The sequence below is a fragment of the Numenius arquata genome, chromosome 6, assembly GCF_964106895.1.
Source record: "Numenius arquata chromosome 6, bNumArq3.hap1.1, whole genome shotgun sequence".
Lineage (NCBI taxonomy): Eukaryota > Metazoa > Chordata > Aves > Charadriiformes > Scolopacidae > Numenius > Numenius arquata.
This window is the reverse complement of record NC_133581.1, coordinates 45,258,687-45,385,095: the sequence shown is the minus strand read 5'-3', so window position 1 is coordinate 45,385,095 and position 126,409 is coordinate 45,258,687. Positions and strand designations below refer to the sequence as shown.

At 40.3% G+C, this 126,409-nt stretch overlaps 1 protein-coding gene across 2 annotated transcripts; it reads left to right on the top strand.

Moving 5' to 3' along the window:
- Window positions 1–14,474: 14,474 nt before the first annotated feature.
- Window positions 14,475–97,092, top strand: PCNX1 (pecanex 1). 2 transcript variants are annotated; one of them, XM_074148431.1, is made up of 36 exons: window positions 14,475–14,627; window positions 22,682–22,890; window positions 28,767–28,872; window positions 31,882–31,927; window positions 32,822–32,911; window positions 34,552–36,252; window positions 47,788–47,920; window positions 52,582–52,766; window positions 60,212–60,302; window positions 62,024–62,081; window positions 64,283–64,500; window positions 65,533–65,686; window positions 66,447–66,479; window positions 67,551–67,722; window positions 71,256–71,366; window positions 71,837–71,928; window positions 73,195–73,304; window positions 75,013–75,118; window positions 76,867–76,959; window positions 78,543–78,693; window positions 79,134–79,275; window positions 80,730–80,907; window positions 81,308–81,416; window positions 82,027–82,156; window positions 83,260–83,318; window positions 84,089–84,304; window positions 84,733–84,986; window positions 85,991–86,221; window positions 87,609–87,709; window positions 88,475–88,625; window positions 88,826–89,056; window positions 89,452–89,726; window positions 91,087–91,328; window positions 92,413–92,849; window positions 94,255–94,395; window positions 96,952–97,092. In XM_074148431.1, exons 1-36 carry the CDS (start codon window positions 14,475–14,477, stop codon window positions 97,090–97,092), a joined length of 7,050 nt encoding a protein of 2,349 aa, XP_074004532.1. The 2 variants fall into 2 exon arrangements, with proteins under 2 accessions (XP_074004532.1, XP_074004533.1); XM_074148432.1 differs by lacking the exons at window positions 47,788–47,920; window positions 52,582–52,766 and having other exon boundaries at window positions 64,298–64,500.
- The last annotated feature ends 29,317 nt before the right edge of the window (window positions 97,093–126,409 follow it).

Sequence of the window (126,409 nt, the reverse complement as noted above, 5' to 3'; positions counted from 1 at the left end):
AATAATAAACCTCAATCTAAAATAAGTCCAACTAGGTCAGTGCAGTAGTAATTGTTTTTTTCCATGTTGTCTTCAGGGAATAGGCAACATTTGCCTGCTGTCTCCTTTTATTTGCAATCACAGTTTAAATCCTTAGCAGAATTAGTTAGAGGAGCCTCTTTCAAAAAATGCATGACTCACTACTGGAAAATTTTCTGTCTTGATTTTCCCATATAGCATCTACTCTATGCCTGGTGACTGGGCTCAAATATGATACTGTATTCATTCGATATTTCATAAGGCAATGGGAAGGGGATTTCCTTGTACTTCTGTGGAAATGGATCTAACTCTGTTTTGATCTTTTAGTTAAGCGTGGGCAGAGAGACACACCATGTTGTTACTGTTATGCCGTCTCTCAGTACTGGCAGCACCGGATCCACAGACAGCCAGAGACACCGACCCATTGAGGAGGTATTTCATATTATGGTCTTGCAACCATCTCAAGGAGCCTGCCTTTACACTCCAGAATTAATTTGTGTTATCTATTTACTTTTTTTTTCCCTTTCCCTAATTGGCAGACTTAATTGGTGAGCTCTGGTCCTGCACACCATCAAGGCACTGAACAGTTCACCGTGCAGCTGAAGCTTTTGTAGAATGAGAGAAGCGTGATTCATGGAGTGAGCCTACACAGATCAACCCCAGGCTGCAGACTGTTGAGTGTCTTTGACTCTAATTGGTACCTGAGTAGTTTTCAAAAGATAACATTAAATGTAATTAACTTCTGAAGGTTACATGCCTCCTTCTTTCTCATGGTATGGTATTTTCCCTCCAAATTACGCTGCTGAAAGGGCCTGTAAGAGCAAGATTTGTTAGTGTGTGAATAACAGGCTTTCTGCACATATATATTTCTTAAGCGTAAGTCTTCCTGCTCCACTGCTGGTAGAATCTGAAATTTTGTATCACTGGGAAGTGGAGAGTCTCAGCTTTGATCCCAAAAGGTCTCAGGCAAGAGTTTACCTACAATGTATATGGCCAGACAATTAATAATCAGAGCTTTCTTGAAGAAGTCAGCTTTGACCCTTGTATTCAAAACAAGTAAGACATTTGGCTTTACAGGAAGAGGGGATTTGAAAAAAAAAAGTCACAATAAAATCTTTTGCAATTCTCAGGTGTTTTTTACATCTGTTCTTCTGTATCTTGCATGAAGTTAATGGGGAACAGGGTAATGATGAACCAGCACTCAATAGAATGAGCCACATAATTCACTCGCAGCTTTAATGCTCATTAAGCGTTCACCTCAAATTCACGCCAGCAGAGCCATTCCATTACTCCACAACAGCATCTACTCTCCTTAGACTCCATGGTGCTCCTACGGGAGCCTAAAAGGACCAAAGCCTGTAACACAAGCAAGTGCCTCCCTAAGACTGCAGACGGGTGGGACCTTGTGGGACTGAACAGAACCTACCATTTGCTAACAAGCTTCAGGATAAGCCAGCACGCTATTTGCCTATATTATTCTGAATGCATATGTAAAACATGTCACAGTGAGACTATTTCAGTGGCTACAAAAAGTTCATTTCCCCATTTTCACACAGTTATCTAGTATAGCACAGCTGCTTCACTACCAGCAAAGAAATATGCTTCCTTCTATCCAATTTTAGTGTACAAATTGTTTTACTTACTTAACCTTAGTAGAAGGTATCCATCCTTAAATTGTCAATACAGTGCCAGAATTCCTTTACGTGGATATCAGGAAGAAATTCTTTACTGTGAGGGTGGTGAGGCACTGGAAGTTTGCCCAGAGAAGCTGTGGCTGCCCCATCCCTGGAGGTGTTTAAGGCCAGGCTGGATGGGGCTTTGAGCAACCTGCTCTAGTGGGAGGTGTCCCTGCCCAGGGCAGGGGGTTGGAACTAGATGATTTTCAAGGGCCTTTCCAACCCAACCCGTTCTATGATTCTATAATACAAAGTAAAGGTTAACAAACTCCAGAGCTGTCTGGGGAGGCCGATCTCTAACGAGGCAGGTCTCATTATGGCCATGCCAGGGGAATGTCACCCATGCTGAGGAGCTGGGGTGTCAGCCCTGGGCGGTCTCTTCTTCTCCTCAGACCCGCTCCGGAGACACAGGCCACAAGGTGACATTTACAGTAACCTTCCAGCACTTACTCTTGCTCATTCTTACCGGGGAAGGAGAATCGAGATGACCTCACACCAGCAGGAGCCGGAACTAATTGGCACTGATACTCTCATCGCTCTCAATTAACACAGCAGAAGGACGAACCCTTTGACTCAAGGAGGGTACGAATCCCGCCTCCCTGGGGCGGGCGGCGCCGAAGACCCCCGGGTGGGCGCGGGTGGGGGGAGAAGGCAGCCGCGGGGCGGCGGGGGGAGAGCCCGCCGCGCCGCCAGGGGGCGCCGCGGTGCCGGCGGGGGAGCGGGGGGGGGGGGGGAACACACAGCGCGCGGCCCCTGCCCGCCCCGCGCGCTGCAGCTCCGCCCCCCCCGCGCCTGCCCCGCCGCGGAAAAGCGGCTTTATTTTTCCATTCTGCGGCTGACAATGAAGAAATTCTCGCCCGGGCTATTTTTGGCTCTGCCTGGAGCCGCGGGACGTTTCCTCCGGGCTCGCAAAGCTCATTGTTTTCATTCACCGAGATGAAACAATTGCCGCCCGCGCAGGGCATATTTGTGTGTGTGTGTGTGTGTGTGTGTGTGTGTGTGTGTCCGTTTCCTCAAACCATTATTACTTTTTTCCTGTTCCCCTTGAGAAAACGGGCCTTTGATACCCTGCCAGGACGCATGATTGAATCCCCTGCCCGTTTCGGGGTGAAATCATGACAAAGGCAGGCGCTTTTACTGAAGGGGGAAAAAAATAAAAAACACGACAGCAAGAATGTGGAAGAAAACCTTACTCTGGAAAAAAAGCAAGTTGCGTAATAGTGAAGGAATGAGGTAGTGTGAGTCATCTCGCCCATGAGCACTTCATCTGGTTCTCACCCATCCAGGAGGGAGTTTGCCAGGCCCCGTCTACATCCCACAGCCTCTGAGCCCAGCCAGGGGTATAGCACCGAAAATAGAAATGTATGTAGTCATAGAATCATAGAATAGTTCATCTCCTAGCATATACGAGAAAGGATCTCATGGCTGCCCTCAGTAGAAGCATAAACTGTCTTTACCTGCGTTTTATTAAGACCGACGCCACTCAATTCGGCCTCATCTACATCCTCAAGGAGGTCTGGAAGACTTAGGTCCACAGTCTCCCCTAAACACCCAGTTCCTCCTTAGAAGATCCCTTCTCTTGGTCCATGCTTCATACTACTCTTAGCATACTTCTCTTTCAGCTTCTCCCTCAGAACAGCTCCTTTTACCCTCTGAAACTGGGGTTGATTTCAGTTCTTTCCTGTTTGCCCTCCAGTTCACTCTTTTTAATCCTCTATGGGACTTAACGTGTGCCATTACAAATCCTGAGGGTGCCGAAAGAGTGAGAAAAAAGAAACACATGCTTTTCGGATGTAATCTTGTTCCTTTTTCTTAAAAACTGTGCAGTAGGCTGAGACAGGTTAACTAAGTTTGAATTAGTCTTAATTCAAATGTAACTGTACATGTACATCTAGGACTCTGGGCTTTTTCCTCAGCTCTGCTACTCACCGATTCAGAGAACGTGACAGTTTCCAGGCTTGTACCCGCAGAGATTGACTAACTCTTAGCATACTTCCACCCTTATTTTGGATAGAGAGTGTTAGAAAGACAGACAGATCACAAAGGCAATGGCTGTAGCTATCTTATCGGTGAGAAGATGACGAGTTGTTATTATAAAGGATAAGCTTTCAGTAATGAAATCTCTCTTTTTCCTGTAGACTACACAAGGCCACACATGTTGCTTGTGCAGCCACCTCCTACTGAATTTGCTTGAAGGTCACTCCAGCTAACTGAATTTGATGGATTTTCTGGAGACGTCAGTCGCACTCCTACTAAACGCTTTCAGCCTGGAGCTGATGTTCTTCCATCACTCCATTAAACTCCATCCCTCATAATTTCTCTGTTGTATTTATGAGCAAATCTGACAATTTAAGCACTTTCCTTAAAGTTTACGAGATGATGAGGTTCATAGAACCAGGAGATGCAATTAGCTAGTGAGAACAGCATCCGACAGAAGCTCTACCAGGCCTGCCAATCACATAGAAGCCTTTTTGAGAAAGTATGTGTTGTTTAGATCTGTTGTAAGGAGTAAGGCAGAAGGGAGGCTAGCGAAAAGTTGGATTATTATGAGCTCTGAACCATTTAAGACCCAGATCCTGCCGACTTTCTGCCTTAAAAAAGAACTAAGTTGTGTGCAGTTTTCCTGACATCAGTGGAACTAATAGTTGTGAATAAAGATGCTTTTCAAGATATAGCTTGCAAAATTATGGCTAAAGCTTATATATCTTTTATTTTAATATATATCTTTTTTTTTAATTTAAAATGTTTTGCTTGTTTTCCATCATATGTCATTTAAAGATTTACAAGAAATCAGTTAGTTGCATTGCTACCAACATAACTGCCAAGCAGTAGTGTATACCAGAAATTCAAAATCCAGTCCAAGAGTCAAAATACTTTGGCCACCTGTGCTTAATTCTGCTGTTACCACAGCGAGACTGTTTTTCATATGATTTGTGTAATACTCCTCAGTATTGAATTAAATCTTGGAAGTACATTTTCTACTGCAAAATAGCTTTTTGTGGTTAAAATACTGTTTGTAACAAAACCGCCTCTTTTCATGTCATGTCACATGCTGAAACAATGGCAAAAAGATAAATCACTCTAAATCTAATTTTAACTGCTGCAAATTTTGTAATAGGTTGACTAATTTCTATAGTGTTTTGAACACTATATAAAAGCTATAGGCATATAGCTTACAGATTTCTGATGCAATCTTCACTGGCATTTCTGGGTTCTATAAGCAGCGTGAGGCAGAGTATAAATCTCTCCAAAAGGCTTGCTTACTCCACCCTTCCTTTGTTTCAAAGTCATTTCTGATTTTTTGCCTTTAGGGTTATTTTTAATTTTAGATCATTTCCATTGTTTATGTCCAGAAAAGTGTTTCCAGGCCATTTTGCTGTCATCACTGTTCTGGGAAGGCCAATGAAAAGGTGAAGGTTATATGTTTCTCTGGTAGATGGGGTCAGAAATACAAGACTGTCATCAGCATCATACACCTATATCTAATTCCTTTGCTCTCTAACAGTTCTCTCCCTGTTCATTTTCATTGCTTAATCTACCAAAGATTTCCCAAGGGGCTGAATATATTTTTCCATGCTGCGGACTGATAAAGAATGCACCAATGAAATAAATAGACTAATGCTGTTAATATGGACAGTGATCTGGAGCCAAGAACCCAGCAGCTGCACAAGGCATCCATGCAAGTGGCCTTGGGAAACACAGATGCCTCTGGATGCCTCAAGATCCCTAAGAATCTGCCATGAGGGATTTACAGGCTGCTCCATGATGGGCAAAATCCCTCATTCCTGAACGAAAGATCAGGAAGAAAGTCTGCAAAGGGTTGCTCACGGATCCACCCTCTCAAAGCGTCTCCTGTGGGTTTTCCCACAGATGGGATGGATCAACACGCAGTGCTTATAGAAAAATCTTTAGGCTGGCTGAGAGTTGGAAAGAACCTGCCTGCGGTTCTCTGATCTGTGAACTCCACTGCTACTGTGCTGTTCGTTATCTGCTCTTGATATGAAGTGGGGAACAATCTCATGTGATAAATAAATACAGAGGAATGAATAGCCTCATTTTCATCCCACTGCCTTGTCTCTGAACCAAGAAAAAGCTCACTTGTTGAGTACTGTCTCTGCAGAAGCTGTGGCAGTTTGTACAGATGCTTCTCATGTTAAACATCACTCCGTTTAATGGATCAGGACCTGGGAGATTTGGGTGCTGGCTTTATCAATGGTTTACGTTGTGAACCAGAGTAAATCACTCAATTTGCAACACTTTTAACACCTGTATAAAGGAATTAAGGATACCTCCTTTGCAAGTTGCTTTCATCCACAGATAAAAAAACTATATCCAACACATGCATTGGTATCAGTGCCACTTAACGGATAACATGGAGTTGCAAAAAGTGAATTGAATCTATTTTTAAGTCCACTTCTCTTGGCTGCACATAGTTCCCTACTCAGTATGGTGCCACCATGTCCCTGCTGGTGATGAGGATCATCAGGCCTTACCCTTACAGACGAGGGCAAAAAATTCTGACAACACACCTCATGGACACAAGGATAAATGTAAAAAGTGAAACACGGTCTGATGTAAAAACAGGCCGAAGACTATCAGCTAATGCAGCTGATAGAATATTTGCATGAAAAATTACATGCTTTCAGAATCTGTGGTATATCTATATATGTGCATGAACACATGGGTCTATATACATCCATATGTCTGCCGTGTGTTCGCAGGAACTGTCTCACTGGGTTATAGCAAAGAGCTAGCTGAAAGTAGGGGCTGCAAGGAGAGGCGGAGTTGAATGTGCCTACGTGTTTCTGTATAGCTATGGGTTTCTTTTACAGTAAGAGCTTCCTCCTAAATCAGCTTAACATGAAATGCTGTTTATGGAGGGTAGGTTAAAACCAGTTGCCCATTGAATGGCTGCAACAAATCTATTCAGCCAGCAGGGGAGGAAGAAGGTCTTTGTATCTGGTGTTGTTTTCCTGAGGAATAATTATGCCACCTCCAGCTGGCTGCCAAAGACCCTTTCTTTAAAAGCCATATGTCCTCTCTAATAAAACTCTCATCACACCTCCTTCAGGCTTCCCTCATTCTGCTGTACTTATGCCTGATTTCGTTTGGTTCATGCAGTGGTACGGCTGTAGGATGATGGCTTCCTTAAGCCAGTGCTTAGAGAAAAAGGAAAGATTGTCTGGGACAGTCTGGGTCTGCACCTCTCTGATTCCTGGAATGTTACTCACTGGGTAGCTCATATGGGATTTCTTTTTAAATACCTCTTTAAAGGGTTGCACGAATCCAAGTTACTTTAGATCTGCCATAAAGTGGCAGTGTTTCAGGGCACTCCCCCCAGATTAATCACTTTCACATTCTGAAATCTGTCAACTGTACCTTCAGGCACTGCCAATTCAAGCAAATACAAAAATAGTAGTCACAACACCTCAGGGCATGATTTCATCAGATCTTCTACACTAAGCAGGTCTGACCTGCTCAATATTTATCCAGAAGACCTCCAGAGAACAGAGAGAAGAATACAGGAAGGGGCAGATCTTGTGAGGCAGCTGAGATTTCTTGCGAGTATAAATCATACAACATCTCTGGGAATTTAAACCTTGGTTGTTTAAAAAATAGCACTGCTTCTGCTGTGACCGACCTATATTGGTGCTGAAGCAGTGTGTGACTAGAGATGCTGCCTTCCAACAGGGATTTAAAACAGATTCTGCAGTTCTTTTCTCAAATTCAGGTTGTTAACTATGGCCACTTTCCATCTCAAGGCAATGAATTACATACTGTTTCCAATAGGCTTGAATGTCAAAATTATTCTTCACACCTCCTACTAAAGCACACCGTCACTGCCATATTCCACTTCAGACAAGGCTGTATTCAGAGAGGAGTCTTACATACACAGCAAAGGAGTTGAAATCAGACAGAAATATAAAGTTAGTCCTCTGTTTATTCAGAATGAAGCTGAAATCCAAGAAAGAAATATGTAGGGAAACTGCCAAGGCAGCAGGGCCTCTGAACTAATCTGCCCAAGCAGACTCTCGTATGAACTCTAACTGCATGAAATTGGGACTTATATCACCTACAACATTGTTGCTTTGCAACGCCACTAGTTATTCCACAGATTTCTGCACTCCCTGCATATGTACATTACTCTCAGCTTCTTCCCAGGCCCTCACCACAATGTCATAGCTTCCTCCAGAGTTCCCCACGGTAATCTCCCCAACCCATGTTCCCTGTCTGCACATTTTTGGCCTGCTAACTGTGCAAGACACGGTACATGCTGTGGATAATATTAATTTACATGCCTGTTGATAAGTCAGCCAGTTTAAGACTATTCTCCAGATTCTGCCCACATTTCCCCTTTGGGGGTCCTAATGTTGGCCTTTTTTCATTACTGGGAAATTGGTAGGCATTGAATATTTGTTAAAATTCTGCCTCTGACAGTGTATGTGAAACTGCAACTCTCTCCTAGACAGGGACTGACCAATTCAAAAGGCTTAACTTTCTTAGAAAAATGGCTAAAAAGAGAGGAAATCCTTCAAAATGAAGAAGAGGGTCTTGGGGACTCATTCGTAAGCTACGGGAGCTCAGTACTTCAGACAGAGAGTTTTAACTGTGAACAAAGATCTTCAATAGGAATTTATCCCATTGGCATCATGAATCATTGTCTGGCAGAAATTTCTTACAGTGAGGCACCACTGTGCTGTACTTTAAAGAATGTGGTATAAATGCTGCTAAAATACTGTCAGCTCGGTGTTTGGATATTCTAATTTTAGCCTTGTTTATTATGTGTCATCTCCATGGTGTTTTTAGGCAATTCTACCAGCAATGCTAGCAAATTCCTCCTTTTCACAGAGACCTTGTGGTCACTGGGAAACCAATGACGCTTCTCTGGGTGATTTCTGTATGGACACGTTCACACAATTAGGTCCTGTAATGTGAAAGTGGATGATGCCGTCGCAATTTTCTTGCAAGAAACACTAACAGAACCACCTTTAGGAGGAAAGTTCATCTTAAAACTGCACTCCGTCTCTAGCAATGGGACCATTAAGCCAGTCCAACTGATTTTTCAGCCATGCTGAAGCAGCTGCAAGAGGTTGGGATAGCGAGACCAGGGCCCACGTAGCTGCTGAAAATGTAGCACAGAAAGCTGTATAGAGACAACTTCTAGACAACAAAGAAAATGAGGGGATTTGAAGATGCTGTTGCTCTAGTGGCAAGTTACAGAAGGTTGCTATCAACAAGTTGGTAAGAATTCTTTTTTCTTAGCTGTCATGGGACTTCTTTGTCTGCACGGATCTATTTTAAACGGTTTTCCCCTTTCAGCACTCCCTGATAATAAGAAACTTATGTAAGTGCTCTTTTTCAGTGAGAATCTTGCTTTGGTCTGCTTATTTTGTCTTGAGAAAACCACAGGGCTCTGAGAGCGTAAGAAAAGAGCTTACATACTCAAAAGGTGCAGCAGGCAGCTGAGGCAAACTGCAAGGGCAGGATTAATGGGAGCTTCATGGTTCAGCTGTTTGCAGATCAGTAATTAGCAACCTCCACCCAGTGAACTGATCTCTCCCTAAGCAGCACTGTAAAGTAATATGGAGAGCTTTATTAGTCATAGGGATAGTTGAAATAAAGAAACAACAACAGAAAAAAACCCAACCCAAACCTTTCCCCTTTCTTGGAATGTGAGAGCAAGAACTATGTTCTCCCATGATGAGAGAGAGGGAATGGTCCGGCCTGCCCCACAAGCAGGGTGTATCCCAAAAAGGCAGGTGGATCTGAGAGTGCATTTGGTGCCGTGGCAGTGATAAAGGCAGTGATAAAGGCAGTGATAAAGGTGGGTGTGGGCTGTCTCCTGGCACACAGCTGGAGATACATCATGTGCTGTGAGTAGTGAACCTGCCAGCACAGCAGGGAGAGGAGGTCTCCTGCCATGTAACCTTCTTGCTGGTAAACCCCTGCCTGGTCTGGACTGAAGCACTAGAAAAATTGGCTTGTTTTTCTCGTTGTCTGTAAAGGCTGTATTCCAGTTGGGAGTAGGGGTAATAGGCAGGACTGAACTTTACAGAGTTATTTCATAGCAATCTTGTAGTGTGCAGGGCGGAATCTGGTGTGACTTCTCTGCTAGAAAAGGGAGTGTGGTCTGTGAAAGGATCTGTTTTTTGTTTAGAAGTTTATTTAAAAACTGCGAATAGCAGATAAGCTGCTGTCAGATGTTAACATGATGGCAACATGTTCAACAGAGTCCTGCAGTCGTCAAAAACCACTCTACTGTAATTAAAAGCAAATCCAGAACAACCATCTGACAGGTTTTATAAGAAAACTAGCTATCTTCCAGTGAAACCAGGCTAACAAATATTACTGTAGAATGATTTTCTGCTTTCTACCACCCTGGTAAATAAGCCCGCTTCTTAATTCTCATATGAGAGAATAAACCATATTTATCACCATTTATGACAATGTTCTGAATTCAGTTAAACCCTTTTTTAACCATGTTGCAATTACAGGGGAATGGCAGGGAAAAAAGTCAAGACGTAAAATTACGCAAAGGGTCTTAATGCCCAAGTAGCAAGGATATATTTTAACTATTGCTTCTTCAGGAAGTCAGTACGCAGGCACGCTTCTTTCCTAGGCTGATCAATTATATAGAAAACTGCCTTTTGTCTTTTTCTTTCTTGTTGGAGCCAAAGCTGCTGCTTAGGATACTGTATCCAACCTACAGTAAGTAGTATGTGTCAGCAGGATCCAAAAATCAGGGCTGAAATGCTGCTGTCTAACTATAGATGCTGAGACAAGGAATCAATAGGAAGAAGTAAATAAAAGCTGGTTGTGAGCCACCAAGGCCTAGTTTGTCAATCTTCATCTGAAAACAAATGCTGTATCCAGTGTGGAAAGAGAAGTGCTAACCCTCAGAATTGTAAAGTGAGTAAATCCGTGTTTTTCTTATTTTCTGCTGATTGTTTTATTAGCTACTTACAGCTTGGTATCATACTGTGATAATTACTGTAACGAAGAAACACAAGGAAGTGCCATTCATAAGCTTCTTTCTGGACATAATATTTTGCCTTTGCCTAAATTTGGTGAAATTTATTCTTTTTAACTTTGTTTCATGTCTTGTCCTAATTATTGAAGTTATGTTCTCATGAAACTTAGGAATTCTCTTGATAACTAATTTAAAAATGGTAATTTTGGGTATCCCACAAAAGATGTCTGGAGGGAAAGCGTAGAACTTCATTCCCCTGAATGAGAAGATAAGAGAGACTGAAGTACTGCTAATGGTGCAAAGCATGCTGCAATGTTATTCTTAGAAGTGGCAACACGTTGAAGCATTTTTGTGGCAGGTTTCAGTGTTTTCTTACTCTTTTGATTAACTTCCTGTTCTTATAACATCACACATCAGAAAAAGCGTGCTCATAAAGGCTGGTCAAGAAATTGTGATTAGTTTATCCATCTGAGTATTTGGCATAACCTACATGCTACCACACATAGCGTTGCTCTGATTTTGCAAATGCCCTTTCAACCCACTGGAGTATGGCATGAAGTAAAGAAAAATGTTGTTGTATATGATTATCAGATCATTCTTCCTTGGCCAAGTCCAAGACAAGACTGCCATATCTTTAATATGATGGTATACCTAAGAGAGGCCATAATATTAACTTCCTGCAGAAGTTTCCCTAATAGCCTGCAGTTGTAAGGAGGGCACTTGACTGTGGACATATATAAAGAACATGAGGAAAAACGGAAATAAAGTATTGTCTGGCCAAAATAACAGTTACAGTTTCGAGTTGGTTTCCTCCTATGTAATGCTGGTTTATGTGGCAATGACTTCTTTGCCTTAGTCTTGGCATACTAAATGACAAGAGAAAGGCTGGAGAAAAATAAGTTGATCTCCAACCATTTGATTTAGTGCCTCCTCTCTTAAATATCTTATCTAATCAATTGTTCACTCTTCACTTATGTCATGCTCTATTTTCCCTAGAGCATATTCTTTTCCTGTACAGACAGTAATACCCATCCTAAAGAAGTACTGTAAGGCTAAAGTAGAGTGCAGAAGATAAGCTAGTTAATTTGTTAGATTGCAGGCGTTCAATGCATAGATTGAGTCTACTGCTGTTATTTTCTATCCAGATGTGGATTGTTTGTTTGTTTCCCGTAAAAGCTAATGATTTTTTTTTTTTCTTACTTTGTTAATGATGCCTGTGACTGGACTTGTTATCAATTTACCTTCAGGCATGGATGGATTCCAATAATATTATTTCCCTATCTTGTGTCCTAGTGTTTTCAGCCTGTCTGCATTTAAATAGCTAGACAATGAAATGTAATTGTCCTCTCAAGCATGTGATATTCTCTCATGTATTTTACTGGACGCAGTCTAGATCATCCCATGATGAAGTGCTCTTGAACAGGGCTATCTGTGCTATACTAGGTTATGCTGTTTTGGATCAGGGTTGAGCCTGTGATATTCACGCTTTGTTTCCTCTGGTTTTTTTTTTGCTTTAAACACCCACCTCCCTGCCCCCCCCCCCCCCAAGCCTCTATCTCTCCACAGCTGCTCCAATGACTCCTAGGAGCAGGGCTGGGGAAGCAGCCACGAGCTTCCACAGCATCCAGCCTCTCACACAGGGGCACTGTTTAATATTAATCATTACTGTGAAGCTGAGGCTAATCGGTCCGGATTTAATCAATGGCTTCTAAACAGAAGGATGAAGGTTTTTAAAGCATTTACTGCAGCCTTCAGACACATTATTAATGAATGTTATCCCTCTTGCCTCCTTTCTGTGGAGAAAGTGAACAGCTTTTATGTAACATTCATAAAACAGCTGCTGGTAGAACTAACGCTTCATAATCCTGATCGTTACAGTATCATAGTATATTTATGGATAATACACCCTATAAACTTCATCTTTTAACAGCTGTATTTGTAATTTTAGTTTTTAATGGTATTTTGGCAAATGATGTAGTTGAAACAGGCTTCATAGTTCTGTTTTTTTCTGAGCCTACCATAACTGTTGAGGCTTGTCATACTTTGCTTTATCCCAGAAGGATAAAGGGAATTCCCCCTCCCTATCCATGATAATCCTCGGTAGGTTTTCTCTGTTGGTGGTTTATTTTTTTTTCTCTTCTCCCTCCCCTCCCCAATCCTCTTTTCCTTTCATATCTCAATGCTGTTTGACAGAGTGAAAAAATACTCCTTTGCAAAATACAGCTAGCAGTCTTATATTAAAAACTGTGCTATTTGAAACAATAAAGTTAAAAATAGTTTATTTGTTTATACTGGGAAGAGACAGCCATCATGGTTGGGGTTTTTTGTCCATCCCTTCTCCCTACTTTGCCACTGGGGAAACAAAAAATAGCTCATCTACATCTGCTTTGAGTCAGTCACTTCTGTCTCCTGGTTTTCCAAGAATAGCCAAATGCTGCCATTGGTTTGCTAACTGTCAGGGAGAAAAACACTGTGGAGACTGTGGCATTAACGCAGCCTCTTGAAAACCCCATCCCAAATGTGTGCTCACCGTGAGTCATGACTGAGTGCTGGGGTTATTTCATTCCTGCAGTTCCTCCGCAGCAGAGATCCAGAAGGTGCTGCTCCCCCATCTCGTATCTGCTGGAATGGGACAGTAGCTTGGTTTTAGGACATAACTTGTGGGGGATCCTTCTGCCACCGCAGTGAGAGTATCATAGCGTGCCCTCAAGGCTAATTTTCCCCAGATATGACTGGAGAGCCAGGTAATTTTAATGAGCGATCCTCAGCATCACTTCTTCATAAAGGTTGAAGGAAGAGACCTCCCCCTTCCCCTGCTTGACAGCACTCGTAACTCCTTCCCTGACCTGTCCCTTTTCATCTGATACGTGACTTTAGGGACGTACTTGTTGAAGTTGGGAAAGCTGGGACTCGCTGAGAATTAGTGACCTGTGAAAACAGCTGAATGTGGAAGCCCACACCGACATCTGTGAGAGACTCATGGTGTGCCCGTGGCCTGCTGTGCTGCGTTCTGCCCCGCATTAAGTCCCAGCAGTTCTGGCTCTCCATGTGTTGAACGCAACAAAGCAAGCCCCGTGGTGGGGCAGGGGCTTTGATAAAACCATAGATTGGTAAGTAAACGTGAGGACGTCAAAAAAAGGCAAGGTTGTTACCTTGCTTTAATTTTAAAGCATTAAAGTGTGCGATAACGTCCCCCTTGCCCTGCGACGAGATAACCGTGCCTCGCCAGGAGCCAGGCCCTGACTGAGGGGAAGGAAACCCCCTTGTACCTCCCTCCATTTTGTAGGAGCATCCTCACACGGGGCGAGCCCCAAGAGCCACCCGGGCCAGGCCGCAGGCGTGAACCCGCCCCGGTGACGGGGTCACACGTTCATCCCCCCCGCCCCGCGGTGCTCCGGGCGGACCCCCCGGCCTGCCGCCGCCCCACCGCTGGGGTCTGGGCCCCGGGCGGCGGTTAGGGGCAACGGCGGCCACTCGCCCGCCCCGCCCTCCTCCGCGCCGCCAGGGGGCGCTAGCGGCGAGGCGGGAGGCCGCGCGCAGGCGCAGTGGCGGGCGCCTCCGCCGCCTTGTCCCTCCCCGGCGACAGAGCGCGGGGCGGGCGTCCCCCTGCCGCAAGGGCTGCCGGTCTATCGGCGCGCGGGGGCGGGCGGCCGGCCCGGGGCCCGGACATAAGATGGCGGCGGCGTTGCTGGGGAGGCGGCGGCGGCGGTTGCGGCCGTGCGGGCTGTCGCGGAGGGCGTGCGGTGCTCGGCTCTGCCCGGGCTCGCAGGGCGGATAGAGCGGGGCCGGCTCGGCGGAGCGGGGCCGCCATGGGCTCCCAGGTGCTGCAGATCCTGCGTCAGGGCGTGTGGGCGGCGCTGAGCGGCGGCTGGTATCAGGACCCGCACCAGGGCGCTGGGGTCAACGCGCTGCACCTCTACCTGTGGCTCTTCTTGCTCGGCTTCCCCTTCACCCTGTACATGGTGAGCGCTGGCCGCCGCCGCCGCGACCAGGGGAGGTGTGGGGGAACGGTGCTGGCCTGGGCCTCCTGGGCCTTGGGGCGGGCGGGCCTTAGCCGGGGGCCGCCCGCCTCAGCGGCGGCGGGGAGGCCCGGCGGCGGAGGCTGGGGGGGGGGGGGGCGGGCGGGAAGGGCCCCGGGGCCGTCGCACGCGCGCCCCCTGTCGCTGCTGGGCCGCCCCGGGAAGGGCCGCCCTGGGGCCCGCCGCCCGCCGGTTTCCCCTATCGGCCCCCGGCGCTGCCAGCGGCGGACCCGGCAGCCGCGGTGGAGGCGGGCCGGGGTACGCCTGAGGCTGCGGCGTTTGGGGAGTACAGACCTGTTACCGGGAGGATGCGGGTGGGCGCTAGCGGGGCGCGGCAGGGCTTCAATCGCTGGCACTCTGCCGTCGTTTATTCTGTTTACTTGCCTTCAAAATTGGGCATAACGCGACTGGCTTCCACTGCAGGACTACCGGTAGTCCAGGAAAAAAGCACAGTTTCTGTAGAAGCTGTCAGATCTAGTCAGTATTTCTGGCTGGCGGCTCTGTCGCTTTCTCTTCTGACTTTTCAGATAGGGTTACAGACATCCCTCCCGCAATGGGCATATGGACATAGGCTCCATAACCTAGAAGTTTATTTGGCCATAGTGTAGTGTGCTGGCTGGTGGTGTATCTGGACTGTGCGTTATTGACAAGAAGCTACTTTGGCTTTTTTGCTTGTGGCCAGACTTTAACGTACTTGGTTTGGGAGAATTGCTGTTTAATATATCTTTGTATCTGGCAAACAGTCAAAACTTAAAATACTAACCTTTAAACCAAGAAACTTTATTGACACTTGGACTTGGAAACAAATACAGGAGAGGTACTGTCAATTGTGAGAGAGGGGGCAATTTCCTGTTGCCAATGCTTTTCTTCCTGTGTAACTTGTGTGTAACTGCTGAAACACTAATATTCCACTTCAGTTTTTCAGTAGAAAAGTGTGAGCATGCTAGGTGTGTTGTGACCGGTTTTGAGCATATGAGGTAGAATGTAATTTACAAGTCTGCCAGGTCCAGATGCTGTGACAACTTAAAGTAGAAACTGCCTTGTGAAAAAATGTGAGTTATCAAATGAAATCTTGGAGGAAAAAAACTCTACGTGAGTGCAGTTGCAGAGATTGAGAGCTCTGGGGTCAGGCATTTGCTTTGTTAAAAAGCAATTGTAAGACCGCAGTCCGAGACACTTCATACTAAGAAATAGCTAATGTGGAATAGGAGGCTACAGCCCTGTATGGTTAGTTTTTAATTCACACTACCGTGTCTTGGAAAAAGTAGCTTCAAGGCTTTTTGTGTGAAAACTTTATACTGCTGGTGAGGAAACCGCAGGCTGAGACAAACTGCTTTTAAAACCAGAATTGATGTGACAACAGCTAGATAAAACTTTCAACGGAGCAGATCCTCTCTATAAAACCTGAGTCTGTATCCATTCAGAGTTGCACTGAATATGGGAAGAGGAGAGTCCTTTTGTCTCAAATGCAGTGGGTTTGTTTGTTTGTTTGTTCTCGGAAGTACTGTCCTGCTACTTTGACAGAATAGTCTATTTATTGGTACTGCCTTGCTGAGAAAGCTGTTTGTAAAGGTGTGGTGAGCTATGTCTTGCCTGTCCAGGGGGCTGATCTGTATTGTACACAGGTTCTTTTGACAACTGATAAATCTGTACCAGAATTTGAGTCTTGTGCTGCTCTTGAAGCAGCAGTTAAGCTTCAGTTGTGTGGTGGCTGGTGGGTAAACTTCAGTGTTGCTTAAACTTTTTTCTTTTCCTGTGCAAAGGGAAAAGACGGGCAGAAGCAAGCTGCTTCAGGTTTTGTTGAGGTCAGAGAAAATCTCTTGCTTCATAGCTCTGGACAAGTTAAAGATGCAACAACAAGTGCCAACTTCCCTGAGAATAAGTAGGGAGATTAGTCACAAGTTAAAGCAGATTGAATCATATTTGGCTGTTTTCCCTCTTTCCACCCTCCGCAGTTTAAGTGTTGTCTAGACACAAACTAAACAGGCAGAACTGTGATGGTCATCTTAGCTCTTTAGCATCTCTTAAGCTCTTTTTCAGAATAAAAAGCAGTAAATGTTGCATTGCTGTAGGATGTACATAAAGAAGCAGAACTTGCTTAAAAAGTCTTAGGTAATCGTAATCTGAATTCTGAGCATGGCTCACTGGTGTGTAGGAGGGAGTTTCTAAGCTAGCTTCAAATGACTTGTTGCTGGCAGACAACCCTGTGTGTTTAAAAAACAAGGTATATAGAAAGACTTAGAATGCTGGCATATTACTTGTGAAACTTCTTCACTTAAAGTCCAAGATCATAGTGTTGCTTTGATGCATTGGGGCAGCAATAACTGTAGTTATTCCTAAATTGTCTTGTAGCAACAAAGGCAAAAGGATCCCCTAAGAACTTCTCAAGGCTGAATGCATTTTACAGTATGCCCGATCACTTTTTTCAAATGTTATTTAACTCCCAACAGGAATGGAATGCTTAATCTCTCTTGGATATGATAATTTAGATGCCTTTATTGTTTAAAGACTTGGTTTATTGCACCCGAGGTTCTAAGTCTTTCGTCTGTGCGTTCCTTCTATTGATCTTGTGTTTTCAGAATGGAATCTAGTAATGGTTGTGGTCAACAAACAATACCATGAATCTGTGTGGTTTTTTGCACGTGTATACCAGCGCTGTTAGGGTTGATGGGTTTAACACGTGGTGCAAACCAACTGAAGAAATTAGCAGTAGAATTCAGCGAATCTTTCTTTCTTGGTCCCTCATCTGCCTTCTGAGCTTAAGTACATGAAAGTGAGGTCTGTACCTTGTGTGAAGAAGAGACAGTTGTATAGATAAATGTATCTGTATTACAGATCCAGATACTTTTTTGTTTTCCTCATGTATTTAATTTAAGGACTTAACCTGTCCTCATTGGAAATGTGACAAAAAGTAGAGTGCAGCTAATGAAGGAATTGGGGGAAGAGAAATGTCTGCTTGAGTGAAGCTGCTTGAGTCTGTACTCTTGGATCTGTGGCTTGGCAGCACGCATACAAAAATACTGCTTTCTAGACAAGTTAAATCTATCCTGTTTGGATATTTGTATTCAGTAACAGACTCAACTGTGCTTGTTGATCTGCATATCTGTCGTAAGAGCTGATCACTGTTTTTACTCTAATCCAAAACTCAAGTTGGGAGAAGAAAATAGGCTATAGTATGGGGAGACTGTACAACTAGGTTGTAAAACATAGTGGTGGAGTTGGAAAAAATACTGTAAATGCCAATGTTATGCATCGGTGTTGCAAGGGGGATGGGAAGAGAGGAGGCTGCCAAAGCACTTCCCCAAGTCGGAATGCTGTTTCAGCCCCACCACGTGCGCAGGAGGGGCTGAAGCCTTGGCTCCGGCACTCTGGGAACTTTGCCAGTGACTGAAGAGGAGCCAGGACTGTACCTTGCTTGGGGTGATGGGCTTGTATGTACCTACAGAACTTGTCTGTCAAAGTCAAGCTCGTTTAGACAACAGTTCACTTAATAGGCACTTGATTTCCTGACTTGTGTACATTGTCATAGAAGTAGGTCACATAAATGTATCTTCACGTGAAAGTCTTTTTCTAGTGAAGTTTCTGAAATAAATGCTGTTTCTTAAACCAAGAGTTTAAGTACTTGAAGTTGGATGTATGATGAGAATCCCTGGTATCCCACAGTGCTCTAAGACACATCTAGTTTCTTGGCTACTCAAGTTTAATTTGTATACCTTGAGGTTTTAGTCAAAAACTAGATAACTTGCAGCTGAACGTGCTTCCTGATAACAGCAGTTATCAGGCTGCTCATGAACAAAAAATGGTGACAAAACTACATCTGCTGTTTCTTTCCTCTTCTCGTATATGATGGTTTCTATAAAACACTGGACTCAAAATGCTTTAACTTGAGAGCATTTTACAAGGCAACTGTTAGCACTTAATAAATGTTTGATTGATATCACTTTTACGTAAGGACTTGTAATCTGATTTGGATTGGGAGACTCTCCTATGGATGTTCTCAACAGGTAACACCTACACGTGTCTTTTTGAAAATAATCTGGAAACTGCATTGCATCTGCGGTATCTAGCTAAAGCTAGATGTGGCTAGGTAAGATCCATATAGTCTTTGTTTCTTCATAAGTGTGCAGCACAGCCTGTGATCAATGAAATTCCCTCTTGATTCCTGGCACTTATGTATTTGAAATGTTGAATCAAGATACAGTGACTTTTGTAATTCAAATTGGAATATTTCAGTCCTGTAATTAGTGGTTTGAGGTTTCTTTTCTGTTCTAGGTTGACCACTGGAATTGAGGAGTGCTTAAGGTGTGCTGTGATACAGCTGAGCTGACCTAACAGCCAGCAGCTTCCAGAAGGGACAGACCCACTCCTCAGCTGCGCATTCCTGCATCTTACCTTTGTCCACATGTATAGTATGGTTTTCATAAGTTGTCCTGAAAGGTTTGAAATTGGAAAGTAACTGCTGAGGGAAAGGTGGTCGAAAATCGGCATCCTTCCCCTTGCCCTCCATCTTTGAGAGTACTACTTAACTTCCCTTTAAGATTTAGGGAAATACTTTCAGCTACGCGTTTATCTAACGATTTGGTTTGTTCAGCCATTAGATGACTGAAGTTTTCAACAGAATGTAATTATAGCAGGCAGGTTTTGTATGGTCACGTCTGGCTCTTTCTTCTCTCCTACAGGAGCTTCTTCAGTTGTGACTACTGCTGTTTAGTGTATGTTTTCTTTTGGTGCTAATGGAAGTGACTAGAGATGTGCAGTTAAATGGGATGTTCTCTGAAATGTTGCAACTACAGGCTTGCAGACAGCCGGTGTCTGCCAACAAGCTCTAACCTGAGGTTTCTAGTCTGTTGAGCCCAATAAAAAATGCTTTAGTACTTGTGAAAAGAACCAAAATGAGATCTAGCTGCAAATTTGTAGGAGTTAGGTTTGTATTCCAATCTTGAGGATGGTATTATATAGGATGCTCAGTTATGGTGGTGAGAGACTTGTCTTTCCTCTAATGTTATAAAACATCAAGCACAGTTTAAAATACTAATCTCACTTTAACTTGCCCTGGCTTCTGGACAGAAGACCCCAAATGGAAGTTGAACGCTTCTAAGTTTGGCAAAGAAAAATAGAGAAGGCGCCAGTGGTTTAGGTTGTAGTAACTCTTCCTCTTCAGGCTGGAATGCAGGTGAGTTGCTGGTATCGTGGGTAGCACTGCTGTACCACAGCATGAGACTTAATGTAAAGTATAATCGGACAGCAGAATATACCAGACGTGCTAAAATTTCTCCTATTCCCAGAGTATATTCCCTATCCAGAGAGAGGTAACTACTAGTAATACAAAGAGTGAAAAGTAGTGACTTTATTTTATTTGTAGCTTTCCATAATCCAGTGGAAATGGGATGTGAGGAAGAAGTACCCTTTAATTCTTTATTGGGTTTGCTGCAAGTTACATGAGGTGTTTTGCTTTTTCCCCACTTGTTCTGACAGCTTTCCTTTGTAGAACAGGACATGTAGAATTTGCATTCCACAAGATAAACTGGATACACTGAGTGACCTCACTGCTGATGGAGTGGAGGGGAGAAATTGAAGAGCTCTGCAGATAGAAAACTATAGGCATGTCATTTATAGACCAACTCTGGCTTTTGTCATCTAGTATTAAACTGACTGTACTGGTAATGGCTTCTGAACATTAGCTACTTGTGAAGGAGAAGCTAGTTGAAGTTGTGTTTGTGAGTGAGTAGCAGACTGCTTAGCAGGTACAGGAAGCTCATGTGTTTTGCCAAAGTTAGCAGGCTTGCCCTTGCCTGCAGTGAGCTAGCTGCCTCTGAAGTTCTCAGAAATGGAAGCGCTGCATTTCTTGAGGAGACCCTTGTAGCATTGCTTCAGGGATTATGTGGATACCGCTAGCATCATTGTGCCTCCTGGTTGCTTACTGATGCTGTTTTTAAATAGCTTTGTTTCCTCTTTCTCCTCCTGAGGTGGTGCTTGGTACATGAATCTCCCTGTCCATTAGGGTCTTGTCCAGCTCAGCATGCAAAATGTAAGTTAGTATACCTCAGCTTAGTTTGCCTTTTCTACCTCAAATGTTTTATGAGGTGTTGACTTAACCTACCTTTTCCTCCAAAACAAGTTATCTTGATCTCTTTAAGAAAAGAATCCTAATAAGTAACTTGCCTCCTGATTGATTCCAGGCTCCATTATTTATACTTGTTTGGCTTTAGAAATGTTATATTGATTATTTGGTTTTGCTTACTGCCAGAAGGTAAGCAGCCAGATTAAGGATTGGTTTTGTTCTGAAGTGAACAGTCGGTACAATATTTAGAGATGTTTCATTTTTTTAAATCTCCTTTATTAGTATAATATTTTGTATTTGGAGATCTCTTCAAACTGTTCTTGCTAAAGTCATGGCTTAAACTCTGTGAGGAGCACTGTCAGTTCTTCTAGGACTAATAAGCTCTCTTGATTATGTAGAAATATTAATGTTGTAATTGGATCTCTTTTAAATGACTAAAACTAGCTGTATGTGCAGAATAGAGGGGGCTCTCCACTCGTGTTCACTTTCTGATTCTGCAAGATGTGCGTAGGGCTTTGATCACCATAAAGACTTTTGTCTTGGAATGATCTGTACTGGGGGGAGACTAGGTGTATGAGACAAGCTGGAGTTCTCCTTAGACTAGGAGGTCTAAAAAAGTTCACTTGTTCTTCTTGTCTACTAAATTAATGTTCGTGCACAGTAATAAATGCTTTTTAATTCTGATTGTCCTGTGTCTGTGTACATATATATTTATGGCTGTTAGAAATTTATATCCAATTACACCATGAATGGGGTAGAGGGTTGTGATGCAGTAAAATATTTGAGAACGCAGACGCTTGTTGCTTTTGTGAAGAAAGTGGTCTATTGGTTGATATCTCATTTTGTTTAGTGACTGCCTTGGGAAATGGCAAAATTTATAAATATGAATAAAAGGTGAAATAGAAGGGTGAAAGCCTTAAAGTGAAATCTGAAATTCAACTAGTGCTCTAAACACTTCTTCTAAATAGCTCTTAGGCCACACTTACCTGTTGCTGAAGTGATTGATCTGTAAAAATCTTACGGGCCTCAGCAAAAGTTGCGTGAGAAGTCTTAACTCTGAGTGGAAATTCAGAAGCTCAATTCAGGACTGAGGTTTTTTTTGAGTGGCTTCTGGCCACCTTTGAGGCATTCTGAAAAACTCTTCAGAACATCTGTGTTGGCTGCCTGTCCATGGGCATGTAAAGGTCTAGCACAAATAATCTTTGCAGCGTGTGGTCATGCAGGTTCTTGTGCACTGCTGTGCAAATCTGTGAGCCATGAATGTAAACAGCCTTTTTTTGTACACCGGCAGGGAAAAGTTTGGCTTTTTTGACTGATCAGTACCCTGTCATGCAAGAGTAGCTGTTGGAAGCTGACAAGCAAGGTCAAAACATCTATGTTGGGTAGTTCAGCAGGTTTTTGCCCATCTACCATGCTGTCAAACTCACGTTAGTTTTTCCAAAATGAACTTGGTGCTGTGTACTAGCCCTGAAATAAGGTCATACCCTGTGCTTGGTTTAGTTTTCAAGCTGCTTAAAATACTTCTCTTTTTTTTTTTTTTTTTTTTTTTATTCAAACAACTAATCAAAAATATTGGGTGCAACACACAAAAATCATGCTAGCTCTAGGTTTCCTAGTCTGGGTCCTCCATTCTGATAGTCTGGAAGAAGAGAACAAGAGTTGAATTTGGTTTTCAGCCTCCAGTGATGAGTCTACTTAGCATGCTGCTGCGGTGCTTTGGTATCTTATAGTCCAACTCTTCCTTTTTTCTATGTTGCTAGGCTTGCAACGATCCCCACACAAAGTTTGACTCTAGGGAGTGCGTGTTTAAACCTTCATTTTCAGTATGATCAATATTTTCTGTGTGAAAGAAACTGTTAAACTCTAGATAGCTTTATGTATTCTTACGGACATTTGACCTTGTGCTCATTAACTCTTTCTTACTGTCTTTTGAAAGGCCCTTCCTTCTTCCATGATGATAGTAGCTGTCTACTGCCCGGTGATAGCAGCTCTCTTTATCGTTTTGAAGATGGTGAATTACCGTTTGCACAGGGCACTGGATGAGGGAGAAATTGTGGAGAGGAATGCCAGTGAGCATATGGACAGAGGTGCAAAAACAGAACAAAGCAATGTTTCAGCCAAGAGGAAAGACAGCAATGGGCCCAGGTAAGGTGTCTGCTGATGTTTGTGTACTGCTTCAAATGATGAACAGTCCTGTCTTCATCGGATGTGTAACTGGAATGGTGGTTGAAATAAACACTGAGGAATATAGATGCAGACCTCCGTAGTTCTGAAAGACTCTTTAAGTCTGGTCTTTAAAAGCAGACTTATGTATGTATTAGTTTGGAAATGATGGATTCATGTTAATTTCCTGGTTCCTTCCCCAAAGGAGTTCCAGAACAATATCGAAAATGCTGGAAGCACTGAAACAATAGTGTGGAAAATGTGTGCTGATTAGGTCACTAAATACTTAATGAACACAACCAGTACAAGTAATCTTATTTCAGCAGTGGACTTACTTTTAAAAATGTAGCTGTCAGAGACCACATACTATATGCTAAGTCTTTTATTGCTGAAAGGAATGTCTGATCGGGTTTCAGTTTGCTTAGTTTTGCAAAAGCAGGAGTTGGATACAATGCTTGACTCCAGGCATAGTCTTGCTTCAGGAGAATGCTATCCTGTGAATTTGGAAATCCTGGAATTGTTCAATAATGAAGATAATGATTCTGAAGTACTGTCAAAAGGAGGTGATTCCTTTCCACAGATCATCTTTGCTGTCACCAGCATTAAAAAAAAAAAAAATTTTCCTCCTTTGACCAGACTACTTGGATAAAGAAGAGCAAAAGATGACTCATCAACAAGGCCAGCCTAACCAGTCTGATCAGACTGTGGATGTGTGACGAGCTCTATTATCAAAGCCTCTGCCTGGCTCCAGATAATTGAGGCCATCTGAAGAGTTAGACTGCATGAAGTAAATCAGCCTTGAATTGTTAGCTTTCAAAGACCTTTCTTGACACAGACCTTGTCTGTGAGTTTCTGGTACTAGTAGCTATGAATAATTTTCAAAGCAAGGTAACTAGTATGCTGTCCTAAGTCTTAAAAGGTTGTGTGTGTTTTATTAAAAAAACAAAACAACCCAAACAAACAAAACCCTGAAACTTTTACATGGAGACGTGTGCTATAAAGAAATGTAGTTGAAAGAAGCCTCTTCAGTCTGTTTATCAGGATGCTTAAAGAAAAGAAGTGTTAAAGTGATGCTCTTTAAAATGCTCAGCCTAGAAGTCAAAGGACTTCACTGTGCATGTGGGATGGCTTCTCATGTGATGGGTCTTAAGGTCTTATCTTCTCTCAGCTCAGGTATTGTTAGCCAAAGCACTGTCTTAGATTCCCTTAAAGTTGATATACAGTGACTTCTTTTATAACCTGACCCTTTTTCCATGTTGTGTTTGGTAACTGAACCTGCTGATCTTAATTGTGACTCCATTTAGATCGCCGTATACCGTACTAAAACTGTGTGGAGCTATTTTGGCAGAATGCTTGCCTAAATGTCTATTAATGCTTATTCTGCTTAATAAAATTCATGAAGTAAACTAGTGGTCTGTTCTGTTTCAATGCAACCTTGCTAACACATGTTCTACCGGTGATTTTTTTTTTTTTTTTTTTTTTTTTCGAAGCCATGTAGCTTTTGGTTCCAAAACAGTAGCCGAGACTTGGCAAGGGACTTCTTTCTACTAGTATTGTGAATTACTTCTGGATGTTTCAGAAGTTCTGTTTTGTCTAAGGAGCAATTGACGTGGGACCAGTTATTACACTATAAGCATTTGTAAGCTCAGAAGTAGAGGTTAGTTTGATGCTGTGTGTCCTGCTTGCCAACTAAAGTTTCATTAACTTTTATATGATCCTTGTTCCCACTTTCAGGTCTCTTAACTAGAACTGGGAACAAGGTCAATGCAGAAATTACGGAGTTACTTTTTGGTAAGTGGGGTGTACAGTATATACTAATCTTTGCCTGGAAGCTTACAAGAACTCTGGGATGATAACATTCAAACCAGTAGAGGGGATGTAGAGTGAGTGTTTAATATTGAGCTGTTGCCTTCTTAGTAAGCTAAATTTGAACACTAATAAAAAAACTGCCTTGAAATTAAGTGTGTATGTAGGTTTTTGTTTTTGTTTTTTTAAACTCGGCTCCCCTAGCATAAGGTGGATGTAGAGGAGGTCTAAGCAGCCATACTATGTTAAATATTTGCATATTCAGAATATTAGTTTTGATAGCTTAGGCTGCAGGGTGTGATACCAAATATATATGTATATATATACACACTATATTGTGTAAATCTGTCCTGGAGTTTTCACCTGTCCACTCACCCTCCCTGGGACCGCTTTAGATATGAGTATTAGTAGTCTTTAAGGATTAAGAAACTGTATGGTTTCTGTTTAAAACTTATGTTCAGGATTCTGTCTAGCTTCTAAGAACTGTTGTTCTTTAAGATGTTTATCTTCAAAGTGGTGCTTTCAGGTATTTGACAAAAATTATGTGCTGTAACTTAAAGGTTTACATGAACTGCTCATTTACCTTCAGTTCAAACTCCAGAGGGTTTTTAATCTTTTCATAAAACTTTGGTATGCTTAAGCAAAGAACAGTTTACTGATCCCTAAGAAATGCCTTGTTTATTTTTTCCTCATCCTCTTTATAAAGCTGAAATCCTGTAGTTAATATTTTTGAAAGAAGGTAGTCTTAATTTAGAGATAGTGAGTTGTCGTCTTCTGTAGCTTCTAGTGCAGTGCTTTCATACTTAAGCAGGTGGTGTTAGTAATTCTTCTGTGAGTCTTCACGGAAACAAGTAATGGGGGTACAGGCTCCTAATCTCACATAAAAAGGTAGAAGGAACGGTGCAAGTGTAATCTTTGTTGGGTATCGGTCAGGCCACATAGATACTTGAAAACACTTGAGTCAGTCTTGCTTTTGGGGATATGAATATGGCTTCTTGTGTCAGTGACTACTATCGTTGAAAGTATCATAAAGGATTAACCTGGTGACACTGCTGTCCCTGATCCCCATCAGCATGGGGGAGCTGCAGTCATGATGCTGTCAGTTTCATATATGCTTCTACAAAATAAAACTGACAGCTGGAGAATGTTGCATCTTTGAGTTATGTACAGTTTACTTAAACAGGTATGAGCAAGAGAAGTTTTTAAAAAAATGTAATGTCTACAACTGTTGCACTACCTTTGCTATTTCTTCTTGGAATTTTCTGTGGCTCTCAGACCTGTTCTTAAGCTTGGAGCTGTTTGGCCTTTCTGATTTCTGAATTAATGATTCAAGCTTTGATAAAAGCCTCTCTTAATACCTGAAACTGTCGTGGTCTGGCATTTGCAGTGTGTGCTGTAGTCCTTTTGAGAGCAGCCTCCTGACTAGTTATCCTATTTTAGTTGGAAATTAAGGGGAGAAGGTGTTCAAAAGAAAAGAATAAAAATCTTTGTCTGCTTCATCCTGAAATCAGAGTTGTTCATTGCAAACTGTGTCTGGAAGTTCTAGTTCAAATATCAGATTTCTTTAGTCAATGAGCCTAAGTCAGGTTTTAAGCTTCTGAATTCACGTAGACTGACAGCCTCTTCAAACTTTTAGTTAGTCCCTGACACCCTAATGTAATACAGCTGCAGATAGTAAATTTAGATGGATAGTTACTAATAATTAGAAATACTAGTTTTAATTTGTTTTGTGCAGTCTCTGAACGCCTCTTTCACAGCAATCTCTGTTGCACGTAGCTGGACATTAAGTCTTCTCAATTTGCATAGTAACTTTAGGTTTTTTGCTTGTAAACTAAAAAAGGTAGCACTTGCTCTAAGATTTGAAGTCAGCAAACTGTGAGAAACTGTTTCTAGAACTTAATAGCAGAAAGCAGTGGTCACAACAGTAGTAGAAAATGGCTCCTGAAGGATTCTACATGCTGTTGTAGTCTAGATCCTTATGGGTACAATGATTAATGCTAGAAATCTGTACTTCAGACTCTGTGAGTAGAGTGGTGATGTTGGGTTTTATTGTTGCTTATGCTGATACTTGTGGTTGACTTTTAGACAAGTTCACCTCCTTCCCCCACCCTGGCTAACTATCCAGCTCTATGCATGAGAGCTTAATTGCATTGACTTATTTTTCTACTTCATAGGACATACTTTAATCATATGCAGTGTTTGAATGAATTATTCAAACAGAAAAAGAATTTAATCTTTTCTGAAAGGTGTTCTTTGTTGTATCTTCAGTTGTCATCATAGTGTATGCTGGACTTAAACATTAAGTGAGAATTTTCCAGTTTAGTCTTTAACTTCATGTTACATCCTTATTGTTCTTAAAATGCTTACATACAGAATAATTTGTTTGGTTAAAGCTGGTGGAAATTATTGAAGCTGAATTCTGTATATTTATTCTTTTCTTACCTGATTCTGTCTTACCATAGCTGATAGTATCAGATCAGAGAGGGCTCTGTAAACAGCTATCAATAAGAGCATGCTTATGTCTTACTCCTGAGCTGTACCAAAATGGTGGCTTTTCACTTCTTTCTTCAATTTGCTGGACCCTGACCATAATTGTTCTGCTAACTGATGGCTGGCTGTCTCTTAAGTTAGCTTATTTTTACTGATGTACTATATTCCTAATTTCAGACTGTGCTTTTTGTCATCTCTGTGATGTAGGGAAAGTTCAGGGGCCTCTTGGGAACTGTTCTAGGTCATACAAGGTTATACCTTTACACTTCTCTGAGATGACAGTGGCTTGTGTTATGCTGCAGTATGAATGATATTTCAGATCCTTTAGTTTGTTTGTAACATCCTAGATTGATGTCCATGTATTACAAAATTTGTTAGGTGTTGGTCTTTTTGCATGAGACTTCTCTATGAGACTAGCTGTCTATTAAGTAAGTCCTGCAGTGCTTCCGTCTATCTCTGTCCCCTTCTCCAGAAGGGCTTCGTCTTTAGTTTCTTTAGTCCAGATGGAGAAGGGTTGTGCATATGTTCTTTCTCTAGCAAAATGGAGTGGACTTGCCACAGCTCTGAGTCACAGATTGTTGGGAGGCAGTTGTTTATCTTAGGGCAGGAGCAGAGAACATCAAGTTATGCTGCAGTTACTTCTGTTCAGAAGGCTCCTGGATCAAGGTTATTAGAGAGAACTGTATTGGGAGAGGAAAAAAGTTGCCTCAACTTCTCCCTCTTTGCAATTAACAAACAATCCTAGGTTGATTCCAGAGTTGTAGTCCCCAACTCATTTCACACCCCGTTGTCCTCATGGACAGGCCCAACTTGGTTTTGTAAATACCTGTCTTTGACAAGCTGAATTATGTTGAATTAACAATTTGGTGATGCTGATCTAGAAAATACTTTTAAACCAATACTTATTAATCCTGAAAGAGTGAATTCACTAGGAAGTAATAATATATATATTGTACCCCAAAATATTTCTTGGTAGGGCCTCTAAATTATCTGAAGGGAACTTATTTTCTGGTAGAAAGAAATGGTTTGCATCCCTGGGAGAGATACCATGTCCCTGTATGTCTCTGCCTTTCCAATAATTGGCAACGTGTGGCTTTTATTGGTTAACCCATCCTTACTTTTGCTCCTAGAGCCAGTCTAAGGAAAAGATCTGTATTCTTTTCCCTGCTCTTTGAAAGAGTTCTATTTATTATCTTTTCTATTGGTTTCTTTCTGGGTATTATAGTTGGAGAGATGATTGGAAAGTTACATGTGTGTACATATAGACAGAATTTCATGTCAGCACTTCAAAATGCCTTGTAGCTCCTAAGTCTTCACAGTTTGTGTTGGCTGGTGACAGTGGGCTTTACAAGGCAGCAGCTTCTGTGACAGAGCTCCAGCTCTGACTGAGCTTCCTGTGTCAAATCGTCAGTACTCATTTGAGATTCTGGGATATATTTGAGCCCCTGATATTTTAAAAAGGGAAAAATGGTTTTGAATCCGCACTCAGTGTAGACAGACAAACTTCTGTTGAACTGGTAGGTTAATGTTTGTCTGGGTTTTTTTTCTTTTGTTTCTCACAGTGATCCTGGTGGAGGGATTGAGATGTCAGAGTTCATACGAGAAGCAACTCCCCCTGTTGGCTGTAGTTCACGCAATTCTTATGCTGGGATAGATCCAAACAACCAGGTAAGAAAAAGCTGCTGCAGTTGTTGCTTTAGTACTGCTGGCTTTGCAGTCTGTAGAGTCATCTTTGCTGATTTTGTTGTTATTATATTATATAACTGCTTTATTAGGGTGGTGTTGCAGTCTTCCATCTGCATAGCTCTTGCTCATCCCATCTCATATTCATTTTAGGAATGGCTGGATTTTATAAGGCAACCTACTATCCCATCAGAAGGCATTCCCTTTTTCTCAGTTAGCTTTCTTTTCATTTAGTAAACTAAAATGGCTCAGAGCATGGTCAGATAAGTACCAAGACCCTGTGGTGGGCTTCCCTCTTCCTTTTGGTATCAGTGAGCTGTTAGATAGCTCAAGCTGTAACTTCATCCTTGTGTTCTAACTTTGTTTTCCTCTATTACTTTTGTTTGATCTTTCATTTAGTTGCTTAATTGGCAAACTTCAGTTGTGTTGAATTTCAGGAGGCTTCTTTTAAGTTTTCTTAGAATGTATCCACTGCTGGTTATCTCTTGCAATGCTAAATGGCTTTCTGAAAGTTATTATTCCTGACAGTTCTGACTCTGCAGTCAAAAATGTTAATTTTCGAAAGTACAAAGCAAGATAAAGTGGTGGAAATAGGCTAAAACTGTTTATTTTTGGATGACCTCTGTAAAATCTTTTACTATTTTGACACTTCAACAGGAGTGGGAAGAAAGCGATAAATAGGGGCTGCTGCACACCAGATGGAAGTGCTGAAGAGCTTGGCTTTACTAGATTTTAATGCAACTTCATCATGCTCTAGTTGCCATGTAATTTCACTGGGGAAGTTGTTCTGTTTCCTTATTACATCTGCTAGATTTATGCATTCAACTTCCATAGTGGTGCGTATCTTGTTCCTTCTAGTTGGCTTGTGATGTTTAGCCAGTTGTGGCATCTTTCTTTTACCAACAGTTCATGAGGACAGGTAGACTGACTGGCCAGACTGTAAGGTTACGGTGATAATGAGCAATGCAGCATGCTATTAAAGATTCAGAGGCTGATTTTGAATGAAGTGGAAATCCTTGGTGTGGTATTATGATACCAAGTCCTTCTAATTAGCTCCCCGAGCAAGCAGTACATAATATAGTGCAGTGTTATGCTAATGTTGGTGTTTTATCTGAATAATGCTCCGTTATGCAGCATAGATACTCTTAAGAGATTTTCTCCTTTGAAGAGAGCAGGTATTTGGTGGTGTTCAAAGGAATAGGAAGTGATGGTCTATGTAGGAAGACAGAACTAGGCTGGGGATCATGTTTCTTTGGTCTTTGGAAAAAAAGCTATTCCAAACATAACAGTTTTAATGTTAAAACATGTGAAGAAGCTCTGTGTGCTTTAATGCTGACACTATAACACAGTTATAGTTACTGTGAAAGGAAGTACAGTGTTTAAAATGTGTTTATGCTGATAAAATTAGTGCTCATTAGTCCCCTGAGATTGAATTTGCAGCATCAAAAGGGTATGTCAACAGTAAGTAAACTGAGTTCTGCTCAGTTTTTTGTATGAAATAGCTTTCCCATAGCATTGGCATTCAGCAAGGCATGTTACTGAAGTGGGGGGGGGGGGGGAAGTTGAAACATGGCAAAATGGCTAAAAGTATGCATAACAGTGTAGTAAAGAAAATGCGTTAAACAAGCTCCGGCTGCTTTTCTGCATTATGTGTAGCAAAGCCCTTGTTCTTCTGTAGTATGGCTGAATAAAATCTGCATGCATCTTCAGATTACCTTAAATTTACTGTGCTTACAGAGAAGAATTAGTAGAATTATGCCCTCTTTCTTGAGTCATTTGAACTAGGGATTTTTGAAAAACAGCATCCCAGTAAGTATACAGTAAAATCAAAATGCCATCACTGTTATATATCTTGGATTCAGATTTTGCCTTTGAGTGCTCTTCTGTCTTATTTCCGAGTGGTTTAATTATTTGACACATACATTTTTCTGTGCTATTCCTAAGTTCTTTCAGAGAGATAGTACTGGAAATACTATTAAAGGAAAGACTTAAGTTTGGTTTAGCTGTGAAATAATCTGCTACAGATTACTGGATGTATGTAGAAAGACAGACTGCAAACCAAAACGGCTATGTTGTTTTCATATGAGGGGGTATATGTGGGCTGGTTGGCCATTGAACATGGCTGAAAAGCAGATACTATAAATTTCAAATGTGATTGTAACTAATATCCAAGAATAGATCAAAGAATACTGCATGGTCTTTTACTGACCAGTTTACTTGCTTTGAGGTAACTGTAATCTATGTACTTGGAAACTGTCTTCAAAAGAAAAGTCATATTTGCAGGAATGAGAGGGAGAAATAAGATATAATAAAATGATCAGGTTACATTGATTTCAGTTTATTGAGCTGCCCGCAGGGATCATTGTGCCATATCCTCTGTTCATGCTGTTGCCACTGTCCACGTACCAACATTTAGGTTCCTGTGGTTACCTGGTCATTTAATCAACTCTGACAGACCTGGAAACTAACCCTGTTAAAAATATGTATCGTTTCCAAGGGGAGCAGTTTATGCATTTAGCTTGATGTTTACTATGTTGAGCAGATAAGTTTTGTTTATTTTTTAACATGGTGTTTTCTTTAAGCATTTTAGGGAACTGTGATCACTGCATTAAACATCCAGCTTTACAAGGGCAGTTATTAGTGTACCGCCACACCAGTAGTTTGTTTCCACATTAAGTATTTTCAAGGAAAATTCCTAGATCAGAAACTATTTTTAAAGTCAACATAGTAAAATCTCCAATTACATTGGCTATAAAACAGAATAATGCAGTGATATAGTTGGATGCATAATTAGATGCCTTGTCATCTCTGTTTGCAGTGGAAACATTCTGAGTTAGAAAGGATTTTACAGCACTCTGCTGTTGGATGCTTTTGTGCCTCTGAAAGTCTGTCCTAGCTGTATAGGCAAGCAAATGCATGCATTGCAGTAATAGGAAACAACAGTCAGGTAGTTCCTGAAAGTTTACAGCTTCTTACATAATTCCCTATTTCTAGGTTGGATCTGGGTTATCTCGTCTGGGAACAGCAGCAACCATCAAAGGTGAGATTTTTGCCCACTTAAAACTACATTGCAGTAGCACTTCAAATCACTGTTTTTTACTATGTTGTTTCCAAATACCGTCATCTTCAAAACTTTGTGACCTAAGTACAGCATTTACTAATTGGAAGAAATCTTCCTGGGAGTTGCAAATTGTGTGCCCAAAAACACTAGGAGACAATATCCTGGAATCCGTGCTCCGTTTTCCATGTAACAACAGTTTTTTTTTCTTGTAAATGCAGAGCCAAGGGGTTGGTTTGAGTGGACTTTTCCCTAATATTTTGAGTTCTGTGTAACCAGATGCCCTTCTGGTATTGTATTTCAATGACTTGATTAGTTGCTTGGCATCTAGCCAAAGTATTGTCCAGGGCAGCCCTTGTGAACTCCTCTGAGATGAAAAAATAAATTATTTGTAATATGCAAAGTTACTGTCTTGTAAATGTCTTAACCTAATAATAAGACAAATGAAAATCAGATGTGAATTTTGTCACCTTCCTGATTTTTCCTTACCTTTTTTTTTATCTCCACAAGTATGTTGTTAAAATCTACCCCTCATTTTTATTGGCAACCATGCCAAAAGGAATAATAGCTATATCTTTATTTCCATTTGTGTAAATGGAAATACTTTTCCAGTTTGGTGTAAATAATTTTCCAGTTCTTGTTCATGGAAGATCTGTGTAGTTGAAGGAAAACTTTCTTATATATAAACTAAAAGAAAAAGAGTAGACAATAATTATCTCTGAAAGATAATAGAAATTTTCTGTTACTTGTAATTATTGTTAATTACCTTCAAATGAAGAACTAAAAACACCAGTCTCATGATAGGTGTATGTAAATGTATGTGTTAATACTTCAAGCACTAGTACTCTTTTTTTTTTTTTTTCTTAAAATTCACAGGAGATACTGACACTGCCAAGACCTCTGATGATATCAGTTTAAGTCTTGGCCAGAGTTCTAGCCTATGTAAAGAAGGGAGTGAAGAACAAGGTAAAATTTCTTCTTCTACATATTAAACATGGTATTTTGTTACCGAGACCCTTTACTCAACATGCTAAATAAATTCATGTAATTTGTTGATAGACTCTAAGAAAGGGTATCTTGAAGCTCCCTGATTCCTTTTTTAATTACTCTAGGTTCCTGGGATGCATAGCTTGAATACTTTAAACTTTATTCTTTGGCTGTGTGTTTCTTGTTCTGGTATATTCCAGCAGGTAATAAATATTTACTGTCTCCTTAGTGCTGAAAGATGGATGGCTTACATGTCTCTTGATGATCCATCTCATACTGAAAGTGGCCTGGGATTCATTGGCTTCATTGTAGACTAAGTTGCTTTGCTTTCCAGTACAGCCAAATGAATTTCTTTTAAATAAGGCATGCATTTCTGTAAAGTAAATAATCCTGCTTGGAGTTCTGTGTTTCTGGAGCTATAGACCGCTTCTAATATGCAAACTATCAGAGTTTCGTAATTGTTTTTTCCTAGTATGTAAGGAAACTGCTAGCTTGTATTCTTCAATTGTCCAATTTTGTTTCAGATCTCATTTTTCATTTAGCTTCATTGCCAGGAAGAAATCTGCTCAGACTAAAATAGAGCATAAAACTGTAGGGAAATCTTTTGTTTGCTGATTTTTAAAGTACGTGGTGATTAGCAGGAAGTTAACTCTGAATACTGTGGTTCATTTTGGCCAGTCTAATCAGACTTGATTCAGTTGTTAGTCTGTGATTCAGTGCAGAATGTATGTTTAAAATAGAGGGTTACTTGTGGCCATGATGTAGTAGGCAGCAGAGTTCTACTACTTTTAGCTGACTTAGTGAAGTCTCTTGTTACACATGTGCAAATACACTCTACAAAAAAATTTCGCAGTTGTAGTAACTTAACCTGGCTTCTAGATCTTCGGTTTTTAGTGACAGCACCAAAAAGGAAAGTAGCCTGACTTTCAGTGCTGCCTGCAGGTGGACATTTTTACAGGAGACTACGTGTGATTGGTAACAGAAATGATTGTTCTGACCAAGGGCTGACAGCAAATCCTCTTGATTTGCTTTAAGAGCACCAATTTTAGAGGTACTAAAAGTGTGTAACTTCATAGGGAGCTTTATTATAGTACCAATAAACTTGTTCCACTGCCTGCATCCTTGTTCAGTGTGACATTACTTGGTACCTGATAGGAAAGGTGATTTTTTTGGTTTTTTTGTGGCTTCAGAGTTAATGGGGTTTAGTCTGTTTTCATTAATAATTTTAAACTTTATTTGAAAGAAACAGTTTACTCAACGTGGGGGGGGGGGAAAAAGGCAGGGTACTCTTTTATAGTTAAGAAACTTTGGGATACATAAAAACATTAAGCATGAGACATGAGGAATAGAGGAGGTTGGAGACTTGTCAGAATCGTGTTGTCTTTTATTAGCTGCTAAGATTAAACTGGTATTGACGGTTTCTTTTTTTATAAAAAAAAGTCCCTGTCAGGTTTTCCCAGATGCTAGGAAATCTTTTAAATGGTAATGTGATTCATACTACTTGCAAAGGGATTTGTCAGTTTATTTGCTTTATCTCGTATAAACAAGCAGTTGTAAAGCAAACTGTGTAACTTACATGAATGTTCTACATGAATATTTTTAAATATGTACTTAAACAGATTTGGCAACTGATCGGAAGCTTTTTCGTCTGGTGTCGAATGACTCGTTTGTCTCCATCCAACCTTCATTATCCTCTGGACAGGATTTGCCAAGGGACAACAGTGACAAAGTGTGCCTCTCGAACAACCAGCTTATGGACCAGTCTAAAACCAGTGGATGTGACCCAGAAGTAGCTTCGCTTATAACTCTGCATTCTCACTCCTATAGGAAGGATCATAGACCACGAGGTGTACCAAGGACTTCTAGCTCTGCTGTTGCTTTTCCAGATGCTTCGTTAAATGACTTCCCTCTCTATCAACAAAGACGAGGACTGGATCCTGTCAGTGAGTTAGAAGCTTCCAAGCCCCCTTCTGGATCCAGAGAGTCCTTGGCTGAGAACTCTTGCATTTCAGGAGTTTTTCAATTAGATGACATTCTGAAAAGTAGCAGCCCTCAACCATTGGCTAAGAGTGGGAAGAGCAAATCCTTGAAAGCAGACAAAAGTGTGGACAGTCTGAGAAGCCTGAGTACTAGAAGCAGTGGTTCAACAGAAAGCTACTGCAGTGGGACTGATCGTGACACTAACAGTACCATCAGTAGCTATAAAAGTGAACATACTAGCTCAACGCATATAGAAAGCGTGTTGTCAGAGCACGAGGAGGAGTCTCCTAGAGAGGAGAGAAAGGATGGTAAGAGAAAGGACTGCGGTATTGACTCAGAGGATGACAGTAGTTCTACTACTGACAAAAGGACTAGTAGTGAAAGGACTGCTGTGGAAGTGAGCACTAACGGTGGTGCTCAAGAGATAAAGGGTTCTAATGCATCTGATGAGATGCACAGTCAGAAAGGTCTTGGTGCCTCTGCTTCAGAAGAGGCCAATAAGAACCCACACGCCAATGAATTGACTACACAAGCTGACAGGCCTCCTGGGAAGGCTGCTGAACAAAGAGATGAGCAGGGTGAGAAACTAGCTGTGCTAGTAGATTCAAGAGCTTCTAAAGAAATGAGTGGAAAACAAAAAGAAGGAGATGTCCGACCAAAATCTTCTAGTTTAATACATCGAACAGCCTCTACCCACAAGTCCAGCCGGAGAAGGACAGGAAAAAAGCGGGCTAGTAGTTTTGATTCAAGTCGGCACAGGGAATATGTTTCCTTCCGAGGTGTATCTGGTACTAAACCTCATAGTGCTGTGTTTTGTCATGATGAGGACTCCAGTGATCAAAGTGACTTGAGCAGGACATCAAGTATGCAGTCAGCTCATCAGTTCAGCAGTGATAGCTCTTCCAGCACCACCTCCCATTCATGCCAGTCTCCCGAGGGAAAGTACAGTGCTCTAAAGACCAAATATGTTTCTAAAGAACGTGGGGGCACAGACTCTGAAAATGCTCACAAAACCCATGTAAGCGCTGAAGGAATTAGCAAAAAACGATCTACACGTCGGACTTCTAGCACAAACAGTGCCAAGAATCGTGCCAGAGTATTAAGCCTGGACAGTGGTACTGTAGCTTGTTTAAATGACCCAAATAGTTTAATGGCACCAGGTAACATAAAACAGTTAACCACTTCAAAATCTGATTTGGAAGCCAAAGAAGGAGAGGTGCTAGATGAGCTATCTCTGTTGGGAAGGGCTTCTCACTTAGAGTCAGTCACTCGTTCTAGGAATAGCTTACCAAGCCAGGCTACGTTTCCTGAAGGGGAAGAGCAAGAATCAGCAAGTGGAGGTAAGTAAATAACCTACCAGAAGTACTGTGCCGTATTTTGTTAACGAGTCTGGTATCTATGACTTAAGTTACAACTATACTTAGGCATCTACCTGTTTCTTAGTTCTTGCCTAGTAAAACTGACAAAGCATTTCCTTCGTAATCTCTTGGAAGATCTACAGAAATGGGAATTGAATTCAAACAAATGTTACAAAAGCTATAGGTAGACTTGTTATGGGATTGTAACTGGCAGTTTTTGCTAACCAGAGCTGTATCTTAAAAGTATTTGTGATCAAATCAGACATGCTCCATTGTATTATTGAAACTTCTAGTTATGTTCACTATTTTAAAAGTTAACAATGGAAGAGAGACTATTTTTGTTTGAAAGATTGTGCAGTTTAGAAAATCTGGAACATGGAAGTGATTGTTTGAAGTTACTGCTGCCTCTTAGATGAACTCTCTGGCGTGGCTTGAGGTGATATCAAAAAAACAAAGCCCAAACCCCTTACCATGCTGTTTTAAATAGTGCATTCTTATGATGGTCCAGTTACTAAGCTGAATTTTCCTAGGGATTTGATTTTGCGTAGCCTTGCCATTGTTGGCTAGACAGTGTTGTTTACTTTGGGTTGGTTGTTTTTGTCCTCATTATGAGAACACAATAACCTTCCTGTGCTGGAGAGAGGAATGTAGTTTCCTCTTACTTTCTCTAACTATTGCTTTGCTTGGTGTAATGCAAGTACGAAGCTTACCTGTAGTAGCTGATGTTAATATAGATTAATAGAGGCATTTTAAGAAGATTTTTGGAGCTCTTAATGGATTTTTTTGTTTGTTTATCATTTGTTATTGATGTTTCAGAGTCTTTTCTTGGTTAGCCATATTGACTGCCTTAACTGGAAAGCTTTTTGTGTCATGGAAGATGTGGGTTTAAAACATGTTTTCAGAGCAGTATGGGATTGCAAATTACCTCAGTCTGACTTTTGGGTTTGTTTGAGGGGAATACCTACCAGATAATCTGGTTAGCTAAGCACACAAATACTCCATAAAATTGTATTTTAGATCAAGACACAGATACTTTTAAGAAACTGTAGCAAACTTACTGTCATTATTACTTAGACTGTCTAAGCAAAGTATAGTAACTCTTCCATCTTAAAAGGAAAGACTTCCAACTCTCAATGATGAGAGATATGACTGATTAGTGGGGTTTTTTTTGTTGTTTTGATTTGGGTTTTTTTCCCCTCCCCTGACACTGACATAAGAACAAACTCTATAAAAATCAGTACAATTAATTTCGGGGGGGGGAGGGGGAAACGTGCTACACTGAATTCCAGCTGTGTATTGATTACTGATCGAATTTGACTGGTTTACAATTAGCTCAGACCTGTTTAGATGCCTTCATTTTAAAAAAAAGTTAAAAAACAAACAAAAAAATCTGCATATACTGGTACTTTCTGTCTTTCTGTTATTCCCAGTAACAAGTTCTGCGGTAGCTTTAATGAAAGAGTCCAGGCTGCTCTTTTAGTACTAACTCTGCAAGCTAAACACTTAACACACATTTTATTATGCCTTGTTACAGTGACAGCTTATTTTTGTCTACTGAGAGTAATTTGACTAATAAAATGTCTGTTTTATGTATTTACCATTTTGACTCTATGCTCTTCTTAGCACAAGATTTAGTTTCGTTTTGGTTTGTGTTACTAGAGCTTAAAACTGTTAAGGTTCTCTCCTTATATGAAAAGGAGGATTAATATACCTTACCTTACAGAACATGTCAGATGTTACATGCACTCACCAGTTGTCAGTAGTCTGAAGTAATGGTGCGTGACTGATTGCTGCATGTTGCCAAATATTTTGATTGCTCTTTTAAAGAGTGAAATGTTGGGGAGACCAACCCTAACACATTTAAAAGCAATCTTAAAGATACAAATCTGTAGTCGCTTAAAGCAGGGAAGTCTTGCTGTCATTCTCTCTGGACTATTCTCTTCAGTTTCCCCTTTAAACTTTGTGTAAATAATGATTATTTGGAAGTTGTTAGTATTTTTAATAAATGGTGAGCACCCATGGGTTTCAGGCTGACTTTAAGAAGCAATCTGGATTCAGCTTCTCCAGATCTGATGACATATGATTAATAAGACTTGCTGTATCTTATATTTCTTATTACCAATAAAATAGGAAGTATTTCCTTTATAATTGTAAGAAATGAATGTTATTCTGCTTTTTTTTTTTGAAAGCAGAACAAAAATATCGCTTACTTTTCTTTAGCATTAAATATTTAGGCAGTCATGTCTTGCGTCAAGCGACTAATTATTTTGAATTTATCTGTTCGTGATCAATCTGAATAACTTCTTTGTGTTGTCCTTTGATTCTACTGGTTATTCTTTTGTGTGTGCTTTGTTTATATATAGCTTATATTACAAGGTTTGCAACAGATGTATCTTTAATTGGGACTTTATTCTTTGGGCTTACCTGTGACTAATAGTAATCTGAGAAAATGTTTTAATTTTTTAGAATGTAAGTTGCTTTATATTCAGTATTTCCCACTATTGAGTTGTCTTCACCTTTTGGGAGTGTTTTTAGACATACATGTGGAATATAAATATATGTTGTATGTGTATAGAAGTTATTTGAGAAAATGAAGAAGTTATTTTTATTTACCTGTAGCAGATGAATAACAGCATAAACCTGGATCAGATTTTCATAAGATCAGAGGATATTTATTGGATGGGACATTTAGAAGTTGCCTGGACCGACCTCCTGCTGAAGGGATTATTTTATATAAATATTTTTTAAATTTCTGTGATTGCTTATGATAACTTTCTGAAACAAATATTTAATAGATGCATGCTGGATAACCAAAAGACTGATACTAATAGCGCCTCCTTTTATTCAGTCAGCAGGTTTCAGTTCCTATTGTCAAATATGACTTAAGTCAGTAATTATAACTTCATTTTATCTTTAAGTCTTTAGGAAGTAAACCAGAAAGTACATTCTTGTTTGTGTAACTGCTAAAGTGTGTTTTGTGGTGGATATGGCCTTTAGTAATCTTTACGAAGGAGGATGCTTTACAGACTTGTACATCTTATACTTCAGCAGATACAATTTAGCAGTTTCATTTCTATCTTATTATGCCAGGAAGTGGTTAATTACTCGCTCTTTACAAGATAACCTGTGCTTTTGAATAGAAATTGTAGTTCATTAAAATGCAGACAAACAGCATTTTAAAATTCTGTAATTAAATACATGTGGTGGATGTGTAACAAAAAATGGAGGATGTTTTACAATAGTTGTTATCCTTGTTTAACTGCTCTGCCTCTATAAATAGCTAGTAAATTGATGGGTTATGGGTTAGATTTAAGTTGTTTACAAGTCTAAAAGTTTGCCTAGATGTCTAGTGGTATTTTGGAAATACCACCTTGATACTCTCCTATGCCTGGTTCCTGTCAGATGTGTGCTATTTCTGGATTGCGGTCTGTAAAGATTTAAAGAACCAACATAATGCTGTATATGATACAGTGATGTTTTGTAAAACTTGAGCTAACCTGAAAAGTCAAGTGGTCTCCCCAGTTCTTCATTAACTGTAAAAGATGCACCTTTTAAGTTGCTACTGTCTTTTACAGCTTGCTGTAATTTAAGATTTATTTAAGTTCTTGAGTTACATACTCTTTTGTGCATTGCATAGTGATACTGAAATAACAGTGGATACTGTTCTTTTGTGTGTTGTGGTCTGCAGTACATCTCTCCAGGCCAGGCAAAATAGGGTTTTGTGAGCTTGCATTAGAACCTTGCATTTCATATGGCATATGGAGACCTGTTCATCTTTTCAGCCTGCGTGTATTCATACATATATGCTTAGTGTATCTGCCTGTAATCATTAGATGGCATCCTCTCCAAAGTTAAAAGTACAATTCAGTTCTCCAGTATGCAGCCAATGGTCATGTCAGCTGCTACCAGTATATCACTTTTTGCCTATTATGTTTATGTTGCACGTGGTCTACAGTCATTATTTATTTTGCCTGTGGTGTAGGCCCTGTTCCATACTTCTGATGGCTTTAGTTTGATACCGTTTTCTGCAGCTGGAATTAATACAGTTACATAAGATGGGACTTCTGATCTTTTTTCTGGGAGTCTGTAAGTGCGCGTTCAAACTGCTGAACCAAACAGTTTTGCATGAGAAATCAAACTCGGAAAGTTATAAATGGTAGAAACTGAAAAACGTGTAAAGCTGTTGTAATCTGGTTTGCGTATGTTAGCTATCTCTATTCATGCGTCCGGCGTGACCCTTTCTGTAACTGGATCAAATAAAGCAGATTAGTCAGTGGAAAGGGCTCTCTTCTATACGATGTTCTTTGTTGGAACCAAAAGACTGTATTCTGTTACTTGATTTTGCAATGTTAACTAGCAGTGTCGTAACGTACACAGTGTTGTGTTCAAGAATGACATAGAAATTTTAATATTAGCCCTTCCCAATATCTGACTTCGAAAGCATAATGTTGTTCTGTCACAGCTTTTGGGTGTAAAGGTTGAGTTTTACAGAATTATCTTTGATTTTGAATATTCTGTCATCTCAGTAGAGCTGAGATGTTGTCATTAAACACTTAGATGTAAACAGCATAAGGAGTGATGTTCAAGGCTGAAATGGAACTCTGCAGTTTTGGAGCTTAACAATAAAATAACACTTGGCATGAATCCTGGCATCTACTGATTGTTAATCCCTACTTATTAAAGCAAAATACAGTTTTAGTATGTTGTGTGGTGACTCTGTCTTATCTGTTTTGTCCCTTTTTTGGTGTTTATAGATAATATGGGGGCTTTTAGTAGATGGCTCATGACCAAAATAAATATCATATTCCTGATACTTTGTGATTCTATAAAGGTGGTGATGGGGAGCAAGCGAACAAAAAACTCAGGTTTTGTTCAACTCGCAGCAGTGGTGGTTGAGAGCCAGGAATGTGTGTATTTGCTTGGCAAAAGCCCCGAGTACTACTGGTGAGAGACTTCCTGTCACTTGGTAGAAACACGCTCCTTCAGTGCATCGTCTGTACAGAGTAGTAGATATTCCACCTACAGTTCTGCAGGGCTGCATGAGGGAAATTCAGGATAACTGATGAAAAATGCATGGCGCAGCATTACAGCATATACCAAAAGTTGAAGCATAATACACTTCATATAATTTTTGTTTCTTTGTTTTTTCCTTAGGAGTGTTATTTATAAAATTTTACCCTGGTTAAATTCTCTAAAGCCTCCCAAAGAAAGCAGAAGTAGTAGTTCTTTTAAAATAGTTTGCGTTGCTGTGGGAGTGAGTTGTTCTTTAAATGTCTTAGATTGGTAGTGTTTGTGCAACTACTTCTTGCAATAACTTTTACTTGATTTTGAAAGAATGATTCAATTTTGTTGACAATTAGCATGTGGCGTTCATAAATTTGCAAGTATCCATCTCAAACAGGAGTTGAATAAGAAATTTTGATACTTGGTATAAACAAAGCTGCATCTACTGACTTAAGTTTATAAGCCACTTTTTTCATGCTGCTTTGTAGATGTACCTGGATTTATTGTTACACAGCTGGGAACAGTTCTGAGAACTCTCTGAGCTGTAATGGAAGTGCTCATATTGCTGCCAAAGGTAGCTATGAGATGTAATTCCAGGATATATTGAAGTTGGCTACTAATTAACGTATGGTGCTATAGTTAATTCTAGAAGCCCACTGGAAACAAGTGTGAGTTTCTGTGTATGATATACCAATACAGAACACCACGTATTCTGGAAAGGCTGTGTGTTCTAAAGATTGAAAGCGTCTTTTCCTTAAGATGAAGAAATCCAAAGTCAGAATTAAATTTTGTAAAGATTGGTGTAGGTTATGAACATTTGTCTGCTGCGTGAATGTACTACTAGCTATTGATACCCAAATCCCTGGATATAGGGACTATATTGGGAAGGGAATAAGATTAGGTCATAGCTTTAGCTCTTTCACCCCAAGTCCATCAACGTTATAGTCAGGAAGTCTGTGTGAGTAACACTTAATGTTTTTAAAAGTGAAATAATTCAAGTGGGAAATACAGTGAAGTAGAATAATTGAGACTTCTATGCTAATACCAAAAATAAAACTAGAAATTTGTCTATCAGGCTGGTCTGTAAAAATGTTTGGTTCAGAATTCAAAACAGATGCTTTCGTTGTCCTGGTTATTCCCTGCTTGACAGTGTTTTGCTTTTCAGATTATTTTAGTGACTGGTTTGACGTAATTGTAAATACTTTTTTCATACATTCAACCACAACACTGAAGTCTTGGGCTTTACTTCCCTTGTTTCTCTTTCAATTTTCTTTTTTTTTTTTTTTTTTTTTTACGACAAGCTTTTCTTGTGTTGTTTTCCTCTGTCCTATTTTCTAGCAAAAGTTTATATCTTAGAGGTGTCCCTCTGTTCATTGTTTCTCCTGTGCTGCCCACATTTCCGTTCTTCAGAAAATGGCATTAGTGATATTTTTCATTAAATGTCCACTGTAAGTTATAATGCTAGAAGCCAGTGTTTTGCTTTTTCATCAGAGAAGTATAAGAAATCCATGCAATTGCAGGTCTTAATGGTGCATAATCCGTAGTGATTAATAACTGGATACTGAAGATATGGACTGAACAGACTCCTTTATACTTGGCTATCTTACAAGTATGGGTTTTAGAACAGTGTTAGGGCACAGAACAATAAACTATGAATGCCTAAATTGTGAGAAGAGTGGTGGTTTTAACCAATGAACAGGTGTGAGAAGTATGGCTTTTCTTGGGTTTTCAGCACAAACAAGGTATAGACGCTCGATACAGGAGAGCAAAATTTTAGCTATTTGGTTTGGCAAAGTATGTTCAGTATTAGAAGAGAGATTTCATTGCTTTTGTGAATGCATGAGCCATAAACTATTCATTTCAGCTCTCACTGAGAATTTGTAAGGTTGGTCATTACAAGTGGTTGAAAGCAGATTGCAATTTCCCATTTGGTAGGGAGAGAAATGGCATGTCCAAGCGTCACTCAAGCATAGTTAAACGTGTGCATGGAACCTAACCTGACCACAGTCAAAACCATCTAGACTTCAAGTGATGGGTTTTTTTGTCTTTCCTGAGAAGAGTGAGGGACATTGTGTTTCCATTGTACGTGGGTGTTTTGTTTTCTTTCCAGTCAGAGTGAAGTTTGCAATTCTTAGCCTGAGCACTCTGTGGTACACTACATTGATACATTACCTCTGGTTTACCTCCATACCCCATCTTTCCATGAATCCTCTTGCTTGGGAAGAATTTATCTGCGGCGCTGGGTTTAGTGGTTTTGCCTAGCAAAAATGAAGTGGGACTTTTTGATGCAATAAATCTTGGAAATTGTACTTTTTCATCTTGTGCTGCTTTAGTTTACATCTTCTAAGCTTGGGTTAGAAGCATTGATACATACATGCAGGGTGGTGTTGTAAATGTTTTAGCTTGTAAATGTTCCTGTTTAAGAAATATCAAATCCAAGGTTTTTTTCTAAAGCTAGTTGTATTGTATTGTATTATTGTAGTGTAAAACTTCAAATCTTCAGTTCTGTTTAAAACTTTGAGGAACTACAGAGGTTTACATCATACCACTTGTGTAGTATAGAAAGATAAATTTTGGAAAGGCATAACCTACAGGCAGGATAGTTCAACCTGTGGTCAGATATTCTTAGCAGCTGTTTGGCAAAGGGATGTGAATTATTTGTTGTTCTAGAATTTTCTCTTCAAGAAGTTTTAGTCCTTTTATTGGGAAAGTATGATTCCAAATGTGTTGACAGAACTATATCCTCATGACTTTCTAGGTGCATAACTGCTGATTTGGCTATTTTCCAATCGGAAATGTAATGAAAGAAAAAAAAAGGACAATTTTTAACAAATATGTGTTCATATGCACACTTGTATTCACAAATACAAAAATAAAATTATTTCCTTTTTGAAATTAGGTGTATTATAGTTGGGAATAGGTGCAGGAGGGTTAAGTTTGCTTCAAAGTTGTCACTAGGTCTCCACCTCTTATTTTATTGATCTCTGGGATGGAGGTTTGTGTTTATAACTTGTGCACTTTGAACTTCAAACCCGACTTTTCTGTTCTCGAGAACAGATAATGTTGGTGGCTCAAATTCACATGACAACATGCAAAAGAAATTTATACTTAAATTTCTTGACATCAGTGTAGTGTTTCAACATGAAAGTTTAGAATAAAACAGAAAAATAGAACAGACTTCACCAACAAACACTGTTACCTGAAAGGTTTGTCTTCCTTTACTGATTTATTTGAAGTAAGCGGGAACTGTGAAAGTATAACCTATGTTATCTGTCCCTATTACACGCAGGTTTTGTACATGAGTGTAGATGTTGGATATTACCTTTCTGGAGTCTAGAGTAAGTGGTTTTAAGTAACAGCATTGGGGAAGTATGAGTGATGGTCTGAAGATGGGTTTGGTTTTGTTTGATGGTGTTTTTGCTTTTTTGTTTTTTGTTTTTTTTTTTTTTAAAAAGCTATCCTATTTTTTGTTTAGTTTTGGTTTTAAACATCAAAACACATGTGTTGTTTTGTAAATATTTAAGGAAGCCTATTTATGTTAAAACTGCATTTCCCTCATGATTAAACTGCTTTCAGAGCATGATGATAATTTAGGAGCTTTATCTTACATCCTATTGGTGAACTCAGGAGCAGCTGTACTGCATCTCATCAAAAACAAGTAGAAACACAAATAATAGATATTAACATGAGTAGCTTTCCATACCAGTATATTTTTTAATCCTGTGTGCTCTTTAAAATGAGGTTGGTTTGGTTGGTTTTTTTTTAAACAAACAAACCAAACAAACAAACCAACAACCAAAACAAAACTTTGCTCAGTTTGGCTTTCCACACTTCAAATAAACAGTAATCCTTTCAGCTCAACTAGCTTTTTTTATTTTCTTAGTCATGGTTTCAACATGTAGCTTCTTGAAGTGTTGCATAATGTTAGCAGACTTGGAGCTTGTTGGGCTGAAAAGCTCTGCAATATTTTCGAAAGAACGTACAGATTGGCTTAGTGATGCTGAATGTCACCACCCACATTCAGGAAGAGTGTACGTAGATGATGTGCATTGAACAAAAGTTTCAAAAACCCCTTGGTACATTAGGTAGAAAGCTACACAGAAATCTGCTTTGCTTTCTAAATGTTGAAGTGAAATAATCAAAAGTTAGCAAATGCCAGAACTATTTGCCTGTGCAACTTTGAATTTAATCCCCAGGTACATAGGATTTTTGATTATTTTTTTTTATAGTCTTCAAACATGTTTATATCTCTTTTCCTCACAGGACACCGCCACAGTCAGTGCTTGAGGTAGACTTGCTGTAGTGATAAATTGGAGCTGTGTAGGTAGGACATTTAGTGTTCCTATAATCTGAGCTTCAGTTAGTGCAGAAGGTGATGTGTACTGAAAAAAGAATATGAAAAGCAGATGTCAGTGTTAAGTATGTTGCCTTGAAGAGTTGCACTTGAATTGTGCTTTTGCTAAGTAGTTGCAAATGGTAATTAAGATGTAATGCTGATGTTTACCATCTTAATGGTAATTCAGATGTTTACATTTCAGTTAAGACTAGTCACAGTTCTTTATTTCATGGTGCTTAATTATGACCTGATTAGCAGAAATGTGTGGAACTGCTTTTGCATGTGAAGTCAGTGGAAGCTGTGTCTTGAATATATGAGTTCTTATGTGCTGATGTATACACTGAAAGAATTGAGGTTTACAAATTGGCACCCAAAATTAGTGGGCTATTCTGACCTCTTGTGTGTTAACTTAATCCACCAGAAAAAAGTCAGGATTCATACTATTTAGTGTGTTTCCCTTTTTCAGTACTTCAAGTATTAGAGTGATAAAGAAATCCTTGAAGAAGTTAGGCTGTGTATTAAAACAAAACATAAAGCTGTATGTTAAGCCACAAGAGAAATGTATCGAATTCTTGCTGAAATACACTGAAAAGGAAGTATCATCTATTCATGCTTAGAATAACAAAACCAGTTGTGGAGGAGTGAGGAGGCAGTGAGCAATCCCACAGTTTTCCTGACAATATAGGAAAGGACTGAATTAAGGATGTCCTCAACTTTTTGATGTTTTGGTAATGAAATGCTTGTAACTTTAGTGTTGGTCTTAAAAGCCAAGAAGCTACATGAAGAGATTACTTTAAAGCAAATTACAGAATAATGTTTCATGCACGGTATTCAATCTGTGGTTCACGGTGGGAATTGAACAAGAGTCTAATCAGTCTTTATTGCTTGAGTTATGGCAGTAACACACGGCAGTACTAGGTTGCTATAGGACGCTGTTCCCTGTAGATCAGCGTTAGATTCTTTGGTAAGTTTTGAAAGCTTAACGACAGGAATGTTGTAACTTGAAATGTGCGTAAGTGAACATGGACTATTCTGCCTGTGATCTCTCTGCCATAAAAAAGGTGTTGCTCCCTTAGTGTTTTTTTCTTTTTTTTTATTTTGGCTTGACATAATCCTTTTTCTCACTCTAGTAACAGGCTTCTTGGTAACCAAGTTGTGACTTCTTCCCCTTTGAGATTGTGATTCTTCTCTTGCACTGACTTCATGTCAAGTTTTGGGTTTTTTCTCTTCCTTCACTTGCCTGCCAAAACCTATTTTCTCAATGACCCATTCGTTTGTATGCTCTGCATTCAAATTGGTTAGTAGCTTCCTTGGATCAGGAGGAAGACTGACATTGTAGGCACACCAATAAGCAGTACAAATCTAAAGTTGTTCAGGCTGAAGTTTTGGGAGCACAGGTGGATCTTAGGGAGTCATCTGTGGAAAAATCTTATGATTCCATTGAGTACTTATAAACTGTTTTTTAGTGTTGCTTGAAGTGGACCAAACTTTTTTGATTTTGTTTTTATTTGGGGAGTTGAAAGACCAAAGCCACCAGTCGTTACAAAGAAGTTATTCTCTTACTTAATCTGAACTCCCTGCTCCTTGAAATCATAGTATAACTAGTCTAAAATGAGCAACGTGTATCCCTTGGTGCTTATGAAGAAAAAGAAAAAAGCAACTCTGTTTTGTTCCCTGAGGAGGTGTGATGAGGTTAACCTCAACCCTACCTCTTTGGCAGAAGTTATAAAATTGAGAATAGAATACTATGGTGAGGTGTGCCAGACAACCTTTCTAGGTTGTCCTTTAGGCTTCTCCTATTAAATTATCTATTAAATGAGATAAAGGGTGAGATCAGTTTTGTCTCTTCCTGCCTTGTGCAAATGGAAGAGATTTGAGATATCCAACCTTTTTTGCAACCTGGCTATTTGGATCTGGGGTTTTAGAAAAAAAAAAAGTAAGCTCTATATTCAAGAACACGTGCACCCCACCCCCCAACTACCCAAATTTTTACTAATAATTGTGTTGTGATCCTGTCTTGAGGCAGGTTATTTGAACTGTCACTGCATAAGCTACCTCTGTTGTTGCAAGTCAAGCTCATTAACTTGGGGAGGGTCAGGGGGAAGAAAGGAGTCTTAAGTTACTTTGTACGTAACTAGGATGGGTTCCTATTTGACCTAAAGTCTGTCTTGATGCAGCAGCACAAGCCAGCGAGGAGACTGTCACATTTCGTCGTGAACGCAGCACATTTAGGCGTCAGGCAGTACGACGCCGGCACAATGCAGGGAGTAACCCTACCCCTCCTACATTGCTCATCGGATCACCCCTCAGGTAGGGTATCTAAATGTTCCACCATATTTAGCATGCATGTAGCAGACCACTTCTCCCTACACCCACCAGTGTTGCCAGAAAAGCACTTTTTACTTCCTTCCCCACCATAACCTCCTTGAGCTGTCACTGCATGTCACTGTGGGCTTGTTGAATTGTGCATGTATATGTGGCACTATTTTCAAAATGATAAGGGTAGCCAGTTTCTAACGTGTTACAGCTGATTCCAGATTGATAACAAAATGAACTAATGCTAACAAACTTAGACTCAGTGGTTTTTACCAAAAACTTTAGAAACTTTAAATTTCAAGCAATGAGAAGAACCCAAGAAATTATTATTCATCGCTCCTCATTTTGGTTTTCTTTCCTTTAAGAAAGTAAGCATTAGGGACTAGTAGTGCAGTGATTTTTGTTGTCTGTAGCTAGTGAGAGATAAGCATAATAACAAAATGGAAGAACATTATAAAGACCTAAGTCATACGTGCAAAGGTTCCAAATCTAAAACACAGGTAAACCATGGTATGTGCACCCTGTAGCTTTTTCCAACAAAAGAAATAATGAAGATTACCTTTGTTGTAGAATGCACAGTATTGTTCAGTATTAAATCTAATGGCGTGACACCTTGCATACCTTGGTGGTGTTTAAAATAAACTGCATACGTGTATCCAGGAGTCCCCAGCCTTCACTGGCCCATTTGTTAACAATACTGAGCCTAGTGGTACATTACATACAGCAACTCTTGTCTGTCAGCTTGAACAGTAGAAGCAGCAACCACAGTGAGTTTTTAAACTTGCTTTTTAAATCTTTCAATCCTGTGGTTGCCTACAGCGTTGAAGAGTCTGGCAAGCAGAACATTACCTGTAGAGGAAGGAACACTCACCCGTATATATCAAAGTAATTCTTCCTCTGGTTATATGATTAATATACAGGAATAATTATGTATGTTGTGTGTTCTGAATGATCTTCCTTCATATGCTAAGCTATCTTTTAATAATAGGAGCAGTCTGCTTTTGTGTTTCAGGAACACTTGTATAATGTTTTTAACTGGAAAAAAGCTGTAGAAACTGAGCAAATAAAACACTACAGTAGAGGATGGGGAGAAATTGTGCCATCTATGTGACACCACTGAAATAATCAAGGACTAAGTTTTAGAATTTTCCTCAGGCAGGAGGTTTGCAAGAATGGTACCTAAAATCTAAGAAATGAGGGATTGACTTCTGCCACATCAAGGATTGAATCTACTTAGATGTGTTTTTACTGGCTAGTGCAGTATGTAGCAATAACCACATCTGAGATAGTGTTGTGTTAAGCTTCTGGTTTTGCTGGACATACCGCGTCCAACTTTTAAGTTAGTGACTTACTTCAGAGTGAGGGATGCTAAAACATTGCATTCTCTTGGATTGCTTTTGCTCTGCTCTCCATTGCATTCACTTGCTTGTGATACGATTTTTGTGTGGTGGTTGTTCTTTTTTTTTGAGGAGGGTAGCATAGTTTTGTGTTGGTTCATAAGAGGCTGTGCAGAGTAATCGGAGCCCCTTAACTATGCATTAGCCAGAAAACAGTGAGTTTTCTCCCTATTAGACAGGGAGAAAGTAGGACAAATAGAGGATTCTGTCTTAAACCGAGGCTGACAGCTGCCTCATTTTCACATGCTAGTGCAGTCATTAAGGTTCCCATGGCTTAAGCTGGACTTCAGTGAGAGATCATGAGAAAGCTGAAGCTGGTGGAAGTAACTTCTTAATAGGACAAGATGTTCAAGGGTGAAAAAGCAGAACAAATATTCTAGCCTTGTATTTCTCCTCTGTACCTCCCAGTTATCTAAACTTGTTCTTTTCTAAATAAAACCAACAAAACACAACTCTCTATTCTCTGACATAATGACACACATTATCAAAAATACTTGTATTATAAACATATGTTCAGAATTGAATACTTAGTGAGGTTACTTTGCCTAAAGCATTGTTTGTGATGTTAAACTACGGTCCCTTGAACTGGAATTAAATTGCCTTAGTCCAACCAAACACCGAAGTGCTTTCAGGTTTGTTTGACATACATTCCACAGTTGGTAGTTCAGATGGAATTTGTCTGCAAAATTGTATTTATTACTGTTCTGATTTCTAGATGAATGGTCTGAAAAAAAAACATTCCCTTACATGAGTAGCTTTATTTTAGCGTAAATTCTATGTGTTACTGGAAGAAGAAACCCCTAAGGAAGATCAAAAAAATAAATTGTACATAAGGAAGAAATGTGAAGAAATTACAGATATTTTTAGCCAGCTACCACCAAGATATTTTCAAAAGATCACTGCAACTCTACTGGCATTAATTGTGTACACTAGTGGTGAGCTGCTTGGATCTAGTTTCTGATATTACTAATCCATATAACTTCAAGTGTTAAACTTCTAACAGCATTAGATTTACTAATCTTTAATTACCCTGATATTACTTCTTTCTTATTGTTGCCAGCAAAACTTTAATCTCCTAATCTTCTAACTCTTGCATAAAATCGGATGTTGTGGGGATGTTCCCTTAGAACTTGTTGAGTTCCACCTGATTTTATTTTTTTAAAATTTCCTATCCATTGTTGCAATTATGTTTCACTTCCTCTGTGGAATATTTAATAAAAGAAAATTGCATTATATATGTATGTGCTTGGCAATGACCGGCACATAAGTAAAACCTGGTCTGGTAAATCCTGCTGCTTTAATGCTAAATTAGACACAAGAGTAGTTTGCCTGGTAACTTCAAAACAAAGCAAAAAGAAACCAAACCTCAAGCCCCACAACAAAACAACCAACCACCCCTGCTTTTTGTCCTGCCTAAATGTCAATGGTGTTTTGGGCACTTTGAGCATAAGTATGCGTTGGCATCCTGTGTAGTCAGTGGTGTGTGCATGTGTGTCTGATACCAGAAGATAAGTGTCTGAAGCAGAATTTTATTCTTATTAATTAGGCAGAGAATAAGTTTCTCTTGTGTATCTGTGCAATCTGTTAATGTCAGCGTTTAGGTTTTTGGTTGTTTTTTTTTTAATTGTGACAGATATGAATAACCATTGAAAGGGCAAGTTTGTATATACCTTTTGATACATTGCTACTCTTTGCTAAACAATTCTGCTTTCCCTTATTGTTTTGATGTTGCTGATTATACTTAAGGGAAACAAGGAAGGCTGACGCCTCTGTGAGCTTCCCTAGGGCTTTTGTTGCCATGTAGCTCACTGAGAGCCATGTCTGCAGCAGCAAAGCACTGAATTTAAAGTTCAGATTCAAATATGTTAGAATACGATGATGATGAGTTGAAATTTTCTATCTCGTGAGCTGTGTGCATGTCTGCTTTATTTTGCATGAGCTGTTCTTAACACCTGTTCTTATACTGATATCCATACTTTGTTTTCCAGTAATGCTCTAACAAAAGAACTGAAAAGTAGATGTTCTAGAAAATATTGTTAAAAGCAAGTACATCAGATAAAATCTCTTGATTCTTAGTAAGATCTTGATTTTTCAGTTGTCATAGTTGCTAACTGTGGCATACTGCTGTAAACAGTGAAATGTTAAAAGCAACACTTGATAGCGAACATTTTTCAAGAGTTTAAGATATTTTCCGTAGTCTTTAAAATAAAAATTCTTTTATCTGTCTAAAAAAAATTTCTTAATTTGATCACATCCCATAGCTAATGACTGTGACATGTAACTTCAAATGCACAGAATGAAGGATAATAAAAACACTAATCTTGCAAAGTAGATGTGATATACAAGTGTAGATGTCACGTATTCTGGCACTTAGCCATGTTTAATATTAAATTATTAAAAAATACGTAACTGTTAAATAGCTTTATAAAATAGTTTTGCAAGGAGAAGGTTGTGAAGAGGAGAACTAACATTTTCAAGCACTGTCTATTCATATGGCTGTAAATGTACAAATTTCTAGGAAGCCTAAGTTGACTCTTAAAACCTGTTTTTTGGTGCAGGTATGTGTCTGGGTATAGAAGAAATTATTTTTGTGGTAATAGGACTGAGTAATAAAGTTTTTGCTTTAAAATAGGTTTAAACTTTTGGCAATTAATAGCTTGTTAAAAGCTTTCTTAATATGTTCAAAAATTTTTGAATCCAAAGGTTTATCTACAGTTATCAACAAGGTCTCTGCTAGCATGTGGCTACTAACAAGGCTTGCAGGCAGTATGTAGTTAGAGTGTAGATGAATAGCAAGAAAGGTGACGTTATTGTGAGCAAAAAAAACCCCAAACACCTAACTGAAAAGTTGATAAGTCATACCTCAATGAGCAAAAAGGACCCTAACTGTCACAAGGCGACTGGAATGGTCACTACTGTATGTAGGTGATACCTCAGGTTAGTTTACAATTAGACTAACTACCAGTAATTTGCTTTTGCAGCCACAAATTAAGACTTACGAGAACATACTTGAGGGTGTCTTGGGGAGATGTTAGAAAGCAATACTGCTTCCAAGAAGTAGGACAAGAACTGTCTCTAGATGACTACTGTAGTATTCTGTTCTATGGAACTCTTGGGTTATCTTAACCTTAATAAGTGGCTTCTTAATGCTGTACTCTTAAGTTTTCCTCTTTAAACTAAAAAGTCTTGTTTTGCTTCACTTCTGGCTATTTTTTTCTTCTTCCTGGTAACCTGTCCCCCATCCGTGTTTTCTCGTAGCCTTCAAGATGGTCAGCAAGGCCAGCAGCCCTCCTCCCAGGTCAGAGTGCAGTCCCGCCCCCCTTGCCAGGCCGCTGTGCTGGGCGCTAGCGCCTCCTTGCTGGTGAGAAATGGGAGTGTCCACTTAGAAGCATCACATGCCACTGCATCTGCTGTAGGCGGTAGCAGTTTGCACGATGAACTTGGTATGCAGGCCTTATGTAACCTTGGTGACATGGACGTTTTAATACGGCACACGTGTCGGTAATAATAACGCGGGGAAAATCAGCTAACCTTAGCTTTGTTTCTGAACCTTGTAGGTGCATTTCTTAGAAGGCCATATTGCTCATCAATTCCTTGCCTTTCACAGCCGCCTTTCCAGGCACTTTCTCTAACCAATGCACGATGGGAAATGCTCTAAGGATGTGTAGATTACAAGGAGTGATGGTGTGAGAGCTTTCGTGATTTAAACAATGTGATGTGTGTAATGCCTAAGTTTTCTTGCCTTGTCACAGGTAGTTCAGCGGAGATTGAGACCCGCTTCGGGGATCTTCTGATTCCTGAAAAAAGTACTTTTTATGGTCCCTAAGAATTCTTGATCTTACTTTTTTAGATGAGTCATGCTTAGCTGCCGTTTAAAAAAATAAATCCTCATGTAAATAAGAGTGCTTTACTTTTCATGTACACCTTAATTTAGGAGTTTGAGATTGGAAGAAAATCTGGACTCTTTTTTATATCAAATACCAGCATTTCATGGAGCTTTATAGTGCCCCTTAGTTCTTCAGGGTCCATTTTATTTGGTATTCATTACTATTAACTTCTATGCAGCTAATAAAATTGCAAGGGAGAAGGAAGTTATGATAGTCATAATAAGTGACTGATCTGCTGTGACACAGTAATGCAGGGGCAGATGTGGAAAAATTCCTGGCAGGGATCTTTGCAGCTATCTTTACATGGCCTGAATTACTTAGGACTTCGGCATTAATATGGAATTATTCCTCAAATTATTAAATCGGACATCTTTACAACTGACAATTGTTAGTGACAGTATTTTGAGCAGCTGTCAGCTGTAATAACTTAAAAGTACAGGTTAGCTTAGAGCACTGACAAAACACTTATTTCAGGCCTAACTGTAACCAGGTACTAAAAGATCAGTGAATTGTCACCATATTCTGTTAGTGGGGAAGACTTCAAGAGTTACCAGGCTGTAATACCCCTTTAAATATAAGTTTAGCTAACAAGTTGCCGTTCTGCACCATCTAGCTGCAGTAGAAGGAAAAAACAAATATAAGCAAAACTGAAAATAACCTGATGTGCTCTGAGGTGTCTTATAAAATTTAACTACAGTTGTGCTAAATCCACACAATCTGCTTATCTCATAATTTTTGTTTTAGAGTCTGTGGCTCTGGCTCTACTAGTTTCTAGATAGAAAAATGCTTGCATGTATCTGACTCTTCACATGAAAATATAGATTTCTTAATTAGGACTCTATTTCTTGTTTGAAAAAAATTCTGGAATATAACTCTGAAACTCAGGGATACCGGTTATATCTATCCAAAGTTAATGTTGAGATTTATTCTTAAAGCTGCCATTATTGTATTTGAAGGATTTTGTTCATTGAGTTTTACAGTCAAGTTTTATAGAATTCAAGATTCAATACATAATCTAGTTAAGTCTGAGTTATTTAAGAACTGAATTTGCTATGCTGTAGTAGAAATCAAAGTGCATAATTTAAGAAAGTCAACATTGCAATCAGGCTCTCTAAAAAGGTGTATTCATTGCACTTGGTGCATATTGGAGTCTTCAGAAATTTTATGTGTACTGTGGTTCTAGTTTTATGGGGCAGTACATTGCCTTTAAGAAGCACAAAACTTTCAGGGTCTGCTCAGTTAAGTCTGATGTATAATAGGGATTTATTCCTGATTTGAAGCTCTGAGCATCTGTTTAGAAACATTTCATGTGTGAAAGCAGCTATTATAGGCAAGATCTGCCTTTGTTTTAGGGAAATCAATTTTTCTAGTTTGTGTAGCAAGCTTTGTGTGACAGGTACTATCTTTTGTTAGACTGAAATAGTTGGCAAAATGGCACAAGCTTTCACATTTGTTATTCCTTTATCAGGCCTGACAAGAAGGGAGAGTATCTTTCCTTATAACTGGTACATGGTACGGGGTTTTTTGTGGTGCTTGGTGGGTTGTTTTTTTTTTTTAATCCTCGATCAGGGATGAAACAACGCTACTGCTCTGTTTTCCTTAAGTCAACAGCTGTTGGTTTTGCCCCGTTGTCCCAAGATACCTTACAGTGAAAGATGACCCTGTTACTTTACTTTAGATTGTGTATGGTTTGGGAGTGGGGAAGGGCAGTAGTTTGTTTCTTCTTGAACTTTTATTCTGATGCTGATCAAAGCAATGCAGGTGATAAGACCAATTCTCTCACTGTGGAAATTGCTGTGACTGCCCAGGGCAGAAAAAGTACTGAAAACAGAGGCTGGGAAAAAGATAAGGAAACAAAACCTGATTTACAGCAACTGGAAATATAAGTGACAAATGTAGTGGATGGGATTATATATCTCCGTATAATGCACACAAGAATTTCTTTTCTTACTGAAATTCTATTAGCATGTTCCAGCTCTTCTGGAAGACAAACAGATGTGTTAATTTATGTTAAAAGCACCCACATTTAGGACTCTTTCTTATTTTCTTGTGCATCGGTGCACAATCTGCTTCAGCATTATTTCCATTTATGTGTTGATGTCAAGCTGTAGCTCTTAACAAGACACACAGTTTTTTTGTGGTGATTTTTTTTTTTTTGTTTGCTTTAAAGATTTGTGTCTCTGAACTTGATTCTGGTGGCTTTCTTTACAGTAAGGTTCCTCCTTTGTATTATACCCAGCCTACATCCAGTCTGGTGACTATACAGTCATCTTTGCCTGGGCATTGTCCTGAAAGGAAGGCAAGAGATGCTTTGAGGCAGTTTCTTTAGTCTTCCAGACTCGAAGTAGAAAGATTTTTATCAATTGTATTGTTTTTTTATGAGGAGGAAGGAACTTGAAAGGATGAAAAAGGAGCTTAATGTGGAGCAGTAAACATGAAGTAACTCATAGGAGGAATGCAGGACAGAAATGAAAGGTGACAGACCAAATGCCGTGATTTCTAGGCAGGATTAACATAATGGGAATCTAGAAAGCAACAAAACACATACTGTGACTTAAGTGAATGACAGTCTTCAAAGCACAATGTGGCAGTACTGATGCCTCTTATTCTCACCAGTATCTTGATTCCTGAGACATGTAGGATATGGGTGGGATTTTTCAGTCCTTGCAGCGAAGGCTGTAGGTGTTACAATTTGTGAAGTAGTTAGGAAATCAAGTACTGAGTTATTAAAACGAATGCCCAGTTTCTGAAACTGGGGTGAAATGACAGCCTCTTGTCCTCAGCTGGATGATGTGTGGTTTTTTGACTCTTTTTTTTTTTTTTTTTTTTTTTTTTTTGAGGAATACTGCTTTTGTGATTGAAGAGAACTGGCCATATGGAGCTTTTCAATACAGTTACACTGCTACATTGGACTTCTGGTTGTATCGCTTATGAAAGTGATAATATTTCAGATTTATTGAAGTATTTTAATTTATGAAGGCAGTTGGATGATCTTGAATATAAAAACTCTTCTCTAAATGTAAATATATACACTGATCACTTATTTAATTAAAAACAGTTTAGAATCAGTTCCTCAATACCCTTTCTTAATTAATTCCCCCCATTTATTTGGGATGAATGGGGGAGTATTTTCAAAGGTACAAGTAGAAAATAAATGCTCATTTCCCGCTGTTCCTATTGAAAATATCCCTGTTGTAGTCTGGAGAATTCTGCATAATAGTTAAGTTACTCTTTTGATAAACTTCATATAAAAATAAAAAATGAACCACTTTGAAGTGTTCTAACTGAGAACTTGTAAGTCTTTATACTGCAGCTGAAGTTAAAGTTTTGGCCTTTGGAAATGGAGCTCCCTGCGTGCTACACAGTACTCAAATTCTGATGGCGTTGTTGGTTTTGCTGAGTAGGATTTAAAAAAATATTGTCGTAAGTAGTAGATGAATATATCTAAATGATCTAATGATGACGTAGGCTTCAACATGTCAAAAAGTGTTAGCAATTTTCAGAACTAGTTTGAGAAGTTTAAAACAAAGTAATATTTATTAGATGGAAAACTGGGAAATGTGCTGAAAATAACTTGGCTGAGGAGATCATCAGAGCACCCTTTTAGTTGGATCCTCAGCCATTCAAGTCTTCCAGGTTTCATCTGGGTAAGCTCATCAGCTTGTAGCTTCTATTGATTCCCGTAACTCTGGGAACCCCAGTTCATACAGTGTCAACTGTTAAGTGGTTGTTTCTGGACTTGATGAGGAGATATTTTTGTCTTTTGAAACAAGGAAACTTGTTTCAAAGAAAGTGCATTCATCTTTTCCTTTCTTCATGTCAGAACCAAGATGTATTTTGGATTTGTGTGCCTGAGTGTCAATAACTTGGTTTTCTTACTTTTATAACCTGATCTAAATAGAATATTGTTTGGGTGACTTTAATTTGCTAAGAAACTCATAGCTCTCCCTCTGGGGGAGGGAGGAAGTTACAAGCATTTCTGTTTAGTGGACAAACATGCTATTGACTGTATTTCTTAATTTGAAAAATAAACGTTGGAGTCTGCCATTTGTTCACAACTCAATAAAACTTCTTTTCCTTAAAGAAAAAACTTTCTTAAGCTTTTTCAGTGTGATGCTGTTAAAAAAAAATATTTTAGAGAATGCTGTGGGAGAGCTAGGAATGGGAGGGAGAGAAAATTACTAGGGTAACTAAAAATGCTAGGTATATCCATATGTATTGCATCTTGTGAACGTTGGGATCCTTCATTAGAGTTTGAGAGTGCTGTGAGGAAGCTGCTGTTATCTCTCACAGTTTACAAATACTTGTTTGATCGGACTTTGGAGCTCAGCCGTAGACTCTCCAGTCACATTTTAGGGTTTGCATCCCCAAGAGCATTAGATGGTCCTGTCATCTTGTCTATGTTGGATGAGATGAGGCTTTTCTGGAAAGTCCTTTGATTTTTAAAAAAAACAAAAAAGGTGGAGTGGCAGGCAATTCTGTTTTATTGAAAACCCATGCTTACAGGCAGGAAGCTAACTTTCAGAAGGAAGCCTATATGAGTAGGGGGGGTGAATTGCAAGTATGGCAAAACCCGAGTCTGTTTTGTAGCTTGTATGTGAGCAATTGGAATTGAGTGTTTTGTCTGTTTGCTACCTGCTAACCGGGTTTGTTTTATCCCACCACAGCTAGGCAGTAGTTACAGCAACAACACAAATGCAGTGAATTTTAACAGATTCAAAGATGAGTTGGGTGTGAGGGAACCGTAGATGTTTTCTAATGTGAGGTGTGTTATAGTAAATTTTTTTCATAGTTTGAGTCCCTCTTCAGACATTTGACATGAGTGTAACAGTTCAGTAACCTTCTTTTAAATATATCTGATGTTATCTCAGCCTAAGAGAATGGGAAGTTATATTTTGCAAGTAGTATATTCTAACTTCTGTGACTAGAATTTCCTCAATTTAAAAATTAGAAAGTTTAATTTCCAGTCTCTCAATTCAGTAGAGCAGATCCAGGAAGAACTTAACCCAAAGTTGCTTGTCTCTTTTAAGGACTGCTTGCATGGAAGATTTTTTTTTTTTTTTTCTGTAATAAGTTATGTGTAATTTTGTCCTGAGTAGAACCTCAAGTGTGCTATCTAATGCCTTCATGTTTACTGTTGAGTTTTCTTTTTTTATTGACACAGTTGAGAAAGTCCTGCGTAACTGAGATTATTTATTAGTTGTGGGGAGGAAGATTCCTAATGTCTTCCACTAGTTTAAACTTCAGTAACAACTGTGTACTACACTAATGCATTAAAAACCAAAGGCTATTTAACTGAAGTGCTTCATTAAAATCTTAACTATTGAGGGGGAAAAAGCCCTAACAAGTGAGCTCTCTACTTGTATTTCATTACAAATGCCTATAGCAGATGTAACTAAATATTGAGAGCGAGCTGTTGTGTTACTGAGCTCTGACGCAGGCTGTGCGTGGCTCGTGAACTGTGCACCTGACTTATTGTCAGAATGGTTGGTCTTAGCACAGCTGCGGTATGTGTCTTTCTGCTCTGAAGTGCTCCCTCTGAGGGTAGAAAGTTTTATGAAGATATTTTCCATATACGAGTATTTTTCCTTTGTTTCACTGGTTTTAATCAGACAGTTCGAGGTTTTTAACCTTCTTGCTTTCAAACACTTCTAAATCAAACTTAACTGACTGTGGATCTGAAGAGAAGTTTGGAGTAGGATCATAGTGTGTTTTTTAAAAAAACTATATCAAAAAACATGGTATCAGAAGCAGGTTATGTTCTCACAGAAAGGGGAAAGATTGGAAGCTCTGATCTCATTAGATATTTCTCCAGGGACTGCTTGCTATCCTGTATCAACAGAAGAAGAAAGAGCTGCAAAACATGCAGCTGAGAGGTGTATACAGTTTTTGCTTCAGATGCTCCAAAGTGGGATTACTTTTTTTTTGTTTGTTTTTTAAAAGCAGATCTTAAAATATTGCATGCTTTGCATCATGACTTAAGAAGGGGTTTTGAGCTAGAAGAGAGAGAAAAGTTGGCAGAACGTTTCATGTGAAATCACAATTTCAAAATCAGCTCCCTGCATTCAGAGCTGAAATATATTGAACCTGGCCTTCAGGGGAAATTACAGTGCTTATCTCTCTCATCAGACTATTGTGAGAGAGGGGCACTGTAAAAACATCATATTGTGAGTAAGGTAATTTATCACTTGAGTTATAGTCTCTGGCTACTTGTTTGTTAATTATATGTTTAGGAATAGCTTGGTATTGTTCATTCAAAAAGTTTTCAATAACTTTAGGAAATTACGGTTAATGGAGTTTCAGTAACTCCAAATGGTTTATCTGAGACATTAGTTTGCAGTCTTATGTTCTTACACTGAAGCGTTTGCTTCTGGCTTGTAGAATAAATCTCTGCCTGACATTCATTTTTTAGTTTTTCTAGAGGTATATCTTAAGAAGCATCTCTGGCCACTTCTTTCACTCTTTGTGTTTCTTTTCAATTAGACATGTGCCTCTCAAAAGAATTCTATTCAGGACACTTGAGGAATCACTACCTTAGCTAAATACCATGGTTCTTAAATGCTGATAGCGTATGATCTAGTTATTGTTCTGGGGGTGGGGAAAAACTGAAAAAGCTGGTCATGGCAAGTTTTTCGCCTCATTCTCTAGGGGGAAGGCTTACGTTGTGCTTCTGTTGTGTTAATGGTGAATTCTTGTAAATACAAAGTCTTGAAATTTAATTCTGCATTGCAGTTTACTGTATATGTCATGTAAAATTGTATGCAAGAGAACTGAGTAGCTAATGTCTTGTCTGCACTGATGACACATTAATGTGTAATCACATTTTATATTCGGACACTGATATAAATTTAGATGAGAGCATCTGTCATCCGGTTGGTGGCCAGCCCAGCCTAAACCACGACAGATTCCTTAATTGATCTATTGTAAGTTAATAAATAGAAATTAGTGCCAGGATGAAACATTATGAAATTTTGACCTGCTTTTGACTTTTTCTTTAATAGGTAAGTTCAGTTCTACGCTCTACGAGACAGGGGGCTGCGACATGTCACTTGTGAACTTTGAGCCAGCTGCAAGAAGAGCATCCAACATCTGGTGTGTGTGAAGGCCAGTCAAGAGTGATGATTCTTGTCTTACTGCAACAAATTTTTTTTTTATTTTAATTTTAAAAGGTTATTTAGTGTGGACTACAAAAAATTAATATAAAGTATTAGCCATATACTTCTGAAACCTAAATGATTTTTACTCTAAGATGACACTAGCTGCATAAATAATCTGGTCCAGTTAAATAAATCTCAGAAAATTAGACTACTATTAGTTTAAGCAATAAATGTCCAAACAGAGAACTTGACAAATGCATTTTTGATTGGCTTATAGAAAGCCTTTCTTAAAGTATTTAACCCAGGTTTTGGGAAAGTAGGTGACTGTTGACCATAATGGCTATTAACTTATTTACAAATGAACTTCCAATTGTGAAGCAAATGTAAACTGATAAATTTGTTTTCAAGCTCATAGATGGCATGAAATAATACATCGAAGTGTTAACATGCCTGAGGTTGAAATTTGACTTAAAGTTGAAATAGTCAGCTACATACTGGAAAGTTCATCTGCTCTTGGAAAGATGCCCCTTCTTTCTCTGAAGGGACAGGAGGCAGCAGAGAGAAAAGCAATCTAAAACTTCCCACGGGCCTCCTCCTCCCCAATCCACTTCACTACATAGAAGTCCTCTGAAGCTATTGTGTCATGCTGAATGCTGCAAATTCCCATCACCTATAGGTGGAATAGCTACTGAAATTATGGAGTAATGAATATAAAAGCTCCCATCTTGAAATCTTTCTTGTGAAAATGTGCAAGTGCCTTTTGTAGAGTTGAACTTTGAGAAAAAGTTCTGTATTTCTTGCACAAAGCTGCCGATGCCTGCCTCTACTGCTTGCATGTTCCAGATGCAATGGCTTTGCTGATGGCTGCTGTTAGGAAGTTCTGTGTGCTAATGGAAGGAACAAACTGGCCACATCCAAATAATCAGATCTCGACTTTAGAGAATACTTGAGTTTCAGTGAAGTAAAATTGATAACAAAGACTGTTTTTATCTTAAGGCAAGAAACTGAAGGAAAGTTGCATAAATTTGATACAAGTCTTACAGCCATGTGATTTACATGGAAAACAAACATGCAAAAGCTATCCAAAATTGGGGAAAAAGCAATGGTTGGATATGGACTCTCATACAGTAAGAGAAATTTCTCCTCATCTCTAATGAATGAAAACTGCAAAGTAATTTTGCTCTTACCAGAGTTTTATTTAAAGTTAAGGTTTTTTTTATAGGCAATCTAAGATTAAGTAACTCAGTATACTCGTGTTAAGTATGTACTATTTTTGGCAGTTTTGGGACCTTGGTAAAAACAGTATAGAATTAACAAAAGCTCTGTATGCAAACACATAGTGGACTCTGCAGTCCTTTAGAGATGTGATGCATGTTTACACATCAGTAGCTAAGAGATTATGGAACATATTTGTTTTTTCAAGTGGATTAATTGCTATCATGATAATCCTTGTTAGACATTTTAGGGACTAGGTGTTGAGAAAGTTATACCAAGGGCAAGAGTCTCCTGATTTACTATAGCTACAGAATTTACCACCGTACAGAAGACTAAGTGGATACTTGTATTAAAAATATATAATTAAAGGAAAAACTTAAAGGAAGGGTTTTAATTAAAATTTGCAAAGAGTCAAAGCTTAATTTGGGACACTAGAAAATGAGTGGCCTGTTGAAATAAAATGTAGTTTTATAATCTGAAGTCTTTCCCCTGTTCTTATAGTGACACGGACTCTCACGTATCGAGTTCTACCTCAGTTCGCTTTTATCCACATGATCTAGTAAGTTTTTTCTTATTTATTTTTAAAGCATGCAAAAAATCAGAAGACTTTCCATTTTTAAAGCACTGATTAATCATCCTATGTGGTAGTTCTTTGTTCTTAAAAAGGATTTTTGCCTGGGTTTAAATGAAGATAAAGTATTTATTTGTTGTTGCAGTGTCTTCGTATATACATACAAATTCATCTTTCTGCATAGCACTTGAAAATTTAAATGTAAATGGTTTCCTCTTATCTAAAGCATATTGATTTTATAAATCACGTGGAAATTGGATGTTCTGAGATACCTTGTAACGGTTAACAGAGATTTACTGGGCAACTTGGACACAGTTTGCCTTCTGTGTATTACTAAGATTAGTAGGCAGCAGCAAGAATAAAATTCATGTTCTGACCAAGAGAAACTTCAGTAATTTTCCTGAAAGGAATTTAAAGATCTGTCATTAGTCTGCTGTACAAATTTTTAATGCATATGCAAGGAGTGACTGGGGAAAAAAGGCAAGAGGCTGGCACTGCTTCATACTGCAAATAGCTTTAGAATTCCTTAGTTTTATGATCTCAAACCTTTTATATTGTTGTCAAGTCCAGACATATCTGTACTCTTAATTCTGAAGCCTTATATTGCTGTGTCATGAAGACAGTGCAAATGGTCATGATTCTTAAGCTAGGAAACCAAAGCCAAGTATATTGAAGTACCTAATGAAGTAATCAAGAGGGAAAATTAAATATGGATTCAGTATTTGGCAGAGGAGCAAGAGACCTCCATTTGCCTGACTGTGCTTTTCATCAAGAATGTGCTCTTCAAACCTGGTGTCTGACAGAGGAAATTTGTTTGCTTTCCAGCATCCCCCTTGAAAATGTAGCGTTCAAAAAAGAGGCTGCATTACCTCGTATGCGCTGTTGTTTTTCCAGTGTGGTCCCATTAGAGGGAATGATTCTGTTTAAGGCAAACTCGTACTTGTAAAGTCTTAGCACATGTGCCTAAATGGAATTTTCCACTGAAATTTATTATTAGTGCTATGGATGTTATGTTATGGTGAATTTTTTTTTTAAGTTGTCAAAAAAACCCTGTCTTCTGACACAGCTTATCTTAGATAGTATGTTTTGTATTTTTGAAATGCCTTTAGAAAGGGAGTGTTTGTGCTTGTTTCTGTTAGTATTTTTCTAGGAAGGAAAAGCTGGCTCAGCATAGTTGCAGTACGCTGATGCTTTAAGGAGTCATGAAAAAAAATTTCAACAACTTGAAATCAAATGTTAAACTTCAAGATAATTGTAAAAAAACAAAAAAAAACAAAAAAAACCAACAAAACCACAACACCATGACAAAAACCAACACCAAAAACCCTATCATTTTGACACTTAAAGGTGACATGAGTATTTAAATTTTGCTCTTCGCCTTAAAAGATTGTGAAGATTTTTCATTAAATCACACTTTAACAATGGTATAGCTTGAGAATAAAGGCAGTGCAATAAGATGCTTAATGACCTGTTAATGAAATCTGTAAAGTGGGTTACTACATACATACTGTCCTGTAGTAACATTCTGAGTGCTCTCCTTAAATGTCCTTTATGGTTGTTAGTATTACTGTGATTTCAAGAGAACTTTAGAGTGACAAACTACAAAATATGTGAGAAATGTAGTCAGTCATAAATAGTATTTGACTAGTTAGGGCAGAGCTTTTTTTAGTTTGTTTCTGCATACATTTTGAATGTAGTGAGTTTGGATTTGACCACTGATGCACGCATATGTTGCTTTGTCATGCAACAGCATCCATTGGGCATGGGTGTGCATGCACATTAGCTGACTATAAGAAATGTGTTGTAATTTATTTACATTCAGAGTTGGATTATTCTTGTAGTATATGTTATTCCTGTTCACATATCAGTTTACTTGTCTTCAAATTTGAAGTTTTCAGAGTGAATGGGATAATGTGCTTGGAAGACATGTTCATACTTCATTTGAAATTAGGCATATGCTAAAATGCCAAGCAGTTGTGTTGTATGCAAACTGTTATTGCTGCTGGTGCTATTCATTTGCTATGATAAGGACAGGAAATGTAAGTAGAAGCCTGAGAACTGACAGTGTTTAACTTACTCAGTTTCACTTTTGAAAAGTTATAATTCTAGCAATTTTTTGCAAAGCAGTTTTCAGTAAAATACAGTGATATAATAAAAATGAGCTTTTGTTAATACTGACTTTCTTTTAGCTTTCTCTTCCTCAGATCAGGTTGAACAGGCTGCTAACCATGGATACAGATCTGCTGGAGCAGCAAGACATTGACCTGAGTCCTGACCTTCAGGACCACATGCAACCTCAAGAGGAAGCAGCTCAAAAAGTCAAGCAGTACTATCGCTTTTGGATCCTGCCTAAGCTTTGGATTAGCATCAATTTTGATAGATTAACTCTTCTGGCTTTATTTGATAGGTGAGATCCTTGTGTGTTACTAGACCTCAGAAAGTAAAGATTAAAAAATGGTAACTAAGCTGTAATACAGATAAAGCTATCCTTAGAGAATTACATTTATTTACTGTACTCTGAAAGACGAAAGAATAATATGAAAAGCAGTTTTTCTAAAATAATGAAGGCTACTCTCCCTTCTCCGGCAATGCTGAAAATGGGGGGGGGAACCAACCAAACACCTCATTTTGCCCAGGTTGGGTGATAACATGTTTGAACGGTCAAAAAGAGAGATTTGTTGCTAATATTTAAAGTGAAAAATAAACCTTTTCTGAAAAACCAATTAAAAGGGTCTAGAACCTGGTGTACACTTAAATTATTTCAGCAAGTAGAGAGATTTTACCTGCTGTTTCAAAGCGTTTTTCCAAAGGGTCATCTAATACTGTTACCAGCTATTGGAATATATGAAGTATTTAAATTTTGGTAGTGAACTTCCTTGAGATAGACAATATAGTAGTGATTTTGTCCAGGCAGAAATACTATCAATTCTGTTCTTAAGCACTACCAATATCATATGGAATGCTCTTTATGCCACTTGGTGTATCTTAGCCAAGTGAGAGTATTTTTAGTTTCTCTGGTACAGAATCATGAATGATAGATTATATACCGATAAGCTATCATGCATGTATTTATCATAGGCTTGTAATCATCCTGTGTGGCTCTTGAATATAGAATTGTGTTACAGACCATGCTTCTGTTTGAGCATTTGTATTATTTCTGAAGTTATCTGCTGAAGTTATCTTCTGCTGTTTAAAGTTCAATTCCATAAGATACTAATTGCTTTCAGCTATCATTGAAATCCTGGTAGCTCCTAGCTTTGCTAAAAGACAGTGTGCTAGTATAGTCCATGCAAGTTCAAATCTATTAACTACTTTGCTACCAGAAGCATAACTCTCGGTAATTTCTGACCCTAACTGTTCCTTTGCAGCTTTGTCTATACCTAGTTAGCTTTTAATTCTCTCTCTTCTTTTGTTTTTTTTTTCTCTCCATCTAATGCAGGAATCGTGAGATCCTTGAAAACGTGTTAGCTGTCATCCTTGCTATTCTAGTTGCATTTCTGGGCTCTGTACTTCTTATAGAGGGCTTTTTCAAGGATATTTGGGTCTTCCAGTTCTGCCTGGTAATAGCCAGTTGTCAGTACTCGCTGTTGAAGGTATTTTAATTACTCCTCACTTTCTATCAACAATAGAAATGACTTCGGTTGGGTGTTGCAGGTTGGTTAGAGCTTTAAGGAAAAAACTGTATGTTTATCATTTAAAAAGACATTAGTAAACTTCAGCTTCATGGGAAGTTTGATAGATGGTCATACAAGGTCACTTCACTAGAAGGGTTCTAGTGAATGTTTATTAAACAACTCTTTATTTGTTGTTCTCATGCACTTTTTGTTTTTCCAAAGAGGAGCACGTTCTTACTGGTTGAAAACAGCCTATAAACTAAACCTGGAAGTTATATTGTTTTGGGGTTTTTTTCAAGTGGATACATGTCAATGCATTCATGTTAAACAATTATATCTAAGCATATTTTTAATCAGAATCTTATTTTTTATTAGAAAATTGTTAATGGTATTTTAAGAACAATTGTTTATTTCCTTATAATTAGACTATTAGGGTGAAAATTAGATACAAAATTAAAGTGCGTAACATGTGTTTAAAAAAACTGGTAGAAGTTCTACAAATTTGTTTGTTTTTTTTTAAACTTTAGCTATAGACATGCACTCTTTGAACAGGTTTTATTGTTTAATAGGTTTTACTGTTTAATACATTGTGCTATTTAAAAGCTGCGCAGTGGCTTGAAAATTGTAAAACTAATTGTAGATACTACTAGAAGAACTTAATCAAGAAGGTGTGGCGGGGGGGAGGTAAATGCACTTGTCTGTAGATTGGGTAACTTTCCTCTTTACATTTTGGTTTCAGAGCGTTCAGCCAGATTCTTCTTCCCCTCGACATGTAAGTTCTGGGCATGTGCCACTGTACTAACCCTGCAGATGTAGAAGTTACACATAGAAGTGATCTTTTTGGTTTGATCTTTTTCAACTTTTTTTAGGCACCTTCTCATAAAGCACAAGAGGTGGATGTTGTCTTAGTGTGTGAGAAGGGAACTGATACTATTCCCCCCCCCCCCATATGCTTTGTTGGTATTTAGCAAATCATGTCCTCCCTGCTTTAAGCCTGGCTTCTGCTGTAGAGCCATATCATGATGAATGTTGATGATCATTTTGTGATGAATCTTTAGTATTCAAGCAATTAAACTGAAAGGTATTCTTAATGCTGTAATTTACTATGCTGGTATGAACTGACATGGCGTTGATGTTCTATTCTGGTTGTGTAGAACATTCAGTTGTCCTAGTGTGCACACAGCCTTATTTTTTCACTCTATTAAGCTGAGCATGCAATGATTTAGTGAGCATTAACATTTGAGCATGGAAATGTTAATGTGCTAGTGTTGCACAATATGTTTATATTCTATTGTGCATCTTCTGGGTTGCCAAGACAAAATATTTTTGTCCTAAATTAGATATGAAACACATTATTCCTCTGCAGCAAGTCATTCATGTTATTTTAGGTAAGAAGTTGTGTGTTTTAATGAACACACAAATGCAGATTATTTTCCTCCTCCCTCGCAGCAGGAGCAGTATCTGAGTAATAAACTTTAATAACTTTTTCTTAAGAATTAATATATTATCTCTTGCTTATGAAGCCTAGACAGAGTTTCTCTGGCATTTAGTATTGCAAGAAACATATTTTAAAACTTAACAGAGAATAAGGGTGAATTATAGCTTAGTCTAACTTAATCCAACTGTTGTCTTCATAATATCAAAGCCACAAAAAAAAGACTTATATCAGTGTAAGGCAATGCAGTAAAGATTTTTATGAACAAAACCTAAGGATGTGCTGAGGTGACAGTACATTAATTAATGAATTGATTAATTTTGGTTGTAAAATTATCTGCAACAGAAGAATAACAACTTTTCCTGCTAATAATGAAACAAATGTTTGTTTTTTTTTTTTTTTTAACAGGGTCACAATCGTATCATAGCCTATAGTAGGCCTGTATATTTCTGTTTATGTTGTGGTCTTATTTGGCTGTTGGATTATGGCAGCAGAAACATATCTACAACAAGATTCAGGTTGTATGGAATGGCTTTCACCAACCCATTGCTGCTGCTGTCAGCCAGGGACTTAGTTATAGGTGAGTGCCTTTTTCATTGATTTGAGTTGTTTGCTTCACCACAGGAAAAAAAATAATCTTTTTTTTTCCACTCTGTGTCTTGTTATGACACTGTTGCAACATCACCTTCTAAATGAAGTTCTTTATTTTCCTTTGGAAAGAGTAGTTTTAGCTTTGCTGAATTTTATGGGAAAATTCTCCCCTTCTATAGCTTTGATAAAACAAACTGTAGAGATGCTAACTAATAGGGCATCACAGGAAAAAAAATATAGCTCTTTAATTATGTGGTATTTTAGTCCTCATCCCTGAACCTTCTGTTCTTTCTTCTTAGCTAGGACCTGGGTATGCTACCCTATGCGTGGAATTAGCTGCTCAGTACCTAAAGAAACATTTTGATTTGGACTCTTGTACTTTCTAGAGGGGCTTGTGGCAAATGAGTGGGACTTCTCTTAAGCCAGGTTATTTCTGTTTAGCAATCAAGTAGAACAGTATGGACACCATTTTTAAAAACATTGTAGACAGATTAAATCTTATTTAATGTGTATCTTCTCAGAACAGGCCCATCAGCAATACCAAAAAATACAATTTTGTGCTGTATGAGGTATTTTCATTGTGTTCTGAGCAGCACAGTGTGTTTGTAATAGTGTTGGCATTTAATACCCTCATCACCAAAAGAATCCAACATAAAAAAAAACAAAACCAAAAACCCCCCAAACCAACAAACCTTTCCCCTGTTTACTTACAAAATTTATTGAAAATATTAACAGCAGAGCCCACAGAAAGGAGAAAGAATGTAAACATTTGAAGACTATCTTATCATGGAAACTGTGTATAATCTTTGATGGAGCAAAGTTATTTGGGTGATCCTCCCTGGATCACCTCTTTGGAGGGGGAAGAAAATCTGTAATACTTAATCTCAATTGAACACACTTGCTCTTCAGTTGAACCAAAATATCTGGCATGAAAGACTACAGCAGTTAAATGTTATGACTGCATGCCTCTGGTTCCTGGACAGTGTTCTGTGCAGGAAAAATTAAAACTTGGTCTTGCTTTTGATTCTTCTTTCTTTTTTATTTTATTTTTGACTATTAGTTGATTAGTAAGAATTATTGATTTGGGCATTTTGGGAGTTAGTTTTCATTACTTGATTTTTAGGAACATCCCAAATTTTTTACCTCATACTGTTTCCCCCTTCAACTTTCTGGTAGTAAATCTGTACTTAAATTTAAATGTCTAGAGGAAAAGGCCGAAGCCACTTACTTATGAACAGAGTATTGTTCAGGCATTTCGAAAGGTGTTTTTCTACAGATCCTATGGATCTATCTATGCACTGGCATATTGAAGTTAAGACAGCAGATATTTTTGACTCATTCAAGATACAAAACTAGCTTTATTTCCCCTGTTTATGCTCTGTCAGTTTCAGAAGTCTTTTCTTCCTTTTTCCTATCACCTTGAGTCATTGCATAATGTATACCCATATCCCCATAAGATAATACACAAATGTATATATAGGTGGTGTGTTGTATTGTGAAAGTGACCTACTTTTACAAAGTACTTAAGAGCCTTTTCCATTTTTAAAAAGACATGCTGGCATCTTCACCAGGCCGTGTCCATTTTGGGATTAGCTTTTAAAAAAAACTTCTTAGTTCAAGAGTTCTGAATGCTTTTTCATCATTATGTTTTACTGTTCTTCTTTAATATCATGCACCAGCTTGTGTGTTCTGTATTTCTTAGCAGTTCCACCAATAAAAAAAAAAAAATCAGTTTGCCGGAACAGCTCTCAGTTCTTAAAAAAACAAACCAAAATAAAAACCTACTCCCACTGCCAACCCTTGCCTTTGGAGCAGCTCTTAATGTTGCTGCACCACTGGCTGCTAGCAAACATACTCTGTTAGCACAGAGTCAAAATCTCAGCTGCCTTTTTTCCCATTCCCAGGCATAGCTACTAGAACAACACAGGTGCAGGGCAAGGCAAACTTTGTGTCTAGATAGCTTAACTGCTGTGTCCTTGCCAACAGACAAGTGAGGATTGGTATGAATTTTTCATTTATTTATTTTGTCCCACATACTGGACTTCATCAATTGGTCTAAATCTGCATCACATTTATAACAACTATTTTCTGTTTTGACCTTTTGACCTAGGTGGTCCCCATTAGAGAGCAATTCTGTTATGGTCTTTAATAGCCGTCAGAAACGTTGGCTTTTGCTGAACTACTCTTTATAAATTGTGTATTCCCAGATCTATTTTGTAATTTTGTTTTCAAGGCACCCAAGATAGCTCAACTTACAGGCCTTCACGAAACAAATTTTTAACCTGTCAGTGAGAGAACACTTTATTGTTTGCCTTCTATGTAGACTTCTTTGAGTAATAATTTGAGATTACAGTTTGACTTGAGAATTCTAAAAAATATTTTCTTCACGTCCCTATATTTCCTAATTTGTATCAATAAAAAGATGCAGAACTTAATGTTTTTCCCAAGCCCTGGACCTACATGTTTTTAAACGGCATTTAGTTATTTAACTTTACCAAGGAGTAGGGGAAAAAAAAAAAATCAGATTCTTGGTACCTATCTCACTGTAGATATTTCTAATGTGATATCCTTTAGTATCCAACCATTCTGTAGATATAAAGTTAGAAACTTAAAACTGAGACTCGTGATTCTTTACAGGATACTTCAAAATTGGTTTCTTCTTTTGGTCATTGAAGCCACAAGTCAATAAGGTTATAGAAAATCTTCCCTAAACAGTCAAATATTTGTTTGTAAGGTTTATTTTCATGGTTTGATCCTTCTGTCTCTCAGAACCTAGAACTTGTTGTAATGTGCTGCTGCTTGTGAATTATATCTGAACTGTGGAATAGTTGTGTAAAATATTGTTTTTTCTGCATCTTTTATTCCTTAAGATGGAAAGGAAATGGTATGTGCAGGTTGGGCACACTGTTTTCTTTATTAAGTGGCATTTGTTTATTTTTGCATTCTTAAGCCCTGTAATTTGCAGAGGTTTTAATGGTTTATACAGTTGCTCACTTTCATTTAAAAAAAAAAAAGTCATTCAGGATCAGAACTTTTCAGAAGTGGTGTGGGGAAAATGAGTAAAATTGTCAGACATTATTAGTGGCAGAAAACCCAGAGGTGGCTTGGCCTCTTTTTACGTGTCTGTGACTGGTGATAGCTCACTCCTGTAACTCCAGACAGGCAGTTGTGCTCACATAAACCTCATTTACGGGTGAAAATTTAAAAATCTAATCTGTAAACACTCTTGGCTGATCTTTGCTAATTAAAAATTGAAAGCCTGAATTGGCCTGTGTCCATTTCTGCAGCGATTAAAATGGAAGTACAAGAAATCTTCTGACTGTTGGTCTATGTAACCTACGTATTGAGTCAGTTCTGAGTCTTTGAAGTAGATGTGTTTTTCTTAGAAATAATAGTAGAAATACTTCAGTGGCGTTGAGTTAAATGGTGTGTGTGATACCCTAGAACTTAAACTGAATAGTACGTTACTATGCTATATTTTTCATATTCACCACTTTTTCAACTATTTTTTTTCTTCCGTAGTGTTTACACTATGTTTCCCTATAGTATTCTTCATTGGTCTTCTGCCTCAGGTGAATACATTTGTGATGTATCTCTGTGAACAGCTGGATATTCATGTCTTTGGTGGCAATGGTGAGTGTTGTTTTTTCATGTCAGTGGCAAAAACATTAGATTAGGAACAGCCATCAAATTAGTAGGCTAGCAAAAAAAATTGTGATTACACTATTATTATTCCTACCCTCAACATAAAAATACTGTGTTTTTTTAAAAGGCTAAAGGTCTTCTCATGGATTATTGAGAAATAGAATTACTGTCTTAATAAGTCTGTCAAAAAGCATACTTTCTTCCTCAACTGGATTCTGTTGCAGTTATTTACCATTCTCATGGTAATACTGCTGAATAAATGAGGAGGTAAATAAAGCCACATGAAGCTCTTTAAAAAAAATCATTTGTAGGGAAAAATATAAGTAGTTGCTGTGGGTTGGATTTTTTTATATCAGAGGGATGTTGCAATTAGGGGGCTGATACCTTTCTTAAACATTCTGAAGCATTTTGTATTCTAACCTAATTGCATAACACCGCTGAACTTTTCTTTCTTTCAGCTACCACAAGCCTGCTTGCAGCACTTTACAGTTTTATCTGTAGTATTGTGGCAGTAGCCTTGTTGTATGGACTGTGCTATGGTGCCCTGAAGGTGAGCAAAATTTTAGGCACAGGATACATTGATGTTTTGGGTTTTGTTCTCTACATCCTTGTATCTTAGATACTTAAATAAGGAAAAAGTGAATTAGAAATATTAGTCTGATTTGGTAGGGTTTTATATTTCCTCAGCTGTGATATCAATAAAGGAGATGCAATGCAGGAACTAAGCAGATCTTTTGCTTTTAAAAGGTGTGTGATCTGTGCTTGCACTAACAGGCTGGTTTTTTGGCTGAAAACACATGACACTTAATTGGTTCCATTCTGTGTTGATTCTTAAAAATCATGTAGGGGGCTTGTTTCTATCTAGCACAGTCTACATGTATTGGTTTGTTAACCTCTCAAAATGGCTCAAAAGAGTACTTTTTCCAGTACTGCAAACCAGAAATAATATTTTCAAATTAATCTTTACTTGAAAAAAAACTAGAAGATAGTTTGTAGTGTGAAAGTGAAGATGTGTGCCTGTCTAAAAGGTAGAGTTAGCTGGCAAGGGGGGGAAAAATCCTCACCCTGAACCAATAGGTTTTCCTTGTTTAAAATGTGATTCTGTTTGAAAACAGTTGTGTTGGTTCTGTTTGCTGGTTTCAGGTGTGTGTCAACACTCAAATGCTCTTGGCTCACAATTAATTGTAGCGTGTGCGCCTTCCAACTCAGAGTTGACGGGCTTTTTTCCACTCTGTCCAAAGAGTAAAAGGTTGCTAGAGGAAATACTCCCATGATGCTATCACCTGCAGAACATGATTAGCTTTCTGTGGATTTGTACATTTGTCTTTAGTAAACACATCTGTTCAAGATAAACAAGCTTTAGCAAAGAATCACTGTCTCATCTTTGCAGATCCAATACAGAACATGAAAACAAAAATAAAACCATTGGTTTAATCTGAATTCAATAAATCAGAAAAAAAAGATCTGACTAAAAACAAAGGTAACTTTCAAAATTAAGAAGTGACTAAATGCAGCTCCAGGAACCTGTGAGCTCAAGGAATGCAGGAAATTCTTCATAAGGGTTATGAAAACAGATTACTTCATTGATTAAGATGGTGTGGCCTTAAGGGATGTACACTATGTTAAAGTTTCTGATCTATAGTTAGACATAGGTAAATATTGAACAATATTTTTATACTAAAAGTCCTGCTTCATTTTTGTGGAATTGTAGTTAATTTTTCCATTCTCTTACTACACTATAAGTAATTCTTTCATGTGAGATAAGTGTTATATATACTTTGTCTCCTTTTTTGTAACATTACATTTCTGTTTCCAGGATTCTTGGGATGGGCAGCATATTCCAGTTCTCTTCTCCATATTTTGTGGTTTGTTAGTGGCAATATCCTATCATCTCAGCAGACAAAGCAGTGACCCTTCTGTACTTTTGTAAGTGACTCAGTTTGCGTCCCTTCCCCAAGGAAGAAGCAAGTAGCAAGGGACCATTGTTTATAATGTTAGATATTAGTACTCTTTGAACTGGTAGTCACCAGCATTATCAAGAATAGTATTTGGTTCATTAGTTACAGAGAAATTCTCAAATTTTGCACTTAATTCCGTCTCTATCAATAGTCTTTCGTTGTGACTTCAGGCAAATCACTTATATGCCAAAATTTGATTTAACTGCCTGCTGGTGTTCTCCCAAAATGCCAGTCAGATGCTATCTTTTTGCTGGTGTGTTTGTGCTGAACAACCTGTACCCATTCTGTATTTAAAGAGGTGCTCAAAGCATTAGTTTAAGCTGAAGCCCACATGTGGATTTTTTGAATTGTTTCTCTCAATTCGTTACTGTGTTTTTATCTTGAATGTGCCCTCAAAGCACTTGTTCAAATGATTTCATCTCAGATGCAAGACAACAAGAATCTGTTGTTGTGATGAGCGTTCCCGTCTAGTGTGGGGAAACATGAATTCATGTTGCTATTCTGAGTTGCGGTATTGATCTGATGATGAGGGTATTTCTGATTCAGTTAATAATTATGTGTGTAAAACAAAATAGTTCCAGTAGGAGAAACACCTCCCACAGAACAGCCAATAGCGGCTCAGTCACATACCTGGGTCAGGCAGAGCTTGAACTTGGATTTAAATTTAGCCGTAATGTTGCATGAATTTGATAAGCAGTAGTCTGGGGTAGATAGTGAGGGGCCTCCTCTGTGAACAGGACGATTAATGATTCGTAAGTGTTCACACAGAAGGAAATCCTTATCTTTGGGTTGACAACTAAACCTTGCCCTGTTACCCTGAGTTGAGATGACTTTACTCAGTTGGTATGAGGTCCTTGTCCCTAGATACCTCTTCTGTTCTTTCCAAGTACTGGATGCTTATGACTGACCTGCAGGTTCACCTGTTTGGCTAGATGTGGCACAGTAAAGGATTGCAGTACATTGCAATTTGTAATTACCTTTGAAGATCTAGGGCTCATTCTATAGTGAGCTTCCTGTCCATAAAATGAAATAATACGTATTTCTGTACCACATAGGGTATTGTAAGAAAAATCACATTAAGGGGTTGCGAGACACTTAGGTACGGCTAACAGTGCTGCATATGATCTTCTAAAAGCTTAGGTATAAGTTGTTTGGGCTTTAGTAGCAGCAAGATCTGGAATTTAGTAGTTCGGTCAGCATGGCTAATTCATTAATTAATCGGGGTAGTATAGATTATTTTTTTTGTTGTTTTTGAAGTTTGAATTAAGCCAAGGGGTTCTTCATTTTCTAATTGGTGTTTTCAAACAAACCACTTCTAAACTTTGTGCCAAGTTACATTTCAGTTATTTATGAACTAAAGTTTTGTTTCATGAGTACTAATAACTCCACTTAAAATTCATTGTTTGTTCAGTTACTCCCTTTGGTACTGGAGAAACTGCTGTTTGAGCAACATCTGGTGACTCGTCTTGAATGGTGGTCACTGTGTACAACCAGAGAACTAATTCTTTCATAAAGTTGAGATCTCATCTTTGTAAATTTGTTCAGCCGTGTGAAAGCACTGATATGCCAGGATTATTTTTTCTTGTAATCAACTTGTAACACAACATTTGACTTTATTCGTCTAAAACCACATAAAACAATACATGCTTTTCAGTGGGTTCTTTTTTGTCTTTAAGCTCTTTAGTGCAATCAAAATTTTTTCCTAATTCTGAAGACAAAAACCCTGAGGATCCTCTGTCTGAAGTAAAAGATCCTTTACCTGAAAAGCTTAGAAATTCTGTGGTAAGTAGGCTTTTTAATTTATTTTTTTTAAATTCAATCTTAACTTATGTTGGTTTGCATAGCATCAGTTGGGATCTTGGCTTACAACGTTTGTGCTTGTTAATTACCATTCTGTTGATTAGAATGGATATCAGAGCGTTTCCTTTAAATCTGCAGATGAACCAAATATAATGCTTATATTTCAATTTAAGTTATTTAAAAGGAGGCATGTGAGAGAATTGGAATTCCCTAGTATGAATTCAGTGACATATCATGGAGGATTTTTTCTAGTTTATATTGATAATAATAAATGATACTTGCTTTTGTGCAGAAATTAGTGGGAAAGAGTTAATTGTTGCAAAACTATATTAACTCAGTTTTTCTAGTACTTGTGAGCAAGAGCTTTCTGTGTGCTGCTTCAGAAGCAGAAAATAAAAATTCTGGAAAGTGTTGTGGGGTTTTCTGTGGCTGAGTTAATTTTTGTTTTTATTCCTGATGGGTTTTTTTTGAAGAGCAGATGTAATCTGTTCCATTTACTTCATTCAGCACATATTTTGAATTTTTTATACAAATTCACTCTAAATATTTATGAAAGTAGTAATATTTAACCATTATTCTTTTTCATAGGGTGGAGCAGTAAGTAAAAGACTTAAAAAGCTTTGTATGTTGAAGTTGTACAAAAGAAGGTCGAACGTTTAACCTTGTGTAGGGCTTGGCTGTAGGAGTGTAACAGTATAGATGTGTTTCTCCTAGTACAGCAGGCACAAGCATGGTAAGGTGCAGTGTGTGGAAACTGCAAGTAAATATTTAGAGCAGAGAAACTGCAGTTCTTTTAATGCTTAACAGAAGAGAAAGACTATAGGAGCTGCAAGCTCCTCTTCAGCCCTCAAACTGTGTTGTTAGTCACCAAGGGGGCAGGGGAGCTGAGAATTGTGGTATGTTCTTTCTTTCAGTGTTTTTTAAATCGGGTCTTGCTGATTTTAAAAAAAAAAAATTGTCTCCCAAGAAGTTAAGACCTTGCAGCAATAATTGCTGTGTATAACTATTTGGCTGATCTTGGAGTAGTTATTTCTTTAATGATTTTTTGGTCAGAAAATATTAATACTGTATTTGCAGAGTGGGAACAGGTCTAAACTTGAAAACTCTTGAGTTGTAGAGGCCCTAAGTACATATTGCCCCCTTGTGACTGGGTCTGGCATTATTCATTTTGTTATTTTTAGCCTGTTATCAACAGCTTGTGTTCATTTTTTAGGGGTAACAGAAAATTCAAACTCCTCAGCGTCATTCTGAAGCTATCCTTTACTCTTCTGCAAAGAATGGGGAAAAAGGATTAAAAAGCCTGGTTGTTTCACCTGGTCGTCAGCTCTGCCTAGGCAGCTGTCTTCGAGAGCTCTTAATTGCCCCATAGTCTAAGCAATTCTTAGATTGTAATGGGAAATTTGGTTAGCCCTTCCAGCTCTTTCATCAGCCCTATAGGGGGGTCCTTATAGCCCCTCACAGTTAAGAATGAGATAGAGATTATATTGGGTATATTAATTTATCCTGCTCCACTTTGGGTATGCATCTTTCCTGTCAGCTGACTTGAACTAATGCTTTTAGCTGTGAGACTTATATTGTGAAATTTCTGATAACTTCAGTGCAAATAAGTAACACTGGCATAATTTGAAAATCTTTAATCAATTATTGTGTTACTGCTGATGGGCAGTAAGAATCTGAAGAGGACAACCAAATCTGGTATTTTCTAAGATTATTTTGTTTTGACTCCCCAGAGTGAACGATTACAATCTGACCTGATTGTGTGTATAGTCATTGGTGTACTCTACTTCGCAATTCACGTCAGTACAGTATTTACAGTTTTACAGGTAAGGTGTTCCATCATGTCTGCCATTTGTCTTCTATGCACAAATACTCTAATGTGATATAGCACTTAACTCTGGTAGTGCACCGAGACTCCTGACTACTTTTAGATGATCTTTAAATATATAGTGTGACAAGTACATAGCTGAAGACCTTCATGTTCCAGTTTTATGTGCTCACCCTGCTCTTTCCTAGTTTCTTCTTACATTTTGGATTTTTATTGTAGTCTCTGACACAAAACACCCTCTTTCGCTTCATCTCTCTGTTACAATAGTGTAAGGATCATTTTGAAGTAATTAAAACAAACAAACAAAAAAAAAAACCCACAAAAACAAAAACCCCCAACTTTTTCTGAAAAAAAAAAAAAGTTTAAAAGGTTTAATGCTTAAACATTGAGGGGCCAAACCTTGACTTGGCAATTGCACGCTATTGTGGCTGTTTGTAGACTATATTATAGGAGAGTACCCTTTTACTGGAATGCTTATTTACAGGACTTCAAAGAGCCTTTGAGTTTCAAGATTTTTTACTTCTTGGTCTAGGAAGTATTACTCTTTGGATACTTTTTATGTGTATATATGACTCCTACTTGATGATGATGACAGGGGACCAGATCCTGTGCTTGAGTTGTTTAGGTAAAAGCATTTGCCTAAAGAGTTGCAGTTCCTGAATTTCTTATTTTGGTGTTCCTGTAGTGGAACCATTGATTAGCTTATGAAGAGGCCTATGTCAGCTGAATGAAAGTGTCTTGCATGTATTTTAAAAGGATTTTACCCAGCTGCTGCTGCCTACAGTTAAAGTGAGAAAATAATTTTAAAAGCATATGTGTTTAGGTGGTTTCAGGTTTTCAGGTGAAGCATCCTACTTAAGTGAGTGTACTACTATTTTTTTTTTCTAAGGAAAATATCTATTCTGTTGTATGGCTGGACATCAGCATTCCTCCCAAATGTTTTTCTCCCATGTTTGAGAAACTTGGCTATATGCTCTTTGTGTAGTTCAGTAGGCTTAGGCTTCACAGAATTTCTGAATCAAGAGCTTATAACAAGGTAATGCAATCCTAATTTGACATATCTAGAAATTTAGAGAAAACTTTAATGTGTAGAAAGCATTACCGTGAAATCCAGTCTTCATACCATATTAATACAGTGTCTCTTTGACTTCTGTGAAAGAGTTTGGTCTTGGTGGGAGGCTTCTTATTCACCTTCTTATCAAGAGAACGTAAGATTAGTGGTTTGGTTTTCCTTAAGCTTATACCTCCTTTTATCCAGCAGATTAAAATGTAAATTGGGCTCAGCCTTTAGAGGATAATGGCTTTATCATTTATAAAATGGAAGTGCAGATGGGTCTGAAGCAATGGACAATGAAAGAAGATTGGTGTACTATTTTTAATTTAAAATACTTCTCAACTTAGTGAAAATGTGTTAGAAATAGGTGGTTAAGTAAGTTGTTAGTAAAGCTTCTCATGAAGAAATGCATTCCCAAGTTACTATTAAAGGAGCACTTGCTTAGGTACTGGAAAAGGTATTACATTATTTGTGTATGATTTTGTTTATAAAATACCAATCTTAATTTCTTCAATTCTTCTTTTTAGCCTATTTTAAGTTATGTTCTCTATGCATTGGTGGGTACGGTAGGCTTTGTGACCCATTATGTTCTGCCTCAACTCCGAAAGCAACTTCCTTGGCATTGCTTTTCTCACCCGCTGCTGAAAACCAAGGAATACTATCAGTTTGAAGTCCGAAGTAAGTATCATTCATGACACTTTTTAAACTTGCTGAAGTTGCTGACCAACTTGTGTAACCTATTGATACACTTAATCCCTTTTCTTTATTATTCTTATCACTGGAGTATTTAATGACATCTAACCTAGAAATGTCTTAGTTTCTTAGTTCCTCATGCTTTGATTCCATGACACTTTATGTATTTCTTAACTGATGATGGTAAAATATCACATGTGCTAACAACGTGATCTCGGAGCAGTTCCATTAAAGCACAGTCTTCAAAATCTTAAGTTGTAAAGTTTGTGCTAATGATTTAACCCCACATGACAACTAGGACCACAGAACTGCTCACTTACTCAAATTTGGCATCACAAATTACTTGGATCAACAAGCTTTATTTTGTTAGCTGAGTTTGATTTGACAGTGCAATCTGATTTCTTCTTTTTAATGTATCTTGATAGATGCTGCACACGTTATGTGGTTTGAGAAACTTCACATTTGGCTCCTTTTCATAGAGAAGAATGTTATCTATCCACTGATAGTCCTCAATGAGCTTAGTAGCAGCGCTAAGAATATTGCTAGTCCAAAGAAACTGGATACTGAGTAAGTAGAAAAGGTTATAAAGTAATCTGAGTGTGTCTACTGTGCTGTGAAATTAAATAGTGAGTTCTGGCCTCAATGGGAAGACAGTTAATGCTATTGCCTTAAAACTAAGGCAAGGAATAAATAAACTTTTTCTTTACTTGAAAGTTCTTATAGAACCAAGTCCCCTTGTTGACTTAAACTGAATGAAGTATTACAGTGTTAAACTAGGAACCCACATGAAGATAAATTACTCAATTCACAGCATATACTGTAAAGACTGCAAGTTGCAGAATTATGTAGTAGCGTGATATCAGAATTTCCTTGTTGATCTTCAGATTCTAAAATATGATTATCTGGACTGCAAGTTCAAGATAGTGACAATATGTTCTGGTATGTTGTCACATGTAAACTCTAGATTTGTGCAATGTTCCCTGAGTTGGTGTGCCAGCTGGCAGCCCCTCTACAGCTTTCTGCTCTCATCAAGGAATTCCCCAGGCCTTCCAGCCCCTGAGTATAATCTGTACCCAGATGGAATTGTACACTGCCTATTAAATTGAGCCTTAGTTATAATTTATTGAGCAGTGTATCTGACTGTCTCAGCAAATGAGAGTTCAAAAATAGGCCCTGCATTTTTTTGCCTCCAAGAACAATGACCAGGTGGCTTTTTATGGATTTGAAGTTCTGTTGGTTTAAAACAGAAGTGTTGTAGAGAAAACAAATCTTGAAACAAAATGGAACATGCATTTGAGGAAGGGAGGGGAGTGGTGGTGTTGGCTTTTTTTGGGGTGTGGATTGGTTGTTTTTTTAAATTTAATAATCCCTGGATTTAGTAAGTTTTTGCTTTGAGTTCATTATTATTATCACTGCAAGACCTTTGGGAGGAATATTGCCACTACATTACTTTGAAGTGATTTTTATAACCCTTTGATCTGTCAGTTACTATCTGTGAAAAAGAATATCACTCTAAGTTTGTCATTAAGTTGTGATTCCCCCAATATAAGCTAGAGTAGTGTAGTCATGCAGGAAATAATGATAATTCAGTGTTCATTAACATTCTCTTACTGACTATTCTAGAGCACTACTTGCATTTTTGCATATCAATATTCATAACCTAAATACAGATCAGGCTTCTGTTCAGAGCACAAGGATATTTCACCTCTGATTTTTATTATTTTTTTTTTTTAGCGAGACTCTTACAAATAGTGCTAATCTTTGAACATTGAATGGCTTGAGAATACTGATAGGAAGACTTGGATAATAACCTTTAAAAAAAAAATAATCTGATGTTGATTTAACAGACAGCAGACAACAAACCAACATATCCCCTACCTCTGCCCAACTCCAAAAGCAAACCCAAATCTAAACCTTGATTTTGAAAAGACTGGCATTGCATGATAGCAACAATTTAGGTGGTGTTTAAACCCCTTTCGGACAGCAGATAAGTAACTGTTTTGTGTGAATTTCTTACACAGGTTGGGTGCTTTAATGATCACAATAGCTGGCTTGAAGTTACTGCGTTCATCATTCAGTAGCCCAACGTGCCAGTATGTCACTGTTATTTTCACAGTGCTCTTCTTTACTTTTGATTACAAAAGTTTTACTGAGACCATGCTGCTAGATCTCTTCTTCATGTCCATACTCTTCAGCAAGGTAACTTTAACTCTCTATTTCTAGGTGTTTCAGGTCATCCAAAAGGGAAAACAGGTAGTCCTAAGTGATAGGTTAACCCCCAGTCTTATTGGTACTGTAATTAATATGCTATAAGGCATATAGACACTACTTCTCCTTCCCAAAGCGCTTACGTTTGCTTGAGAAAGCATATGCAACTTTCTAAACATCTTATGAGTTTCTGTTACTAAAACAATGAAGTGTGTATTATGTTACTTGCTTCATTCTTAAATCCTTTTTGTAAGTCTTAAGGCTTCTGGTAGATCAATAAGAACTCTAAGGTGACCAGTAAATTCCTTGGGATATTTGTGTACTGAAAAGCATGTTGATTCTCAGCCAAATCACTAAATCTTTCTTCTCTTATTTTTTTTTTTCCATGTAGCTTTGGGAACTCTTTTATAAATTGAGATTTGTATATACCTACATTGCTCCCTGGCAGATCACATGGGGATCTGCCTTCCACGCTTTTGCCCAGCCCTTTGCTGTGCCACGTATCCTTTGAAAATGCAGGCTGTTTCCTGAAGTCGTGTATTTATAATATTTGAATGTTGCATTGTAATGGATTATGTATTATGGGCTAAATCTACTGAGTGAACAGTTTTGCCTAGTGAGTATTTATGAAAAACTGTACACTTTCTGCCTTGCTACGATGCTATGGATTATATGGTAGCAGATAGAGTAGGAATAGAACTCTGACATAAAAGATACATGGAGCAGGAGTTATTTCGTTCTGTAAATGACACAGCTTTTCTTATGACGGTAATTTCCTTTTTCAAAAGTCACTAACTATGTTTTTAGTTCTTGAGTTTTGCATTTTAAACTTCTGTAGACTGGTTTGAATGGAGTGTTTAGTATTCTCTGTAGAATTTTGAGAAAGAATGACCACTGTGTTTAGTGTCAAATTTTCACCTATTTCTGTTTTTAAAAACAAAAAGAATCCCTTTATTGCTGGAGATGCTGTGAAGATACTTTTGCTGCATAAAAATCTTAAGAGGTGTTGTTTTGCTCTTAATTGGTGTTGCTGTCTATTTCAGGTGCTATCACAGAAGCTTGAAAAAAAGTAGTTGTTGCTTTGCTTTCCTTAATTCTGTTATCCCACAGATTCTGCAATGTTGTTTGTCCAAGCAGCTGTGTCAGCTTTCTTCTCTACTCCACTGAACCCTTTTCTGGGAAGTGCAATATTCATCACTTCATACGCCAGGCCTGTCAAATTCTGGGAAAGAGATTACAAGTAGGTGAAATAAGATCTTTAAAGTTTTTGTCCTTTGTTTTTAATAATGTAACTATGACTAAATGTGTTGGTTTGATATTTTTTTTTTTGTTGTGGTGTTTTGGTTTTTTCCTCCAAGTGCTGCTATTTTTTTTTCCAGAGAAAACTAGTTTATAGCACTGAAATTTTCAGTGAACTTGTTTCTGAAATACTGTAGCAGCTGTTTTTATACTGGCAACATTTACTTTAGCTTAAGTAATTACTACTTAGAGGTATGTCATCCTAGTATTTTTTAAACGTAAAAATTATAGTATTATAAAGTGCAGTTTTAAACAGAAAGTGAATTTATGTACAAAACGGTTTTGTGGGGCAGTTCATAATTGTATTTGACCTGTTTTGATTACTGCTCATTTCACAACTAAAAGTGGCTAACCTCAGTATAAAAATCTTTAAGTCTTTTTTGGTCAAGCTGGGATCACTAGTAAAAGAATCTTCATGTCAGATTATACCTCCCTGTATTTTATTTTTCCGAAGTCCACTGTTGTTAATGGTGTATCAGGCCAGTGAAATGTTAGATAAACAGCATAGGGCAAGATGAGCTGCTATTTATGGAGAATTAATTTTTCATTTCACTGTTTTATTGCTTTTTTTTTTCCCCTTCTGACACTAGAACTGCTTAAATACAATGTTCCAAATATTATGTTAAAGAGTTAAGGTTGTAACTTCAGCCAATGAAATCATAACTTTTTGAAAATTGCCCTTTCAAGTAAAGTCTACTGAAACGTTAGTTGTGATGATGTAATTATTTTCAAGTTTGTCACATCTAAAGCTTTATGATCTAAGAAAATCCAAGAAAATATAGACACATCTAAAGCTAAAGATTACTCTGTGGCTACCTACTGTGGACAAACTTCATTAGGTATTGGATCATAATGCTATTATAGGCAGAAAATACTTCTACATGAGCAGAGCTGCAAATTTGCATATAAAATTATTTTTAAAGTAACTTTTTGACACTATTTCAGTGGGAATTTTTTAAACAATTTTTATTCTGTAAGAAAATCTAAGGGAAGAAACTAGTAATAGTAATAAATTTTACTAGGTATGCTCTATTTCATTTTCAGCACAAAGCGTGTGGATCATTCAAATACAAGGCTGGCTTCTCAGCTTGATCGAAATCCAGGTAAGCTTTCCTAGTCTGGGTTTTGAGGGTTTTTTGTGATGGCTTGGGTTTTCTTGGCGGGTTGGTTTTGGGTGGGTTTTAGGGGCGGGGGTGGGTGAGTGGTAGTGGTGGTTTTTTCAAATGTAATTGGCTTTTATATTTATTTTAAATATATATTTATTTTAAATAAATCTGTGATCAGCTTGCTCTCTGATCTTCTCTAACCCTACTCAACCATTCTGTTCTGTCTACTGTTATCTTCTCTTCCATCATCTCTCTTGCTTTATTCTTTAGACTCTACAATAGGTTTTTCTTGTTTCACTCTTACCTTTATGTGTCTGCTTTACTATTTTATAATCGTAGTATGTGTTAAGCTGTCTTGCTTTTTTTTCTTAAGTAATTTAAAAAAGCCAAACATTATTTGAGGGTGTCTCTGTCATGGTGATGAGAACAGTACAACAGTCATCACTGAGATTCTTCTGTGCTCATCTGCTTTTGCACTTTATGTGGAATAGATTGATGGGAGATGCATGAGTGGAACTGAAACAATTAATTTGGAAGATGGAGAACTGAGTAAGAATGGAAAAAATTTGGTCAAAAATACTGAATGTTGCTTATCATTCATTTTGAGTAGTTATCCCTTAAAAAAGGGGCGTGTGTGTGGAGAATAACCTTGAAACAATGTTGCTGTTAAGAAAATTGTAGGATGTATTGTGAAAGTGATAATTGACATTCAAGCTTGATGTTACTCTGCAGATTCAGATAATGACCTAAATCCAATCTTCCTGCAGGTTCAGATGATAACAACCTAAATTCAATCTTCTATGAACATTTAACCCGTTCCCTTCAGCACAGCCTTTGTGGAGACTTGTTGTTGGGTCGCTGGGGAAACTATAGTACTGGGGACTGCTTCATCCTAGCCTCTGACTACCTCAATGCACTAGTACACCTTATAGAGATAGGAAATGGCTTGGTCACCTTCCAGCTGAGGGGGCTTGAATTCAGAGGTGAGCATGTTACATTTCCTTAACTCTATATACCAAAAAGTGGACTTCTGCTTTGGAAACTTCAATTATTTTCAATTTGACCCTGTAAATTAGTTGCTTGGAAAGTGGGCTGCAGGGCCTCTTTATGCCCCTGTCACTTGTGAGCAAGGCTAGCTTGCTGTCATAGAGCTGATGCTAAGTGTCTCTTTCCATTTTAGTGCGGTATGGTTACCATAATTGATCCTTAGAGACACCTAACTAAAATGTGATCCTAGAGTGATAAATTAAGCTAAACAAATCTTTTGTGTTCCTTGGCAGATAGTTCACTTGGTGTTACAGAAACGTAGCTGAAGATGGGTTGGATTCTAAACACTTTTAAACACAAGACAATGTTAAAGCAATCATATAAATTGTTCCAAGTCTTTCTTTTTTCTGTTTTTTCTCCTAAGGAACTTATTGTCAGCAACGAGAAGTAGAGGCCATCACTGAAGGTGTAGAGGAAGACGAAGGTTTTTGTTGCTGTGAACCAGGCCACCTTCCTCACATGCTTTCCTTTAATGCTGCCTTTGGGCAGCGTTGGCTGGCTTGGGAAGTGCTTGTGACAAAGTATGTCCTGGAGGGCTATAGTATCACTGACAACAGTGCAGCTTCCATGCTTCAAGTCTTCGATCTCCGGAAAATTCTCACCACTTATTATGTGAAGGTACAATTCTGATCAATACAACCCTTGGCAGGGAGGGAGGCTGGGTTGCATCTGGAAACTACCTAATGTCTTAAATTTTCATATGAGGATCATACGTGATACAAATTATAGATATATGAACACCTTCGTCAAAGGAGAACAGTTTGCTGTTCTGATGATTACTTGTTACTCTGGTGCATGAGCAGGACAATTACCCTGTAGTTTAGAACAGAGAGAGGGCACTTCCTAGCTGTACCTGGAGTAGAAACTTGAAAGCTGTTACCCAGATATGATAGCTGTGTTGTAAATGAAAAGTTAAATTAATAATGTGTTTCTCTTGGAGAAAGCCAAGCTGCTTTGGTCTTTAAATGCTGTCCAACCCACCTTGGGTTTCTTTGGGATTTTTTTTTTGGAGGGGAAAAAAAAGCCCTGTCCTGCAGTGGTAAGAGGACTCTAGGCCTTAGATCCCTTCAGATAGTAAGTTTACTAATTGAAATCTTTCATAAGCTACCCTCTTTCAGAGAGCTGCAAATTTTCAGGTTGAGATATTTCCAAGATACTTATTCACACACACACACAAGTTGTTGTGGTTGTGTCCCCCCCAAAAAAAACCAAATAACAGAAAACCCAAGGCTGTTAAACTGTCTTGTCTTTTATTTAGCATTTGAATTCTTTAGAAATTCAATATCTAAGCCCTAATGTTAACTAGATAAAAATTCCTGGGTATTTGTTTGTTTTTCTGCAAAATTACAGTGAAAGTCCTGTCCCATCCTTTTTTTTTCTTTCCCTTATTCCTTCAGTCCCTGTTTCAGAAATCTTGGCAGTCTTTGAAAAATATGCCTGTATACTAACCTGTATTGGGTTTTCTGTGTGACTTTGTTGCATCTCTGAGCTAAATAAATGCTATTGTGTATCACTTCTGTTCATTACCAGGAAAATAATGCAAATTAGTTGAAACTATTGAGATTGCTGATTAATTTTTTTACTGCAATACTGACTCATATTTTTATCTACTACTGTTTCAGGGAATCATCTATTATGTCACAACATCCCCCAAGCTAGAGGAATGGTTGGCTAATGAGACAATGCAGGAAGGACTGCGGTTGTGCACAGACCGCAATTATGTTGATGTAGACCCAACATTTAACCCAAATATTGATGAAGATTATGACCATCGTCTAGCAGGGATCTCAAGAGAGAGTTTCTGTATGATATATTTGAACTGGATAGAGTATTGCTGCTCTCGAAGAGAAAAGGTAAGTATGAACATGTGAGGAAAGCCATTCGCTATTCTAGCATCGTCTCATTTTTTTCCCTGTTGCTTTGATTTACAGGCTGATTTAATACTGGCTTTTAAAATAAAGATTTATAATTGGAACTATTAATTTATACTTTACTGGTTTTGATCTTATGCTCTTGAGATGTGAATTTAAATTAATTCTGTAAGTAGTGGATGATTTAACCTGTTCATTAATTAATTCTCGTTTACCAGCTCAAATGAATCAGTTGAATCTTGGGCATTTATCTATGTACAAAAGGGTGTGTTATGTATATATCATGGAATTGATGTTTTGTGCTTAGATGTTAGTGTTTACAAATTAATTGTAACTTAAAAATACACAAAACAAACCCCCCCCAAAAAAACCAAATACCTCTTACCAGGTTATAAGACTGATTACTTCTTAGTGGTCATAGTATACCGTTCCCTTGGACCACTGGAGTTGTTGGCTTGTGAAAATGATCATCCTACATTCAACCCTTTCCCTCACTCCAAGTCCTTCCACCTTTTAAATAGAAACATTAGTATGTTTGAAGAGGAATGCCTTGACTTCTTACTGTTCACAAAAAAAACTGGAGGTAATATAGCCAAAGTAGCGTTGCCTTTGAGAATAAGCAGAAACTGATTGAGATTAGGGGACAGGAATTTAACTGGAATTTGTGTTTAATGAAGGATCTGAGACTTCGGGGTCCAATTTTACTGTGGAGGTAAAAGATTAATTAGAAGCCCGTTTTAATGGGTGCAAGATTTAAAGCATTCTGTAATCAAATGACAAACAATAGCCGAAGAAAATTGTTTCCCTCCAAGTCACGATCTTGTGAAATATTTTGTGTAGATACTGAAAGTTAGGTTTACTCACTTGAACGATACTATTATCTAGGGCATTATATATCCCATACAGCTGCTACTGGCTTTGAGGGGAGTGCAAGTTCCCCCCAAATAAAACTGTAGTCCAGGGAAGTTTTCAGTTCACTCAGAATTACATACTCCTAACCAGTAAGTGAGAATCTGCTTTATTCACTAAAAGATATTTTTGTCTTAACCCCATAGTTTTGCTAATCAGCAGTTTGTATCCAAGATACCAAGTATCCGTGAAGAATGTTGCATGCATCTGTTCAGCTTACAATTTGTCTTATTTCAAATATAGTATGTGTGTGTCTGCCTTTACAATTATTCTTTGTACCTGCAAAACTTTCAATAAACAATTCCTAGTGAAAGTCTGAGCAAGAGTGACTGGTGTGGTAGGTACACACACAGTACACACACTTGAGTTTGTGTACTAATTTGTGTTTGGGTTTCTTTACTCTGTGGTGATTTCTTTACTCCATTCACCTGAATATTCTTTTTTCTTTTGTTATTACAAGCCACTGGATTCAAGTAAAGACTCACCCCTGGTGACATTGTGTTATGGACTGTGTGTTCTGGGGCGGAGAGCATTGGGAACAGCTTCACATCATATGTCTAGGTAATAAATATTGTTGTATGCTTTGCTTCCTCAAAATCCCTCTGGGTTCCTAGGTTAGGTACAAGATGAGTACCTCTTCATAAAAGAAATAGATATTTAATGTCATTTTTCCTTAAAGTGGAGAGATATGCTATGTAACCTGTCTTCGTTATAACAGCCAGTGAAATGTAACCAAAGAACAGCAAACGAAGGAGAACTTGCATTGTAGCATTTTTTTTTTATCAAATTAATGCAAGGTGAGAATTCTGGTGTGGGTACGGAACAGTTATAAGTGATAAACAAAACAAGAACTGGCTGAGTTCTAAAATTAATCTCCATTTCGTGCTCCAAATATGTGGCCTATATGGAAATAGGGGGAAGAAGAGGACAGTCTCTTAAAATGAAGAACACGCATCTTGATGGAAATTGGATATGGCCATTATAAGCTTCACAGTTTAGTTGGCTCTGGGGCAAGCAGTTGTTTCATACAAGTCAGGCATTCCTCACAGTGTTCCTTTTTACTTTAGGCTGTGTAAATAGTTACATGTATGGTTTATTCATTACCTGTTCGGTGCATATGGACATTAAGTGTCCAAGCTTTGCTTACACACACATCCTTACTCATATGTTCTCTTCTCCCTGTCTTACCCTGTAGGTTATCTTTATAGAGAAGAATTGCACAGCTCAGTATTTTTTGCTCTTGTCAGTGACAATAATTGTGGATATGTTTGTATTTCTGTTAATATTTGGGATGTTTTCTTAATTATTTTTTTTTCCCCTCAACAGTAACCTGGAATCCTTCTTGTATGGCCTGCATGCCCTATTTAAGGGTGACTTCCGTATATCTTCAATTAGAGATGAATGGATCTTTGCTGACATGGAATTGCTGAGGAAAGTAGTGGTTCCTGGAATACGGATGTCACTTAAGCTACATCAGGTGAGAGAACAGAACTAATCTGTTGGAAAAGAGGACGTCTTTAACAATGATCTTTAGTAGGTATCTGATATTTTTTATGTCTAACTTTGTGTAATGCGCTGAGTCTTTCAGGAGTTTGAGGTGTGAAATGTTTGGTTTTTATATGTAGTTACATCTGAAATGTTAGTCATATCCTACTGAATGTGTGTTCTTGGAAACAGGATCACTTCACTTCTCCAGATGAGTATGATGATCCTTCTGTCCTTTATGAAGCCATAACAACCCATGAAGAAAATCTAGTTATAGCACACGAAGGGGACCCTGCGTGGCGGAGTGCAGTTCTTTCCAATTCTCCCTCCCTCCTTGCTCTGCGTCACGTGATGGATGATGGCACCAATGAATATAAAATCATTATGCTGAATAAGCGGTATCTCAGTTTCAGGGTCATTAAGGTAAGCTTTGTGCACATTCCACAATGTTGACAGTATTTTGTGGTATGTTTTGATAACTATACCAAATTGCTACTTCAACTCAAATCATTACTTTTTTGTTGCCGATCTGTCGTTGCTAGGGCTGCTTCTTCTCACATAGTGCAAGTATTTAATCATAAAATCAGTTCCTGGCTTAAAATACCTTATTTCTCATCCCATTCTTAGATTTGTTTTATTCTCACCATTGCAGCCTGTGTCCATAAGCTCAGCCTTTCAGAGAAGTGAATAGGAGTGTTTGCAGTTCCGCAGCGCAATGTTACATACACTTGTGATGAAGGCCTAGGTACAGCAAAGCATTCATCACACACTCTCACTGTTTCACTTTCTGACACAGCCTTTCTGCCTGGCTTTTGCAGGTGAACAAGGAGTGTGTGCGTGGCCTGTGGGCAGGACAACAGCAGGAGCTTGTCTTCTTGCGTAATCGTAATCCAGAAAGAGGAAGTATCCAAAACGCAAAACAAGCTCTGAGGAACATGATCAACTCCTCTTGTGACCAGCCGATTGGATACCCAATCTACGTCTCGCCTTTGACTACTTCCTATTCAGATAGTCATGAGCAGCTTAAGGAGATTCTTGGGGGAGCTATCAGCTTAGGAAACATCAGAAACTTCATAGTTTCTACGTGGCACAGGTGAGCTGAGGAAATGAGTATTAGTATGTGTTCATGCTCTCATATTCCATTAACATTAACATGCCCAGCACAACATAATTTATCATACTCAGTCACACAAAAATAAATAAGCCGTGACACTTACTTCACGCACATCTGTAGCATATGGCAACTGCTTTGGTACAGGATTAATCTTCAAATCATATGTAATATGCCACAAACTATGTAAATGAGAGCTCAGAAAGAACAGGACAGTCTAGATTCAAGAACTACAACTTCAGTTCTAATGTCAGGTTTGATGCACGATCAGACACAATGCAACTTCTGTATTTTTTTCAGTACCATCACTTTGCAGTCTAGAATACCGTCTTTACAGAATCGGGACTACTTGGTAGGGTTCCCGAGTGGTAAATATTTAGCATGCAACTGCCAATATTAATGTTGTTAGGGTATGCTCATATGTAGTAACACAAGCTTTAGCTTGTGTTCAGGATCCTTGTTTAGGATTTCATGAATGCTTATAAATACCCGTGTGTCAGAGCCAGAACAAGTAACTGGAGTGATAATAATATAATCCTCTTTCCCTATGACCCCTCGGTAACCCAGTACAAACTTTCACTGTGTTGGGTTTTATAGGCCATGAGAACTTTTTCTGTCCTTCAGGCCCCTTATGACTGTAGCTCCAAAAGCCACAGTGGCAGCTGTATGTAGCATTCAGAAATGTGTGTCCCAGTTCTTTAAGTTTATTAATGCAAACAATGTAAAAGCCTGTGTGGTTATATACACTGGGAAACGTGGGGTAACCTACTGCCTGAATGTTCAAAATTCACATGAGAACTTGTGATTCAAATAATTGCAGTATGTGCTTCAAACAACTGTGAGTACATTATTGAAGGTAACAAGAAATCAAATATTTAAAAAAAAAAAACTCACCACAACAAACAAAAACCCAACAAACATTATTTTCCTGCTTATCTGAATAGACAAAGATTTTTGCAGTATAAGAATACACATGACTGGTGTGTTAAGGAGCATAAATTTTACTAAACCAGGATGTTATAGCAGCATTTGATATTTAGGATTTTACCATCTATTGCGCTTCAGAGGTGGCTTGATTTCTCAAAAGCTATTTTATATGAGCCATTTGGCTTATCATAAATAACTGTTACTTGAATAGCTGATAAGAAAATTGCAATCTCTTAGAAAGCAGCATTTATACTTGCAAAGCGTATTTTGCAAAAAAAAAAGTCAAGTTTGATCTGATTTTAGGGAATGCTGTGGATTGTGTTGAATAAAGTCTTTTGCTTGTCGTCATAAGGCATTTCTTAGAATCCTGATGACTAGGAGGCCTGACTTAATGTGTCACTTGCATTGTTTCCAGACTAAGGAAAGGCTGTGGAGCTGGCTGCAATAGCGGTGGAAACATTGAAGATTCAGATGCTGGAGGTGGAGCTTCCTGCACAAGTAACAATGCAACTATCAATGAGTCGCAGAGCAGCATGTCACAAGGAGGAGGGAATCCAACTACAGGGCAGGGACCTGGAGCAGTACAGCACCCTCCTGTTGCAGCTCATTCCACAACTCTTCCTGCAGCTCATCCACCAACTCATCCCTCCACTCTGGGTAAACTTAAAATAAAACAAAGCAATGATTTTATACAAGTACAGTGTTATAGCTGGAGCTGGCCTTTCAGCTCTCTGGATCAGGCCTAAGTTAAAAGAAAAAACAAACAAAAGTGACTTGCTTATGCAGTGTTAACACCTGCTGGATTCATCTCAAACTATAGTGCTGTTTTATGCAATGCAAGGCTCCCAAACAGAGATTTGAGCAACAGGGGTATAGTTGTGCAGGCAAAATAGATTAAATAACTTCTTATAGCACTACAGATTGGATCTTTTCACTTCTGTCATATTGTCTGAAAATGCTAAACTTTTTTTTTTTTTAATATCTTTATATTTCTTATTTATACATTGGAATGGATTCTCTGGTATTTTACCTGAATCCTATCCAGGAGTCCGTAGTGATCCTGTAGTTCGGGAGGTGATAAACAGTAGAGCTGAGAAAAAGCTTTCCAAACACTGCCTTTAATCACAAAGCATATAAAAGTGTATGTAGTTGAATGAACTTTTTTATTACATAGCGTAATTAGGTCTATCAGCTGTGGAGAGGTATTTACAAGTACTTAGTATAGGAAAAGCAACGACACCAATGCTCATAAACTGCAATTTCTGTTTTTCACTTTAAGTGTATTAAATTTTTCTGAACTTGTTTAAAAACAGCTTTTGCTCTAAGAGATTTTTTTTGACTCAATCTTTGAACATCCAGTCAAGCATATTAAGAAAGAATATTTAGTGTTTTGAAACGTGGACATCTCTACCTGTCTTAATGCCTTAAGTATGGGAAACTTAAGTATTAAGAAACAAATTGTTAATGCGGGAAGAGCAAGGCTGAAGCATTTTTCAAGCTACTTGTCTTGTAGGGATTGTGAATTCAACAGGATATGAAATTCCAAGATAAGCTGTATGGAATGTATTCAAATGCTCTGCTATGTGAAATGCAACAGAGATCTTCTGCAATACAGCTGTTTCAGATGTTGTTGATAAGACCCCTCGGTTTTGTATCCAAGTGCTAAAATGTTTGTGTGTCGGCAATCTAATGTGTGTGGGAGGCTTTATCAAACTCCTGATTCTGTATCTTTTACTTTTAGGCACCAGTCACAGCTCTCACTCTGTGCAGTCAAGCCTTGTCAGACATTCCCCTGCCCGTGCCTCAGTAGCTAGCCATTCATCTTATTGCTACGGCAGTCGTCATTCATCTCTTCGCACATCCACAACAGGCTTTGTGCCTTGTCGGCGCTCTTCCACCAGTCAGATATCCCTTCGTAACCTCCCATCATCCATCCAGTCCCGCCTATCTATGGTGAACCAAATGGAACCTACTGGCCAGACTGGGGTCAGCGCGCAGCATGGACTGCCCTCTTCTAGCAGCTCCAGCCAAAGCATCCCAGCCTGTAAACAGCATGCCCTTGTGGGCTTTCTAGGGACAGAAGGAGGGAGTAATGCAACTGAAACTCAGTCAGGTGGCAATGCAAGCCCTGCAAATCAAATGCAAGCCAAAAAGGATGACGTTATTTACAGAATCCAGGTGAATAGTCCAGAAGAACAAGTTAACCTATGCTTCCACGTGCTTTTGTTAGTCTTACCTTGTATGTTGTTGAAGTTACTACTTTTAAATACACCGTCTGGAATGTGTCAGTATACAACTATTGTGCAGTTACATTTGCAGAACTAATGTGAGGAAAAGGTTTTCTGGACAACCAGCATTCCTGCATGCTTAGACATCCTTGTTTTTGTTACTTATATGTTTTGCTGTAGTGCAGCTTTGAGAAAGTCAGCTGAACTCAGTTCCACTTCATACTTGGTTTGCCTTTAGCTTTACATGTTGTAATGAACAAATAGCTTCATTTGCAGGGCAGAAAGTAACTAGCTTTTTTCTTTTAATCAAGTAAATTTTCCACAAAAGTAAGTGTAAAAATACTCACTTTCACTGTCATATATATTTATTCATTTTTATATGTATTTATTCTTTGGTTATTGCCACAAGTCTGGGTTTACTGAGCAGCAAACAGTACACCACTAAGTTAATCATGGCAGCCTTCCTCATTCTGTCAAAATCCAGAAATTTGTATTGTTGCTTTTCTAGCTTTAATTAGCCCCACATATGTGTCTTTGGCAGTATATTAGTGGGAAACATCAAGAAGTGTATTTAATAGGATAGATCATAACAAACACTATTTCATTGCTGATATCACCTCATTTTAGAGTACTCCTTAGTAAACTGCATCATAGTGGGCAAAGTTAACAAATTAATTTTGCAGGTCTTTGCTTAGTAGCTTTCATTTGCAGGCAAGGGCCCTTTCATAATTCCTCTGTGTGAGGAGGATACAGGCAAAGTTGACACGTGCCCTTGGATAGTGGACATGATGCGGTTTTCTCTGTCCTTAAATAGGAAGAAGTTTTCAGGAGTTTTCTCCTGCTGCCCTGTGGAAAGGCCAGTTTACTTCAAAACACGGGGTGGGTCTCAACTAACCATGCTAGTAGATAAATAGTTCTTCAGCCTAACAGTGAATTACCCAAGACCATGTTTCTTAAGATATTCTGCAAAAAGTGATGAACCAGTTTTAACAGTTCATCATCACTTAACTCTTCCCTGCTACTGGACCATGTGCTGCCAATGCTTATGTTGTGCCAGCTCCTCAGATCCTGCCATGAGCCAGTGGAACTGAAGGAAGGGAACAAGAGCTGCTACTTCAGAGAGCAATGAACTGGTATATTGTCAGCTGTGTCTGAAACCACAGCCTAATTTCCAAATTCTGTGTTGCTCAGGCTTTTTGCTAGCCTGGAGCTTGAGTTTCCAGCATTGAAATTGTTCAAAAATCAATTTCTATGGGTTAAAGTTGGTTCTCTGGGAGTATACAAAAGGTTACAGTTTATCTGTTTCTTTTAAATTTTGGCTGAACTAACAGTCAAAACTCAATTCCTACTTATAGTTAATGGATCCCAGTCAAGTACTGGAAGGGATCAACGTGTCAAAAAGGAAAGAGCTGCAGTGGCCAGATGAGGTGATACGGCTAAAAGCTGGAAGAAACAGCTGGAAAGACTGGAGTCCTCAGGAAGGCATGGAAGGCCATGTAAGTTTTGCTTAGAAGTTGACAAGCTAATTTTAAAAAAGGCTTGATTTTTATGGCAGTCTGCTTAGATGTCAAGGCCAAAGATACATATAGTAGTAAATTGAATCAGCAGCTGTCCTCTAAGTCACTGTTGCTGGAAGAGCAGGTCTAGAATTTTAATTTGAAGCAGAGGGATATTTCTGCAGCTGTATCCAAAAGATGCAGAATGATTCAAATGTTGTCAACCACCTCTCCTTCCTTGCCTTCTTCCAGCTCTTGTCATGAACTCTCAGGCATTGCGCCCACTCATCCAGCCTTCATTTTCCTTTAAGCTGTCAATCCTTGAACAAATACAGAAGGACATTTTACCGAATCACCAACTGAATGGTTAACAGTATTTGTTTTTAAATTATTGAGATGAAAATAGAGCCAAGTGAGATTGTCTTTAGATGACTCTTTATTATCTAATAGGTACGTGATAGGTGTTTACTTTCATTTAAGAAAGCAATCTGCTGTAACTAAAACTTGCAAAAGCCTATGACTTGAAATTCTATCTCCTTTTTCCCTAGAGGTGTTATATCTGCATTTATAAAAATTCACTGCATTAGTTTAGAAAACTTATCTTCCAATTTAGGCTCCCTTTAGGAGGAAAAAACCCCAACTCTGTGTTAGAGGTTTTTGGTTTTTACTGAGGCATAACACTTATTTTTTTTTTTTCTGGACCTTTGCGTCTATAAAGATGCTTCAGTGAGTATTCTTTCAGTGATGAATAGTAAAAGGGAAGAGTCACTGACACTTGTCTCCATTGGTTCATCAATATAACTATCTTCATTTGGAATATGAATAGAATGTTGGTGTAAACATTTGTAATTATGTTGGGTTTAGGCATTACACTTTTAGAATTTCCTGGTTAGCTAGACAAGAATGTTGTAAAATTGGTGAATGGAAAGGGTTATATCAAAACATTGGGACAGTTTCTTTCAGGAGTTTGAGTGTTTTGCAAATGGCAGCATGCTGACGTGTACAGTGATTGATGTTACAGAAAGATTAAAACAAGAGGATTTGAAGGTCTGAATGCTTCTCATCTATATTTAGTGCAGCATACTGGCAGGGTTTTTTAGAAAAGCATCTTTTACCCTAAGAAGAAAGGGGGAAAGCACCAGATTATCCTATGTATGATTAGGAGGAGAGGATTTAACTTGATGACACAGTTTCCACTCCCTATTTCAGCTGGCTAGTATCAGTACTAGTATCAATAAAGCCACTAGCTCTTAGGACAGTCTTTCCTTCCTGATCCTGCGGCTGCGGTTCTTTCTGCAAACAGGCAGAAATTATTCTTGCCTGTTCAAAGGCTGCTCATCAAGCAGATGAAGAAGAAGATAAAATATTCCTGGCCTCACTCCATACAGCAGCATAAAAAGTTTATTTGGGCAGACTTTGAAGTCAAACTTGAACAGAGCACTTAATTATCATGCTGTTGCATTGAACAAAGGGGAACTAAAGATGCCATGCTTCCTTGGCTGAAATGCTGTCCCTGTGGATGCAGTGTACATCTCACGTGGTGAAGAAAGCTGCATCTCCTTCACCCAGTGTTAGAGAAACTGGCAGCTGGGTATAGTGGCAATTAAGGTCTCTTGGATTTGATCTTGGAAGACGTAGATTACTTGTGGTTTTCTGTCCCTTTTCCCCCCACCTGTGTCTGTAGAACTCTTGAAAACTGTACTGTCCTGGATTTTGTAAAAGTTAATTTTATTTGACTTACCTTACCTTTTCTTGATTTTAGGGTTCTTTTCCCACAGCTGGCAAATCTGAGATAATTCTATTTCTATGGAGCTGGCAATACTTAAACCCATGTTACTGGAGCATCCCTGTTGTTCCTTTGGGGCATCCAGAAGTTAAGGGTGTATTTTTATGGAGGCAGCTGAGCAGATCCATACAAGGGCCTGTATGGCAAAGGGACCTTCTGATGGTTAATACCAGGCAGGATCCTTGGAAGCAGCAGATCAAAGAACCTGAATTCTATAGATCCAAGGGACTATGGGACAGTAGTTTGTGGCACTGTTCCTGAAATCCTTCCTCTTTGTAGTATTTTTTTATTGAAAACTATCTTTGAGTAATTTAATTTAATTTAAAGATCAACCTTAAATTCACAGTGAACAGGGAAGAAAATTAGGGCAAGGGATTTGACTTAGAGGAGACAGTAGTTTACATCTAACTCCTGATAAACTACAGTTTGTTACATGCTGCACAACACTGGGGTGTTTTAAGACTCATACAGTTAGAGCATCACAATATTCCAAATCTGTATGTGTACACTTTTTTCAATTGTTACTCACTTTGCATGGTGTTTGGTTTTGATTTGGATCAAGTTGTTTGTTCCTGATGCAAATTCAAATCAAGGGCTGGCTGTTCTCAGATAAGCTGCAGAGATCCAGCAAGACTTCATTGAAGTCTAGCACTTACATTATTGCTCCTTCTTCCCTGTAAGGGTCTTCAATTATCAGTCACAACTTTGATATGGCAGCTCTCCATATGGAACTTACGATTTATTATACCTTTTTCTTCCCTCCCCGCCAGGTGATTCACCGCTGGGTGCCTTGCAGCAGAGATCCAAGTAGTCGGTCCCATATAGATAAAACCATCTTGCTGGTTCAAATCGAAGACAAATATGTTGCTGTTGTTGAAACTGGAGTCCTTGAACTTGGGGCTGAAGTGTAAATCTCTTTGAGACTGAAACTTCCCCTTCTCCAACGGTTCAGAAGAGAGAAGGGTCCAGAGGAAGCAGCTCCTGGGACGTGAAACTTTGGTCCAGTTGTAGGAAAGGACTTGAAACACAGATTTGTCTAAGTCCCTTTCCCCAATTAAACAAGTGTAAGAAATTTTTTTTAAGTTGTTAGCTGCTGAAGAAACATTTGCATGAAGGATAGATTTGTTGAGACATATCTTTTTGTTTATAAATTTTGTTTATGCATTGCGTAATGCTTTAAATCAACAAAGTTTTCAGTTCTAAGATCAGAGCACCTCATATTTTTCTAATTGTTTTGCCAAAAATTGCCATGTCTTGTCACAGAATGCGTGGAATTCATCCACCTTATTTTAAAAAAAATTGACTACAAACCTTCAGTTTGGTGAAACAGTGTAAGGGTTTTGGGTGTGGCAAGAAGAGACTGAACAGATGTATAGATTCTTATTCCTTATGAGCTAAACGTTAATGAGAACTGCACTAATTTTTTACAGCAATGCACTAAAAACAACCCTGAGATTGCTGAGAACATTTATTTATATATATAAATATAAGTATATAAAATACCATTATTTAAATTGCCTTTGGGATTAATCCCCTCCCTCTCCATATACATGTTGATGGTAAGGGCTGTGCCATGGGTTTGGTTCTATGTTCTGTATTTCATACAAGTGCATTTGCTGCATCCTCTTCTCAATAAATGGTAAAATAACAAATACATAGAAAAGCACCTGAGTATCCCTGTACTACCTATCAGACTCTATTGTGGTGGCAGTGGTACTTCAAATCTGTATAACACATCTAGCTTTAAAGTGGACCCCAATATGCTACCTTTCATCTGTCCTCCCTTCGCTAGCCATGGCTACTTTGCTTCTTTCCACCCCGAGCTGGCTACGCCCTTTCATTGGCTCTTCTCTGGCAGAGACATTTGTTTGAGTTTTGTAGGGGGAGGTGCAGGTCCGTGATTACTTCATGGATGCTTGAAGGTTTTTTGATTCCATCCAATTTAAAAAGAAAAAACAGCAACAAGGAAACCCCCCAAAACAAAAAACAAAACAACAAAAAACTTGACTTCAGCTTTTAAAGAGCTTTTATAGAAGGCACAGCCCTAAACTTGTATCACTTTTACCACCTTGCCTTTTCTCTCCCTTTAGTCTTCATTCTTTTCTATGACTTGAATTTTATTTTCTGTGATTATATATTCTATGTAAGTGTAATTTGAGTATTTATAACTGTGAAGTTGAATTATTCATGTGTTACATATCCTAGGTTTTATTGTATTTTTTTAAAAGTGTGTATTCAGGGAAACAAGTAACTCAGAACTCTCATGGGAGTGTGAGAGGGAAACTGGTTTGTTCTTGACTTGCAGTTCCTATGACTCACTTCTCTTAATCCGTAAGAAAAAAAATGTACCTGTTGTGATTGTTTCCTGTTTCTGACCTGTAATTTTGTAGGACTCTGTGGGGAAACTGCACACAGTCCTAGCTTTTGGGAGCAGCCATCTTCTTCCCAGTCACCTTCGCTTCTTTATATGTAACGTAACGAGGAGAGACTTCTGACATACCACAGAGGTTATTGTAATTATTTCTCTGACATCAGAGAAACCTTGTCCATTGTGTACCTAATGTAAGAGTAAAATTATATGGGATGAGGAAAAAACAAAGGAAGAAACAGCTACCTAAGAAATACTGATATTCCGACTCAAGTCACTGTATGCCATCTAGCCTTGAGAGGGTAAGTCTGCGTGCCTGGTAGCTTGTCAATTCTTGATGTGGTTCCCAGTTAATTATACTGGGACCTTGCTTACATCATATACTATGCAAACTTGTACTTGAAGTACTGTGCATCTTACAGTTGCATATTACTATTTGGTTTATGCATGTGCGGTCCCATTTAATCTTGGTGTAAATGCACAGTTCTGGATATGTCGCCATTGAAATAATTTTGCTGTTCCATGTAGTTTATCACATGTGCACATTATAGTGTAGTTGAATTCATCTCCTGCATATCTGAAAATGTAGTACAGTAGATAAACCTTCTTCAGCAGTCTGGTAATGTTGCTGTCAGGAATGAAGAAAATGTGTAAGGTTTGAATTGAAGGTGTTTTAGTTATGGTTTTATTCTGTGTCCTTCCCTTCAGGTAATTACGGTTTCCTGTATCGCTAGGAATATTGCTTCGTTTTAGAATGAGGAATTTATTTGAAAATAGGTCCCCACTTGTTATTAGTTGCACAAGGTTTTTTTTTCTCTACTGAAGCCTTGAGGTAAACAAATGACTGAAAACAAGAGACATAGTTATGTTTTTTTGTTTGGTTGGGGTTTTTTTGTTGTTGTTCTTTGGTTGGTTTTTTTTTTTAATCTAAAACTTGGTTGAAGCAAGTTTCAGTATGTTAACCCTGGTTCTGAACAATCTCTTTCACTCTCTTCAGGGCAAGATAATGACAATGTCTGTTGCTGGTAATAGATGTGATAGGTGTTAATGGCTTGTTAACATAAAAATTCTAGAGAGTATGTAACTGCCTGGAATTACATTAGTGAACAGCAGATGGGGTAAAAAGCTCTTTTTAAGGGGCAAAGAGAATTGATGGATCTTCCTATTTTTTTATTTTAAATCTTAAAGCTTCTGGTGTGTTACCTTCAGGAGATGGACTTTAACGTGGCCAGTTAATAGGTTAATACCTTCTTTCAGATATTCAGCAAACACCTGTTGTGAAGCCATTCACGTGTAGTGCTTGTACCTATTCCAGATCTGCTCAAGAGAAGCCACCTAGTTGAAATGTCACTCTTCTGGAAGGCTTTGGAAAATTCTTTTTGAAGTTTTCCTGCATTCAGAACTCTTAAGATTCATGTATGATTTCATGTTGGTTTGTGCAAAGTTTGTATTTGTTTCCACTGTGTGAGTGACAGAACCAGGTTTGTTTTCTTCTAACTCACCGCAGGATAGATCTGTCCGTGGAAACCTCTGTTTTAGATGGAGATAATCTCATCTTTTGTTTCCTTTTCTTTGGCCTTTGTCTTGATGTGTAGTATTTTTCTGCTGTTGTGCATATTGAAAAGATGGGTATTTTCAAATTAGTCCTGTTGGTCCAGATTGAGCTCAGTTTAGAGAAGATTTTTTTTCACATCTTTCTAAGCTTTCATGAAAACCCATTATAGATGAGTGCTTCAACTCTGTCCGCTTGCGTTGTGTGATATTCTCTGGCCATAACAACATTACAGTTGAGTCTCTTTGTTTTAGCTTCCAGGTAGATCCCAATCTGTTTCTCTCAGATTTCTTTAAATGTGGTATCTGTGTGTACATACGTGAGGATTTACTGCTCCCTAAAACAAACACTCAATTCAGAAATGTGCTTAAAAACCCCACTAAGCAGATTATGTTCATTGGTAAAAATGGCTGCTGCTTAATTTTTTTTAAACCTCTTCCCATTTCACCTCCCTGTGACATCTTTTTAAATGTTCTGATTAAAACAAACAAAACCTTAAAATGTGTATATGACACCACTGATGACCCCTGGACTTCTGTGCCACTTGCACTGTGTGATACTTGTGATGAATTCTGGGGATCTCTCTCGTGATTCAGCATTTGTGAAGTGATCTCTGAGTTGGGGGGAGAGCAAGGGGTAAGACGGGTAAGACGATGATGATGGTTAGTTTTTAAGGTAATTACATGTAGGTTGAATGGTCCTACAGCCATTTTGCCTGGGATATTTGGCATGTTTCTGAGCAGTGCTCTCAATTTTCCAGTTAGCTGTGTAGTTCATGGCCAGGCATTCCTTACCCCCATATCCACAACCCTTTGGGAACTGAAGAACTCTTACAAGAAGAGTAGATGACTGGTGAGGTAAAAGACGAGGACCTGTGGCACAGACCCTTGCCCTTGGCTGTTGGCAAGTGGCCGTAAAGCTTTGTCAGGACTTGGGCAAGAAGAACTGCCTTAAAATTGGGTTCAACTTGAGATGGTTTCTCTGATAATGCACACACTACTGTAGGACCTAGGAGTGTAAATACAAAGACAGTGCTTTAAAGATCATTCTCAATTACAGAACTCTCCATTCACAAAATGAAGCAGGGTAGATTGCATCTCTTACCATTAACAATATTATTCAAATATTATTCAACTTATATTGGATTTGGGGTTATACCACCACAGGTTTTATGTACTTAATTTTATTAAGGAATTTTATACCTATTATATAGGCATCTATTCTTTTCTTGTCTGGCTTGCTATTTGATAATCTAATGCAGTACATCCAGTGGCGCTGGACCCTTTCGGAAATTATACTGGTAATTACTGGTGCCTTAGTAAAAAAGTGGGTACATAACACCTTGGTGGAAAGTAAAGCATGTGACTTGTTTCACCCCAGCATGATATGCATATTTCCAAAAAGGTGATTAAGATGGCTGCTCCAAAAGATTTTGGGAGTCTACATAACATCACTCGGTCACAAACATCTGAATATGAGCAATTTTTATGACTTCTGGTATGTACAGTTTGAGTAGATAATCCCCGTACACCCAGTCCACCCTTCCGAAAGATGTGGCTCAAACAGCTGGGTATGTAACTCCTTACACAGACGCCCCCAAAAGGTTCGACAATAAGCTGCTGGTTAGGACACGGAGGGAGAGGGGAGCAGAGCGTAAAGAGAGGATGGCTTTGCTTTTTAATGGACAATGAAAATATATATTGCCTCTACCAGCAAATGGATACCTTGCCAGGGATAGGGATATATGTACCTGCGTGTCTGTGAGTGTGTATGTGTCTGCGTGTGTTACTGGAAACAGCCTGTAAATATTGTAGCTGTTCAAAATGGAAAAGGCAGAGAGTTTTTTTGCAACTTGTTGCAGCAAAAGGACAGTATTGACAGTGGAGAAACACTGAGAAATAAAAAAAACCTTTTTTTTTTTTTTCACTTGTTGTCATTTATTGCACTATTACCTTCTCTTAAAATACCATTCTTCTGCATTCCCTCTAATGACTATTTTAGCTTTACTCATATCACCCCTAAATGAAGGATTCTCTTACTTTAAAATGATTTCTCTTACATAGCTGTAGTAGTAGAAAGGAGAACCTCAGCTACTCCTGCTTCACTGCCGGCATCATACCTGTTCTCATGCTTATACGTAAATGAGTTCCATGTGCCCTCTCTTCTAGAGTTAAAATGTTTTGCTCTTGTCTTTGAAGCATTTTCGGTATCATAGATTTCCCTTCTCTCTGAATCCTTTTTTAAAGCCCACAACACTATTGTACTGTCTTTATGCTCAGTAATTTTCCATTCTTTGTACTTCCCAGGGAAATATGTTACCTAGTGTGGTTTAATCAGTGATTTCTAACTTTCTGTCGTCCTTGATCTGGTGGCCAAGTGCAGCATTGTGTAAAGTCTTGATGGACGCTACACTTACTTGAAGCACTTGTCAATACAGCGGCACTAATTTAAAAATACTCAGCTGCCATCTGTGCACTGCCTCAAATTCCCTCACGCTGGTACAGAGGATCACAACATCATCTTGTCCCTCGGGCTTACAAGTGAATTTTCAAAACATAAAAATGATGGTGATTTATTTACCAAACAGCCCTGGATTTTTCAAACTAAAGATTGGATGTTTCTTTTTTTTTTTTTTTTTTTTTTTTTTTAAATCAAAACCTCCGTCTCCTGGGACTTGTTTGTTTGCCTGCACTGGGCAAGGTGACTTGACCAACAGCTTCTTCAGGCCTTCATGAACGAAAGAGGAGATATAACAAGTGTTCTTAAGAAAAATAAGTCCTTTTTAATAAAAGCTAGTGAGTCTCATCAGAAACATCAAAAGGTCTGTAACTGGTGTACTTACAAAAAGCAGCTGAGGCTCCAGCTCTGTCTTGAACATTCGTGACTGTCAAAAAAGGACCAGAGCAGCACTTCCAGTGTGTTTTGGGGCTGGTAAAGGAGAAGGTGGATTTATGCTGTACCTGGCTGTCAGTGTCAGCCTAAGGACCGCAACCGGTAAAAACTGGGGGACTGAAGCCCCAGTTAGTGATTGGGGTCTATTTGCTGATTTAGCTTTGGCAGAGAGGAATCGGATTCGTGTGCTCCAAGACTCTGAATCTGTGTGAGCCAATGTTTGGGAACAGGATGTTTGCTTCAAAAACACACACCTCGTCGGGGCCGGTGTAATGCCTGTCACAGGGACTCCTAGTAATGCCAAACATGGTGTTGTACTGCGTTTTTAATCGGCTTTCCTCTGAAAAATTATTATTGTGTAAAAAGACGATGATTGGGTTTCAGCAGAGCATTGCCACCCTTACTTTGGAGTGTCTCTAAAGAGAGTTTTCCCTTTTGGTTGGATCAGCTGAAATGGATTTTGCTCTGACTCATCAGAAGGTGGTTTGGTTTGGTTTTCTTTCCTAGATACGGGTGCAGAATACAGTCTCCTGTGGCAGCGCTAACAGCATATAGCGCTGGTGATGCAGGGTACCCAGGTGCTTTTGGTGGAAACTCAAGTTGCTCAAGAAATGAGCTCTCAGTTAAACTGCACGTGCAAGAGGTCTCTCTTAACTTTTTCCTGGTGGTTCAGCCTTCTGGGCTTTGCTACATAAACAGAAAGAGCACAAAGGTGCCCTGCGACTGTAAACAAGGGGAAGGTTTGGATGGATGGATGTTTTGGCTGAATATTTTGGTTCCTTTTCCGCTCCCTTTTCTGCCTTTATGCTTTTGTAACTGAAAAGTCAGGTTATTTTGGGCCTCCTTCGGTTGGTCACAAAAGCATTAAGAGATCAGCTGGGTCAGACCCGGGTCAGAACAGGGCAGAGTTGCGGAGCAGCAGCTCTATTAGTGTTAGTTTTTGGGTTTGTTCTATTAATACCCCACGTGGTAGGACTGTGAAGCTCTAAGAAGAAAAAACAACAATCAATCTTTTTGAGTCCTAGAGTGTTAAAGAGAGAAATATTCACCCTGGAAAGGGGTCCCAGGCCCTGGGGTTGGGGGGGGGGGGGGGGGGGGGGGCAGGTGCATGGAGGGCTCCCCTCGCATCTCGGGGGTGTCTCTTCCACGGTGGCCGAAGGCGACAGGTGGGGAGGCTGCAGCCGCTGTTGCCGGGTGCCGGCAGGTGGCGGCAGGGTCCCGCCGAGCGCCCGGGGCTGCCGCCGGCCTCCGAAGCCCCGCTCCGGGACTGGCCCCCGGGCTTTTCACCGGGGGGTGGGGTGGAGGGGGGGGTCTGGAGGCGGACGAGCAGGGGGCTCGGGGCAGCTTCCTTGATGCCCGCCAGCCCCGGCGCTTGCAAACCTCTGCCGGAGGGGAGGCGGGGAAACAGGAGGGATGGCTGTGATTGCAGAGAGCTAGTTTGTAAATCCCCACCTGGCTTTCTGCTCGCTCATCTGTTCTGGCCAGCCGCTGGGGCTGGATTGTTGGGTGGGTTTTTTGTTTGTGTGGTTTGTTTTTTTTTTTTTTTTTTTTTTCTTCCAGTAGTGCCATTTTTTAATCTCCACCCCCTACCAAAGCATCCAGATGTTTCTGCTAAGCAAAGCAGCAAAGCTGAGGGCAGCGTTCACACGCAATAGGTTGGCCCTGAGCTGCCCCGCTAATCCTGCGTGAAGAGGAGAGGATGCTGCAGCCCTTCCCTGCAGGGCTGGGGGGGCTCTGGCCAGAGCGCCTGGGACACAAAGCCCCTGCAAGTTCATGCCCTTGTGCTGGGGCTGCCACCTCTCCCTTGGGTTGTAAGAGAACTGACCCTGCTTTAACAATATAAGCCTTTCCTCCCTGCCTCCAGGTGGGAATGCAGCCCCAACCCCGGCAGTGCCAAGGGGCAGGGCAGGAAGGAGCAGAGGGCAGAGGCTGAAGGCTTTGTTTAGGGATCCCACAGCCTGAACTGAGGTAACCTGGGACCTAGCCTGGGCCACTATGTGTTAATATCAATGAGCCTCCCACATCTGTCAGTGGGAACTGCTGAGAAATTCTTCAGGTGGCTGGGGAGCAGATAGCCAATATCCCTTCGGCAGCCCAGGGCTGGCTCCTGACCTGCAGCGCTCAGGCACACCAAGAGCCACCACAGCGTGTGCCCCACTACTGCTGCAGCCCCAGCGTCAGATCCTTGGGGTGGTCTAGGAGCCTTTCACCCCCATCAGCTCTCCTGCTGCTGGCTTTGCTCAAGTCTGTCTCCTTCCCTCTGTGGACCAAGGCAGGGATGAATGAGTTTGCTTAATTTGAGTGGTTTTGGCATTGTTTTATAATGTTCTTTCAGATGTCAAAAAGACAGACAGACACCCACCCAACCAATAATTTTCTTTAACTGTCAGCGATCCATGGCCAGGGGACAAAGTAGAAGAGAGGAGCAAGCGGCAAGAAAAAGGAAGACAAATATATTGGGGAAAGGGTACGTGAGGAAAGAGGCTGCCTTCATCTTCCTGGAAGCTGCAAGGGATGAAGTCGGCAGCTTCAATATAATTTCTCAGCTTCTTTCCAGTAATCCCCCTGTGTTTAAGTGAACCGGAGGTGAATTCCTCAAAAGTGCAAATTAATATAAATACAATTCTGATTTAGCAAACACCGGTCTTGGAAACTACTAAAAAGGTTATACTAGGCCACTTTCTTTACTGCAGTGTTTTGTACATATTACGGTGTGTTATCATTCTCAGGCAAAGTTGCAAATGAAACCCTGGTTTAAGAGCACAGTGTCCCTGCTCCTCGGTGATGCTGGGAATGAAATGGCTGCTGTTTCCGCATGTGGTTCTTGGAAATGCATGCTAACTCCTGCAACCCAAGTGTGTAGCCATACTGCAGCTGCTCCAAATGTAGGCTGATGAGGATCTGAGTGGCCCCTGCTGCTTGTTCGGACCCTGCATCCCTCCCACTGGCATGGTGGGTCTCGCAGGATGTCTCGGAGAGGCGCACCAGGAACGTGCTCGGAGTTCAGTAACTCTTTTTCACTCCTGCTGTGGAAAGAAACCCTTGGGACCCGCGCCCTTGTGAATCTCTCCTGCAAGCCTGTGTGGGTGCCAGAAAACACAGGCAGGAGATTGTCGCCGGTAAGTCTTTTTTAGGAAACAGTTTCCTCCTTTGCCGGTGGAGTGTGTTTTACACATCCCGGCGGTGGCTGCTGGGGACACAGAGGCTGTAGCGACATTCCCCAGCAACAGGAACCATTCCAGCCCTCCTCCTTTTTCACTGTGGGAATACAAGTGCTCTGATGCAGCAGGAGCAATTACAAACTACAGCTTCCCGTCTTCTTGTCATTCTTGTTGCTCACTATTAATGGAGTGGGTTGTTTCACCAATGTATGTGGTGTTCATCTAAAGCAAGAATGGGGCTTCTTGCTCCCATGGAGCTGAAAAGAACACAGCCCAGTGGGGCTGGTGATAACTGATTGCCCGGCCCCTCACAGGGTCTCTTGCCCGGCCAGTAGCTTGTTTCTTGCCTTCTGGGGATCTTACCTATGAATAGCAAGGAAACCTTCTTGCCGCACCCTGGCTTGAATGCTCTTTGCTCACCTTTGCATAAGGCTTGTAAACCTCTGGGCTTGTAGCTTCCTGCAGCCGTCTTTTGTCACCGAATCAGTCAACATGATCCCTGAAAATGTCTCCTGGCTGTGACCTGGATATGTTTTATGGGTGCCTTACCTGAGGTTTTTTTTGTTGTTTTAAAATTGCATTTGAAAAATAATTCTAATTCAAGGTACACTATTTTGCTGCCAAGGCAGTAACCAGGTAAAAGCCCCTGACATGCATTCCCTGGCTAGCCAGGGACGCTTGCTACCATCCCTGGAGCCTGGATGTGACCCTGGAGCAGCAGCCACCCTCCCCCTAGCTCTGCCAACCGATGCATCCACCAACAGCGGCTGCACTGAGCCTTCCCCCAGCCCACCCTGTGGCTGCATATGCTGCAGCCACCTCCCCCGCTGACCCCTCTGCTTGTGCTGCCCACCACCAGCTCCTACCAGCACACCTGCCAGCCTGTTTGCCCCTTGCCAGCTCGCAGGGAGTCACAGCTGAAGGCTGAGAGCTGATTTGCTTTTTCTACCTCTCTTTTTCCCTCTCCGGCATCACGCAGAATGTGTTAGGACCAAGGAAGCGAGCACCTGTGGGACGCGACAGCCCTGGCGTCATATGGAAATGCTACTGCTTGGGATCTCTGAGTCAAGCGGACACCCTGCGCGTGGGGAGGTCTTTCATCCACTGTGCAGTCCCTCCAGCCTAGGTAAGGATTAGCTGCTGCCTGGGAGCTTGTATCTGGGTAATAAGTGTGCTGATGGGTACCTGCGTGGGGTAACATCACAGGATGATTTGGGCTGGAGTAGACCTTCAGAGAGCATCTAGTCCAACCCCCCTGCCATGGGCAGGGACACCTCCCACTAGACCAGGTTGCTCAAAGCCCCATCCTGCCTGGCCATGACGCCTCCAGGGATGGGGCAGCCACAGCTTCTCTGGGCAACCTATTCCAGTGCCTCACCACCCTCATCATAGAAAATGTTTTCCTTACATGCAGTCTAAACCCACCCCCTTTCAGTTTAAAACTGTTGCCCTCTGTCCTGTCACTACAGGTCCTGGTAAAACGTCTCTCTCCCATCTTTCTCACAAGCCCCCTTCATATACTGAAAGGTGAGGTACCTGCTGGGTGTGAGAAGTTGGGAGCTCCAGACAGCAGAAACAGCACTACCTGCTGGGAAGCTGATAGACAACTGAGATTGATGTTAAACAAGGGCTGATCAGGTGAAAGCAGATATGTTCTGCCTGGGCCCCACTGGTGCCCCGACTTTGTTGTTGGAGCCTTTGGAGCCCTGCGCGTGTGCCGGGGGGTTTCCATGAGCATCCGGCCTCTCCCCTCCCTCCCCTCGCGCTGTGAAACCCTTCCTTCTGTACAATAATGAATGGAAGTGACCTGTGTAATGAGCAATTGGCTGGGAGCACGGCGCTGGCCGGGATTACAAGTTCATCTGTAGATGATGTTACGCTGCACGGCGGTCTAACTATTTTTGACACGATTGGTTTCCGTTCTGGAAACTGCAACCCCTGAAGGAGAACGGCAGTGGTGCTGGCGGAGCTGGGCTTTGTCTCGGGCACGAAACGCATCACATAAACACGAATAAATGCCACAGTGAGCCTGGGGGAAGCAGTGCTTTTCCCGCTCCCGTGCCAAGCCCAAAAACATATGCCCACCTGTCCCGATGGCCAAGGGGATGTCAGCACCGGGTGGAGGAAAGGGTGGAGGGGAGCACCTCCTCACCTCTCTCACTCCCAGCCACCACTGTTCCTCTGGGGAGGTGAGCAGATGCCCTCCCTCCCCCTACCCTGGTCTCCCCACCATGGGCAGGTGCAAATGCCTGGGAGGCCTTGGAATGGACACGGCTAGAAAACTGTCTGGGGGCATCCTCCAGCTGCGAGCTCAGGGTTTAAAGCCGTGCCATGACTTACTGTGAAGTTATTCTCTGTTTTATTAAATATTTAGCAGTGACTGTGCTAGAGATTAGTGGTGAATGATAGGGAAAAAAAAAAAAACCCAAACTGCACAGATGACTCTTACAGTTGGGTTTGGTGTACCAGTAACTCCTACACCCGCATTTCTCTCCCAACAGGAGCCAAATTGCACAGCTTTATGTAACCGGCTATATAAAGAGTGCCTTGAAGGAAGGTGAAAACACTGCCCACCCTCGCCCCCAGCACCCCCTGCCCTCCCCGAGGTGTGCGGGCTGCTCCCCGCCCCACTGCCCCCCAAAGGCACCTCCAGCCCCGCTGCTGTTGCTTAAAGATGCTTAAGTGCCACTCAAAGATGCCCAAGCACCAGCTGTGTGCCCAATATGCACCCAGATGCATCAGTCCCCATCTGCGCCCCAGGAAGCTGCTTCTAGCATCTGGGGGATGGAGGAAGAGGAGGGGGAGTGTGCAGGCACCGTGCAAAGCATAATCCAGGCAGCATGCTCAGGCTGAGAGCCTTCGCCGGCCCGGCCGCAGAAGGCATTCGGACAGGGTGAGCAGTGATTCAGCCTTGTGGCTGGTCTCTGGGCCTCTCAGAGTGGCGCTGGGGCAGGCCTTGGTTTGCTAAAGAGATCCCGGGACACACTATTCTATGTGTATATATACATATATATGTACACACACTACCTTCTGAAAAGAAGGCTGCCTTATAGAGCCGTGTCCAGGGATGTCTGAAGCAAAGCAGGTATTGTATTAAGGATTAAGCAGAAAGTGTGTGGGTCATGTGAGCGGGAACCTCAGAGAAAATTGTAGCTGTAGCTCAGTGTTCCTGCCTGAGCCCAGCCTGGGGATTTGCTATGGGGTGCTCGCATCTGGAGCCGCAACTATGTTTTCATTTTCATCCTGCAAACGATTTATAAACAACGCCTGGGGACAAGCATGGCTTCACCGAGCTCGCTCTCATTCATAAACATGCAGATGCTCACCTTTCCCAACTCTTCTCTAAATGTTTTCCTTGCTGGTTTTAAATGATGCCTGGGAGGATGCAAAGGGTGGCGGTGAAGAGAACTATGCCTCCGTTGTGCACATAATTACAAAACAGTCATGTAAAATACATAATTGCTCGAGTGAGAACTGCTTAAAATACAAGATCTGACTCAGCTGGCAGCTGCTGTGGCAGGGGCCAAGGATGCTGTGGGAGAAGGTGCCTGTGCAGAGGTTAAAGCTGAGCAGCAAGGCACGGGGGCCTGGACTGTAGTCAAAACTCTGCTGCTATGGTGACTTCTGGATCATTTTAATTCTCTCCACATCCCTTTTCATAGCTTCTCATAGGTGAAAACAGTTTTATCCACCTCATGGGAGAGAAGCGTTGTGGGAAGCAATTTCTCTCTATATATGTCATGCTATAAAGGTTTTTGTAATACTGATGGGGATGTGAGCTTCAGATTTTCTCATTCTGGGGGGAGGCAGGGTTTCTCAATCAACTCGCTCAACACAGAGCTAGAAGCCAGCTGAGAAAGCAGCCCAGCTCTGTGAGCGCTGCTGTGCTCAGGGGTGTTGGAAATCCAAACTCACGGCCTTGAATTTGGCAGTTGTAGCCCCTTCCCCTGCAACAGCTGGAGCCACAGCTCTGCGGGGGGGGCATTCTCTGCACCCACTGCACTTCACAGGGGGCAGGAGAAAAGCCTTTGGAGTGATATAAGCATGCTACGCACCAGTGTAAGTCCGGTTGCCTGTGACAGGGCTGGAGGCTAGAGAAAGGTTTTCTGGGAGAAATACCTGCCCAGGGGCAGGGGATCTGCTTAGGCTGGTTTCACCACGGGAATAGTGGTCTGAGGAACTCTTTGGTCTGAACCTTATTCCCTGTATCACTGCTGCTCATTTTTCCCTTCATCTCCCTTCCTGCACCTTGCTATAAGAAAGATTCAGTGCACAGATCTGGTCTTTTATGTTTGTACAGCTCCTTAGACAGCATGGCCTTTGAGTGCTTACCATAACGCAATTATTTTAGGGCATCGGCAGCTGTTCAGATTTCCTGGGCACGGCTATAATATTATTTAGATCCTTTTTCTTCAAATGTGAAAGTATAGATAATGAAGGCTCTGCTGCTAATGCAGACTAACGCCAGTTTGTTTCAATATGTATGAGATTTCTTCCTATGCAACATGGGAACCTTCCCGAAGTCAAACACAAAATGAGTCATTACTCCCTTATAAACCCGCTGCACGTGGTCCCCTCTGCCAGCATTAGCTCAGTGCCATCTCCTCGTTATGCCACTTGCAGAGAAATGGCTCTGGGTGTCTGTCTGTGTCTATCTCCTTCTCCCCCCTCCCGCCCCTGGCCTTCCACAGTAATTGCTGTTCTCCTCCGTTCCCACAAGTACAGGGAGGTCTACAGGAAATTATATTGCCAATTAAGCTATGGAAGAGAGTACAAAAGCTCTAACTATAAATACTCCATCTGTCTTAAAACCCAGTGATATGTATTGTTGTTGCTGGTTGGAAGTCAGTGCAGCCAAGGCAGGGGGGACACGGAAACTTTGGGGAGCAGGCAGTGCCCTCTTGGAGGGTCAGTGACTGCTGGCCTCAGACTGCAGCAAGAAACCAACATCACAAGCAAACCCATGATTCCTCATTTATCCGGCTTTCCTAAATACAAACTGTATCAAATTACAGGTGATGTCCATAAGATTTTTATGTAGTGCCACCTTAAAGTAGGTTTCTAGCAGCAGCGGTGGTGCCTGCGTGGTGAGGGGATGAAGCCGAAATGCTGCTCACAGCTGCCGCAGCAGCATCCCCGCCGTAGATGTGCACTGTACTCCGCTTTCCCCTGCCATACCCCAATTTCAGCCCCTCTGCACCATCGACTTGGGGCCAAACCCCCAGCCAGCCAGTGCCTGTAGTAGCCCTTTGGTGCGTGGGTCCTGCCAGGGCTGCAGGGGCCTTTCAGAAGGACAGGTCTTCAGGGTGCGGGTGCCTCGTTGGGTCCCACTCATGTCACCGGACAGCTTGCCGGCTGACCGTTCCACCTGAACACCCACTTTCATCCCACAATGTGCCTGTGCAAACCTGTACTTCATGTCGTCATCCCAAGTTCCTGCCTGTAAAATCCTGAATTGGGGGCAGAGGTGTTAACCCCACTTTTTGTTGTTTTCTACTGAGGCGAGTGGCTGAAGAGGGAGAGCGGGTGCTGGGAATGCCACCTGAAGCCGAGCAGCCCTGGTGAGGTTTGCCTTCTGCTGCTGCACCTACAGACTGCACCCAGGCTACGAGTTTTTCTCTCCAACCAGAATAATCAAAACTTTTTCCTTTTTGATGGAATTTAAGATTTTCACATTCCTCACAGGCAAGAGGTTTAAGAGAAATACCAGATATTCAGAGAGACACAATAAACTTGAGACTCAGCAATGCTGCGTAGGCAGAAAAAGAATATCATTTCTAGGTCGTGGAAATAGGTTAATTCAGCACTTTACAGGAGCTGAAATCTGGTCCACAAGAGTACTCGGACAGCAAATGCTACTGGTCACTACAGGTGCTTCAGTTCAACGTTTGGATCCTCAAGACCTGCGCTGAGATGACAAACATGAAGAATTTCTGGCCCATTAACCAGAGCTACAGGAAGTGCCGGCAGCGCCTCTTCCCCCTGAAATGGTCCGAGCAGCACGAGATGAATTAGCTGAAAGCCCCGACCGTTTCTTGCAACGGAGGGGGCTGCGGTGACGCGCTCTCAAATGGGCTCGTGCACAACTGGGCATTACTCCGGTTTGGTGCATCGTTCTCTTGGATATAGTTTCTTTGTCCTAAAAAAAGCAGGGAGTCTTACGTTAAAAGCTACATGTAAAAGGACACATTTCCCGATGGAACCACGTTTCAGGCATTTACAGAAATAAAGTCGTGCTTCTCTCCTTAACTTTGTCATTCAGTGCCTTTTTGTTACGATGCTGCTTCATTACTTAATTATATGTATCTTTGGCATATGTTTCTTGCTTAACATGCTGAATCTTGTGCAGTGAATGAATCAGAGTATTGGACATCCCATCCCACCTAGTGAATGAGGCAGGTATCCTGCAGGAAAACAATGCTATAATCGGCTTCTGCTGTTACTTGTTTATGCCAGGAAGCCAGATCAAGGTGTTACAAGCAGATTTCATCTCACCTCGGTTTAGCACCAAAGGGGAATTTGCACCTTGCTGCTGATGTGATCTAACAGCTCCCAGGGAAGGGGCTCCTGCTCCCAGTCTCTGCTCCCCTGGGACTTAGGGAGGCTGCCTGTGCCAGCTCAGGGAGCAGAGCCAGCTCAGAGGGCTGCCAGGGCTGGTGTCAATGCAGGGAGGGAGAAGTGGGACTTTTCCTTTCCTTGGCAGCAAGCTGTTAGGTCAGCTCAAGCCATAAATAATACTAAACGCCCTCTCTAAGGAAGGTCTTTATCCAACAAGCACGTTGCCCTAGGAAAACTGCACTCAGTTCTTAATTAACTGCCCAAGCTACAACGCACAAACTCTCTTCTGTACAAAATAAAGTCCCTGCAAAATGAACATCCCAGCTTACCACATCCTCTCCTGGATGAGAGAACTGTTTGCCCGCAGGGTTTCCATGCGCAGCCCTGGTGCAGCAGGATAAACTCACACCAGACCCTGATGAAGAGCAGACAAACCTGCTCACCTGGCGGGGGGGTGTGTGTGTGTGTGTGTGTGTGTGTGTGTTTCCCGCTGGACACCTTCCCAAGGAAGGGACAGCTACAGAAGGCTTTCAAAACCCAAACCTTTGGAGGAAAACCTGTGACTGTGCCAGATACTGCAGGCCCTGCCTCTTCCCTTGGTCATATGAGGGGGACACACCATCCCATCTCCTCCCAGACACCACAGGGACCAAACACCTTTTATTCTGGTGTTTATCTGGACACCCAGTGAGGATCCCTCTACAGTCAGCAGAGGGAGATAAGCAGAGTGGAGTCATCCTCTTCACCTTCCCACGGGTGCAGGTTAGGTGGATCTGCACCCGCTGAACCCCTCGTGCTTCGCTGCCACGACACTTTAGTACTTCTGGAACATGCCCAATATTGGCTTACCGTAGTGCTGTAACATGCTTTTACTTGATGGGTTGTAAATAAGCTTTAGCAATGCTGGATATAAGAGGCTGGGCGTTCAGTCTCGTAGCAGGCTCTGTGCTCAGGGTGCCTTCACTTTCAGTACAAAAGTTTCTTGTGATTTTTCTTTTTGAGAAGCTCCCGACTGCGCTGTGGAGGGATGAACAAGCCCTCACCTGCCCTATGCATTTCCACTTTGGTAGACTGAGCTTGTTAGCTATTTCCCCTCTTTTCTTTGCATAACTCAGAAAAAATGATGGTCTCCTATAAAACCAATAAGCAAATGGGCTTCCTAAGGGCAGGGAAACATCCTCCTAAAGCAAATCCTGCACACACGGGCAGGGAAAACCAGGGGCTTCCTAATGCAATTGTTAAAGCTTTCTCCTCTCTCTGGACCAGCCAAGCACCAGTAGCTCAAATCTCAACCCATGATGAGCTCAACGCTGAATAGAAAGTATGTCAAGATGACCAAATTCATCAGTCGGAGCCCTGCCCAGCACTCCCCTGCAAGCCAATTCGAGGGACCCACCTGCGTCCTGACAGCCGCCAGCATCAGCAGGTGGGGATGAGGCCGGTTCCCACGACCATCCTCCAGCAGCCCTTTGTCTCGGGGAGAACCATCGCTCTGGGTTGTTGGGTGAGGCGGGCAGTCTCACAAGGCAGACGGTGTTAGGCCAGGCTGAACAGCTGACGGGACCGGATTCAATGTGTTGTGTGTGCACCGAGACATCACCTTTTTAATGACACAATTAGAGACTCTTTTTTTTTTTTTTTCTTTTCCCATTAGATCTCTGCTTCATTAAGAGTCCACAAGACACACATTAGGAGAAAGAGTTATGGCAACACAGAAAACTGTCAATTAGTCCCTGCGCAGTTTTCAGGTGCACGCACCCTCTGTTAACTAACCTGTATCAGCCATGCCTAATGTGGTGTGTGTGCATATACGTGTGCATGTGCACGCATATTGCATAAGGTACATATATTGCAAGGCAAAGATTGGAAAAAAAATGTTCTTCTTACGTTTGAGACTACTCGTATCATTCTGCTAGTGGAGAAAGTAACTTTGCCTGAGTTTAGACACGCAGTTGGATCAGGATTTGTAAATAATTTATGTGCATTTTGTGAACAATTTAAATTAAATACTATATATAATACCTTATAGTTGAAGTACAACAAAAGGATAAGGAGTCCTGTTCCCTCAAACTGGCCTGTAAATGGGACTTAGGCGAGCATGTGTTTGTCTCACCTGATGGAAAGATTTAAGCCTATTCAAATGGCTTTGGTCCAGGTATGAGGGGAAGAAAAGGTCCTTTATCCTTGTTGTCGTGCTTTATAATAAAGCAAAAATATCAATGAGTAAGACAAACAGAGTCTGTTTCACCATGTCAGGTATTAATACCTTCAACGGGTAAGTCCTTATGTCTGTTAGTCTGGGGGTGAGAGCTTTTCCTTTCCCTTGCTCCAAGGTGACAGCTCGTTCGGAAAGCTGGGTTAATGTCTTCCATGCGGATAAATGCTGAAGGTGGCATTTCACAGCTGTTCTCTCCCGAGAGCTGAGGTTGGAAAGGGATGATTTACTTCCACCTGTGAAATTCCTGGGTTTGCTACCTGAGACTGTGCTTTTTCTCAGTGGTACCTGAAGTAGTTATGCCACTTGTGGGTGAGATAATGATAAAACCACATGTACCTGCGGCTTTTATATCTAGAATCATACAAAAATCCTTTCAAATCCCCAAACGACTAACTTGTGAGGCTGAATATTCAGTCTGGGTCTCTTAGAGAGGCATTGCCGTGAAGGGCAGGATGGTAACGGTGCGCTTGAGGTTGGATCGAATGCTGTTGCCACTTTCTGAGAAATGGATGTTTAGAGCATATTAATACTAAGGGAAAAGGAAATCCTTTGGCAATGAATCTTTTTGGAAAGGACATGGCATGGCTAGATAGGGAGGGGTGGTAACACGCTGGCATAATTTATGCCACGAAGTGCAGGGAGAAGTGACCAAAACCTATGTATTTGTCGCTCCCTGAGGCAAACCAGCCGGAGCTGCAGAGATGGGCTGGAGCTGCATTAGCAGAGCCTGGGACGAGGCACCCCGAGAGCTGTGGGGCAGCAGGTGAGAGCCCCAGCGTACGGCCGCCCTGCGGCAGGGCCAGCTTCGCCCCCGGTGTTATTCTGTAGGGGAATGGCAGAAAATGCTCCGTTCTCCTTGCAAAGAGCAATGCTTTTCTTGTTGAGGGTAGGGTCTAATGAGTTTTTATCATAAGTTTATCATCTAGCCAATTTAATGTTCTCCCCCAGAACGACAAATTTGTGAATGGACGGGGATGCTAGCCTGAGTTTTCCAAAGCAATTGCTCAAATTTGGAAACTGTTTGTTCTCTGGCCAGGATGACGTTATTAAAACGTGTTGACCTTCATGAAAATCTTGCTGATTAACTGAAACAGGCAGAAAGCAGGCAGAAGCGCAGCATTCCCAGTGTTGCTGGCCAGTTTTTGTGTCAGATATACTTCCTTTATTGCTCTTGAGTGGTGCAAAGAAATCGATTTTTTTTTTTTTAACGCTTCAGATATCCATCCATCACCTGAGTTTTTCTTGATATCATTGTGCTGCTCTGGGGGGCATCTGGCACCTGTTTATTCGTGTGCTGAAAGCTTGCCGAAACGAACTGCTGATGGAAGCATTCGGCATTTCTCTGCTCATCAGAGCTGTTTTATTTGTTTAATCAGCAACTCTGCGCTCTTGGCTGTCTGTACCCTGTTAGGCAGGGACGGTGCCTCCGTGTCAGTATTAGATGGGGATTACGTTGCAATTCAGCTTGATCTTCCCATTCACCACACAGCTATGCTTACTTCTGTGTTTGTGTTAGGCCAGACCATCACGCTGCATCTGAGCTACATCAGTTTATGCCTGATGTAGGGCCCTGCAAATGCAGCGTTCTTCAAAGAGCTGCAAAAAGCAGACACTGAGAGATTAATTGCCCCCAGCACTAGCAATGATCAAAGCAATTGCTCTCAGGTGAGGCTGTGAAGAGAAATAGGGGGAAGCCATCACGATCACACTATTGCTTGAAGGAATAACGTGTGCGTGTGTGTCTCCCTTTGCCTCACTGAACTCTTTGGGGTAAGCACTCGTTCCCAGACACTTATTTTTGTAATGGCAGAAAGTTGGATAAGAGGTGTGAGGAATTTTCCTGTCTGCCTCCCCTTGCCTGCTTGTTGCATTTGTCAGAAGTCGTAGCAGGAGATGATGATGAAAAGGAGTGTTAAGGTAGGATGAATAAAGGGATCTGTTACTGCCAGTGAGGGTGCGGTTTTCAATGGGTCTTGTAGCAGGTATTTTAAAATACATATTTAAAAAAAAAAAAAAAGTCCCTGCTGTTGTCTCATTGTAGAAGGAACATGAAGAAAACTACTTTCAAGAGGGATTTAAACGAAGTTTGCAAAGGTCTGGAGAGGGTATTTCAGACAGTACTGGTAATGCCATGTAACCATAACAGATACACAAATATAAATTCCTTGTGCTTTGTTATCAAGTCTCACATAGATATCTGATGTCTGATCATTTGTGCTGATATTTTACTAATTCTTTTTGCTCCTAATTGAGGCTTGCTATTATTCTAGAGGAAGGCTAGGGGACATGGCATGACTAACAGATTGATCCACTGGGTTTTCTGTATTCATGAGGCTTCACTTCCATAAAGAGGAACTGGAAATCCTTTTCACTGGGGAAGAATGTACGAGGCTCAGAGTGGATGAAGTTTGTGTGCTCTTTTTAATAAGCACTGCTTTTCTTTCTATAGACACTCAAGCTCCCTGAATTAGAGCGCTGCCTGAAGGGACAGGTATTATGAAAAGAGCTGCCAAAGCCTTTGTGTGTCAGTGGGAAGCCCCTGATTATCACAAGAGGATCTAAATGGAAAGGTGACATTCAAAAGACCATTAAGATTAAAGCCAGGATGAATTTCTTTCCAACCTCACTTAATAGAAACTTTTGTTTAAAATCACCTTTCCTGAGAGAAGGAAGAAAAGTCTGACCTATGTGATTTGATAGACACAGCTTATTCCTTAATTGGGTACAGTCAGCTGCTTAAGAAAGCAATAGCTTATCTAGGAGAGGTAATGAGATTAATGGCAGAGGTAATAAGAATGTCAATATATGTGACAAATATGTATTTCTAATCTTTCAGCCATGAAAGCCCAATGGAGACCTTAGTACCAGCTACTTCCAGATAGTCTGCTTGGACAACAGGCATAGGCATGGTATAGCCAAAACTTCCTCTGCCAGGAAAGCCAGTTTTCCTTGTGTCTGGCTCTGTGGAGCTTTAGGAAATTGAAATAGGATTCCATTTCCAGGCCAGGAAACAGGGCCAGGTTGGATGGGGCTTTGAGTAACCTTTGAGGTCTAGCAGAGGTGTTCCCTGCCCACGGCAGAAGGATTGGAACTAGATGATCTAGGGTTCTAGGTCCCTTCCAACTCAAACCATTTGGGGGGGAGGTATGGCTAATTTTTATGTTTCTGTTTGCTTGCTCACTGGACTCTCCGCAAGATCGTTGCCTACAGCATGCTCTCCAATGCTCTTGGCAGCCTAGTTTTGAAAGAAGTATGAAGCTGGGCTGTGCCCCTTCTGCCTGAAAACTCTCCCAGAGTTTAACAGTTCCCCCTGCTTGGCCAGGGCTTGTAGCTGAGAAACGTTTCAGTTTTGTCCCATTTTTTTCTTGCTATATAACCTTGTGACTTTTCCCAGAAAAATACATAACGGGGTGGTGGGGGTAGGGGTGTGTGTGACGGGGTTTACCCCTCTGAGCATTAACTGGACTGCAACGTGAGACTGAGACTTGAAAGTGTGGATTGAGGAAAAAGTGGTCACAATCACTGTTAAAAGTGACATTTGCCAAGGATAAAATATATGAGGCCTGGTTTCCATCTGGACAGTTCTTTCCCTGCACAGCCTGTGATGCTGTCAGCGTTGCTGGTCCCTGGGAGCTGCTGCTGATCGAAGTTACCCTGCAGCTTCGACATGACTCTGGCCAAGATCTCCAGACCCAGACTAACATCTTAACAATGCTCCTCTCTGCTGTGATAACAGACGTTGGCAGCAGCACAAATCTCACGGTGTCTTTTCTCTCCTCTCATATACTACCCATGTGCAAGTCTCAGTAGTAGCAGAAACGGGCAGTAAATGGATTGCTTAATTTGCTAAAGTCAGATCTATAGGTATCCACTTGGCTGTATGGCAATGTGTTGTGCTGCACAGCTGGGCCTTATAGTTCCCAGCTATTGTTGAAGGAAATGCATTAAACGAGTAGGGCACTTCTATTATGTAGGATCTGTGCCAGTTCAAAGCTGCCTGCTGCCTTCATGAGCTATAGCAGGCTTGTTCCGCAACAATTTCCTTTTTTCCTAAGGGTTGTCTCTCCCTCTTGCAATGCTGGATCAGAGGTCCTAGAGCCCCTCCACCAAACCTACAAACAAGTCCCAGAGCCAGATCTGCAGCATCTCATGCTGTGCCTTAAATTGGGTGCTGCAGAGGGTGGTTACAGAAAGCTGCCCTCGACCCCTGCCTCCCACCCAGCTTCTTGGCTCGCCACCATGGCAAGGCTGCCCACAGCTCAGCATCTGGCTCAGCTGCTTTGCAAGGGGGGTGTTTTAAACTTTGCGAGTTTAAATACTCATATTAAATTCTTGCCATAGTAGGCTGTGGTTTTGCTATTGGCACTCCCTGAAGTCCCTGTTTCTGTGCATGACTAATATTTAGTCACAGCTAGGAGGGTTTTGTCTTCAGAAGGGTGTGAGCAAGAGGCGTAAGATGAAGCACACTTGGCAGACAGTCCCGTCCACCATCACGTTATCAGGGTGGAGGAAGTGATTTCAGGTCGTGCAGGAAATCAGTGGTGGAACCTGTCATAGCCCAGCCCTGACCCCCGCGTTGCCGCGAGAGGGAGACTTTTTTGCAGCATCTCCCAAACAAAATGCCTAATTTAGTCTGGGACCAGAAAATATTGATGACACATCTCTTTTACAAGGCACATTAGGAGAATGTAAACAAAAGTCCAGAGGTGTAAATTCTAGTTAGGATGCTATAATGACTCTCTATTAGGTAGTAAACTAGTTTTATTGCTGTATGGGTGTATATATATCCTATTGTTTTCTTTTCCATCTGCTTCTAAATTTCTCTTTCACACACTATTTATTTAGAATTTTGTTTCGTGTTGGCTTTTTCTTGATTTAGCTTAGAGTTCAAAAGCAGCTTCAGCTCTCATGGTTTTTCCTATCTTTCATAGATCTGTCTGGCAAAATGTCTTAAAATTGCCAGTGCTAGTGGGTACAGGCAGAGCTCTCTGTTACCCGCTATTGGGCGAACGCTTTTGCTTTCCTGCTTAGAAACAATCACTCGAACAGCCAGCTCCAAGGAGTTGCAGATGAAAATAACTTGAGCCCATCTTCCTGCTGAAGCAGAGCTGTTATCTTGCGTTCACTCACTATCGCTTTGTCCAACTTAATTTTAAATGTACCAAGCAGTACAGGTTCTGCCACTTACTCTTGGGAGATAATTTTGCATATCTCACTACCATGAAGTCCTTCCTGATACTCCACATTTTCCTTTCCTATCTTTACCCTTGAACGCTAATTCTATCCTGGACCATCCTGCTAATTGGCTCCTTGCTCTTCATAGTATTTAAACCCTCCCAGGTCTTCCCTATCATCACTTTAATGTGCTACAAGTATTAACTCTTTGAGCCTTGGTCTGTTTCTGTGTGCAGGCAATTCAAGTTTTGTCATTGACTTAGGAGGCAACACTAAAAATCTTCAAACCTGCTTCATATGTGGATTGATGGAAATTATTATTTGATTTAATGTCTGGTAAAAAAAAAAAAGGGGGTGGGTGGGGAGAATGTCAGCACGATTAGAGCAATTTGCTTCCTTTTGAGGAATAATATATTTAATCAATGCGTACATATAAATTTCTAATCAAAATGTTTGTTTTGATTAGGAATTGCAAAACAAAGCTCCTTTGCTTTTAGCAGTCCATTTAGATCTTCTTGGCAGTCATTCATTGCATTCTCTGTAGTTTGTTCATATCTCTCCACTAACTTCCAACTACAGGAGCTAATGAAAGGGTGCTTAGCCAGGCAGATCTTTAAATGTTTGCAGTATCCACAAGTAAGGAGGTTAATAGCCCAAGTGGTCTATCATTCACAGTCGCCTACAGCATGAAAGCTTTCTTTTGCATTTTTATTGTTTGAGGAGCCACAACAGATGGTTGTAAATACTGTGAGGAGGTGCATTTGGCATGTATTGAAGGACATATCCCTGCGGCGCTGAAGGTGGCTTGTTTCTTGGGGCAGGTATGAAGTGCACCAGGATTGTAGAGACCGGAGCTGGCTGTGAAAGTTGGTCTTTACCTACCGAGTTGCTTATTCAAACAGAAGCTCCCAAACTGCTGTTGGAAAAAAACAGGCAGAGGACTTGGGGTATTTAGAAGGTAATCTTCCATAATTGATTGTGGTACACCAAAATAGAATCATAGAATGGTTTGGGTTGGAAGGGACCTTAAAGATCGCCTAGTTCCAACACCCCTGCTACGGGCAGGAGAACTGTCTTGCGTGGTGGAGGATTCCTTTTGTTGCTAATTACTTGTCCTTACTTGTTCAGGATCTGAGTATTTTGTGATCGGCTCTTCTCTACTTACAAATGCCTTCCCTTCTGCAATCCTCTGGGTCTTTCCATCACTTCCCAACTGGGATATTCACATGCCTGACACACCATGACCTTCCTGGGTACAAAGATACCTGCTTCAAGAAAATCTGTAAATGTGGATACTGGCACATGGATTAGGTTACGAAGGTTGAGGGATCAAACTCAGTGGTGTCACTTGGGAATCTGCAAGGTGTGGGAAGCACAAGGTGAACACATCTCTCTTACCCTGCAGGGTGTGCGGCTGCCACTTCAACACGTGTGTCCCCACGGCCAGCAGGCTAGCAAGACCAGGGCTAGGACCTCTCATGTTTTGGTAAGGTGGCTGTTTACAGCCTAAGCCACACATTACTCCTCTCTATTCTGGTGTTTCTTTCATAGTTCTTTACACCTGGAGAACTTTTTGAATTGGGCTGCTCCCTGAATAACGAAGCTATCTTCAGCAATGCTGAATAATTCATATTTTGTACATATTTACAGGCAGTCCAGAGCTTTTTACTAATGTCCCAAGAGCTTAAAGAAAAGGGTGCGTGATCTCTCTGTCATCAGATAAATATGTTAGTAAACCATGCATGTAAAGCTGTAGCCTAGTCTTTATTCCCTGAGGCAGGTCTTCTGGACGCTGCCCATCTGCCTGACTTGAGCTGCCACGAGCTCTGCAGCAATCATCAGGGCTGGGGAGAAATCCGATATTCCTGCTGGACTCTGGCAAGGGGAGGATTGGGGTTCGGAGCTTGCAATCGCAATCGATCACACAAAATGAGCAGAAGAGAGGAGTCTCTAACAAGCCCGTGACCCATCAGAAGGCAGCATGAAGTTTGCAGACAGAGATGAAATCTCTTTTAATGAGTGAACCATCACAGGGGCTGGATGTGAACTAAACCCTTTTGGACTTTGGTCTTGAGACTTCCCAGCAATAGAAGCTTGCCTAAAAGGCACTTTCTTCAGAATATGGGATAAGCAGTCTTATAATCTACATATGCCCCAGCAAAATGAATTTTAAATGAATCTACCAGGTAGAACTGCAAGCTTAGTAGACTCAGGGGGCATGTGAGAAGGTGGAATATATTTGGGTCTCAGTAGAACATTTAAAAAGAGTTCCTCAAAAATCATTCAAATTGCCTTGGCTCTGACAAAGACGTAGCAATTTTTAAAGCTGCCCAAAGTGCTGCTAATAAAGGATAACCGGCAGCAAGCTAGCAGCGGAGAGAGAGCACAAGAGAATCGTGGGGTGGTGCTGAGATGCTCAGTGTTAAATAGGCTGCAATTTATATTCAGAAGTATCCCCGTGCAGGAGCCAGGGGGAGGAATAAGCATTACCTGGCTGCTGTTCCTGGAGAGCGTGAACAGGGAGGAGCTGTGGGCTCAGAGAAGGGAAACATGGCTAGAAATAATACAGGGAAACATGTGGAAAATGTAATGTGATCCCAAAACATGGCTACTCACTGGGACAAGCCCGGGACCAGAAACTCTGAAAGAAGTTTAAGTTTGGTAACAAACAGTGAACGATACATAAAGCTGCAATGCAACAGGCTCTCCAAGATACTATTCTTTGCTGTTTTCCATGGTGTCTGAGCCCTGCAGAGATTATATAAATAGACACTTTCTGGAGAAACTCTTCTCCCTGCTAGGAGATGCTAGGAATCTTATTTACCAACTTTTGTATTTTGCAGTGAAGGGGTGTGCTAAATTGAGAAGACAGGGGCTTGTATTCAGGCTTGGTTACAGCAAGATCATCCCATTCCTGCAAAAGAAAAATGAAGGCTGTACTGTTAATATTGCTGGTAGCACTCCTCTGTCCTGAACCCATGCAAGCTTCACCCTGGTATGGAGAGGATCACTGCCCCTGGTAGACGCTGCTGATGTGAATGCTTGTCTCTGAAACACGCTCCTGCTCAGGAGTCGGAGCTTGAGTCTGATCTGCTACCAAAGGAGCAGCCAGAGAACTGCCCAAAGCACCGGCGTGGTACCTTCGCAGCAGCGTGTGTGGGAGAACATGTGGGCTGCTGAATCTTCAGGCAGATGACATGATATTTTATTTCACTCTATTTCTAGAAACCCCAAACCTTCGTTCCTAAGTGGCGTACAGTGCATTAGTGACAGTGGGAGGTGGGAAACGCATGATTCAGTGTTGCCTGGGTCTTTACCCTTCAGTACAGGCCCATCACACATGGAGGAAAGAGCTTTTAACTGAGGGTGGGAGTGGGCTGTTTGGCTGTGAGGGTGGTCCAGAAGGATGCCTCTGAGAGAGGGGCATGTGCCTCTGCACATGTTCTGGCTCTGTCCTGTAAATCTGCCCCTCTTCCTAACACATCGCCTGCTTTTAGGTATGCTTTAGACCTGTTTCCTGTGGAAGGAAGTTTCATGTGATCTTGTGGACTATCCAACTTGCCACCCTTACATTCGAGCCTGTTAGCCAATTTCAACCAAATTTGACTAAGGAAGCCTCAAAAATAGCAAGTTTCACCAATAAAAGTTGCCTGCAGGAGAGAGGAGGCATCATTCCCAGGTTTGCTTCCAAGAGTCCCCAGTGCTGCAGCACATGCCAGCCAGGGGAGAGCTGTAAGGCAAAAAGAAACTTTATTTTATAGGGAAAGGAGGAGATAAGAGCGAATTATAGTACGGTTCAGTTAAAAAGCCAGTTAACCCCAAGGCACAAACCCAGAGGGAGCGTGGCTGGTGACTTCTGTTGCTCACTGGGCTCATCCATCCTCCTCTGGACTCGGCCCAGCCCCAGGCAGCTGGACGGAGCTGGCTGCGTGGGGTCAGGGACTGAGGTTAGGGACAGCTGAACAAACCCCATGTCTCTGCACAAAGAGATCTTAATGGGAGGAGGAGGCAGCATCCAGGATGTCCCCAGACAGTACACTGATGTCCATGAATCATAAGCTGCTCTGCAATCACAGGGCTGAGTCCTGTCCTTTCCCCCCAGTATAATCCTATTAAAGATCACAGGGTTGCAGCTCGTTGTGCGAGAAGAATTTGACCTGCGCTTGCCCCCCGAGCTGCAGTAATGAGGGCTAGTCTGCAGTGGGGGCCGTTGCTATGCTGAGAGGAAGGCAAATGAGGCAGATGTTTGGGGAAGACATCGTGTTTTCTTAGTTTTTAACTGCTAATGAGGTAGCAGCGGAGGAGAACAGTACATTGACTGATTCAGTGTGTCTTGGGGCTGGAAACACCCTCTGTCTGCAGCTGCAGGAGCTGCTCAGCTCTGTTGGCCTTCCACCCCAGAACAAACAGGACACCAGCTGGAGAAGCATAGCTTCTGCACGTTTCCTTTCGCGTTAAATCGCAGTGGTGGGCTTATTCCATGCTGCTTTAGTCTAGCTGCAGCTTAGGTGTGTTAGAGCCTCACCTTGGAAGAGGTTGCACTGGAGATGAAGCATGAACGTGAAGTATCACAGCAGTGAAATGACGCTCTGGTGTGTGCTGACCCACCACCGCCACAGGCTCCTCTGGGAAGCAGCGCAGTCTTCAGGCAAATACCCAGGCAGAGGGTGTTTGGATCGGGGAGGTCTGTGCAAATCACAGCGCATCAGTCCATGAACATTAGAGGTCAATTAATATCGGGGGTCGTTTTATCCCCAAAGGTCCTCGAGCTTTCTGCCTGGCAGTAAGTCAGATGCCTGCAAGGGTGTCACGCTTCACAGGCGCTGCCATCTGCAAAACAGAAAAAAGAGAAATCGGCCAAATGATTTGCAGCCACAATAATCTATAGATGATAAACGATGAACAACAGCAGAGTTGTCGGCTCTATCCAAACCGAGCATTAACTGTTCCTGTGAGTGTCAATACAGAAAAAAAAGGTAATATTTTATGCTGCCCTGGGGCGTTCTGCTTGTATTTTATAAACATTGAATTTCACCTGACTTCCCTGTGAGAGGCAGCTTGTGCTATGGCTAATATGCTGCCTGAGAGCCTGGCACACGGCATCAAAGTGCTTTGGCTAAGGCTGTGCAGCAAACCTCTGAAAGAAGGTGTGTCCCCCCAGGAGAGGGGATGTGCTTTGTCCTTGCAGCAGCCACTGGTCCCCTCCTGGCCACTCGGACAGGCCACCAGCACACGGCGTCTGGGCGCTTGGGGACAGAGGGAAACTTGCTGGCAACTTGTCAGCAACTGGAGAGCTGCATTTAGCCGTAAATGCACATTATTACTTAATTAAAAGGAAATGCCCACCAGTTTGTAGTTCAGATTTGTGAGCAATAAAATCCCAAGGCTAATCTCTTTTTATTCTGCAATTAATGAACATTTCTTGGGGCTGCACCTGGCCCTCTGGCATCTCTGGGCCCACCTGGGTGTACCTGGAGGGGAGGAAAAGCAGAAGGACAAGGGCAGCTCCAGCCTGCAAAGTCTTTTTCTCGGGTGTTAGTATTTATACCTGGAGAGTGCAATGCATTTGTGTGAGCAGAGAACGGGGAAAGCAGAGAGGGTCTAGCTCAAAGAAGCTTTTCAGGGATGTATGCGCTCCTCCAAGCGTAGCACTGGGGGGCCTCACAGTAATAAAGTATTTTTGTCATCCTCCTAACAGCTTGGTGGGAAACAGAGAGCTGTGTCATTCCCCGTTTTATTGGTGAGGACTCGCAGTGCATGGTGGTTTGGGTCTCGGGCCCAGGGAGTTACACTGCAGATAAGACCAAAGCTCAAATTCTGGGAGACCCAGGGCAGCTTTTTCGCCTTCAGGCCACCCTTTCTGCTGCTTGTGGGGGACACCCCCCCTTCCTGAAGACAGTTGCTCGAAACTTGGGGTTTACTGTTTTTATGAAGCCCTCATTCTTGGTTTTGTTCCAATGCTTAAGTGAAAATACTCTTTTCCAAATTGCCCAGGAAACAGAAATCACAGGATATGCATACTGCAGGCGTAGTACTTTTTTATTTTTTTTTTCCCATCTTTGGGGAAACACACTTCATAAACCTGGGGTGCTGCTGCTTCGAAGTAGCATGATCTCTGCCATTACAGTGAAGAGGTTTGAGTGCAGATATTCAGCTGTAAAGAGTGGTGGAGATGATGAGGACCGGGCCAGTTTTAGTCAGCAGTTGTCAAGGTCTTCCCGAGCCCATATCTCCCAGGAAACACTTTATCAGGGAGTGTAAAAGCCCTGTGATACCGACTATGGCATCTCTTTCAGGGAAGGGC

What these genes read in the sequence shown, in the direction of transcription:
- PCNX1 (XM_074148431.1), top strand. Translation starts at nt 14,475, where the DNA reads ATGGGCTCCCAGGTGCTGCAGATCCTGCGTCAGGGCGTGTGGGCGGCG. An exon ending in CTTCTGGCTTTATTTGATAG is followed by an intron (nt 64,501 to 65,532) that starts GTGAGATCCTTG and finishes CATCTAATGCAG; the next exon opens with GAATCGTGAGATCCTTGAAA. An exon ending in CCAGCCCTTTGCTGTGCCAC is followed by an intron (nt 81,417 to 82,026) that starts GTATCCTTTGAA and finishes GTTATCCCACAG; the next exon opens with ATTCTGCAATGTTGTTTGTC.